Consider the following 128,638-nt stretch of genomic DNA (forward strand, 5'->3'; position numbering starts at 1 on the left):
TAAAAACACTCTGTTGTGTAATTAGTTGGATAAACATTTTTTTTTTTTTTCCACTCCTCTCCAACCATAGATTCTTCTCCTCTCCATCTTGACAAGCTGGTTCCTGGGTGGGAATATGCCCAATGAGAAAAGGATAGGGAGCAGGAAAATTCTTAAGTCACACATGAGGCCACGATGGTCTAATCCATGCCTTCTCTGGGCTTGAATATAAAACTCACCCTCACGTGAGTGCTTTCGAAAGTTCCTTGGACATCTCTCACTGCTACTTCTCTGTTATCCTGAGAATTTCAACTCTTTTCTGGACAGCACCTCCTCGACCATCCCTAAGATATCCCCATCCTGTCTGTCTCACGCACACTCATATGTGATGGTTATTCTTTGACTACATGCTTTCACCTCAGACAGACCCTAATGCAAATTTATCCTAGGGTTCCATATTTACTGTTTTGCAGAGATGCGTTTGAACAACAGTGAGACTTTTTTAAAAGGTTATGCTCCAAATTGAACTTCATTCTATGGCATGTAATGGTATATTGAGCTTCTAAACTATTTCAAAATTGTCTGACATTTTGGAAATGACAAAACTTATACTAAATAGGTCAACTGATGATAAAATCTGGAAAAATCTGCGCCTCTCAAATATACAGTAAACTACTCCTTGCTCATGATCCTTTTCAAGGGAGACGTGAATTCCTCACCAAGCATATAGATGGTTTTCTAAGTATAATAATTCTAATTGAGGCCTTCCATACTATGTGAATTGAAAATTCAGGAAATTGGCCATTTTGCTGCCAGTGATGTCCAAATCAACTTGAGCACTGGAATTATATCAGCAAATTTTTAGTCACAAGGTTCTGCAGCTTCACTACAAACCTATTAAATCAGAATCTAGACTGCTGGGTTCCAGGAAATCTAAGGTTTTTAGACTCTTTTCGGTCATTCTGATAAACTGCTTAAACGATTGCCTTCTTGGTAACTGGAACATCTGCAAGTCTATTCACTGAACTCCTATGGTGTTCCACCTTCAAATCTTTTCTCCCATTGTCTACTGAACATTGAAATATAGGTCATTTAGAGAAAGTCAACACCTCAACTAGTCAAGTCATGTCAAAACAGCCAATCATATATTTTAGTCTCTCCGTTCTCTGAAAAATTTACATCACAAAGTACAGAAATTTGAAAGATGGAATGAGAATGAACATGTCATAGACAACTGTGGTCCTCATTAATCTTTCAGATTTCAAAATTTATCTTAGTTACTTTTTATCTTAAACTTTTATAAACTGATGCTGGAGTTTAAGAAAGTCTTCATTATAATCAAGATTTATTGTAACGAAGCAATTTACTTTGGCTGTGGAATTTGTTGGTTTGGGGCCCTGGATGTAACTCACAGAACACTGAAAAATATATCTGGGTTCACATCAGCGCACAAAAGAGAAGAGGCTAATCGTAGAGCTTGCTTCACCACAGAAACTTTAAAAAATTACATAAAATGGTCAAAATCAACACTGACAGAACTCTAGAAAACAAGCCAAGCTTTACATCAACAAAGTGAACACTAAACCTGGGCGGAAAAATAAGCAACTTAAAATGATAGAATGTTTTGTGGCATTTTCATTTGCCTTTGTTTCAACCCTCTGCCTGGTAAGTACAGTGCTGGTCGTGGTCTTCCAGAAGGGGGCCTGTATTCCTGATGTGGGACGCAGGGCTGTGTTTCAGAGGGCACAGAACAGACGTTGTTCACAAAGAGTTATTTGTATGTTCTAACCTGTCTGAAAGCTAGAAGACTGACACAAAGCACTGCCCCCTTTTGAATACTTCAGAACTCACTCATGGTGAAAAAAGGCAGGAAGCCAACAAAAGCAATGGAAGGCAAACTGACAACCCACAGCCAGTAAGGACAAAACATTATAGATTGAGGCACACAATAGACCAGTGAAAGCCATGGGTGAAGAGCTAGAGAGGGAGTGTCTTTGTAAAATTGAGGTATTCAAAGGCACTCATGTGTGCTGGAAACTTAGACACACACATCCTCAAGGCAGAATGCCTGCTCAGGAAAGACACAAGAAAACTCTAAGCTTTCACCATTGGCTGATCTCAGGGCTCAGTGTAGCAGGAATTAAAGGCTAAGGAGGACGTATAAATGGCCTGGCTACACACTGAAGGAGTGCCCCAGATTTGCAAAGCCAGAAAAATTTAGGATTTTAAAAATATAATTAAATCTCTCTCTCTCTCTCTCTCTCTCTCTCTCTCTCTCTCTCTCTCTCTCTTTTTCTTTTTATTTTTTGTTTCTAATGTTCAAGAAAATTTAGGTCAAACACTAGCTGAACAGGAGCTACAGGTACAGAGACTTAAGAGATCACAAATGATAAAGAATACAGACCTGTAAAATTGTTGCTAAAGTTCATTAAACAAGCAGCTACAACCTACAAGCAACAGAAACCCTAAGGAGGGAGAAAACCTTGATTGAAAAGACTACATGATAATATTCAGGATGTCTAGTTTTCAATGAAAAATTACAAAGCATGGAAAAGAAATTTGGCCCATTCACACAAAAATTAAAGTTAACTGTCATTGTCTCTGAGGAAGCACACTGATTGGAATTACTAGAGAAAGATTTTTAATCATGTATCTCAAATATGTTGAAATAGTTAAAGGAAGTCATAAGAATAATGTGTGAACAAACAGAAAATATCAATCAAGAGACAGAAATTATTAAAAAGAGCCAAATACGAATCCTAGTGATGAGAAGTATAATAATTAAAATGCTCCCTACAGGATTTCAATAGCAGAATTGTATAAACAGAATAAAGAATCTGTAACCTGGAAAATAGACCTAAAGAAATTATTCAGTTGGAAGAGCTAAAACGCAAAAGGATGAAGAAAATACACAGAGCCCGAGAGTTCAACCAAACCAACATACAGTGGGAATCCCAGAAGAAGAGAAGGCAGAAAAAAACAAACAAACAAACAAACAAAAAAACCCATAAAGAGTTCTTCCCGTAAGCAGCCTGAGGTCACCTCTGAAAATGGTTCACTACTCGCTTGACTCAGAGAACCCCACAAAATCATGTAAATCAAGAGGTTCGCATCTACCTGTTCATTTTAAGAACACTCGTGAAACTGCCCAGGCCAACAAGGGTGTGCATATCTGAAAAGTCACCAAGTATCTAAAGGATGTCACATTACAAAAGCAATGTGTGCTGTCCCGTCGTTATAACGGTGGAGTTAGGAGGTGTGCCCAGGCCAAACAATAGGGTTGGACACACAGTCCAACCCAAAAAGAGAGCAGAATTTTCACTGCACATGCTTAAAAATGCAGAGAGCAATGCTGAACTTAAGGGTTCAGATGTAGACTCTCTGGTCATTGAACACATCCGGGTGAACAAAGCTCTCAAGATGCAGCCCAGAACTTACAGAGCTCAGGGGGGTATTAACCCATACAGGAGCTCTCCCTGCAACACACAGATGATCCTAACTGAGAAAGAGCAGATTGTTATTGTTCCTAAACCAGAAGAGGAGGTTGCACAGAAGGAAAAGATCTCTGAGAAGAAAGTGAAGAAACTAAAACTTATGGCCCGGGAATGAGTTCAGCATCAAATAAATGCTAATAAAAGTAAAAGCAGAAAAGAAAGCATAAAGAATATTTAAAGAAACCATAGCTGAAAACTTTCTAAATTTGAGAAAAGATGCAGATCTACATATTCTAGAAGCTTAATGAACTCCAAAAATTATAAATCAAAGAGGTTCATACACACATCACCAAACTCTTGAAAGCCACGGACAAACAATCTGGAAAGCAGCAAACAAAGAAACAAAAAACCAGTCAGTACAAAGGATCTGCAATGAGATGCACAGCATGTTGCTCGTCAGACACTATGGAGGCCAGAAAGCAGGGCAATGACATTTCGAAATTGCTGGACTGGGTTCTGGTTTAAGACGGCCACGTAGGAATATCCTGAACTCATCTCCCCCCACATACACACCACATTTACAGCTGTATAAGGAACAATTTACTCTGAGAAAGAAAACTAACAACTGGTAGAGCGACCCCTGCTCATCGGGTAAACAAGAGGGAAAAGGAATCCACGCGGTTAGGAAGGGCTGACAAAGTCTCGCCATAAACCCCACCCCCCGCACACTGTACTTGCTGCATAGCTAATGTGGTGAGAGGCTGCCAGGTGGGACAGGGCTGACATAGGACGTTTCCATCACCACAAACAGTTCTATCAGACATCACTGCTGTGGAAGTTTGGAGTCCTACCTTTCCCGTATTGTCTCTTGTTTCTGAAAGGACTGTTTTGCTCATCCCCGCGGTGTTCCTTTCACACCTGCACTGATATCACTGAAGTCACCCTTGCCTCATCAGCATGGCTGATATATACCAGTCCTCATTCAGAGGAATTAATTTCTTGCCCTGCTCTAGGTAAAAGTGTATGGACTTTGTTGTTATAGAGGTTTGTACTCATAGTCTGTGTCCACCATTTTCTAACTGTGTGGCCTTGGGCAAATCATTCAATCGTATTCTGTTTCCCCTTCTGTAAACTGTGGAAAATTCATACTTCACAGAGTTATGAGAATTAAATGAAATAACAGAAATTAAGGGCCTAATTCAGTACCTACTACATGTATGTGCTCAATAAATGTGATTTCCTTCCATCATATAACTTGTCTCCAGGTGTGACCAACTTACATAGAACCTGCCCTTCCAGGGGGAGGATTTACTGGTATCTCTAGGAACTCTGAACTTCAGAGGCAGAGGAGGACAGCTAATCACGCGGGGAAATCTAACATATGATTAAGAGATGGGTTTCCTTGCTTGGACATCATAGGCCAAGATTCAAGATTGCCAAACAAATTATACAGGTGCTTTGGTGGTAAAATTGTTTATGAAAACAGGTAAAGCCTCATTTGAGCGTAGCAGACAAGAAAATGTCCGAGGAAAATATGGTAAATGACTCCTGAACGAGAATATTGGAAAAGCAAAATGAGCCAGGTGAGACAGGTGTAGTCATCCTGAAATGACTCTCATGGGATAAACAGTAATTCTCTTTTTATAGACCCAGAAGACCATGAGACAGGCTGAGGGAATTTTCAGTGATTTCTACGCCACAATCTTTCTTTCACCTGTAAATGAAATTGATGAAAGTGATTGACCGCCACTCTTATTCCTGAAATACAGTGCTACAAGACTGTTCCATGATGGAGATTATTCATTTATACATAAATAAAAAGTAGAAGGAAACTGAAGCACAGAACAAAGTTCTCTTGTGCACACCCACACACATGAACTTGTATCTGTGTGTCCAGCAGATTGTGCGTGCCCACCCACCCCGCAATGGGGACGGTTAGCCTGCCACCCCTGTGCTCTGTCTTCCCTCTCAGCCATCCTCAGCATGTCACTCTTTTGCAGGCCAGTTCTCCTCATTGTCACAAGCGGGTGTAACACTTGCCAGAGCAGTCAGATACAACAGCATGGAGGGGAGGAGAAGGACTATTATCCCATGTGCCTCTACAAAGAGTGAAATACGTGCTCTGGTGTTCATTGCTGCTTTATTTACGGTGGCCAAGACATGGAAACACCCAAAGTGTCCTTCGATAGATGATTGGATAAAGAAGTTGTGATATATATACACAATGGAATACTATTGGGCCGTAAGAAACGAGGAAATAGTGCCATTTGTGACAACATGGAGGGATCTTGAGATTCTTATGCTAAGCGAAATAAATTACAGAGAAAAAGTCGAGAACTATTTCATTTCACTGATATGTGGGATATAAAACTAAAGAAACAAAGAAACAAGACAAAGAAACAAAAACTCATAGACACAGACAATAGTTTAGTGGTTACAAGAGGGTAAGGAGGGAGAGAGGTGGTAGATGAGTGTAAGCAGGGTCAAATATATGGTAATGGAAGGAGAACCGACTCTGGGTGGTGGACACACAATGTGACACGAGTATATTGTAGGACAGAATTGTACTTGAAACCTATGTACTTTTACTAACCATTGGCATCCCAATACATTTTAATTAAAAAATCAAAAAAGGGACTCAGAAGACTTCTGACATTTCTCTGGGTGAAAATGCCCACATCTGATTCAGTAACTGACACGATAAACTGGATCACAATGACTGGCATGGATCACATGGAATTTCTTCCTGGGACATGGATAGTGTGACCTCTCTCAAGTCCCATGGGTTAGGGCTGGACAGTAGGACACAATAAATGCTCCGCCTCAGGAGAAAAGGTGGGACCAACTCTTAGGAACACAAGGATTTTCCTTCTGGTAATATTTCTTGAAACTTCGTTCTCTATGCTTCCCGTTGTGTAGGGAACAACACCCACTGCATTTCTCCAAAGCCAACCTTGGATAATATTGACTGTCCTGTAATATACTCTCTCTGTTCTTGGCATAGTATGGACCTTACCTGAAGTTGTCCTGAATTAACTTTTTCCATTCATTGTTATTCTTCATCTACAGAGGAAATAAAGTGAAGGCGACAATCTATTTCTTCTGGGAAATTAGTTTTTTGTACGCACAGCCTCCCCTGAAAGAACACACACAATAGCCTGTTACATGCCCTCTCACGTGTACCATGAAGCTTTCTGCTGGCCACTTCACCGGACTCTCAAGACATCCCAAATCTAACAGTAATTACACACAGTTTCCTTGTAGATAGAAAAATGTTATAGGGCCACGTAAGGAATCTCTCCTCTTACACATATCTCTTCAGTTACTATTGTGTTTTTCTGCTTGGGACTAGAGGCGTAAAAATTAATAAAAACAGACGTAATTCATGACCTTGTGGAATTGAGTCTAGCAGGAAAGACAGACATTCACCAATCATAACAAGCAAATGAAAAATTATAACCATGATCAGTGCCAAGAAGGAGAGAAGCAAGAGAAGTCAGAACAGGTGCCATGAGGACGTGAAGCTTAAGCTTTTATTGTAGGAAGACAGCAGCCAACTGTGTAAGTAGTAGAGGGGTAGGAGCATGATCCAGACAGAAGGAATAGCATGGGAGAAGGTTCTGTGACAAGAGAGAATGGCACAGCCTGAAAAAGGCCAAAGAGGTGGGAGCATAGAAAGAAAGGTGCGGGAGGTGGTGCTGGGAAAGCCAGCATCTGAGATGGAAGCCAGATCACGCAGGCCCGGGTCACTCACAGTTCGAATTTTAGTCTTTCTCCTATGTGTAGAGGGCAATTTCTGAAATGTCTTATCTAGGGGATGGCACGATCAGATTAGCATTTGAAAGGGTTATTCTGCCCAGTAGAGATCATCCTGGAGGCAGCAAAGCCAGTTTTCAGGCTAATGCAATATACCACATGAGAGACGTTGCTATCTTAGACTAGGGTGGAAACCGAGGGAAGCGAAGAATTCAGAAGAGAGTCCGGACGTAAGACATAGCCAGAATTCCGTGATGGATTGGGTGAGAGGTAAGGTAGCAGGGCCTGGTGAATGGTGGTGCCCATTAACGAAAATGGAACATAGAAATAGGACTGGGTTTGGAGGTAGATGAACAAGTTTGAGAACTGCTGAGCTGAAGGAATCTCTGAGACAGCCAAGTGCACATGTCAAGAAACTAACTGGATCTATAGATCAGGAAGGACTCAGAGGATTAAAACGGAGACATCTATTTATGACTCAACTTCACATAGGTGATAATTTAAACTTTGGGCATAGGTGAGATAAACCAGAGCAAAGAGTAAATTCAGTGGCTGGGAAGCGGGATACACGTCTGCAGATGGGACCGAGAGGTAGCCAGAGAGGAAGTGAGGAAACAAGGTGAGGGCTGGGTCATAGAAGGCAAGGAAAGAGAGAATGGTTCGAAAGGAAGCCAGTGACCCGCTGCCCTGAATGATGCTAAGACCTCAAGGAGAATGAGGCCTGGACAGTGTGCACTGGATTTTACTGCAGGGACGTAACTGGTGACTTCACTGAAAGGTGTTGACAATAGGCGGAGGCGAGATGGAAACGGGTTAGGCAGTAAGTGGGTGGTGAGGCAGTGGATGCTGTGAGTCCTAATAAGTTTTGAAGGAGTTTGGAGGTGGAGGGGAGGGATATAGTAGGGTAGCGGGGGCAGTGTGAGAGCGCCAAGAATACTCACTTTTAATGGGAGACTCTTGAACATATTTAAAAGCTAAAGCGAGGATTCAGTTGGAAGTACAGACTAAAGTTACGAAATAGAGAACAGGCTGTTGCTACTGTAAAGACCTAGAGAAAGAACAGGAAGATGGGATCCAAAACACAAGTGGAGGGATTGGCCGTTGAGGAAAAGACCTGTCTAAGCTGGGAAGGACGGAAGGAGAGACTTGATATAGTGGGAGGAGTCCAGCAGGTGGGGGCCAGAATCCAGCAGCCCTGGAAGCCAGGCCACCTGTGGATTATTCAGCTGAATGAGAAATGCATTTCTAAGTCCTTTGGACCACATATTCTAACACCTGTAAATTAAGCAGAAAAATAAAATTATAACAAACATGCTTAATCTGATGTCATCTCATCATTTTCAGGCATTGTCCCAAACTCACTATCAGGGGTCAGTTTCAGAATGACAAAACTGACACAAAAGGATTTCACAATTTTGATTTGTTTTAAAACCAGACCACAGAAAATGTGATCATAAATATTTGGCCAAATGCTATTTTGTAGTCAATTGGAGAAATCTAAATTCCATTTGTAGGATAACTAGAAAAGCCAGCAGGAGGGCAGTGAGATGCAATCTGTTTTGATAATTGGCCTTGGCCATCCAATTTCAGAAATGCATTCGAAATCTGCTAACAAACACATAAAGCCTGATCTAAAGCTTGCCAATAAATTCCTAGTATTTATTGTTTCTTACTGCGTGGCCTGTGAATAACTGGAGTCGTGTTGCCCTTTCCTTTTCACAAAAAAAGAAATCTGAGGAGTCTTTGTGAGAAAAGGTTAATCAAAGGGCCACTATATGTGGTTCTGAATTTGAAACTTACCCTGTAATCGAACATTCGTGAGTAAAATTACTGCAGCATCCACTTTATTCGTTAGCGTCATGCCTCCCAAATTGAAGCCTTTGTACAAGTAATGCAAATCAGAAAACTTATTCCACTTGTGGGTTATTATTTAATGCAGTGACCCTAGTTTTATAGAGTGTGACTCCATATTTGAGGGAAGGTTATAACCAACTCTCACCCTACAGCTTGTAATCTTAAAAAGAGAAAATGTCAAAGTTGAAAAAGCAATGTGACAAATTTTTAAAAATGGGAAACTGAGGCCATCTTGTAGTTATGGAGAATTAAAAATAAAAACTTTATCTCACATTTTTTTAACACACATTAAAGACTCATGGCCGAACCAGGCCCAGTTGGAATAACTGTTACCCTCATGTTCTGCAACAACCATGTGGAGCCTCCTTGTTCCTCCCTTAAAATACTGTTAATGTGCAGATAATTCCTTGACATCAGACTCCTTTCAACCAGGAAATTCCAATTTCCTGAAAAAAATGTTTCTGTGGTTATAATTTGATTTTCGAATCGGAGGCAGACCTTAATTTCCGGTGCTAAGGAATACTTTCATGGAAAATGAGCTCTAAATCATCTTTTGAGGCATTAACAGCAAATGTCTTTGAGAGATGCTCCAGAGCCCCAGAAACAGGATGTCACTTGAGTTTTGAGACCGTGTAAGTGCAGGTTCACTTCCAGAAAACAGTGCTGTAGGAGGAGATGTCAAACGCCTTCTTACCAGAAATTTCTGGATTGATCAAAGAAATGAGATCAACAGGAGCCAAGATGCCACCCAAATGGCCCACATTTTGTAGAGGAGACTGAAGGAAAATGCCAAGAGCTGAGTCATATGCATCCTTGCTGTGATTACAAAATGGTGCCATGGAAGCAGAAGCAGTCCTTTCTCTACGTTCTAGACTCAGTCGGCTACACCACAGGCAGATCAGTTCTTGAAGATTAGAGGAATCTCCCCATAAGCGATGATATTTGGGTGATATGCATTCATACTGTCAGACCAGACCTCTTAGTCTAAATTGATATAGTGATTTAATGATTTATATTTAAACTTGATAATGTACATCTACATTTAATAGGAAACACTTCCTTACTCTACAGGAATTAAAAATAAACATACCCATTGGCACTAATTGCCTGAGGAAATTATTGATTGAAAGGATGGCAATAAAAGTAGGAGAGGACTTGGAGGATGGTTGTGGAGTTGGCCACAACAAGGACAGAGAGAAAAAGATGAAGAAGGAGAGAGTCAGGGAAGGAAGAGAAAATGAGAGAGTGAGAACGTATTACAGTAGATAAGGGTAAAATACTGTGCAATGATTGTATGTGGCTGAGCAAAATAAAAGAGTAATAACCATAGAAGCCACCATTTGTTGTCCACTCACCATATGCCAGGCAGAATGTCGCGCCCTGATTGTGCATCATTTTATGTGATCGTTTTTGAAAAAAGAAAAAGAAAATTATGTGGTGGAGGCAGATGGCTCAGCTGGTTAGAGCACAAGCTCTGAACAACACGGTTGCCGGTTCGATTCCCACACGCGCCAGTGAGTTGTGCCCTCCACAACTAGATTGAAGACAATGAGCTGCCACTGAGCTTCCTCCAGAGGGGCGGCTGGATGGCTCAGTTGGTTAGAGAGTGAGCTCTCAACAACAAGATTGCTGGTTCCATTCCCGCATGGGATGGTGGCTGCACCCCCTGCAATGAAACAGCCACTGGACTTGGAGCTGAACTGCACCCTCCACAACTAGATTGAAGGACAATCACTTGGAACTGATGGGCCCTGGAGAAACACACTGTTCCCCAATATTACCCAATAAAACAAAAAATTTTTTAAAAATTATTTTAAAAAAAAGAAAAAGAAAATTAGGTGAGCTTCCCCAAACTGCCAGAATTGGATGGCTTAGATAGGATTTTATCATAGAATTTTTCTCTTTCTTCAAAAATCTAGATCTCACATTTAATATGTGTGCCATTCTTCTTCCTCAGTACCTGGCATGGTGCCATTCATTGACTGAATATGTCAGGCACTTTTTTAAAGAAGAGGCTGAAATATTTATAAAACTAGATACTACATGGCCATGTTAGTAGAGATTCTTGAAATCACAAGTGAGTTAAGTGAATTGAAAAAGGAGACACAGGTGAGTGGGGGGGCTTTGCCCGGGGTTGGGAAGGTAGAAACAAGTGTTCTCTAGAGTTCTCTGGGGGAAGGTAGGGACTCACCTCTCCAGCTCGTCTAGGAACCTGGCTAGAAAGGTGGCACAAAACTTCAGCTGGCACTGTTTCCAGCCTATGCTGCTGGGTCCTGCCCTTCCAGTTTACTGGAAGGTTTGTGTGTGTTCTGGATCAAAATCTGCTATTCCATTTCTGCCTTATTCTCTGTATCTCAAATGTCATTTATAGTTTTAGGACTTTCTGGGTTGGTTTGGTTTAATTCTTAACCACATAATTTTTGAATGCTGACCTGCTTAAGACCCTATTTTGTGTGAATATAAATAAAAGGAGTCAGACCACTCTAGAAAGAAAGAGAGAGAGAGAGAGTGAGAGAGAGAGAGAGAGAGAGAGAGGAGTGAGGAGCAGGTCTTCCATGCTGAAGCTAGAAACAGGTCCAATCTCCTATCACAAACCTTGCATCAAATTAAGTTTCTACACCAGGAATGAAAAACTAACTCACTTTGCAGAACATATGCACAGCAGCAGCAAATGGGGGGAATTCTGGAAATCCCCACTTAGTGTGGGCAGCTCAGGGAACAGAAAGGGCATACTAGGTTGCCAGCCTGTTTCCCAGCTTCTTGGAGGTACAGAGTGCAAAACCTACCCTGGAAGAGCTGCCAAGTTTATCCTCCACCTTGGCCCAAGGAGAAAACACTGAAGGGCCACATTCTAAGCACCATCGGCACACACTGGCAATAGCAGCAGCAAAGATTCAGCTAAGGGAGAAAAAACAGGGATTTTTTATTTGACATTTTAATGTTTCTGTAATCTAGCTGCTTAATAAATCCAACAGCAAACAAAACTTTCTGTCTTGGAAGATAAGTGATAATATAACGACCATTTCCTGTATGTCTGCCCTTCCTTCTGAATAGACGAGTTATCTTGTGCTACTTTTAAAAAATGTATTCCCAATGAGGGTCTCTGTTTCTCTAACATCCTCAAAAGATTACTCAATGAGGTGTCACCAGCATACAACTGTGGTATATACATTTACCATAGTGAAGAAATATTTGTTATAAGAACTGTCCTTCCGTACTAATTAGTGCATTATCAATCCAAAGAAATTAAAGTCCCAAATGCTAACTTAAGAGTCTAAAACCATTCTCCTGGACTTCTCATCGTGCCAGTTTCAATCAGATGAACTGTCCATGTCTGCATCCCTATGGCAGCTGCAGCCAGGAGTGGGTGCAGTTCAGGGCCTTGCAACTGTGTGTGTTCACTGCTAAGCAGCTCAGGAGCTTTATGATTCAAACAAGTTTTGATTCAAAACAACTGCATGACAATTGTTTTCCACATTTACACATTTTTAGAAAAACAAACAATCCCCAACTCCTAGTATGGTTATCCCAATCATAATTATGTTCCAAAACCCAGTATTTAGTGTAATCAAAGGACATAATAGAGACTCAGAAGTATTATTTATATATATATGTATATATACACACACACACACACATACACACACACACACACACACACACAAACACACACACACTTTACTAGTGTGCTGGTCAACCAAGACGCTTGTTTGGGGTCTATGATCACGACCCTGAACATCAATTAGCATCTCACGCCCATGTTCATACCATCATTATGTGTCATAGTGCCCAAATGGAAAAACAATCCATGCCCATCAACTGACAAATGGATAGACAAATGCAGTATATGCACACAGTGGAATATTATTCAGCTGTTCTAAGGAATCTGTAATGCTACACATTACAATAAGGATACAAATTGAAAACACGATGCTAAGGGAAATCATCTAGTCATAAAAAGCCACACCCTGTATGGTTCCATATACGTGAAATGCCCAGAAGAGACAAATCTTCTGCAGAAAAAAAGAGTATTAAAGGTTGTCAGGGAGTCGGGGAGAGGAGAATTGGAACTCCACTCAGCAGGCATCCTGCCTCTCCTCCCCTCTAACTTGCTGGGGCCCAGTCACCTTTCTGATCTAGTAACAATGAAAGCACCACCCCTTTCCTGAAACCCTCTGTGACAGCAGGTAGACCACCCACATCTCACTCCCCTGACCTATGGAGCTCAATTCCCTCTCACATCTATTGAGTCTGACCCTCCAAATTTCAACCATTATCATGAGGAAACCTTTCACTTCCTCCAGCGAAATCAACCTGAATTTCTTTACTCTGTTATTATTCTATTGCACCTATTCTTATAACAAGGCTGAAGCACACTTTTAGTGTGTCCTCCTAAGAACAGCTGATTCCTTGAGGATGAACCCTCCAGGCATGGGCTTTCTGAATTGCTTTTGGGGGCATCGGGCTATGGAAGCTTCATTGAGGTGATTTTCTATTATCCTTCAAACCAAGAAAATGTGTGCTTTTTGTTTTCATAATAAGGCTCAGATCTTTTTCTTTGTTGTTAATAAAATTCTACTACCTTTCTATGGTCAAAGCCATACTTTCAGTCTCAGATGTCACATCAATGATCAGTGTGTATCTAAATAAACAAATCTAGAGCCAACTTGAAACTACAAAGTGGGGAGTGACTCTTAAAAGCCTGTTGATATACCCATGGGTCGGCCCCTCCAGACATTGCCCCCTTGCGTGTTCTTTCAGTTCAAAACACCACCAAAAGGGAACAACCTGTATTCACAGTTTAAAGCTAACTTATACACTAGTTGTTTGCCTCACTCACGGAATTTATTGCACTAAATGTCTGGCCTGCACACGTGGTTGAAAATTCAGATTGTAAAAGCAGCAATAATTATCCTCCTGTCCTTATAAGTGAATCCATGCTCCGGCTGCACTTGTTACCTAGGCCCCGATGGCACACTGTCTGCAGAGACCCAGTGAAGCTTGTTAAACAGGAGTGCAGTTCAAGATAAAACTGCAGTCATCCAAATTCTAAAGCCAGCCCTCTGGGCACCGTGAACGAACACCAGCAGGAAAGACCAGCACGTGTCACAGCATCTGGCTGCATAATGACCACCACTTCCCCGGGCTCAGTGTGGCCAGGAATTACAGTGGTCACCAAGGTCAAAATACACAGCCTAAGACGGAAAGCGTTTGCAGGGGTCATGGGAGGTCAGAAAGAAAACAAAAGTCTCCACGATCACCGGGCACAAATAGGCCATTGCAAACTTGTCAGGGCATGAATCCCAATGGCCTGGCACTACAATAGCTCCAATCTCTGAATATTACTTTGTTCCTGATTCATGAACCAAAGCAAAGAATAAAACCTTAAAAGCAACCAAAGATTGTGGGGACAGGGGCAGGGTGTGGAATAGATTATGTTCAAAAAACGAACAGTTGGAGAACCAATTACTCAACAGCAATTATGGAAGCCAAAGTGCAACAGAATGTCATCTTCCATATCATCAAAGACACTAACTACCAACGTGGAATTCTCTACGAAGTGAAAATATGTGCCAACACTCAGACAAAATAAAAACAGAGATTCACCACCAGGCATTTCTCACTGATGAAAATTCTAAGGGATGTTGTCGTGCGGGGCAGCCTGCAGGGTCTCTGCTCCCGCTCCCCACATAAGAACGCAGGAAGTGGCTATGCCAAAAAAGAACACCCACGGAGCCATAGGTAGGGGAGTCATACCACTATAGTCTCTGGTGGCTTGATTCACACGACGTGCAACCTGCTGTCCGCTTTTCTGCCAACTGACCGACTTCCTCTTGCTAGCTGCAATCTGCCGTGCTAACTGCAATCCGCTCTTGCTAGCTCAGCCACCATCTTCTTGCTAGCCCCCATTTGCTGCTAGCGTAGCCACAGCAGTTATATTAGTGGCCAATGGCTCACTGGGTACAGCTGATGGCCAACTAGCCACAGCTGATGGCCATGCAATCACAGTTGATGGCCATTTACTACCTGAGCCAGCACCTTTCTACATGAGGTCGAGAGCCTGGAAACTGCACTCCTGGCTCTGTCCCCACAGATGTAGTGTGGATTGCAGATTGCAGAGAAGAGGATTGCTAGCAAGTGAGATTGTTTGGCAGAGATACGTGGATGGCAGGTTGCGGATAGCGTGGTTCCTGCTTCCTGTGTCTCCAACCCAGCCGCCAGTGAGACTATAGTGGTATGACTCCCTTAGCTATGGCTCCATGGGTGTTCCTTTTTGGCCTCACCATGTCCTCCGTTCTTATGTGGGGAGTGGGGCTGAGACCCCGTGTGACTCCCTGCATGATAGAAGACCAAGGCATTTGCACATTCAGTGTCTGGTGAGGGCCCACTTCCTGGTCCATGGACACCGGTCTTCTTGCTGTGACACATGGCAGAGGGGCAAGGGCTCTCTCTTAGGCCTTTTATAAGGGCACTCGTCCCATTCATGAGAGCTCCATCCTCACGACCTAATCATCTCCCAAAGGCTCTGTTTCCAAAGACTTTCACGTGGGGCATCAGGACTTCACCTATGAATGTCAGGGGGACATGACATGAGCATTCAGCCTATGGCAGAGCCCTTCACGGTTCGTGGCCATGTGCGCTCACTCAGGATGGCTGAGACTTCAGGAGGCAGCCAAGGGAGCCTCTCACTTCCTGGAGTAGGGCTCTTCTTCTTTTAAAGGTTTTCAGCTGATGAAATCAGGCTCACTCAGATTCATTCCCCTTTTGATTGACTCACAATGATCTGAGTTACTTACATGTGCAAAATTCCTTTACTTTTTGCCGCATTCTGAGCGTTAGAGGCAAGGGACAGATCCTGCTCATTCTCAATGGGAAAGGATTATGAAAGGTGAGCACAGCAAAAGGCAGATGTTATGAACTGACCTGAGGGTCTCTTCCTTCAGTTGTGTGAAGGAAGTTTTCTGAGTTTTATCATGCTTATTTTGAATCTGTTGAGAAGAAAATTTTTTAAAAATTTGTCATGTGAATTATATTGTTTGTTTGCATTAAATGATTCGGAAGGCAATTTAAATGTGAAAAAACCTGAAGTTTAAAATATTCATCATCATCAATATGGATTGAAATAAATCAGAATTATGAAAGTATTTTGAATCATCTCATCTGACTGTTCCAAAAAGGGAATTAATTTTAAATTTTACAAATTGAACAATATGACTTAATAATCTAAGAGTATGGTGCAATTTTTAAACCACCCTTTTTATTTACTACCTAATAGTCTCGTTTTATATCAACTGGTCTTAAAAATAAAATGATTTTCCAGAAAGAATGATTCTCACAGATTAACTGAGTGATAATAATGATGGGAACTGAAATATTAAAAAAGAGAAGCAAATACCACCTTAGTTCCCAAAATCTAAAAATAAAAATGTAACTGCTCTTAACGGGAGTAGAGGAATGACATACAATATGTATATCAAAAATGTAATTTGTAGTGAAATGAATTAAGGCATGTTAAAAATCAATGAATTAACCTGTAAAAATAAATTTAAAATTTTTTTTCCAGTACATCGTGCCTTGCACAGTCTTCAATATCCCAGAATTTTTAGTGTTCTGCTTCACGCTTTTCCACCTCATTCGTGACTATATGAATTTTGAGGTTTAATAATTTTTATCACCACTTTTTTTTATTCTCTACTTTTTCACATGACTTTTGTACTCCTTTATAGATAATAACTCCTGTTAAGATTGATTTTCTTCAACAAGTTGTAGACATCCTTTTTAAACAAACTGTTTAAAACAAAATTTGTTTAACAATTGGGGAACAGTGTTTTTTCCAGGACCCATCAGCTCCATGTCAAGTAATTGTTTCCAATCTAGTTGTGGGATGCGCAGCTCAGCTCCAAGTGAAATCGTTCTCTTCAATCTACTAGTTATGGAGGGTCCAGCTCACTGACCCATGCGGGAATCGAACCGGCAACCTTGGTGTTATGAGCACGATGCTCTAACCATTGACCCAACTGGCCACCCCACAGATGGAGACATTCTGAAGATGCAGTTTCCAGTTTTGCTGTGCGATCATCATTCTGAACGAGTAAGATAGTATAATTTGGTTACGAAGGAAGTCGACTGACAATAGGCTAACCCCAAACCAGTATCAACTTTTGAAATAAATTCAGTTGCAATAAAATGTCATCGATACTGTAGCAGAGTCTTAGAATGTGGAACCTTGAATTACTCAGAATGAAGAACAAACATAAAAGCACCAGGAGTCTCAAAAATGCATCCTTTATTGTCATCGACTTTGCCACATATCTGCACTTGATTTTCTACTATTTCTTGAATGATTGTTTCAAAACTTTCTTCTATAAAATGACTACAAGTCACCTCTCAGTTGATAGTCTCTCATCTGTTCCCCATTTTAACTCTCCATAATTTCTTAAGAAGTTGTAGGGAGTTACAAGTAACTCATCTTGAGTAACTTAGGCCTCAGTCAGCTACAAATGTTTTATGGTAATTTGAATTGCTTTCCAAGAAGAATTGATTCCCAAGGTTAAGGAGAAATCACATCTCACACTGTGAATGTTTAATGAGATGATCACTGCATTTTTTTTCAACAAAAAAAGTCTTAATTCGATAATGCTGTCTGTAATCTTCTCTTACTTTTTGTTTTTTTGTTTTTTGTTGTTGAGTTGCATGAGTTCCTTGAATATTTTGGATATTAGCCCCTTATCGGAGGCACTGTTTGCAAAAATCTTCTCCCATTCAGTTGGTTGCCTCTTTATTTTGTCGATGGTTTCTTTTACTGTGCAGAAGCTTTTAAGTTTCATATAGTCCCATTCATTTATTTTAGCTTTTACTTCCCTTGCCTTTGGAGTCAAATTCATAAAATGCTCTGTGAAACCAAGGTCCATAAGTTTAGTGCCGATGTTTTCTTCCATGCAGTTTATTGTTTCAGGTCTTATGCTTAAGTCTTTGATCCATTTTGAATTAATTTTGGTACACGGTGACAGAGAGCAGTCCAGTTTCATTCTTTTGCACGTGGCTTTCCAATTCTGCCAGCACCATTTATTGAAGAGGCTACCTTTTCTCCATTGTATTTTTGCTTCTTTCTCAAAAATTATCTGTCCATATTTATGTGGTTTTATTTCTGGGTTCTCAATTCTATTCCATTGGTCTACGTGTCTGTTTTTCTGCCAATACCATGCTGTTTTATTATTGTTGCCCTGTAGTACAAGCTGAAGTCATGGATTGTGATACTTCCAGCATTGTTCTTTTTTCTTAAGATTGCTTTGGCTATTCGGGGCCTATTGTGGTTCCAAGCAAATCTGATTAATTTTTTTGTTCTATTTCTTTAAAAAATGCCATTGGGATTTTGATGGGGATTACATTAAATCCGTATATTGATTTGGGTAATATGGCCATTTTAACTATGTTGATTCTTCCAATCCATGAACGCAGAATGTCTTTCCATTTCTTTGAGTCTTCTTCAATTTCTTTTAAAAATGTCTTGTAGTTTTCAGCATATAGGTCTTTCACATCCTTGGTTAAGTTTATTCCTAGGTATTTTATTCTTTTTGCTGCAATTGCAAAAGGAATTGTTGTTTGCATTTCTTTTTCTGAGATTTCATTGATAGTATATAGGAATGCAATGGACTTTTGTACGTTGATTTTGTAGCCGGCAGCTTTACCATATTCGTTGATTATTTCTAATAGCTTTTTGGGGGAGTCTTTAGGGTTTTCTATATATAGCATCATGTCATCTGCAAAGAGTGATAATTTAACTTCTTCATTCCCAATTTGGATACCTTTCATTTCTTTCTCTTGCCTGACTGTTCTGGCAAGGACTTCCAACACTATGTTGAAAAGCAGAGGTGATAGGGGACAGCCCTGTCGTGTTCCTGAACATAGAGCAAAGGGCTTCAGTTTTTCACCATTAATTATGAGATTAGCTGAGGGTTTGTCATACATAGCCTTTATTAAGTACAAGTATTTTCCTTCTATACCTATTTTATTAAGTGTTTTAATCATACATGGCTGTTGTATCTTGTCAAATGCTTTTTCTGCATCAATTGATATAATCATATGATTTTTGTCCTTTATTTTGTTTATGTGATGTAGCACATTGATGGATTTGCAGATGTTGAACCATCTTTGTGCCCCTGGGATGAACCCTGCTTGGTTGTGATGGATAATCTTTTTAATGCATTGTTGCATTCAATTTGCTAGAATTTTGTTTTAGGATTTTTGCATCTGTATTCATCAGAGATATTGGTCTGTAGTTTTCTTTTTTGTGTTGTCCTTACCAGGTGTTGGTATCAGGGTAAAGTTGGCCACATAAAATGAGTTAGGGAGTACTGTCTCTTCTTCAATTTTTTGGAAGAGTTTGAGCAGGATTGGTATTAGATCCTCTTTGAAAGTTTGGTAGAACTCACTGGTGAAGCCATCTGGTCCCGGACTTTTGTTTTTGGGAAGGTTTTGGATGACTGGTTCAATTTCGTTACTGGTGATCAGTCTGTTTAGATTTTCCAGTTCTTCATGGTTCAGCCTAGGAAGGCTATATGTATGTATGTAAGAACTTGTCCATTTCTTCTAGGTTATTGGATTTGGTGGCATATAGTCTTTCATAGTATTCTCGGATGATCCTTTCTATTTGCACCCATGATAACTTCCCCTTTTTCACTTCTGATTTTGTTAATTAGTGTCTTCTCTCTTTTTATCTTAGTGAGTCTAGCATGTGTGTGTGATGACGATGATGGGGATGAAAGACAGTTAAATATTCATCCTTCATAGTGGGAGATCAATAAACTATGTTTAAAACAGGGGGGATATTTTAAGTGGCAATTTAAGCCTGATACGTGGAGGTAAATATGGAAAGAACCAGCTAAATTTGTTGAAAGTGGTTATCTGGGGAAGCAGGAAAAGCAGGTGGGGCGTGGCCCAGGAGCTGCAGTTTTTCTATACAGAGTTGTGGAACAACCGATTCTTAAACTGTGTGACAGCAAAACTGGTTTTTAAAAAAGAACTTAGTGGTGATAAAAAGTAAAACAAACAATATTGGTATCTTAGAAATTGCCAGACTTCACTGGTGCACAGGCTCAGTTCCTGGCTCAGCAAGTACGTGGGTTAGGAGCCATTTGGTGCAGGGTTGAAGGAGAGCCTTTGTCATACCACTCACTCATCCACAGTGTTTTGACCTACATTTGAACTACAGCTTATTTTCATTTTCTAGGGCGAATTTTCCAATTCGGGTTGAATTTCCTTGCTGCTTCTCAATTCTCCTGGGTCACACTTCTTACACACTTCCCCTCTCCTTACTGGCTGTCAGTTTAAGTTTGTTTAGAAAACACAAATTACGTGACATATTAAACTTGACAAACAATGAAAGAAAGACAAATCTACTGTTCCCTCTCCCCACAAACCACCTAATTTTTTCAGAATAAATTTTATACTGTCTACACCCCTATTTCTTGTGATTATTGAAAATGAAGATTAACTTACTTCTTTGAGAAAAACACATGCTGAGTCTTGGGATGTGCTTTCATCATATCTTACATAGTATGTAAATCAAGCCAGGATGTTCAGGTATCAGGGATTTTAGTTCTAGGTTTCAGCCCTACCTTAGTTAGGAGGAACTCGTCAACCTGATACCCACGTAGAAAACATTAGTCTTGGCAACTACTCACTGACTTACCGGTTGTTAAATACTGAGAAGGCCGGTTGTCAGGACATACTGGAAAAAAGAAGGACGATCTCTTTTGTCATAAAAGGTAGTCGATATTTTTCCATTTCAGCAATGATCACCCTTACAAGCATTATGTGATACTTAAGAAATAAGAGCCAATTTATCTTTGCTACACTGAAATTTTCCCACTACTTGGCTCCTCTGTGTTGAAAAGAAATGGTGGTATTTGTATCAACTGTCCAGGTGAGGTTTTGTAATTTGCTTAAAACAAAACCAAAGCCAAAACACTTACAGCCATCCTAATTTCAACAAAGGAGTCTTCAGAGTGCTTTTGAGTTCAGCTTGAGTTGTAATTCAGACACAATGCCCAGCAGATCTGCCTTTTCAGCTTGAAGGCGCGCCACCTGGGTCTTTAGCTGTTCCATTTCCTGTTCTGCTACTGCCTTGGGGTCCCCAGTGGGGTCCTGGAAATGACGAGGAACAAAGCAAATTAACTAATCAAACTAAGAACCTGGCTTTCAAACTCAAGTGCTCCACACCCACTGGGAAGGCAGTTTTTCAACATCTTTGTCACCTATGCTTTACAACAGAATATTCCAGCTTGTCCTTGGCAATTTATTTTGACATAACATTTTCATATCATTTTACTGTATTCAAATAATAGCAAATTAAAATAACCTCATGAAAGAAAGGCTTCCTCAGCATGCTGGAATAATCTGATATTATGAAAATAACCAACCAGACCTTGGCAATGGTAGACTTGCAAATTTTAGTCCAGAATATCAGAAAATAAGGATAAAATGCTGCCAAAATTCAACCTCTTGCTTTTTTATTTTACTCCACAAGTGCACACCCACCCCCTCGCTCCCCATACCTGTCATGTCCACTTAGAAGCCAAAGCATCAAGGATATCACTTGGTACAGTAATAGCAAAACACAATGAAAGGTCCAAAATTCTCCCAGATATATAGTCTGGATACTATAATACTCTGGATTGGTGCTTTAAGATGCTAAACGTAAGTCTGGTGAGAAATAAGCAAACTGAAAGTTCAGAGGCTGGTATGAAAGCTCAAAAAAAAATTAAATTTCAGGCTCTATAAACATTAATATTTCACCAATACATCAAGTACGTGTTGTGTTCAGCCAGATGCAATCACTGCATACGACAAAATCGGAAGAAAGACCCTGTTTAGAGGCAAGGTTTTACTTGGGAGCAGGGAGAACAGACTCGACTCCACACTCAGCTAATCAGTGTACGTGATGCCATGAGCACATTCACTTAATGTCTTGGCCTCAGTTTACTTGAGTTAGAAAGAAAGACATGGCACACAGGGTCTCTGGTCTCTTCCAGCTCTGACCTTCTCGGCCTCTCTGATTTCCTCCTCAGGAAACCTTCACTACTCTTGAGGGCATGGCACCACCAGAAATATGTACACTTGAGATTGTCAGAGGAGGCAACACATCAGAAAACTCACATGCACCGCACACATACCCCTCTCTGTGACAGCTTTCCTAAGGGATGGTAACCAGGCCCAAAGGTTCGCAGTGGAACCAAAAAGTATCAGAAGGGCATGTGCCTGGAACATAAACCAGCTCGTCCATGAAATGTTAAAAACTGATGGACGGGTATTAGCTTGCAGCAGGGAGGTGCCCCTCCTACCATCGAGATCATGCTCTTCCTTCATTTGCAGCATTTCCTTGCTGGGAAACTAGCACAGGACTTTGAGCAAAGCAACTCCTTGTGAAACGGAAGAGTCAGGTCTGCAAGGAAAGATTAAGAGCCTGTGCCATCTCTCTTAGTAATGACTCACACCAAAGAAACGTACATGTAAAGGAAGGAAAACATACAAGGAAAGGTACCACTGAGCCTGGAACCAGGAAGCAAACAGATGAAGGCAAGACTACATAGGATCATTAGGAATCTTCACATTTACCCACCTGATCTGTCAGAAAACATTTTATGGAATGGATTTTTCAAAACTACCTTGGCAGGAAGGTAGGAAATAGAGTTTTATTTTTTTTAAAAAGGAAGAGGCTTAGAGCTTTATTTCACTTTTCTGTCTCCTTATAAAAGAATGTTCCTGGAATGAAGTTTTAAACAAGTGTCTGAGGACCAGGGCTATAAGGCCGTGACACTAGAACCTCCGACTGTCAGGTTAATTTTCTTTTTCACAATTCTGAGCATCTCTTAAATGCCTTTGAGAAAATACGAATCTATTTGTTTGGCCATAGACACCTTGTACTCTAACACTTTAAATGTCTCTCTATTTTACCCCCGAGAGTCTGTTCACTGACTTCCTGGACTAGAACTCCCATGGTTTATTTTCTAGGATCTCAGCCCCAATTCCACCATTTGTCACACTGTCCTCACTTTTAGTCACTTACCATTGACTTTGTGAAACACAGCAACTTCTCTGTCTTTCTCTGTATTTAGATAATATCTCCATCCTACTGTCCTAGCAACGTGCCCAGTTGATATCCCATTCTATAATCCAAGAAGAAAAGCCTGTCTAATGACCTTCGCCTAGCAGTCTGCAATTAAAATTTAAAAACTACTCTGTAGGGACATTATATAGAGTATAATTCAGTTAAATCAAACAGAACCATTAATGCCTCTGCCTCACCCTGAGGATTGGAAGGCAGATCTCTAGAGGAAATTTCCAACTCTCTTCCCTGTGTAGGACAAAACACTTGAGAAGCCCTGATGCTGAGGGGGGATTCCCCCCTGTGGGAACAGTGGCAAACATGGGCCAGCATGAGTGAGACAAGTCCCAGGCCTTGAGAGCTTTACTAAGTGAGGAAGATGACCGCCTAACCTCAAAACCACCTAAAAACCACCTCAAGGGAGGCAAGGGGTCAGCCCGGGAGGCACAGTTTGGGGGGGAGAAGGCTGATGACCAAGGGTATTAAAGAGCCCCAAGTATCTCATTGTCGCAAATACCCAAGTCTTGTGTCCCAAGGACTCGTTTCTGAGTCCTGCTTGTAGCTCACTTCGACAGATCGCCTACACTGACACAAGCTGTCCACAGTTTCAACTTCTCATCTCAACTTCTTCCAATGCTGGGATCTGTAAGAAAACCTCCAGGCAGACAATCTCAAACTGCTTCTGGAAGCTTCCTTTTTGGCTTCAATGTGCTAGGTCCCAGCCGGCTGAAGCCAACTGTCAGTTCACCTCCCAAAAGCCAAGGGAGGAAAACCATATAAGACATTTTCTTCCAGAGAATAGAAAATTACTCATATGTCCCAGGTGTAATCATTTCTTCAGAGTATTACACCTCAAAAACATTCAGACAATGAGCGATTTCCCCCCAAACGTGACTTAATGCTCTTCCAACTGGAAGACACGTTGAAGCATCAGATGTGGTAAGCCTTATCCACAGTGAAACATTTCCAACACTAACATGAATGTATTAAAGCTCAATGTTTCCATTGTCTCACGAGCACGAGTTGATGAGTAGATCACTGATACCAACTGATACTTTTCTAAACAACTTTTCATTCTTTAGATTATTCTATACCATCCCCTTTTCATTACTTTCTTTCCATTTTATTTCTCTGTTCACATTCTTTACCCATTCAAGGAATTAGAGATCATCAAAGTTCAAGGTAAAGTCTCAAGAAAGATCACTGATATCTGGAGTTACGTCCTCCCTGAATCAACCCAGTGCTCTGTCCTCCAAAGAGTTAAGATCCAGGTTTGGAAGAAAATGAACAGCAGTTGTGTCCATGTAAACAAATAATACCCAGTGAGCGCGAGCAACCAGGCAGAGGCTGCACATCTGCTCTGCTATGTTTTTCACTAACATCTTTGATACCCACTCTTGGCTGTGAGCATATTTCCCAGGTTCTTTGGGTCAATGAAAACACGGCAACCCTGTATAATATTCTTTCACAATATGACATTTCTTAAACCATCTTTCAGAAGTAAATGTACAATGAAAAGTGATGAATCTATCTTAGACAGAGGGGAAGGACAAGGTCAACAAGTAACACTTCTGAGTAACAGATTTCTTAAAATGCAATTTTATATCACAGACACACACTAAAAACACACTTGGATGGTTCTAGGTAGAGGTCCTTCTGCACTGTCTGTAATGAATACAAAATGTTAGTTTATAACTGCAACATTCTTTTGACTATAATCAATACGGTCAAAGCTTTACAAATTTCTTTCCCCCAACAGTGATTATTCATGGCCCTTAAAACTGCAACCAATCTTCTCAGCAAGAACACTTCTTTCAAGGTAATGCAAAACATCTGTCTAACCTGAACCATGAAAGGCTTTGATCTAGAAGTCCAGACAAATAAGGTTCTACAAATAAGATACTACAAATATTAGTAAAATAAAATCACAGCCAATCAGTCTGCTCACCTGGAATGACATTTCTGTTTTCCCCTTTTAGTTTTCCAAGTTCTTCCTTCAAATTTTCATTTTCATGACTCAAGGCCATTAGGCGTTCTTTGGCTTCTTTGCTCTGGATCTCAAATAACAGGCGTTCTTCTTTCCGTTTCTCTGTCCAGGCTGAAAGCTCCTCAAATCGTCCTTTCATAGCTTGGTTATTTAGCTTCATGGCTTCTGTATGGGGTTCAGAGTGAGGGTGTCACACACCAGGGGACTGAACCTGACTTCATGAATCTCACTGCCCCTCAGACCCCTTCACCAGGAGGCTCTGGATCTAAAGATGCCATGTTGGGCCTGGGCCTAAGGGTCAGCCAGAAGAAGACTGTAGCAAGATGAGGGGCTTTTGTTTTCAGACAGGACCAGCAGGTCTAAGGGTATTTCTAGTCCTCATAAGACTCAAGAAAATAAAATTGATTTGGGTACCTCCATATAGCACAAGTACCTGTGTATAACTACAAAGACTAACCAGATTCAAACACAGGTCCTGCCAAAAGCCATGGCTTGAGATATTAGAATGCTTCCTCTTAACAAAGTAATGATATTTAGGACTAACTCTACAATAATAGCAGCCTTCTTTCGTTCTGTTTCCTTTCAAATTAACTAAATGTCATTATGCCATTTCCCTGAGACACATAAAATACTTTTTATTCTTACCTTCACCCAAAAGTAAACAATGAAAGCAGCTTTAGCCTTACTGATAGCTTAATTCTGTGCTCTTTCTGCCCCCAGGGAACCAGACAGAGAGCAGGGAGTTCACCAACAAGCCTTATCACAAAGGGTATTATGTTCAGGAAGGTCCAGGGTGAATGGAGAAACACGGGGGCCAGGTGTTGCTTACCTTTCAGCTGATGGTTCTCCATCAGCAGCTCCTTCATTTGCCGCAGCAGCTCCTCTGGGGTGAATGTGCCCAGGTTTGGGTGAGCCAGATTGGGGGGTCCATTTCCTGTGGTTTCGTTGGGGCTGTCCCCCTTTTCAGTTAGGCAGTTAAGCTGTTGGTGGGACATGGCAACAGATCCTATGGAAAAGTTACAAACAGAAAATATAGCTGTCCGTCCTCTGCAAGGGCTCCCCATGAATCTCCCCAAATCCACTAGCAATTGCTAATATGTATTCCAAAAGTTGCCTACTTTCCCTCCCATCATATTTTGAATATTTTTTGACTCTTTTAAACAAAGGCTATCCTAGCTCAGTGTGTATGTGTGTGCACTTGGATGCCTGTGCATATGGGTGTGTAAAGGGGTACAGTGAGGAGCTGGGAAATGGAGGAGGAAAAAAAGGGCAAAAGGGCATCATGATGATCAGGAATCTTAGCAAGAGTCATTCAAGAGGATTTCCATATATATATATATATATGTATGTATGTATGTATGTATGTATATGTATATCTGTGGATATGGGCAAAGCATCAATAAGCTGATTTTCCCATGCACATCATTCCATTCGAGTCTCCATATTGTGGGTGAATTGCATGGTATGTTAAGTATATTTCAATAAGCTGTTAATCTCCATATTTTATTTCTTGTATTTTGGGCTAAGAAGAAAGGGAGAACTAACACATTTCGGATGCTCACTATGTCCCGAATCACTGCATCAGACACGTCAGTTTCTAATCCTCACGGAAACTCAATTACATTTATTTTACAGGTGACAGAGCTGAGTTCACTGAGGTTTTATAGCTCTTCCAAGGTCACTTAAGAGGCACAACCAAGTAGCAAGGATGACTCCAAACCCAGACCTATAGGACCATAAAGGGATGACTGAATATTTAGGCTTCAATATTGGATCATTTTGCAAAGCACACTAAAAAGACTAAGAAATCTCGCCTAGTTATTGCATGTTCTGAGACTGTTTTAAGCATACCATTAACCTCTAGCGGGGGCAAAGCCGACGTCAATAAGAGACAAGTGTATCCCAACTCCACCTCTGTAGGGCCTATCACCTGGGCAAACAGAACTCTCTTCTCATGACTGGCTACATGTTACAGGCAAACATTTTCTTTTACACATTTCATGAAGAAGATGATAAGCCTTTTCAAGAAACCCTGCAGTCAGTGAAGACGAGGAGAGAGAAGTCCACTCTCTGATGTCTCACTGCATCATCACGACTAAGAGTGCTCTCCCAGTGCCCATACAAGAAAAGGCAACCAAACACACTAATGCAGGGCGGTACTTCCTCCCGATCCAACAGGAGGCGGCACATGGGCTCTCTGGGGGTCCCCTGGAACCAGGAGACTGGCGACCTGCCTTTGGTCTAAAGGTACTTGTAGGAAATCAGAGATGGAGCTACTACTGATGGGACAGCAGGCCCCCAACAGTGTCACCTGTGTGACGTCTCCCTAGGGCAGCTAGCACAAGGAAAGGCATTCTCATGAGATTCTTTAATGAAGATGGCAATGTTGGGAAGTAAAAAAACACTGATAAAGTACAATATTCAAGTGTGAGCCGTTGAAGTCACCAATGTGCCCCACATCCCAATTCGTTTAGCAAAGAGGATACTGCTGACGTGTGCTCTCTGATAGTATCAGGGGACGAGAACGAACTGCTTTTGTTTTCCACAATAAAATAATCTGGATTATTTTGCATAAAATAATTTGGACAAAAATAATTTGAATAAAGCCAGTTTCTGGCTTTCTGTAAAATTCAGTTTTATACAGAATGATGTTGGTGCTAACATTTCATAAAATGGGTTTTTACTTAGTATCGGTGTTCCCATCAATTTTGCAGAGGAATACTAAAATTCTAGGTAATAGACCGAAAGATAAAATCCTTGTAACGTGTATCATTTACTTGTCCACATTAAATTTCCTCAGGTATTCGGTGATTACACTACACTTCGAAAAAGTAAATGGAAATATTTTACAGATTTTTTGAAAAAGTACCTAAGCAGGTATCCACAAATGTGTTTCGTTCCATTTTATTATATGCACACATTTCTCCTTAATAGTTTTTCCAAGAGAGGGGAAAGAGAAGGAAAGGAGAGGGGAGGAGAGAGGGAGGAAAGAAAACCACCCAGATATTTGTCCTCTTTGACTATCCTTTATGCCTCTACCAAGTCTTCAGACACACCACAAAGAAGTTAAACAGGTTCTAATTATTACACTGGTGCTTCTCACTTTTCCAGGTTGCCCAGATTTTATAAGGACACCAGGAAAAAAATAGGGTTATACTAAGGGAGACAGTAGAATAAACACTGGGTGCCAATAACCAGATGTGTGACCTCCAGATGTCACCTGACCTCTTGTGATGGTTAGCAAATGTGACTTATCTAGCAAATGGTCATTACAGTACTTTTCAGCTCAAAAAGTGTTCTTAAGCTTCTAATAAGGTCACAGTCCAACCCATACCATTCAACACATGCACCCTAACAGCCTCAGGGCCATGCCACCCTCTCACACTAATAATACACATGCCTATCCTAGTTATAGTAAAGCCTTTGCTACTCAGCACTGATAGGAAAAATTATTTGGTAATGCAGATGTCACAGTAAATAAACAGTTAGCCTGTATGCTGAATATAAGTATGTAAATACCAAAGTGATAAGCATGTAAATTAGTACCAAAATATTACTAACAGCAATTTAACTGACTTGTGGTGACTCAAAGAGAACTTTATGATTTTAGAATATTTCAAGGGGCCTCATTATGATTTATCACAGTACAGTGCATATGTGAAAGGTCTCTTGGTAGAATGCCACTTAGAAGAAGCTGAGTACTTACCCTGTTTTTGACAACACCTTGAGCTACTTTCAATGAAACAGAGATGTATTATACATCCTTGAACGCATCTTCAAAGGTTATGGAAATTGGCACTAAGCCATTTATTCCAAGGTTCTACCTGATTCCAGATTTTTCCATAAAAGTCCAACTAATGTGGATCTGAAATGTGTCATTTACAAGCAAAGGTGATATTTAACTACAGAAGGCTGAATTGATTTAACACGGGATTTGTCAAGATTTCCCTGATGAGGAAGAAAGAGAGCTACATAGAAGGTCCAAAGATCAAAAGCAAAATCTCGGGGATTTTATTCCCAGATCCACTATTTGAATTCCCGATTATATATTTTTATCATTCTTAACTCCAGAATGATAAATTCTGGAATTGCTTAACTACTTGTAGTTATAGCAATGGCTTGACTTTGTAGGCATGAGCTTAAATCTCATCCCTGAGTTGGGCTTTAAAATGATCCAGTCCAACTCCTTATTCTGGCTCTGGCGGCCCAAGATGGCGGATCAGACATTTAACCCTGGTCTTGAACAAAAGAAAAATAAGAAAAAAATAAGTCTTGTCTGGCTTTTGCGGCAGATGGTCATATAGACCAGGCGTAAATGACGTCAATGACAGAAACTATGAGCAATGACCTTAGCAGGCAACTGCCCATTATATTACAGGATGGTTCTGATTGTCAGAAAGTCATTTTGTATTGAACTTAAATCTGCCTTATACTGACTTCCACCCACTAGACATTGGACCAGTGGGAATACCGTTGTTTCCCCAAAAATAAAACCTGGCCGGGCAATCAACTCTAATGCATCTTGCGGAGCAAAAATTAATATAAGACCCGGACTTATTTTACTATAAGACCCAGTCTTATCTAACATAATACCTGTCTTATATTAATTTTTGCTCCACAAGACGCTTTAGAGCTAATTGTCCGGCTAGGTCTTATTTTCGGGGAAGCACAATAATACAGAATAAGTCTAACCCTACACTGTTGTGATTGATTCTCCAAATTTGCTGATTAAGTATTCATAGGTTCAATCCCCATGTGAATGAAGAAATTTTAAACAGTGAAAACCTATTTGGTGATCTGAGACAATAGCTGGTTATTGGCAAATTCCGGTTTGGGTTCACAAGGAAGCTGAGTGACATTCTGTCGCATCCAGCGCAACAGGGGCAGTGAGGGTGCGAGAAGGGGCGGTTTGGGTTAAGTTTTTAAGAAAGAAACAAACAGAGACTTAATGCAGTTAAATCTCTCTGAAGGCCAGGGGTCTCTCAGTCTCAGGGGACTGGAGCCCAGAATAAGGCCTACTGGGGGTTTTTATTGAATAGGTATACAAAAACAAGAGAAACCAACCTTGTTTCTTACACAGTCTCTGAAACTCACACATCATAACAGAAAAACATTTATCTCAATCACCCATTGTCAGTCAACAGCTGAAGCACAAGGTCCCACAATGTCCTAATTAAGGTATGTACCCTTTGTCAGTCAACAGCTGAAGCACAAGGTCCCACAATGTCCTAAATTAAGGTTATTTTGTAACAGTGCCCTTGAGCTAAGTGGAAAGAACTGATCTTTATTGTTTTTGTAACTTCTCTCACAAACAGGTGCCAGGGAAAAGCCAGAGCCGGCAACAGCTTTTCCCAGGCAGGGGGAAGGGGAGGCAAGGCCCCTTCCCATATTTTTCTAAGGCAGCTCATTCGGGGTGCCCACTCGGTTCCGCCTGGCTTAGGTTGTATCTCCTGTGAGATATCTTACCCGTCTTTGGCTGCAAACCTTCTTTTGGGGACCAGACAGAGAGACCTAAGGTGTAAACTTGAGGATGGAACAAAGTCCCAGAAAGGCACAGTCTCACAGACTCTTCTTTCCTTAAGGAAAGACATGGGGGGACAGTAGGCTAGGCTGTTGTGTGACTACAACATTCCAAGACTGCATCAACTAAACCCATCCCCATCCTGGGGAAATAACTCTAAGTACGTATCCTTCTAGGGGAATAAAAACAATGCTCATCTTTTATGCCAGAAATGGTATTCTGATTTTGTAATTTGCTAATATACGGAAAATGAAAATAGATTTCACCTCATCATCCCAGGCAGAAACCTGGGAGTTGTGTTTGATTCTTCCCATTTCCTCTTCCTCTAAGTCTAATGGGTCACTAATGGGTCACCAAAGGCTGTCACTTCCGCCCCCTCTCCAACCTCGCCAGCTTAGGTCAGACCCTTCTTGTATTGTCTGGACTATAGATATCAACGTTGCACTCTACAGAGTACAGGATTTCTGCCTATTTTGTCCACAGCACCTAGGACATTACCTGGTATATTTGGGGGTCCAACAAATACTTGCTGAATGAAATTTCATAGCCTCCTACACAGTCTGACTCTCAGATCGTTCCCTCTCAGCCCACTGTTTTTTTCCCCAACATGAGCTCATCTGGCTGCTTAAAACCCTTCCCATACAAGACAGAGGTCCAGCTCCTTCCTGAGAGACAAATAGGGCCTTTCAGGATCTGTCTGTCACTTAGTCACCAATATCATCTCCTGTCGCCATGCCACTCACACCCAGAGGACATTACAGAGCTCACAGTTCCCTGCACTCTTGCTTCTACGCCCTTGTATCTGTGTTCTGCCCTGTGCTTCAAATGAATGGCCCCCTTTTGCCCTGACAAACAGCCACTGGACAGTTCAATGTCCAGCTCAAGGAGATGTCCCGCTCTTTCCTCTGTGTACCCAATAGCGCGTTCCACCTGTGTTCCACCTCCCTGGTCCTTTTCTGCAAAGTGTTCACCCCATGCCCGTCCATCTTCCTGTCCAACTTAGGCCATGGTCTCTATTTCATTCTTCCCAGATACTGGCACACAGCAGGCCCTCAGGAAATGTTTGTTGAAATGATATGAAAATATAGTTTAACAAGGTATTTTAAAGTCTAACACTAATGAAACACTTCCTGCTGTGTAGGTGACAAACCCACACGCTAGTATTACGAGTTTTACTACAGTTCTACGGCATTCACTTCCAGATTCTTAAATTCAACTTTTAAAACTTACCTTGAAAATTAGTACTGTTTTTTATATTACTATTAGGTTGGTGCAAAAGTAATTGAGGTTTTTGCATTCATTTTTAACCTTTTAAACCACAATTACTTTTGCACCAACTTAATGCAAAGGTATCTGGACATCATTTCATAACATATATTCTGTTATTCAATCTTCATGCACATCAAAGTGAAAACAATGAAAACTTGTAATATATTTTTTTCTGCATGAAATAGATGTTAATTTCAAAAAGACAAAGTTTACTTTTTTCCTTTTCCTTTGTATTTACTGTTCCATAGATTCCAAAGAACCTATCACACAGTTCAAGTATCTAGAAAACTCACAAGAAGCAGGGCTCGGAGATCTACTTAAATGGGGGGCTTCCACAGTAAGGTAATAAATACAATGACCAGTTCCTTTCAACAATAAGTTTCCTTTGGTTTTTGGAGGGTTTATTTGGATTCCATAGCATAAGACGCAACCTGAGGTCAATTACAAAAAGACACTACTTTTATAATGCTGTTCACAATATCTAAAGAACTACTGAAACCGTCCCAGTAGAAAAGCGGATCGTTCATCCCAAAGACTCTAATCATTGTCTCCTCTCTCCAGGGTAGTCCATTCCAGGGCGGTCCCTGGCCCGGCCTCCTCAGGGTCTCCCAGCTGACTACAGACTGGGCAGGGCCTGAGGGTTAGCCTGGCCCCTAGACAAAGAGCAAGGGGGGTTTGCCGTTCACATTGCCACTTGCTGAACCAGATCTCAGGCTTTCCATGTCCTACCACCACCTTACGGGCCTACAGCTTTGGTTTTCCTTAAATATGTCTGTGGCACACATTTCCGTACAACAGTTTTCCTGGTGGAGGAGGCAGACGAACCTGGTTTCATTTTCTCTGTTCCATGTTTATTGTCTCCAGCTTACACATCTCCAACAGTAAAAGCAATTCCTCAGCCTCATGAAACATTCACATTCTCTGTCTAAATACAAGTATAAAAGTATGTATATACACATTTACACACACACACACGTACTAGACACAACGGTTTATGAAGATTCCTTTCAGGTGGCTGTTCAGTATCCCACCACCTGAGAGAAGTCATTTGTTCTCCAGTGTTCCTGGGCCGTTTCCTAAAGCTAGAGTAGTTTTCAGTTTTTCACGTCTCCCAAAGGTGTACCCTTAACCACTTCCCTCGTAATGAGGCACTAGCTGCACAGTGATTCCCAACCCGCGGGAGGGTATCACTTTAAACCACGTTTGCGACCTACAGAGGAAAGTCACCTGCCGCCAGCCAGGCCGGTGCAGAGGGGGGAAGGGCGCTCAGGGATGGCCGCCCTCGCGGCCCTTTCCCACCAGGTGAGGATCCGCCAGGAACTGGAAACCCTCCCACAGGAGGGGACGCCCCACCCCTCGCCACCCACTCCCCTACTGGGTCAGGATGGCAGGGAAGGGGTCTGCGGGAACAGCTTCCAGGGTAGATAGAGAAGGAGCCACCGCCTCGCCCAACCCCTACCCGCCCCCGGCCCGGATCACCCCGCGCGCGCGCTCCCGCCTTTTCCCGGTCACTGCTTCCTCGGCATCGTGCACGCTGGGGGAGGCTCGGTACCCGGATGCAAACACGGACCAGAGGACACGCGGGAGGGCGGCGGCGGGGACTCGGGGAGCCTGGGGCTGACTTGCCGCCTTACGACCCCGCCCAGCGACGCTCAGCTGACTGCCCTGTGGGCTTCCCCGCCGCGGCGGGGAATGTCCCGAGCCCCGCCCCCGACAGGCCCCGCCCCGACAGGCCCGCCCCGACAGGCCCGCCCCGACAGGCCCCGCCCCGACAGGCCCGCCCCGACAGACCCGCCCCGACAGGCCCGCCCCGGCAGGCCCCGCCCTCCGAAGGCCCCAGCCCACCGAGGGCCCTGCCCCAAGTGTCCTTCCGCCCCTCTTCCCTGTGCCGACTCCCGCTGGCTCTAGGCGCCGACCGGGATAATGAGGATTGCGCCAAGGTGTCAGTGTGATAACCGTGACGAACGGCGTTAATCAAAATAAATTATTAATTAAACCATGTGTGCGGAGTCGTTCTTCTCCGCGGGGGTCCCTATATAAAGCCATATCCACAGGGGGTCGCTGCACCCCGTGGAAAGAGGAGGATGGTCCCAAGCATCCTTGGAACTAGGCGTCGATCTCTATTAAAAGCCTTACATCTGGATGTAGGTAACTGAGCACGCATGGCTTTCCACCTGATTTTACGCTTAAAATAGACCTTTAATTATAAACAAAAAGGCTGCGGGATGCTTTTTCCGCTTTTGTTACCAGGGAACAAAACACCTGGTTTTGTTCCTGGATGTTTCAGCTGCCCCAGGCAGGGGGATTACTGCATTGACCTGGATTGTACCTGGGAAGCAGGGGTATTGCTCTACTGGACCAGAGGAGGGAAGATGCTTCCGGATTTGTCAGAATTAAAAGGAAGGAAACAAGACGAGGAAGGAGGGAGAACCGCGCGAGTTTGCAGTGTAAGCACGGTGAGCAGGAACGAGCACACCTGACGCAGAAGTCATCTGATCTCAGCGGTCGGAGCACCAGGCAGGCAATGGGACCCTCGAGCAAGACTGGAAAACAGCGATTAGGGCGGGGTTGCAGGTGGTCTGGAAGAGTGTCTGGGAGCCGGTTTGCGCTGAAGACCAAGAAGGACGTCATACCTGGAAGCCTTGATTTTGGAATGAAGGAGCTGACGCTGCTGAAATCAGTGGGAATAAGCAGCGTGTGGATGAGCATCCACGCTGCTCACTGATGAGATGGAAATGAGCCGCAGGCACGGGGATGCGGGGGAATCCTAATACAAGTGGCAAGAGGCATATGCTCCCTTTCCTGGCATCCTGGAAAGATTCCGCAGGATTCTGCTTCGCTATCTAGACCGCCTGCTCCGGGCCGGCTCCTCCTGCCTGGCCCTTCACACCACCCTGAGGTTAACCCCCGGGAGCAGAGCAGGGGCAGCTAGCGAGTTAGTAACTGCCCCCAGACTCACTTCCAGAGCGCCCCTCCTGGGCCTGGTAGGCGTGCCTGGGCTGAGTCACACTCCACTGGGCTTTCTTCTATTTTAAACCATAGTAAGGTAAGATGAACTGAGTATGAGAGAAGCTGGGGAGGGGGGAGGGGATAGGGGGGTGGGACTGGAGGAAGCTCATATGCAATGCTGCCCATGCTACAGAGTGGGAAGGTTGGGGATGAGTTTCTGGTACAGAAAGTGGTCAAGGGAATTTTCTCTCCACCTACTTGCTCCCAGCAGGAAGGGCCTCTGAGGCATTGAGCACCTCCACCACTTCTTACTATGCAGCTATGTGACCTTGGACAAATTACACGCTGGTGCTGTGCCTCATTCGCTCTCTGTAAAATGGGGGCAGGACTACGGATCCCTAATAACAAAAAGTTCCGAGAACCAAACCCTTTCTTAATTCACTTAAAGACAAAACCTGGCCTAAACTGATGTACATAAAGCCTTTTACAGGCTTTAGACCACTTGTGATTATTTGTTTCCCTGAAGGCACATTGACTAGTTTGTATGAGAAGTGCTTCAGATCCTCTTGGGGAGTTATGTTATATAAATTACAGGCATGTGTTACCTTGCTAACATCCAAACAATTCTGAATTCTGAATCAGAGCTTGCTGCAAAGGCTTGAAATCTACAGCACCTACTGCCTCGTGTCCTGGTGAGGATTAAAGGAAGAATGCATGTAAAATGCTCAGAACAATGCCTGGTGCAGTGTTAATTGTATTATTAGATTGCTAGTGTTAGAGCCGGCTTTGTTTCTCAGCCTGACTAGTCCAGGCGGTACCTCATTCCTCTGTCACACTTCCACGAGTAGATGGACTCTAAGTGCCCCTAAGAAAACTGAAACTGTACCTTGCTTTTAGCTGTTCGCTGATGTGGTTTTGTGGTAGGGTATTTAGGGAGGTACTCCTTCGTTTATGTAAATGATCTCTGTGCTCCTCCCCACCCCCTAGCTCCTTCTGTTTGAAGAAGGCAGCTAATCCCTGTGTTTCCTACTTCAAGGGCATTTGCACCATCCTTTTGAGAGAGCTCATTCTCACTAAACACCTTATATATCCCAGGTGTCATGGTGGGGAAAGGGGAGATAGGCTGGATGGGGTAGGGGGCTTTTCAGCAGTTGGAGAGAAGAATGACTACTCTAGAGTGGAAGGGGTGGGGATTGGTGGTCTCCTGAGCCCCTGCCGCACCAGGCAAGCTCTTGGTGTCACACAGCTGTGTGATGCATCTATTAGATCTAGAGAACCTGGCCCCACAGTTTTGGCAGATTCTGGAGTCCACACTTGTCACTGGAAATAATAGAGCAGCCTGCCTTCTCCTTAGAAGAACCCTTGTGTTGGGTAATGAGGGTATCAGCAGCAAGATGAATGGGCTGAAGAACAAGTGGTCCTGATTCCAATGGTACTGAAGGCCCTTCTAGATTTTTGCAAGACCCTAGAGAAGGAGAACCTCCACTCCAGGCCGCAGTGATGCCTGACAGTGGATCTCCCTACATCCCTCCTGGCACGGGCTGAGTGGAAAGTAAAGCTATGTAATATTTTTATGTACATCTGAGCCAGTAAACTAATATTCATACTTGGGACACCAGATCCAAAAGATCTACCTAGACCATGATTGTATATATATATATATGAAATGTCTGGAAAAGGGAAACAGAGAGACAGAAAGTAGACCTGGGCTTGGCTGGTGCTGGGAGTAGCTTTGACTGCAAACAAGCTCGAGGGTATTTTTGGGGTGATGAAAATATTCTAAAACTGGATTGTAATGACTGCACAACTATTAGTGTAATTAAAATCACTGAGTTTACAGTTATAATGGATGAATTTTGTGGCATGTAAATTATACTTCAGTCGAGTTGCAGAAAAACACCAAAAAGAACATTAGAGCCTGAGGTAAATAATCATATTGTCCCAGAAAGGATATGTCCCTTCTCCTGTTGGGCCAACATCTACTCAGTAGCTGAGCTGGTCTGGGCTTCCTTTGAGCTTTAGATTCAGTTCACCATTGACTCCAAATATTCTGAGGATGGGTTCCTCGAAAAGTTCAACAGAATTACCACATGAGCCAGCAATCCCACTTCTAGATATACACCTGAATGAATTGGAAAGAGGGACTCAGACTGATTTCCTCTTACTGATATGCAGCATCTGCCTGTACAGTATGAGGAGTGAGGTGTATAGTCGAGGCCTCCATCAGAAAGAGGCTCTGGGAGTAGACTCTCAACTGCCGCCAATTTGCAGCAGATTCAGCCAAGTATCTTGAATCCCAGGGAAAATGGCACCGCTTTATGAAACGCCAGAGAGTGTGTGTTTGTGTGTGTGTGTGTGTGTGTGTGTGTGTGGTCCTTGTTCCTCTCCTTCATCCTATGTCCCTAAATCATGAAACAATAAACTCATTGGGAAGGAGTTGGGTATTTATCCTTTAGGGGATTGTTGGTCCTCTGTGAATATTAAATAGGAATACCATAGTAATAATACTACTTATTAATGGCTTCCTACTCCTTTCCCATTGCGTATACAGAGAAGCTCTCTTAGTGCCTGCCATCTTTCTATCAAATCAAGGCAGAACATGGAGTTAACATTAAATCTTTGTTTCCCTGTTTTGCTGTAAAACTGTTGAGTTCTTGGAGCAAAATTTTCTGTTAAAGTCTTAATTAGCCAGAGCCAGTGATTTGGAAAAATAATCATGATATCACAATTCTTTGTCATGGTCTGAAAAGTATTGTCATTATCTTCTATGTATGTTTGAGGAGTGAGAAATAGTCTCAGTACTTCATTTTCTGCATAGGTTCTTGCTTCTAATTAAATAATTCACCTGTCAGTGTTGACACACACGTGATTTGTCTGTTTTCCATCTCATTTATTTTTTCCACAATGAGACATCTCTCTTCTCAGAAGTCCCTGGTGGAGTGGGGGACACAGGCCTGGGTGTCAGGCTACCTGGGCCCAGCCTGAGACGCAGGAAGGGGCAGAGTACCCTGGGACTTACCTCTCTATCAGGGAGGTAAAGAGGCCAGGACAGGTGAACTCTTAGCTTCCGTCTAGCTCTAAAAAAAACGTGAATTCCTTTTGGTTCATTGTGTTTGGTGTCCTATTTCAGTAGTCACCAAATTAACTTAATTTCAGTTTAGGCTTTTTGTTTGTATTAGTCAGGGTTCTTCAGAGAAACAGAACTACCGTGTTTCCCTGAAAATAAGACCTAGCCGGTTAATCAGCGATAATGCGTCTCTTGGAGTAAAAATTAATATAAGATCCAGTCTTATATTATGTTAGATAAGACCTGGTCTTATAGTATAGTAAAATAAGACCGGGTCTTATATTAATTTTTACTCCAAAAGATGCATTAGAGCTTATTGTCTGGATAGGTCTTATTTTCGGGGAAACACGGTAATAGATGTAATATATTCATTTTCTGGAACAGATATCTACACCGTGTAAGCATGTCTGACTTTATATGAGGTAGAAACCCTAAGAATGTTAGGATGGGTGGTTGATAATTAGAGGATTGGGTGTTTGAATACTAAAGAAATGCCACTTTTTTTTTTTTTTAAAGATTTTATTGGGGAAGGGGAACAGAACTTTATTGGGGAACACTGTGTACTTCCAGACCTTTTTTTTTTTTTTTTTTTCCCCAAGTCAAGTTGTTGTCCTTTTTCAGTCTTAGTTGTGAGGGCACAGCTCAGCTGCAGGTCCAGTTGCCATTTTTCTAGTTGCAGGGGGCACAGCCCACCATCCTTTGCAGGAGTCGAACCGGCAACCTTGTGGTTCAGAGGACGCATTCCAACCAACTGAGCCATCCGGGAGCTCAGTGGCAGCTCAGCTCAATGTGCCGTGTTCAATCTTAGTTGCAGGGGGCAGAGCCCACCATCCCTTGCCGGACTTGAGGGATTGAACTGGCAACCTTGTGGCTGAGAGCCCACTGGCCCGTGTGGGAATTGAACCGGCAGCCTTCGGAGTTAGGAGCATGGAGCTCTAAGCACCTGAGCCACCGGGCCGGCCCCGAAATGCCACTTTTTATACCTCAAGATGGTGAAATGGGACGCATCACTTACAGGTACTTACCGTTGAATTATTTTATTGACCCTCTCTGCTGCATTTGATACCTGTGATCACATGCTCTGTGCTTTCCCCGCTGCTCCGAATGCCCCATCTGAGAGCTCGCTCATAGCTGAAATCTTTGTGTTCCTGACACTCCCCCTCAGCACCCTTTAATGCTTAATGCTTCTATGCTCTCCTTCCCCACCCTGGACAATCTCACTGACCCTCATGGCCTTCGCATACCCTCCTCCAAGCTTCAGATGTCTGCAATCAATTGCTTGCTGGCATCTCAAAATCAACATGTTACAACCCCGAAATTCATTATCTTGGCCAAACTGTCTTCTCCTCGCTATTCTCCATCGCAACTCACGTCATTCACATTCACCCATTTGTATACATTAGAAATTTGGAAGCACCTCTGACTCTTCCCCCATAGTGAATTAATCATCAAGGCTTGCCCCTTGTTACTTCTTAACTTTTCTGGAATCTATTAGCATTTCTACTTCCATCAGTGATGTGCTGGTAAATGGTTAACCACCTGCTCTGGAGGGAAGCCTTGCTTTACAGCAATTATTAATTTCTGTAGAGCAAATATTCCTACTGTGGATGATTTCAAGCTATCCAAGGTTTCACAGTCTCTCCCCCAAATTCCTGGGGACTTAATTGTCTTCTGTGAGATGATAAAAGCCAGCTCCCACGCACACTGGCCCCAGCTCCCATTGATGCTTTCTCAACCTGTGCGTCTTGTTCCGACCTTCTTTTGCCTCAGCCATTCCATAGCCAATGCCAAAGAGGTCTGCTCCAAACTGAGACCTGACCATGCTGGTACCCTGCTGAGATGCCCTTGGGAGATTCGATCCCCATCTCCTACCAGCTTACGCATTCATGCCCACCGCACCCGTGTCATTTCCAGTCACCTTGCAGTGTTGTCCCTGTCACACTGCGTGTATGTCTTTCCTTGCTACCCTTCTCATGCTGTCTGCCCACTTCCATTCCCTTCCTCTGTTCCTGGCTTCTATCCTTTTGTTCTTTGAGGCTCAGCTCAGCTGAAACCTCCTCCAGCCATTCTTCAGATTGGGTTGGGTGCCCCATCCCTGTGTGTCTATAATAACATTAGCAGGCTTTGATTGCTGTGCTTACAACCTTGCACCCATGGGGCTTTGTTCTGTTTGTTTGTTTTGATCTTTTTTCTTTCTATTCTGTAAGCGACTTAGGGAGAAATCACGTATTGAGATTCTCACCCCCATCTCTACCCCAGCTTTATAGCTACAGAGCATAGAACAGTGGCTCTCTCATTGAAATCAATCAATAAATGCTTCTTAATTATCAAATGTGTGTGTGTGTGTGTGTGTGTGTGTGTGTGTGTGTGTGTGTGTGTGTGTTTGGGATATGGCGGAGGTTAACAGTTGTCCAATTATCTATTGCTGTATAACAACCCCCCTCCCAACCACACAATTTTTGGCTTAAAACTGTTAAAATAAAAAACAAACAGAGACCAACCTTGAAAATTCCCTGAGCAGATAAAATTAGTTTAGTCATACCAGCAAAGCTTAATTTAGCTGATTTTGCAAGTCTAACTTGACCTGGTTCATTTCTTGCTTATGCCTCTGGAAATCAGAAGCAAAACTTGAACTCTTTCCCAAGGTTGATATGAGGTAACTGCTGACCTATTTCCCTGTCATTTAAGAAAATTCTAATGTAATAACCAATCCCTGTGAAGAACAGTCACTGCTTTCTCACTCTATAAGCTGTGAGATTTATAGCAATATTCCATGTTTGGGTTTGAAATGTTCTTACTTTGCAAACTGTCTTTTGGTGTGAACCCAATAACCTTGTACTAATCACTACTTTGGTGATTTGTTGGTTTTACTTCTGTTATTTCTGAACTTTTGAGAAAACAGTAACAATTATTTTGCTCATGAATGTGGGAGTTAGTCGGGCTCTGCTTGGCGGTTCTTGACTGAATTCTTTCGGCAGTCAGATGGCATCTCAAAACCTGGGAAGACTCAAAGGGCTGGGGCTCCGTCGGCTCTTTCCCCCCTGTATACCTCCCACTCCATGCACATGGCTGCTTCAGGGTAGCTAGACTTCTTCCATATGATCCAAAGTGGACTTCCTCTGCCCTGCCACCCCCCCCATTCTGATTGTCATCTATTCAGTTTTGGGAGGGTACAGCCCCCAGACTCCAAGATGGTTTTGGAGGTGTGGTTTTCCTACTTTCAGTGTCTCTTTGACTAAGTTTCAGGTCAGTTGCTCCGTTGCGTTTCCCTCAGCACCTGAGGCTGAAAACTCTTTCCCAGGTTTTTTGGCAGTTGACTGTTTGTCTCCCCAACATCACAAAAATGGCCCATTGGAAGCCAAGGAGTTGAGAGAAACCCTTGGGAGATGTGACTGGCAGATTTCAGGTCAAGAAAAAATAAAATTCATGAGTTTTTTGGGGGTCGGGGGGAAACTTCTGTTTTCTTTCCCAGTTCTTCTAGATCCAGATCTCTGACATTTGAATGGGTTCCTCTTTTACTTTCCCTCATTTGTCACAGATAACATCTTAATCAGTAATTTGCAACAATAGAGTAATTTTTTTGCATACTATTTCATGCAATAGATGCTTTTTGTAAAAAGACAAGCTTTTCGATGATAAGCCATAAAAATGATCGTTAAGAGTTTGGCAGCTAAGCAGGAAAGACAGCCAGCAGTCTCAAGACTTGGGCTCAGATCCTCTCGCCACCATTTAATAGTTGCTTCACTTCTCTGAGTATCGGTGTCCTCATCTGAAAAACGGATAACACCTGCCTTACTCGCCTTCTAGAATCATAAGGATCAAAGCTGGTGGAAGCTCAGATGTTGCACCTGCCTGAGTCTGGACAGTGGGTGAGGGAAGGGCTCAGCGGGGAATCCATGGTTTCTGCCAGCGCTTCTGCTGTGGGGAGGCTGCCCCTCGGGCTCTCGTTCTGCAGCCAGATGATTTGCTTCCTCCCTGTGTGTCCCTGGCGCCTTTCGAGCTGCTGCCCCAGAGCTGGAACTCAGAATGAGTGAGTCAGTCAGCAAAATGCTCTTCCCCACTTCTCCTGCCTGGCCCAAACTGACTCATCTATCCAGTCTCAGATGAAACATCATTTCCTTAAGAAAGCCTTCTTTGGGGCTGCCGGTTAGCTCCCTTGGTTAGAGCGCGGTATGCTTGACGGCAAAGTTGCCGGCTCGATCCCTGCATGGGCCACTGTGAGCTGCGCCCTCCACAACTGGATTGAAACAACTACTTGGCTTGGAGCTGATGGGTCCTGGAAAAACACACTTAAAATAAATGAAAGTTAAAAAAAGAAAGAAAGTCTTCCTTGAGCACGCCCCACCAGGCCCCACTCTCCTGGACTAGGGTCAGGAAATAGATAGCAGATATTAGGATAAAAAAAGCTTTAAAAATTAAGAATCTAATCAAGGCTGAAGAAGTTAGCTACAACCTCAGTGAAGAGTACAGATTTCTCTGCGCAGATGGAAGAAGTCAGAAATGGCATCCCTTCAACTCAGAAAAGCTCAACCGTATAAAGAACTCAGACACGATATAGTAACTGTGAAAAGGGCTCATTCTTAAATTCTCCTAACATTGAAGATACTAGAATGTTTCAACTTAAATACATTTACAATCAGATTACAATTAGATGATTTTAGATGGGAATTATAAGGCTGACTTCTTGGTCCAATTAGGCAAATTTTCTTAAACATTGCAACTACATAAATACCAAATATGCACACTCCTTAACGTAAAAAAAAAAAGTCAAAACACATAACTCTTAAAGATTTAACGCATGCTTTAATTCTAAATCTTCCTGGGGTTAAAAGAAGCTTCTTCTGTAGTAGGCAGAATTCTAAGATGACTCCCACCCCTTGCGTATGGGTGGAACTTGGAAATATGATGAGATGTTATTCCCATGACTAGATTACTAACCAGTTGACTTTGAACAAATCAAAACAGATTCCTGGAAGGGCCTGCCTTAACCAGGCAAGCCTTTACAAGGTGAAGCATCGGAGTAATGTGCTCCTGCTGACTTTGAAGATATAGCTGACCCCTGACCAACAGACAGAAAAAACACTGGGACCTCAGCCCTACAACCACAAGGAATTCGATTATGCCAACAACCAGTGAACTTGGAAGAGGATCTTTAGATGAGAACCACAGCCCCAGATTTCAGCCCGATGACACCCTGATCTTACCTGTGCGTGAACTCCTAATCCACAGAAACTTTGTAATAGAAAACTACTATTCCCTCTGTGGTGGGCTGAATTGTGTCCCTTCACCCAAATATGTTGAAACACTGACCCCCTTATGACCTTATTTGGAAATAGGGTCTTCGCAGATGTAATCAAGTTAAGAGGAGGTCATACTGAATAAGGGTGGGCCCTAAATCTGATGACTGGCATCCTTATAAGCAGAGGGAGATTTGGGGACACACTTGCACATACACAGGGAAGATGGTCAAGTGATGATGCAGGCAGAAACTGGAGTGATGTAGCTAAAACTCAGGGAATGGTAAGGCATGGATGCAGAATCAGATCTGGATCCTAGACAGTCGCACTAGCTGGGCTTTTGGGACACTCATCTCTCCTGGTTCTCCTCCTGCCATTTTCAGTGGCCCCTTCTACTCAGCATCCTTGCTGGCACTCCTCCTATTGCCCTCTAATGGCTGGAGTCCTCAGGGCTCCGTCCGGGCTCTACCCTCTGAGTCTCTCGCCAGGTGATCTTGTCATTCCCTTGTCTTTAAATCCCATCGATGTGTTGATTACACCAAACTTGACATCCCCATGTCAGGCGCCTTGAGTTTCCTTCTGGAACATACAAAAGCAGGTCTGATGGCATCCCCGTCCAGCAATGCCGAGGATGCCACCCGACCCCCCCACCTTCATTCTTCATTTGACTTCCTTCAGATCTCAGTGAGCTTACATTTAACCTTCTCTGACCGACGTAGCATTGGATCCATGTCACTTCGTCCTGCTCATTTCCTTCTCAGTATTTTTTCATTCCCTACAATGTTATTCACTTCTTGTTCACTTGACTGTTATTGGTTGTACTCTGTAGAATTTTAGCTCCATGAGGAGACCATGTCTCTCGTTTACTTTTCTGGGCCCAGAGCCACGCAAAGTGCCTGACCAAAAGCAGCTGCTCAGCAATACCTGATGAACACATGAAAGGTTGTCCTGAGCAGGTCACCTAACCTTGCTGAGGTAATTCCATCTATTCTATAATTTTAAGAGGATTCTATGGGATATAAGGTGGTATACTTGGAAGAGCCCAGTCTGCTACCTGGCACATAGCAGGTGTTTATTAAAAGTTAGTAAATGTAAATTAAATGTTATTTCCTTCCCCTTTTTCTGGGCCATACATAATAAGCTTATAACATGCACCTAAAAGCCCTTCATTAAATCTGGTGTGATGCACGTCACATAGTTCTAAACTGAGTGTACTTATTATCTAGTATACAGATGCACTGGGCTGTGTTCTCAGAGACAATGATTTAAATGGTGTGTATCCTGCTATGTGTCAAAGTTTGAGATCCAGTTATATGGAGTATACATTAAAGTGCAGTACTGGGTATATTAGTCAAAGTTCTCCCGAAGGGAAAAACACAATAGAAGACTGTCTGTCTGTGTGTCTGTCTGTCTGTCTGTCTATCTTCTATCTATCTATCCATCATCTATCTATCTATCTATCTATCTATCTATCTATCTATCTATCTATCTATCATCAGTAGGGTAGGCTGGCAGGCTGGACATTTAGGTAAGACTTGATGTTGCAGTCTTGAGTCTGAATCACACAGGGAGCAGGCTGGAAACACAGGCAGGATTTTATGCTTCGGTCTTGAAGAAAATTCCTTCCATTTTGGGAAACTTCAGTCTTTGCTCTTAGGGCCTTCAACTGGACGAGGCCCACCGCATTATGAAGGGTAGTAAGCTTTACTCAAAGGTACTGATTTAAATATTAATCACATCTAAAATATACCTTCACAAAAACATCCAGATTGGTGTGTGACCATACAACTTGACATTCTGTCCTAGCTAAATTAACCATGACACTGGGCAAATATTTTAATGATCAATTTTAAGAAGAATGTTGAAATAGTCTAATATTATGTTGAAATAGTCTAATATTTCTTCAGTTTTAGCCTGAGTTTCATGGAGAACCTATAATACAAAATCCTTACTCCTTCTTGCAGGAGTTTGTTATTGATTTTTCTTTTCAGTGTTTTCCCCATTAGTCTAAACAGATTCAATACTTTGGAGGTGGGAAAACAGTTCTTAGTTAGGAGTTTATTAATCATTACTCACCCAGACTGGCAAGTCTAGAAGTCTCTCTCCTTAAAAGAAAGACATCTGTGTGTCATATACCCCACTTCAAATATTGTTTATTATTTCATTCAAAAAGCCACAAAAACAAAACAAACAAAACAAACCAATTCCAGACCGCTAGTCACTATGCTGGATGCTAGTTACAATGACAAAATGTGGCTTTGGTTTTCTAATTGTTTTTTGCTGGTTGTCACAGGGCCCCTTAAATCTCATGACTTGTTTGACTAAAGAAAACAGGCACTTCATGAAACTGCAAAGGAAATGGAAAGGAAGTAGCAGGAAAGACCCCTTTGCTTCTGAGATACTCATTAGAAGTTGGGAGAGATTTGTCATGAAGTGATATAAAGCATTTTTCCAGCAGGAAACAATTTGTTGAGAATAGTTCCAGGTATGCAGTGGGCCTCCTGATGCTCATTAAGTCTAATCTGATTTTCTCAGCCTGTGACTATCTGTGTCCGGTAGAAGGCGCCAAAGGAAAGCACTCCTATTGGCTGAGACCCTTTCTTTTGCTCCATTTTAGTGTGACATGTGGACCAGAATAAGAAGTGGACAAGAAAATAGTTGCTTCTCCTCGCACGTGGTATATTGTAGAATAATGGAAAGGTAGGTCAAACACAGACTTCCCAGTAAAACGGCACCTAGACACAGAGTTAGCACAGGAAATTGTGTGTGTGTGTTTGTGGGGGGGGAGGGGCCAGAGCCCCAGAGAGTAGTTTACAGGCTCTCGGCCTCACGTGAAGGGGTGCTGGCTCGGGTGGTGGATGGCCGTGGGCTGTGGCTGATTGGCCATCGGCTGTGGCCTGTTAGCCGATTGGCCGCTGGTATAACTGCTACGGCTACGGAGGAGAGCCGAGGACTGCCGAGGATTGCCGAGGAGCTGAGCAGAGCCGAAGAGAGCGGAAGAGGAGAGCCGAGAAGAGCGGAAGAGAGGAGAGGAACAGAGTCAAGAGAGTGGAGGAGAGTCGTCGGTCGGTCGGTTGGCGGAAAGGCGGACGGCAGGTCGCGCGTCCAGTGGGCCCAGCCTCCAGTGAGACCATAGTGGTATGACTCCCCTACCTATGGCTCCGTGGGAGTTCCTTTTTGGCCTCACTGTATCCTGCGTTTTTGTGTGGGGAGCGGGAGCAGAGACCCCGCAGGCCGCCCCGCCTGAAAAATGGGGCGGCGAGCAGGGTCTCCTGCTCGACAGTGTGTGTGCACGTGAGTGCGCACGCGTTTCTGAAATGAAACAGCAAAGAACGGAAGTGATGAAAAATTCTTCAAGAAAAGGTGACCAGAAAGTATTCTAGAAAAACCTATGAAGATAATTAAAAAGTTGGAGAAGATGAGAGAGAGAGAGGAGAGCTCAAGTGAACATGAGACTTGGAACTTGGGTGAAAAGTATTAATATGGGGAACTCCAGAAGAAGGGGTCCTAGTCCTCTGTTTCTTGTAGTCCTCATAATAGTGAATGGAATTTCAGTGAATACCATATAAGTGGAGGATGAGGGGAAAAGACACCAAATCATTTAGAACCAATTCAGTGGAATTCTTTGTGTCAAGGGACTTAAAAGTCTAGTGCTCACAAACTGCATGTGGTACCTGTTGGGGAAGGTGGAAGTCAAAGCTTTAGGTACTCACAGAGGAAGCACCCTACTGTGGAAAGGAGACAAGAAAAAAGCAAAGTTGAGTTGGAATGGTAGACCTACTGGGTTCACCTTCTGTTTGTTACACTTTTAGAATCTCCCATTAAAAGAACCGATAAGGTGGAAGATGCCCAGAGAGATTTTCTGCCGGCTGCAGTTAAAGGATCTCTTGCTCAGTTTAGAAGCTGCTTCCAGAGCGTGACCATCGACATAATTTGGAAAAAGTTCCCTGTGTCCTATGCCACCCATCCAGAGACATTTCAAAAAGGAACACAAAGGAGAGCACTAATGACGTATTCTCGTGAGCACACACAGGTGACCACTGAAGACGAGACTAAGAAGCTACCATAGATTCTTCCTGAGAATGTTGCTTCTCTCAGGGTTCCCTGCAAGTTATAAAACTCCTAAGTGAACCAATGCTACAGGACGAATAGATAATGCATAACAATATACAAACGTTATAGGCTTTGCAATTTACTTCAATTCCAAGTAACTTCCAACATTGGGTGCCAAAAAACTAGAAGTTCCTTTCTTCCAGGAGACTTGATTTCTTACTCAAAGAGTATGCCATCCAGGTTGTTAAAAGTTTGAGCTGAATTATAAAATCTTTGGAAGGGAGTGGTGCTTAGTCCACGTTATTCCAATTAATCATTCAAAAAAGATCTCCTAAACATACTCCGATAAACCAGTGGCTGTTAAATTTGTGTGCTAAAGAATTGTTACCAGGAATGACATTGTACCTCGTTCTTCTGCTGGGCTAGTAAGGTATTTGTTGTCCTCACGAATAGGATGTGTACTTGGATAAGCAGGATGTCCTCCTTTCTCTGACTTTTAACAACGTATCTCTTTGATTTAGAGGTATGTGCAAACCTGGAATCCTGCTGGGCAGCTGCAAGAAGCCTTGACCCAAGTAGGAGCTGCAGCAAAGCGTTTTCTAACTGGGGCTAAGTCTCTCTTTGTCCTGCTCGTTACTATCTACCTAACTACCCCATCAGAATCACCTGAGGTTCAGGTTAAGATGCAGATTCCTCGGCCCAAACTTCACACTGTCTGAGTAGAGATTGGGGGTAGAGCCTAGGAATTTGAATGTTAAACAATCATTTCAGATGACTTCAATGCAGAAGAGCGAAGGACCTCTTTTAGAGAAATATTGCCCTGAGCAAAGGCAGATTGGTCAATCAGAGAGGACTTGAAGCTCACTTCTCCATTCATTCATTTTTTCATTTATTCATTTACTTACTCCCTCTCTCCTGAACACATTAATTCAACACACATTTCTGGTGCCTTAACATTGTACTTGGTGATGTGGGACATAGTAAATATAAAGAGACTCAGTTCCTGCTCGAAAGGAACTTGTATCTCAAGCCTGAGATATATGTAATATATATATATATATATATATATATATATATATATATATATATATATATATATATATATCATATATGTCCATATGTATACACGAGGTGTGATCAAAACATTCGGTGAATATTTAAATTAAAAAAACGTATTACAGTGAAAGATGCATTGCCATTAATCCCTCACAAAATACTCCCTCTCACTTTGAACACACTTATCCCAGCATTCTTGCCACTTTCTGAAGCAGTTCTGGAAGTCCTCTTTCACGAGTGTCTTTAGTTGCGCTTTCCTGGCTGCCTCCATGTCCTGAATTAGTTTGACTTTCGGGACGAGCCAGAAGTCACATGGTGCCAGATCCGGTGAATTAGGTGAGTGAGGACACACCATAATGTTTTTATTTGACAGAAATTGCCATATATCAGAAGCAATGTGTGACACGGAGCGTTATCATGATGGAGGATGATTTATGGCACACTTTAAAGCATACCTTCTCTTCTTAACTGTAGCTTACACCTGAATGACTGCACTAAACAAGTTGAAACTTGTCACCGTTATTAAGGTTTGACGCGTCGCTTCCCATATTGAAGATGCCTGCCTTCCCATTGGATAGCACTCGGCAGCGCCATTCATTCTCTCTCTCTCTCTCTCTCTCTCTCTCTCTCTCTCTCTACATATATATATATATATATATATATATATATATGTATGTATATATGTAGATGTATATATATGTATATAGAATGTATATTATATATATAATATATTTATATATATATATTATACACACACACACACACACACACACACACACACACACACGAGGGCCAAAAAAACGTATACACATTTTAAGAACTGTTATATATGCTCAAGTATTAGTTCACCATCATCAGAAGTGTATGGATGCTGATGGTAACCACTTTGAGCACCTCTTGTAATTGCATAATTCAAATGTGACTTGCATTCCTCTTTTGTTATTGGTATATATTGAGTTTTCCATTTTTAATAATTCTTTCCTTTCTTAAAATATGTATACATTTTTTTGCCATATAGCTACATCTCCATATATAGATATATGCCATATATGTGTGTGTATGTATATATATATATATACATATACATATATATATATATGTATATATATATGTATTCACAGGATGTACAGTACAGCATAGGGAATATAGCCAATGGCACTGTAATAGCTATGTATGGTGTCAGATGGGTGGTAGACTACTTGGGTTTATCACTTTGTGAGGTGTGTCAATGTCTAATCATTATGTTGTGTTGTACACCTGAAACTAATAATAAAAAACACCTCATCATGAGAAAACAGAAGTTGCTCTTGATGAAGTTTGCCCCTAGTGGCCATCTGTGTCATTACTAGTCCAGAGAGGCTTTTCCTCTGGTTTAGGACGTTACTGGCTATGTGTATCATTTCTATCCACTGCTTATGCTATATGCTTCTATTATTTTAATTTTCTCTACGAGTTTCAGGAAGACATAGCTGATTAACTTACCTCAGAAGTTTCTTTCCTTCTCTACCAAGTAGGGCCATGCTATTTGCCAAATCTGAATACTTCCCTTTTCTGTCCCATTGCTATTTGCTCTAGATGTTTTTCTAATATGTTCCTCTAGATTTTGTTTTATGAAGTTTTCCATGGTGAGCTATGTGAAAACAGCAAGTTTTGGGTCTGCCAAAAGCATCTGCTGTCTAAAGAAATCTTGTCCACATTCAACTTGCCTGGGTTACATAATCCTTCCCAGAAGAGATCCTTCCATCAGACCAACGACTATTACAAAATCAGTCAATAGTATATGGTCTTTCCTTCCACCCTCCCTCCAACATAGCTCATCTTTTCTGTGCTTTACCACAAATCCTAACCATGATTTCTTGGGCACGTTTTCCCATGGTACAACATACAATACGTGGTCACCTTAACAGCCACTCACTAATTTTTGAGTTTTTACACTGATGTGACTCGACTTCCCCTCTCCAACCTGCCCTGATATTTGGTAACCAATTCATACTGCTGTCCCAATATTCGCCTGGAGGGTCCTCCTTGTTCTTCCTAGAAAGTCTTCTGCAGCTTTTAGACACACCCTCTCAGGGGTCACTCTAGTCAGCTGAGATCCTGCATCCCTTCCTGTCTGAAGTTTCTGGGGTACAGTCACCCTTTCCGATCTAGTAACAATGAAAGCACCACCCCTTTCCTGAAACCCTCTGTGAGAGCAGGGAGATCACCCACATCTGCCTCCCCTGACCTACGGAGCTCAGCTCTCCTTCACATCTGTTGAGTCTGACCCTCAAATTCTCAACCTTCCTCCTGAGGAAATCTTTCACTTCCTCTGGCGAAATCAACCTGGATTTCTTTATTCTGTTATTATTCTATTGCACCTATTCTTATAGGAAGGTTGCAGCACACTTGTCAAACCACCCCGTTTTCTCCTGTCCTCGGAAGAAGAGCTGATACCTTGAGACCAAGCCCTCCAGGTGCAGGAATCCTGAGTGGCTTTTGGGGCGCTGGGGCTATTGCAGCTTCACTGAAATGATCTCTTCCCTCAAACCAAGAATGTGCCATGTTTTTGTTTTTTCTTTTATCAATAAGGCCCCCATCTTTCTGTTTGTTGTTAATAAAATTCTACCACCTTTCTATGGTCAAAGCCACACGTTAGGTCTCAGATGTCTAAAATCAAGATCAGACTTTATCTAAATTAACAAATCCGTGTCCAACTTGAAACTACAAAGTGGGGAATGAATGACTCCTAAAAGGCTGTTTTTAAATAATGTGTATCCATGGGTTGGCCTGTGCATAGATTCCCCCCTTGCTTGTTATTCAGTTTAAACACCACCAAAAGAGAACAATCAGTACACACAGTTTAAACCTCAGTTACACAATATTTCTTCTTAGCAGCACACAAGGCACAAGGAATTTATTGCACTAAATGTCTGGCCTGCACACGTGGTTGAAAATTCAGATTGTAAAAGCAGCAATAATTATCCTCCTGTCCTTATAAGTGAATCCATGCCCCGGCTGCACTTGTTACTTAGGCCCCGATGGTACACCGTCTGCAGAGAACCTGTGAAGCTTGTTAAACAGGAGTGCAGTTCAAGATAAAACTGCAGTCATCCAAATTCTAAAGCCAGCCCTCTGGGCACCGTGAGCAAACACCAGCAGGAAAGACCAGCACGTGTCACAGCATCTGGCTGCATAACGACCACCACTTCCCCGGGCTCAGTGTGGCCAGGAATTACAGTGGTCACCAAGGTCAAAATACACAGCCTAAGACGGAAAGCGTTTGCAGGGGTCATGGGAGGTCAGAAAGAAAACAAAAGTCTCCACGCTCACCGGGCACAAATAGGCCATTGCAAACTTGTCAGGGCATGAACCCCAATGGCCTGGCACTACAATAGCAACAGTCTCTGATTACTTTTTTCCTGATTCATGAACAAAAAAGCAAAGAGTAAAACCTTAAAAGCAACCAAAGATTGTGGGGACAGGGGCAGGGTGTGGAATAGATTATGTTCAAAAAAGGAACAGTTGGAGAACCAATTACTCAACAGCAATTATGGAAGCCAAAGTGCAACAGAATGTCATCTTCCATATCATCAAAGACACTAAGTACCAACGTGGAATTCTCTACGAAGTGAAAATATGTGCCAACACTCAGACAAAACAAAAACAGAGATTCACTACCAGGCATTTCTCACTGATGAAAATTCTAAAGGATGTCCACTACAAACAGAAGAAAAACTACCCCATATGGAAGTTCTGAGATGTAAGTAAGAAACACTGGGGGGACACACTGGGAGAGGGCGAGGGCAGACAGTGGGATCAACAGTGGTCACCACTCAATGTGGGGCGTTGGAATCCAAGGCAGTGAGGAGGACATGTGCGTGGGCACAGCAAGGAGATGAAACAAATAAGATACAGATGATGGGAGCCACCTTACTGCCATAAAAGGGACTTAACAGAGAGTGAAGAAAAAACCCTGTGGAATGATCCCTGTGGAATTTGACTGGAATTAGAAGAATTGGTAGGAATTCATAGTTTTCATTATATTTGATATTGAACCCACGTGTGCGTGTGTGCGTGCATTTCTGTTGACACACATAATCCCTGTTGTTCACTGAGGGAGCCCGAGAGCAACGACAACCACTAGCAACATGCATACCCACCGCATCTGGTGTCCAGATCCAGGTCTCCCGATGTCACTCTCCCCCCTAAGAGGATTCAGGGCTTCTATAGAAAATGTCCAATGGCAGGGCTGGGGCGGACAACTGCAAGATGAGCTTGGAACAACTTGTCGAGAGAGGAAGGATGTGCTCAAAGAATAATGGGGACAGGTCAAAAAGATATGCTGTGAGCTTGAAATGGCTACCACTGGGCAAATCAGGAGCATTTAAGCACCAAAGTAATAAGCTTTCCTTCCTCCCTCATCTGTTTGCGTGTTTCGTTGGATGTATTGATCAATGCAGGAGGGATGACAGAATCATACTATAATCATTTGGCAACCATCAAGGCATTGATTCAGCAAGAGTCATCAATGGGTGCTCCATCTAGTGGGTGAGATTTTGAGGATTGACGATATATTTACAGAGTCTCAGGGTATCTGCACACAAGAGATAAGGGAATAACCAAGGGGAAATAGTAATTTTATGGTGGACAAACTCGGCGACGCTTCTTAACCACACGATCAAAGTCAACATTGCCAGTAACGGAATCCAGCACGTGCCTCCAGATTTGCTGCACTGGGAAGAACTCAGCATCACTTGTGTGACATTTCTGCCAAGTCGGCGTAACCAGAAGCTTCTTAATTTTAAGACTGTTTCCAAAAAACAAATCGATAAATCAATGACTAGAAAAGGTGAAAAACCTTAGACAAATTTTATTTCTGTAAGAGGACAGCTTTATGAATCTGTGTTTAAAATTATATATTAATATAATCAGATTTATGGCACTATAACAACTGTAATACATCCAAACATTGATCGTAACCATAACAGCAGATACCAAAATGATGTCTGTGAAAATTTTTAGGTTCATACACAGTGATAAATATTGGAAAATTGAAAAATAGCTATCAGTTTACACCACTGCAGTATTAATGACAACTTGGTTGTTTGGGTGTTGGATAAACAGCTAGTATTTGGGCAGCATGAGTATGTAAAACTTAACACTGCTTGTTTTCATCCACAAAATCTGCTCCAAAGCTAGTTAGACGCCAAGAAACACAGTTTGAATACTATATAGATTTTCATATACACATATGAAACGAAAATATTTTCCTTCAGTAAGAATTTTCACATGCCATATGTTTAATGGGAAAGAAGGAAAATGCTATGTAAACAGCCCAGTAAAGGTGAACTATTTATATTTCAGATCATATAGTTCTTACTCAAAAACGACATATATTCTTGTGATGCATTCAAAACTAGATCATCACTAGATATTAGAGCAAAGTAGACGGTGTTCAGATTGAAGTTCAGCATCAGCTAGAAAAAAAAAGAAAGAATCATACTCTTTATCTAAAATGTAAGTATACATGTTAAGAAGAATGAAAAAAACCTATGAAGACTCCACTACCCAATAGGAGATTACTATTACATATCACTTGCCCATGGCTGCACACTGAGTTAACTGCTCTTCCTGCTAAGTTTCAGAGCTTCTGATTGTCTCATTCTTCATTCATTTATTCAACAAGCATGTGCTAAGGTAGTACAACAAGCACTGAAGTTACAAGGTGAAGAGGACATGGTCCACCCCAGAACCATCACCTACTCTAAACTGGAAAAACAGGTGAACAGGCCATTTCCATTCAGAGTCACATATACCATACAAATATAAAGCAGGGCATTATCGGAACACATAGAAGGGACCTCCTGGCTTTGTGTCAATATTGTCTGCCTTTTGGTGGCGGTGATACGTATGTTCGTATCTGAAGGACAAGGAAAAAGCATGCCACATAGAAGGAAGAAGCAGATGCAAAGACTAGAGTGGGGAAGAACAGCATGGAATGAGAAGTAGTCTAGTTTAGCTATCAATAGATGCTAGAGCAAAGGGGCAGACTAGAGTTAGTAGCAAGAGAGAAGGCCGAATTATTTGGCAAGAAGTAAATTGATTTGGGTGGTTATAACCATGCAAAAGTATGTGATGTTTCTCCTGAAGGTAAAAGGTAAACCAATGACAAAGTCAATGACTGGAGGTTTAAATGTCACCGATCAGGTGACAGCTATATGGACTGTAATTGCCTAAGTATTACTAGATGAGCCTGGTTACTGGGCCTTATATCACTAGCAAAAACAGGATAGGTTGATGAAGCCCAGTTTTCAATGTGCAAGTTAAAAGTTCCATATGGGTGGTAGAGGAAAGGAAGGGGACGGCCAGAAATAAAAAGAGATACATGGACTTTGAGGTTTTCGAAAGGCTACACGTGATGAATAAATGAGGAAGAAATGTATTCTTCATAATGCTTGTTTATGCTTTCAACTTTCCCACTTGCAATGCATGAGAAAATAGTTATTGTAGTATCTATTATCAAAACATGGAGAAGGATGCCATACTCTTTATTGTTTATTTCAGAAATTAATGATATCTAACTGGAATCAGTACATTTTGGCCACCTACCTTCTTCTACATCTCTAGTTATGCTTTCCACCAACTTCTGCTGCTCCTGAAATAAATCAAATCTTAGTTACAGTATTTAAGTTAAACAAGAGGCTTTAATGTAGGAATGTGGCCTTTACATAACACCTTTAAAGAGTAGACCTTGCTTGGGCATTGTGTAAATACACACAAAAGTAATCACATAAATAAAATAAATTTGTACTCATTTTAATTTAATAGAGAACATATATAGGTGATGCTGTTTAGACTAATCCGACCAAAGTGCAGCTGAAATTGGTCTACTGAATACACACAATTTCAGAAGGATGAGGTGTGATCTGATTCCTACAAAGAATCAAACAAGTCATATTTTACAGTGAAAGCATTACTTTTCAATCCTTAGAAAAACAGCCCTTTATAAAACTTTAATCAGTTTTTTTTTTTAACTTTAATGGATTTTTTCCTTTATGGATTTTTTATCTTAATGGTTTCTTGCACTTTTAAAATTAATCTTACGGTGTGTTCTAGGCTATTTCTCAGCATAGAACCTTAAATACATAAAATGATGATTGTGGCCCTGTCACGTCACGTGAAAATTCTGCTGGCTGCAACAATCACAAAAACTATTTTCTTGTCTGTATTATGACTGAAACATTTATATTTGTATGGACACAAAGATTACAGGAAATCTGACTTAGAAAGTATGGCCTAGACCCAGTTTTCAAATTTAGTTTCTGATTCATGACTAAAGAATTAGTAACAACGAAAAGAATACATAATTATTTAATTGTAAATTCGTATTCTTTCTACAAATGAGGGAGGCCCAATTTTTGAAGTATTCGAGTGGTTGTAGTTAGTCTACTTAATTACGAAATGTATGGGAATATTTCAAACTCTATACTGCAAGTGTCCCAGTCTAAAGTTTTCTTATTTAATCCTTCCTTCTGAAAGGTATCCTCTCACTACATGACCAAAACGGGGCTTACAATAATGTCCAGAACGTAATAGACAGTGTGGTGACAACGATAATATGACACCCAATGCCTTTACAAATTCAGGGGTGAAGACAAATCTGTTGGCCATCATGGTTTCCAATATTTGCAGAGACTGTTTTCCATAACACCTTTTTGTCAATAGCTTCATAGAAAAGGCTTATAAAATGAATAATGTGACAACATTACTAGACGGCCTTGTAAAAACAACAACCCAATACCAGGTGAAGGGACAGGCCTGTCATGAAACAGTTTTAATTCCAATTAATCAACAATATATAAAATGCAAATCACATTTTTCTGTGACTTGAATTAGGGAACTGCAAATGTAACGTTATTCTCTTTTCCCCAAAGCCCTTTTCCTAGATATTTACTTCGATTATCTTTATGTTTATTTGTAGGTGAAGATTGTGTTCAGATAGTAGAAGTAGCTTGTAGTCCAATATTCAGAAGGAGAATGCTTCTGCAAGTTTATTTATACCTTTCCATTACTCAAAAATATAGACAGGTGAGAAAATTATACACAGGAAAAGAATGTATCCACGAACTTTAATTCAAAGGAGTTTCACTAGAAGGGTTTTCTCATAACTGGTACTTCTCAGACTCTGTCCCATAGAAATCTAAGGTTCCACTGGGGACCCCGCAGGAACACAAAATCTCAGAGTCTCCATGTCTCCGTTAGCTAGGCAGCTCTACTTGTCTATATTTTATATCATATAGTTTCATTCAAAATTTTTTTTAAAGACTCGTATTAGACTGAAAAATAAATATTTTTGAAGTCAGAAAGTCACTGATTTAGTCAAAGTCCGTAATTGTACATAACAGGCAATCAAGCTCAGAGAGATCAGAGGTCACCTGAGGTCACAAAACCAATGAGCTGCGGGCCAGGAATGGGCTTTAGGACTTCTTACTGAGGCTAGAGTAACATGCCAGCTACTTCCTCATATTCAGGAAATTGCCATCAATTTCTGACTCAGACAAAATGAATACCTAAAACTTTGTCATGTAGTTCAACAATACTGAGGCATGAGAAACAAAATAGTAACTTTCTAAATAATTGGAAGCTTTAACGTCATGAAAAAAAATAAGGAAACTGAGACTGATATCAAAACTCCGATTAATAGCAGTCAATACACTCAATATATAAAGCACAAACATTTCTCAACACAGGACCGAGAACTTGAAGGAGAAAATCTTTAATGATAGAAAGCAAACTCGAACTGAGGAAATTCTTCCTTAAAGGAACCTTTCTTTTCCTGAAAATAAAACTTGGTTGACCGATACCAACCAACAAATGCGTTAACCATGTTGTGGTAATCTGTAGCAAGCAAAACTTATACCACAAAAGAGATTTCTCTTTATCTCCTAGCACACTTCTGTCCAACCTCACATCATCACAGCTGGACCATAAGTCTTTCCAGCATTCTGTCGTGATTGGGAGACGTATCTCTGTATCTTGACGGAGTAGCGCTTTTTCATCTCTCTTAATCAGGCTTGCACGATTGGGCAAAACAACGCCCCACAGGGGGATAGTGGCTAACTTGGAAAAACGGTATTGAGTTTAAAATAAACCATTTCTCGTTTATCTAGAAATACTGAAAAACTAAACACATCTTTCCTACCAAAAATTAATTAAAGAAAAAATGTCCACAAGCATATTCTCTTGCATAGCTTCTGCATTTACACTCTTTCATCTTCTGATTTTTCTGGAGACGACTAAAGAGACCATTTGAAGTACGTATCATGCTGAACAACTTACAAAACATTAGACATACACTTTCCTTTTGTACCCAGTATTCCAATGTCAGCACTTCGAAGCACTGAGATCCTATACGACCAAAAGGCTATCTCAAAATACTTGGCTCTGCTATGCTATGTTATGATGAAATTAAATGAAAAAACAAGGTTGAAACCTCATTTAGCACAGGCCTACGCTATTTTGCTTGTCATTAAGTGGGCCATAAAAATACCATCAAATTACAAACCAATCTGCATTGACAGAAATGGCTATCTTAGAAGGTGATGTCAACATTATGGCAAATGACACAACAACGTTGCATCTCCTCTAACATCTATAACTAGTTGGACATCTCTAGCCCAAAAGAGGTTCCTCTGTCCCACACACTAGGATGCCTAAAAGATCCCACAGCCGTAAAGGGAAGGAGGGTGTATGGGAAGTGAAAGGGAGGCAGGATGGGGGGAAGGACAGGAACAGGCCCACACCTGGTTCCAGGTGGACAGGCTGAGCCTGAATCCCCAGCAAAGGCAGTAGCAGTGGAGGGGTTGGGGCGCAGCCCCCACATCACAGCCCAGTGGAGGGTAAGAGGGGCAGCAGCAGCATCCCCCCACCTCCACAAGAATCCCAACCCTCCCCAGTTGCAGCAGTGCTGGCACCACCAGAGACCAGTAGCAGCAGCAGAAATACTTCTCCAGCCTCCAACCACAGCACAGTCCTACCAGGGCCACAGGGAACCAGGTGAGCTCAGTGGGCTCAAGACAGGCTCTCCTCAACCAGCGCTTTCCCCTGTTCCCTCCCAAGGTGCTGGTGCCCAGCGAACGTCGTGATCTGGATACAGCGGCAACACCCATCATGCTGGTCACCCAGGCCAGCACTCCCACACTCACAGCTAAGCCCCCACACTTGGACCCCCTAGGCACAAGTAGCACCAGTGAAAGAAAACAGAAACTGTGCTATTGCATCAGCTACTGAAAAACAAAACAGAGACGTCTAATTATCTACCTGCTGAATTGCTCACATCAAAATGTACTTCAGTAAGAAAGTGTTCACTACTTCCAATGAGCCTGCAGAGGAACAAGCCATCCAGCAGCATGAACCACCAGGGTAACAGGGTAACACTGAGACAACGACACTTCTCCAGAAACCAAGTCAAAGTCACGAAAGATTGTGATCTACGTGATAGAGATTTCAAGATAGCAGCCAGGAAGAATCTCAATGAGATACAAGAAAACTCACGAGGCAGTTCAATGAGTTCAGGAGCAAAATTAATGCACAGAAGGACTACTTTACCAAAGGTATGAGAACTATAAAAAAGGTCCAAACAGAAATCCTGGCTCGGTGAAGAACTAAAGAAATGAGATCAAAATGGACATTTTAATAACAGTATTGCACAAAGAAAACAAGTTGCTAGTAACGACCCCATTTCATTGCCATCTCAGTCATCAATTATTCAAGTGATGCCGAGATATACAGATATAAGTGAACTTCATTTTAAAAATTCAAATATTTGCTCAATTTACCTCTTTCGAAAATGTACTGTGGCTTAGCAAGACATTTTATTTTATTATTACTTTTTAAGCAAGACATTTTAAATCATCGAAATAAAAATGCTATAAGTAAAACAGAAATTAAGGATGTACTATCATGTAAAAAGATGACAACTTTTAACTTAGAAAGAGAAGTTAATCTTTCCAGGGTTACAAGTTTGCCGAATTCATAAAAAGGATTTACCTCGGTTTCATTGAAATAAGAAACATCCACATTTAGTTAGTAAATGTCAATCATTCACTTACGCTTAGGGATGGCGAAACTGGGCTGTAGGAAAACTAAAATTGTTATAAACCATCGCCAAATTAAAAACAATGCAGAAGTAAGCCAAAGCATCTCAAAGCATACCGTTCGTTGTTAGGTAGTAATATTTCATTTGTAAAATCTAATTGAAAAGCAGCTTTTCCAGAAATTTAAAATGTGTCAGTTAATTACATTTATTGAATACAGTTAATGACAGGTAGCTCTTAAAACATGGGAGATGCAGGGACTTACAAAAGATGGTCAAATTTCTGTCTCCATTCTACATTAGCACACACAATTATGCCCTTTACGTTGTGTGCATTAGTCAATGAAACAACTCAGAATCTCCGACCAAGTTAAGAACAAGAATTACATCACAAATCTGAAACCCAAAGGAAAGAAGGTAATATAACTAACCTTCATCAAGTTGGTGCACGTGCCATTATTAGAAGTCTGTGGGGCTGACGTAGCAATCACCCACTGCTCTCTTGGAGCGAGACTTCCTTGAGGTCGGAACCAATCATTTAGCCTTCCAACACAAGGGAGGTGCAGGTCTGGCCTCCTGGGAGCCGTGCTGAGTAAAGAGTTCTGTGGTGCATTCATGAGAAGCTGGGTTCTCATCTCTGCCAGCGTGTCCTTAATCCTGTGAAGATTGTAAGAGCAAAGACTTAGTATTTTATTTTTTCCTTAATGATTTGCAGTTCTTAATGTTTCCATAATAGTAAGTGGAATTGCCCATGAAACGAACACTGAAAATATGTCAGGGCAGACCTACCAAGTACAAGGATATGTTTCAAATTGTTTTAAACCGGTACATATGTTTCTGTGGGGAAGCCAGGCTAAGAAGTAATTCAAAGTAGGGAGGGGAGGAAAAGGCCTATCAGTGATGTTGACGGCTTAACAGATAATACTTTCTGCCTTCTGGAATGGCTGAACCCATAAGATTCTTGAGGATTGCTAAGAGACATACATAGTAAACAAGTTTAGAAATTTGCTGAAATCCCACAAAGCTATTTTCAAGCATTTGCTTTCACTGCCCTTGGGTAATCCCCTCATTACCCTGAAGAAATTAACCATTTGGCACTGAGGCGTCATTTAGAACAACAGCCTCTGGGGGAGAACAAGAGAGCCTGGTTGGTGATCATACTGAACTGAAACAGCTCCAGGGGCATGTAGCTTATGACACTGTTACCAAGGCACTGGAGGTGGGATCTGCCCTTTCTGTCTTCCACACACCCCCTCAGGCTGACCGCCTTATTTTTATAGCCACTTAGTCAGTTACACTACCCTTCACCCCTATGTTAACCTTCTCCTATATTTCACATGTATGCCTCTGTGTACATCCAAAAGACTAGAAAAAACAGCTTGTCCGAAAGCGACCTCTAGAGACAAAAACACAGAGCACAATCGAGAAAGTACATTTACCAAGTGCCAGAATATGCAGAGTACTTAACCCTTTGGGTTTAAGTTGTTATAGTAAATAGTTACCTCATATTTAGTGAAATTTTGACAAGAAATTTTATAATAAATAGCGCTGTCTAAATCACAAAGCTTCAAAAACACTTTGCTTAGAGACTGGTAGATCAGATTAAGGCTATGAAAAGCGTGAGAAGGAAAAATACAGTCATGTAAAACCACAAATGGGAGAGATGCATCCTGAACTAACATTTTAAAAGTAATTTATTCACTAACATCATTTTCCAAAATTATACTATTTAGTAAGCTTTCACTTCCTATTAATCTCGGGAATCTGCCTGGATAAAAATTAGACTTTAGAGGCAAATTAATGAGCTCGATTGATTTTTCTCTTTGTTTGGACTTACTTGTTTAGTTTCTTTTCCAAAGATGCTGTAACTTTTAATTCCTCTAGGTAGAGGCGCTTACATTCTTCCAATTCTATTTTAAAATGTTTCGCTTTGGAGAGTTCAGATTCCAGACGTTGAATTCTGTCACCACGGTCATTTAACGGGTCTACGTTTTCTTGACATGCTGCTTGTTCCTAAAGCCAACGGAAAGGATACATTTTAAAAATAATTATAACCTGAATAATTATAGTCTATTTGTATTCTTTAGTTTTAAGTCAATGATTTGGAGGGCAATTTAAATGTGAAAAAAGCTGAAGTTTAAAATACTTATCATCAATATGGAATGAAATACATCTGAATTATGAAAATATTTCGAATCATCTCATCTGACTGTTCCAATAAGAGAATCAATTTGAAATTTTAAAAATTGAACAATATGACTTAATAATCTAAGAGTATGGTGCAATTTTTAAATCACCCTTTTTCTTTATTTCCTAATAGTCTCGTTTTATATCAACTGGCCTTAAAAATAAAATCATTTTCCACAAAGAATGATTCTCAAAGATCAACTGAGTGATAATAGTGATGGGAACTGAAATATCAAGAAGGAGAGGCAAATCCCACCTTAGTTCCAGAAATCTGAAAATAAAAAAGTACCCGCTGTGAACGGAATAGGGGAATGACGTACAATACGTATATCCAAACGTCATCTGCAGTGAAATGAATTAAGGCATGGTAATCAGTGAATTAACCTGTAAAAACAGATTTAAAAAATGTTTTCTACTACATCCTGTCTTGCTCAGTCTTCAATATCCCAGAATTTTTAGTGTTCTGCTTCACGCTTTTCTACCTCATTCGTGACTATATGAATTTTGAGGCTCAATAATTTTTATCTCCTCTTCTTTTTATTCTCTAGTTTTTCACATGACTTTTGTACTCCTTTATAGATAATAACTCCTGTTAAGATTGATTTTCTTCAACAAGATGTAGACATCCTTTTTAAAAAACTGTTTAAAACAAATTGTGTTTGTTTCCAATCTAGTTGTGGGATGCACAGCTCTGCTCCAAGTCAAATCGTTCTCTTCAATCTACTAGTTATGGCGGGTCCAGCTCACTGACCCATGCGGGAAACGAACCGGCAACCTTGGTGTTATGAGCACTGCACTCTAACCACTGAGCCAACCGGCCACCCACCCACCAGGGGCTCAGCTCCAAGCTCCAGCCATTGTTTTCAATCTAGCTGTGGAGGGTGTACCTAACTGGTGCATGTGGCAATCGAACCAGCGACCTTGGTGTTATGAGCACGATGCTCTAACCATTGAGCCAACTGGCCACCCCACAGATGGAGACATTCTGAAGATGCAGTTTCCAGTTTTGCTGTGAGATCGTCATTCTGAATGAGTAACATAGTATAATTTGGTTACGAAGGAAGTTGACTGAGAATAGTCTAACCCCAAACCAGTATCAACTTTTGAAATCAATTCAGTTGCAATAAAATGTCATCGATACTGTAGCAGAGTCTTAGAATGTGGAACCTTGAATTACTCAGAATGAAGAACGAACATAAAAGCACCAGGAGTCTCAAAAATGCATCCTTTACTGTCATCGACTTTGCCACACGACATCTGCACTTGATTTTCTACTATTTCTTGAATGCTTGTTTCATGTCTTTCTTCTATAAAATGACTATAAGTCACCTCCCAGTTGATAGTCTCTCACCTGTTCCCCATTTTAACTCTCCATAATTTCTTAAGAAGTTGTAGGGAGTTACAAGTAACTCATCCGAGTTACTTCGGCCTCTGTCAGCTACAAATGTTTCATGGCAATTTGAATTGCTTTCCAAGAAGAAATGATTCCCAAGGTTAAGGAGAAATCACATCTCACACTGTGAATGTTTAGTGAGATGAGCGCTACATTTTTTTCACCCACAACAAAAGTCTTAATTCAATAACGCTGTCTCGTAATCCTCTCTTACTTTCCAAGATATACGAGAACATCCTAAACAGCAATAGTAACAACAACAAATCTCCTGGAATTTCAGTGGAACTGAGCAGGGTAGAACTACTTTCCTGTAGATACAATGCTTATTTGGTAAGACGAGGTGAGTGGATATAGTGTTTTTAAAACATGCCTACAAATTCTTGACATTTCTCCATGAAATTCCCTCTCTTTTAATATGTGCTGGCCTTAGTGAGTCACTGGATTCTAGTGCATGGAATAGGGCAGAACTGCTGTGAGAATGCTATGTCTGAGGCAGGAAATGTGATACAGCTTCCATGTGACTTTGTCTCTCGAGAAGCTCGGCCTGAGAACCCAGCCACCAGCTGTGCAGAATGAAGAAGCCCAGGCCACACAGTCAGGCCTCCTATAGATGTTTGCGCTGAGACGGGCCCAGCGGATGTCCCGGGCAAAAGGCCGCTTCAACTGCTACATGTGTGTGTTACAGCCTTTAGATGATTCTCATTCGCAGCTTCATGGCCACCCAGCTGATGCCAAGTGGAAAAGAAATGAGCTGGTCTCACAGACCTTCATCCAACTGCATTCCTTTGGAACAAAACAGATGCTGTTTTGAGCCACTAGCTTTTGAGTTGGTTTCTTGAGCAGCAATAAATAACTGGCATTGTTACTGATATTCAAAATGGTGTGAGGCCACAAGGAATGCCATCTAAAGCCTGTAGGAGTGCCTTTGCACCAGGAGGGACGTGGAACCCGAAAGGATGTGGAGAAGAGTGAGAATGACAACCACAGGGCCTCCAAGAGACGCTTCTTGGGGGCTTGCTGGCCCCTGAAGAGGCTGACAGCAAGGGCTTCTCGGCCAGTGAAGAAAATGAGTCTGAAATCTGGATGAAAGGGGACTCTTGCTATGAAGTAACAAAGTAAAATCCATGAGATACATGAGCTAACGAAAGACTATGAACTGTAAAGGAACCAGGACATATTCTGTTCAAATATCTGTTTCCCATTTACAGCCTCTCCCACAGGTCCCGTTTCTGTTTCCCATTTACAGCCTCTCCTAAGGTCCCCACAGGGCAAATCACGCTAAAAGAAAGAAATGGCTTCTGGGTGAAGATCAAATTCCCTGTGCTCCCAGGAGGACATGATATAAGGATGAAGAGAAGAGTGTAAAACTCTTCCTCGAGACCTCAAAAGGGTTAAGGTGGGGCCTTAAATTCCTGGAAGGATCTACAGAGTATAAGAATTTTAAAGGCATGGTCCTGCAACAGCTACAGGAAGCCCAAGAGCTTCTCTCAAAACGATTTATGACGGTGGCTTTTCTAATGGCACGAACCCCAATAACTCACACGCAACGCCAAGCTTTTAGGATGATCAAGTAGCAAACAACCAGCTTGTTACCTTGGACTAATAAAAACCAAGAGAGTGAAAACTAAGAGGAGGCCTGTGGGGCTTAGGCATTCGCGTGGAGGAATGATGCTGAGGAAAGGGCTGCAAGCACAGGTCATTTCTTATGAAAAGCACAGAACAAAGAGCTCACAGGCCACAGCAAAGGGCCATGGAGAAGCCCTGGCAAGGTTACCACTGAGTCCTAATCCAAGAACGGACAGCACACATCAGGCTGTATTTCAGAATTGCTATGGACTAAGGTGCCTTCCACTTTCCATTTCTGCAGGGGAAACTTCAGCAGTCGAGCAGAATGTTGGGTGTGTGGGTGGTAGATAACTTGTCCCTTCCATTCTCATGTTTTCATACTGAAAGGAATTGTCCTCAAGGGGCTTTATCCTAGAAACCAAAAACCAGGCCCTTCATCCCCATTTGCACCAGACTCACATGGTAAAATCTTAGACTCGAACCTGAGCCTGATGCCATAAACTTGAGACTTGTGGGGAGTATTGTGTAGGGATGAGTGTATTTTCCATGTGGGAGGAATATAAAGAATTGTGGACAGTGGATAGATCAAGCTGGTTTTTAAATGTGTCCGTAAATTTTGAAATATTCATTGCATAAAAACAGTCTAATATGGGTCAACATTAGTGACTTGCTCCTAATGAACAGAATATGTTGAAAGAGATTCCGTGTGAATTCCAAGACTCCTTCACAAAGGGCAACACTGCTCCTGTTGGTTATGTCTCTGAGGATCTGAACCTTGGAACCCAGCCCCGTGTTGTGGGGGGCTCGGGCCACAGTGCGAGCCGGCTGTTCAGGTGTGGGTGTCCCTGCTGTCTGCCCCAGCTAGAGTGCCGACCAACAGTAGGCACCAACAACCGGACACATTGCTGAACAGACTTTCAAATGATTCCAGCCACCAGCCACGGAGCTGCCCCAGTTGAAGCTGAGGGGAACAGAGACAGACGGCCCTGGCCACACTCTTCTTAAGTATGGATTTGTGAACCAAATAACTGTGGTTTATTTCAGCCACTCCATTGGGGAGTTAAGGAAAAAATAGACACAACTTCTGGATTATAAAAAGATATAATAAGCAACATAACTTATGCAGTATAAATTACAGACATATCTTCTTTTATTGCACTTTGCTGTAATGCGTTTTGCAACTATTATTATTATTATTATTATTATGTTTTACAAATTGAAAGCTTGTAATAATCATGCATAAAAAAATGCTATGCTTTAAAGGACACATTGAAAAACTAAAAAGCAAGCTAATGAAAGGGAGAAATATTTGAAAATCCTGTATGTGATAACTAATTTGTATCTAGGTTATACAAAGATTCTTACAATTCAGCAAGAAAAAGACTATCCAATTTTAATGGGCAATGGAATTGAATAATCAATTCTTCAAGGAAGATATATGAATGGATAATACGCCTGTGAGAAGATTGCTCAGGATCGTTAGTCATCAGAAAAAAATAAATCAAAACCACAATATGGAGCAGAGAGTACACTAGTGGTTCCCTAGGGCTAGGAAGAGTGGGAAGGGCAGACTGGCACACAGTGAAAGCTAACAGGTACAAGGATACTTTCCAGGGTCATGAAAATGTTCTAAAACTGCTTGTGATGACCACTGCATAAAGCTTTGAACACACTAAAAGCACTGCACTGGACAGTTTAAATGAGTGAACTGCATGCTATGTTCAGTATATCTCAATCAAGCTGTTACGAATGAACGGAAGGAAGGAAGGAAGGAAGGAAGGAAGGAAGGAAGGAAGGAAGGAAGGAAGGAAAGGAAGGAAAAAAGAAACAAAGAAAGAAAGAAAGAAGAAAGAAGCTGATTTGGAGCCAGTGCTTTGGGGGTCATGCAACAGTGTCCTTCTTGGCTTTAGATAACTAGCCAGGGTTGAGACATAGGAGAGGTAATAGAATGCCCTTTTAAAGAAAAATTATATAGAAAAATAGCGGTCTTTTTCACTGCTTCTGTCTATGAAATTAAGGAAAAATCTATATCATACTGCTAAAAGCATTGAGTGGTTTATATTTCCCCAAATTAAGTGATTTTTGGGTTCCAAACGGATTATAAATTACCTTCTGTTTTAACCTATTTTTCTGACAATCCATTTCAGATTGATTGGGTTCTAAATCTCCAAGGACACTAACCTCTCCATTTTGATTGTCATGTAGCATCCTTGTATTCTGAAAGAGTGTCTTCAGTCTGCAGAATTGTAGAAAATGAGTAAGTCAAATTCTTTAAGACAAATATTTAATAATTATTTAAAGAGAGATTATGTCTATCATACAAAATAAACAAACCTATAAATTATGAACCTCTCCTATTTATTCCAGTATAATAGTTTGAGAGCATACTTATTAAATTATAATCTTAAATGAGTAACATAAAACAATTGTGATACATATGATACAGACATCATATTGTAACGATGAAAGGTTCTTATAATTAAAGTATTATTAACATCCGCTTAAGATTGTTAGTATCAAACGTTACCCTATTATTAAATATCAGCTATAAAGCAGAGATCAGTATCAAAGGTGAAGAAGGAAAGTATAATATATGTGGGTGTTTCGAAAAGACAGAAAAATACCATTCGGAGCCTACTGACCACAGTCTACAGGAAGAAAAGAAATCATTCAAAATAGAAAGAGAAACCGGAAGGAAAAATCTGGTCAGAGTGGAAAGGAAAGGGGCAGGGCTTTAGAAGAAAGGACACTGGAGAGATGAGGTGTAACAGTCTCTTCAAGTCTGTTTTAAGAAGAGATCTTTGCCAGTACAATTTAATAAAATGAGAAGAATCCAAAACAATGCAGAGAAAGACAGTGACAGGAGGGAAAATAAACACTGAGGAGAATCAGAGAAAAACTTCATTCAGTTTGCAGCAAGGGCACGCCACGTGCGGGCTTCCCAGATGTTGGGAAACTTCCATTATTATCTGAGTGAGACGATTACTCATCTCATTCTTCTTTAGGTTATACATCTGGTTTGGTATGTATGACATGTTTTATAACTGAAAAAAGTAGAAAGAACACAGAAGCCAAATCAATAACACTTCTGATGATGTTAAACAAAACCACACATAGGTTTTTAGACATTAAACTGTTAGAATGCCGAAGGGAAGAACACTACTAAAGGAAGGAAAGATTACCAAAGAGAGCAAAGACATCTTGCAGAAATAAAGATTCAAGGGAGACCAGGAAGAGCGCAGTTGACAGTATATGCAAAAGACACTGTCATTACAGTTACAGGAATCATTAAAGAGTAGGTATAACATTTTGGCATTCACACAAGTTTGATTGTGCTGTGAGTTTCTGAAGTAAATTTTTAAGTAGGATAATGTGTTTAACTATGAAAATTACAGATATGAAATACATTTGTACTTAGGTTTTCATCAAGGAAGAGTTACAGTTAAATAGTAATTAATGGTTGACATGATCTGAAATATCAAAACCTTACCTGGTAACCTCTTTCTCTAATCCATCATTTGTCTTCTTGTGTTGATTCAAATCATATTGCAGAGATTCTGTTAACTTCTTATAGTACTCTAATTGTTTCTTTCCATCCTGAGACTTTGAAAAACATTTTTAAAGAAAGTTAGTTTTGAAAATCTAGAGACTCACTTCTTTCTTTAAAATATTATTCCTCATGAGTTCATTAGTAATATGTGTAGACAGGTGTATAAAATGTAGTTTATAAACCTGATGCCAGTAAGGACAGATTTCAAAAACAATGACTTTTCTTAAAACAGCTCAAATTGATTTTACAGTGTCATCATTGGTTTCCTGGAATTTAAATTGCCAAACTTTCTTAAAAACAGAGGTTTTCACATGTAAAAATACTAAGTGTTAAACCTGATTTAAATAGTGGCTTATTTACATTTCGGTTTGTAGAAATGCCTCCAGAGACATTTTCATCTACAGCTCAAGATTTTCCAGGGTTTATGGAATCACATTTTTCTACGATAATCACTGAAACTTCCCTGCAGTCCACCTTACATTATTGTGATCATCTGACATGAGCATCAGATGAAGACTCTCATTCTCTGTAAGCGTTCTTCCATAGGTTTCAATTTCTCCGTTTCTAGTAAATATTTTTCTCTTTAACTAAAGTTCATCTCCTCTATGTTATATGAAAACAAAACTGTTTCTTGATTCCTGTGACTTTTTCTGTCATCCTGTTTTTCTCCTTGGACTCTAACCCTCTTTAATGTGTGGCCTCATCCCCAGGTCCATATTTTCGCCACTTATTCTCTTCTTTTACAGAAGAATCTGACTTTCTGCCCTTATAACTGCGCTAAAACAGTTTTCAGGGTCATCTCTTTCTTTAGTCCTTATCCTGCTTTACTTCTTCGCAGCAACTGATGAGGATGCCCACACCCTTTCTGTGGTCTTCTCAGCCCAACTCTTTTCTAAACAGCAGCCCTGATAGTCAGTCCTTGACCCTTTTCTATTCCTCTTTTTAAATGCTCTCAGCTCCCTACATCCCAGTGCTTCAAACCACATTCCCTCATCTACAGTGGCAGCCCTCACCCCCTTACTGAGGTCTTCTGTACGTTCCTTTTTCCCCTCGAGTCCCTCATAGACAGCGCCCTCAACCACACACTCATAAACCATGACTTGCTATGGATCGGCTCATCTTGTACATTTTACGGGGATTCTTACCACTGTTACTGTGAGCGTAGCGTTATTTTCAGATCTTGGCAGCTCCTCACCCTTAGGATGCTGACCAGCATACTTTGTCCTGCTTTTCTCTCAGAATGCATAAGTTTTTCATAAGCTTCACATTGTCCGCTATTCGCCTTTCCATGTTTGTTTGCTCTTTTGAATAACTTCCTATTCCTTGGGACCTGACCTGACCTGACCTGACCTATGGAAGTGTTCTGAAATTCCTTTCACAAGTACACCCCTTATCTTGTTGGAAGGCTTGTCAGCTGGAACTACCCTTTCTTCCCAGTCCAGATGCTTCCTCTCAACATTGTGTGAATCAAATATCTTAACCCCGGTAATATCTCACCTGGGGGGAATCCTGAGATGAGAGTCTTCTAGAGAAAGAGGGCTATTGATTGAATTCGTTGAAACCTGTCGTAATTAAACTTTTGATTTACACGGTAGAGCTTATGGTGGCTGATAATTCTGTGGCGATGCTAATTACTTCCCCTAGGAATCTATAGTCGCTCATTATTTTGGTATTGTAAGGGACTGTTAGCATGAGAACTGCTACTTTAGCATAAGAACTGCTACCTTAAAGTTAAGATAGGGTTAACAGCCCTGAGCTTAAAATAACCTAATGGCCTAATTGTTATGTGAGACCAGATGCCTAACAGCTTATCTCCTGTTCTCTGAAGAAGCAATGGAGGCTTTTGTAGTTTATCTATAAACTAACTCTTTGAAGCACAGCTCAACGTGCACTCTCTAAGCATAGCTCAACCTGCACTCCCTAAGACTGAAAAAAATGACTTAATGCCTTAGCTATGTGAGAATTGTAGGTTAACCTGTACTCCCTAAAACTACGGAAAATTACTGAGTGCCTTAGAAACGATATAAAAACCCTTAGCTTTAAGGGCTGGGGGTCCTTGTTAAAACCCGCTGCGTCGGGCAGAGACGGGGACCCCAGCTAGCTGGAAATAAACCTCGCTGTGTAACTTGCATTATCGTGTCCTCTGTCTGTCTGAGGGGGGGCGATTCCAGGACTTAACAGTATAAGCTTAATCAGTTTTAGGTATGCTTACAATAAATTTTTCGATTTTTTGACATTCAGTATTATTTTACATTAATTTCATGTGTACTGCACAGTGGTTAGAATTTATATAATTTAAGAAAGTGATCCCCCTGACTCGTGCAGCACCCACCTGGCACTGTACGGAGTTATTGTGACAGTATTAACTATATTCCCTATGCTTTACATTACATCCCCATGACTATTTAGGAACTACCAATTTGTACTTCTTACTGCCTTCACCTTTAGCACCCTGCTCCTAACTCCTCTCCCATCTATCACCCTAAATTATCGAGTACTCATCTGATGCCATGCGTTGCTATTACAATATTATTAATATATTCCTTATACTATACCCTGGATCTCCATGACTAGTTTGTAACAACCAATTTGTACTTTTTAATCTCTCCCCTTTTAACCCACTTCACGAACCCCCTTCCAGCTGGCAACCAACAAACTATTCTTTGTATGTATGAGTTTTTTTTCTGTTTGTTCTGTTCTTAAATTCCACTGATAAGCAAAATCACATTGCATCTGTATTTCTCAATTTGACACACTCCACTCAGCACAACACCCTCCAGGTCCATCCATACCGCCACAGATGACCAGAACCCATTTCCTTCCATGGCCAAGCAATATTCCATTGCATGTATGTATCATCTCTTCTTCATCCATTCATCCATTGATAGGCCGCATGCACATCTTGGCCATTGTAAGGAATCCTGCAGTGAACATACTGATGTACACATCGCCTCGAATTAGCATTTTTCGGTTTCTTTGGATAAATACTCTGAAGTGGGATATCTGGGTCATTCTTTGACTCTTGTGATAGCCTTTGTTTAAAAGTCTATATTGTGTGATATAAGCATTAGTCCCACAGCTTTTTAAATTTCATGTTGTTTTCGTGAAATATCTTTTTCCATCCCTTTATTTTCAGTCTCTGTGTCTTTTGATCTGAAGCCAGTCTATTGTAGGGAACATATGTAAGGATCTTATTTTCTTATCTTTCAGCCACCTTGCGTTTTGACTGGAGCATTTAATCCATTTACACGTAAAATAATTGTGCGTAGATACATAGTTACTGCTATTTTATGATTGATATTTTTGTTTTTCCTTTTTTGTTCCTTTTAAAGAAGTCCCTCTAATGTTCCTTATAATACTGGTTTGGTACTGATGAACTCCTTTAGTTTTTGTTTTGTTTTGTTTTTTTCTCCAGAAAGCTCTTTATCTGTCCTATGACACTTAATTATAGCTTTGCTGGGTAGACAAATCTTAGCTGTAGGCATGTCTTCATCACTTTGAATATTTCTGCCAATCCCTTCAGGCCCACGAAGTTGCTCTTGAGAAATCAGCTGCTACTCTCATGGGTGCTCCTTTACAGATTACTAAGAGCCTTTTTCTTGCTGTTTTCAAAAGTCTTTATTTGCATCTAAACTTTGGCATTTTAATTTTGACGTATCTTGGTATGGGCCTGTTGGGGCTCATCTTCTTTGAAACTCTGTGATTTCTGGGCTTATATGTCCATTTCCTTCACCAAGTTAGGGAAGTTTTCAGACATTATTTCTTCAAGTACATTTTGAACCCCTTCATTTCTTTCTTCTTCTCGTACTACCCGTATGATGAGACTGTTGTTATGCTTGACATTCTCAGAGTTCCCTTAAGCTATCCTCATAGTTTGGATTCTTTTTGCTGGTCTCATTGGGTAGTCTCTGCTACCATAGCTTCTAAATCGCTCATGCGATTCTCTGCTTCATCTAATCAGTTTTCATTCCCTTGAAGACATTCGCTTTTTCAGTTATTTTATTCTTCACTTATGACTGGTTCAATTTTTTTGTTTTCTATCTTCATTTTTGTGTTTCCTATCTGTTAGTTGAAGTTCTCCTTGAGGTCACTGAGCATCCTAACAACCAGTGTTTGGAACTCTGCATCTGCTAGATTGCTCTTCTCTATCTTGCTCAGTATTTTTCTGGAGGTTTGCTCTGTTCTTTTATTTGGCATACGTTTCTTTGACTCCCCATTTTGGCTTCCTCCCAGTGTTTGTTTCTATGTATTTGGTAGGGCTGCTGTGTCTCCCAGACCTATTGGAGTGTCCTCATGTAGTAGGTGTCCTGTGGGGCCCAGTGGCACGTACTAGCTGTTAACTAGAGCCGGGTGCTATAGGAGTGTCCTTTGTGTGGGTTGTCTGTACTCTCACGTTGTAGTGCAGCCTTGGTTGCTGTTGGCATGTCAATGGGAGGTATTGATTGTCAGACTGTTTGGTTGAGGACTGACCATGACTACAGTGGAGGAGCTGTTTTTGCAGGGGCTGCCCCTATAGAGCAGGATTCGCTGTAGCATGGCACTGGTGTCTACCCTGTATACACTTTGGTTGTATCTTCCTGGCAGGCACCCCGGTGATGCTCCCGCTCTGTCCAAAGATGGCCTCCAAGTATGTCAGCCCTAGGGACTCCTGGAAGCGGCCCGGCCACAGGCCTAGTTCAGCTGCAGCCTGTGTCCTGCCCAGGGCTACCTAGCTTGACCACAAAGCAGGATGCAGATGGCTGCCACCCGCACCGGCTTTGGAGGTGCCTGAAGAGTTCCAGTTGTGAACCACAGCCAGCTTCCACTAGTGCCATCTTGGGTCTGCACAGCAAGAGGTAAAGGTCAGCTGAAGCCACACACTGCTTGTTTGGGTTTTGTGAAAATTTGAGAGGTTTTAGGAAAGTCTGCAGCACGAGCCAAGACAGGATGTTTTTTTTTTTTTTTTGGAAACACCACTGGAAGCAGCTTGGATTTGCTCCCTAGTTAGGTGGGGCAGGTTCTCAGGGATTCACCAGGGTGGGATGGACATTGTTAGCCACGTTGATGTAGACTCAAGAGATGGCGGCTCCCATGTCTCACACCGCAACGGGTGATGGATCAGTTCAGAAAGAATGGATTCTACAAGCACCTCTGTGTGGGAGAAAGCTCCCTTCCAGCCGTCAACCTAAAGCCAGAAAACGTATTTCCTTTCCTTATGTCCCTGACATCTTTTGAACTACTGCCCAGAGTTGGAGCTCAGAGCAAGTGAGTCCCTCAGTTAGTAATCCCATTCCCAAGTCCTTTAAGAGAATTGACTGGGACTCTAGCCATCCTTCATCTCACCCAGCCACTGGTTTCCACACCCAGAAGTTATGGGGACATCTCTCTCCAGCACTGGAATCCTGGGCTAGGATGCCTGGTGTGGAGCTGGGACCACTTGCACCTCCAGGTGGACCACCGCATCCACGATATCCCTCCCGATTTTTAACAGTCAAACAGGGGTCTGGCATCAGCTTGTTCTGTTTTTCTGCCCCTCCTACCAGTTTCGAGGTGACTTCTTCTGTATGTCCTTAGTGGTAGGACGACTTTGGTTGAACTAGACTTCAGGTGATGCTCAGTGATGATTGTTCTGTAGTTTAGTTGTAATTTTGATGTGGTCATGAGAGGAGGCAAGCATGGCATTTACCTACTCTGCTATCTAGACCACAAATCCCCAATTTTTCAATTTTTGATACTTCAATAGATTTCTTTATAAAACTGCCATGTGACAACTCCTGGAACTACCATTCACGTAAGACTCCTTTTCAACACATTATCATGTCACTCATATGAAAAGTATGCTAACGTAATGTGACTTAATTGACAAGAAGTCTAGACAAAAATTTTTTTCAAAGTTTCTTTGGCCACAAAAAGGACCATCAGCACAATCTTCTGTTTCCCTTGATGGGCATGTCTGTCTAATGAAATTGCTTAGACCTGGCTACTGTGACTGAAATACACCAGCTGGAAGGTACATCTACGTCATTGGTCCACCACAGGGGTCACAATGCGATCTTAGGATGGGAAATCCTAGGGAGCCTCTCCTCCAGAGGACAGGAGGATGTCAGGGGAATGTTGTTCTGCTTAGGAAACAGTGATACAGTTTTCCCTGTCCATCGGGAAATTGTCATCCTGGATGACACATCAATCTTTTCTGACATCGAACTGTTAAATCTTTAAAAGCGTATGATTAACTCAAGTGAATGGAAAAAGATTAGTTTCTAAACTTGCAAAGCTAGGAGCACTATGTTACTATGTAAGGCCTTGATTGGACATTCATTTCTACTTTTACACTTGCATCTGTTTTCTTTTTCAAAATCCAACAAAGAGAAAAGTATATTCTTTTCAGGAAACATTTGCACAATGACCCAGTATTCTTTAATGATGAAGAAAACAAATTAGAACATTAAAAGTAATTTGTTCTCCAAATCTCACTAAAGGGTTTACATTTCAAGGGAAATTCAGAATTCTGGATCAAATCCTTACTCAAATGCCTGGACTCAAACAGATATTTGTAGTCCGATGTTTGTGACAGCATAATTAGCAACAGCCAAAAGTTGGAAAAACCCAAATGTTGGACAAACGAAACGATAAATGAAACGTGGTATACATCAAATATTGCCTTTAGACTATCGCAATCTTTTTTTATAAAATTCTTACCACAAAAATCATTAATTTTATGAACTGAGATTTCTTTCTCTGTGGAGAGGAATTACATTACTCCCAGCAAGTAGTATCAACATGGATACGGTACTTTTATTAACGAGACTGTTCTTATTGTCTAAAATAGTATTATATGCTACTATGACAGACATAAAAATTCCTTTGCAGTATGACAGAAATGAAGAGACTAACTTACCAAGCTTGTACCTGACAGGTTCCTGCGAAGGTGTTCGATTATGCCCTCTAGCTTTTTATTTATCGTTTTTATGACAGCATTTTGAGTTTCAAGCCTAAAGTGAATATTTTGACATAATTATTCTCACACATTGACTTTAAAGCATACCACATAATCTCTGAACAAATATCTGAAGGTGCAACTACATAAAATCTTACAAATTCAAAAGCGCATGATTTGGCAATTGTGCCATTTTTCTAGTTGTGAATTGTGGACAATGTGCAAAAGTAGAGATAATGTACACAAATTACTCTTTTCAAGGTAGCTCAAAGCTGACATTTTGACCCAGCTTCACACTCATGTGTTTATTGTTATAACTGATCTAATTGTCATAATACACTACACGTCTGCTTTATAAATACTCAAGGTACTTTCTGTGCTGCTTTAAATTATACCTTTGCACATGATCTTGGATCTTCTCGGTACATTGCGCATCCTCTGCATGTCGGGCACTTGCTTCTTGCTGCTAAAATAAAGAAAAAGTGATGTTGAAGTACTGATGATCTATGACATCTGACAATTAAGTTCGCAAACTTGTTGCATGATGTTGCTCCCCTTTTTTTTTTATATGTGTGAGGGATTGTTCATTATGAATTTCTACCAACTGGACAAACAGTTAACCAAGTTTACTCTTTGGAAGTGCTGAAACGGTTGTGTGAAAAAGTTAAGACGGCCTGAACTTTTAGCCAACGACTCATTGCTCTTGTATCACGACAATGCACCAGCTCACATGGCGCTGTCCGTGAGGGAGATTTTAGCCTGTAAACAAATAACTGTATTACAACACCCTCCCTACTCACCTGATCTGGGCCCCAATGACTAAATATGTCATTACCCAAAGATAAAGAAAATATGGAAAGGAAGACTATTTGATGACATTCAGGACATCAAGGGTAATATGATGACAGCAATGATGGCCATTCCAGAAAAAGAGTTCCCAAATTGCTTTGAACTGTGAACTAGGTGGTGGCAGCGGTGCATAGCTTCCCAAAGGGACCTTTGTGACTGTAGTGATAGTCAGCAAGGAGGTATGTAGCACTTTTTCTAGAATGAGTTCTCACACTTAATTATCATACCTTGTAGTACAAATGACCTGAGAAGTCACACATACTGTATTCCAAGCATCCCATCAACTCTAATTTTAAATATTCACGTACGTGAATTACCAGCCTATTCCAGGGAGTTTGAAAGCTAACAGGCTACTCTTGGGGGCAGTCAGACAGTTCATGGAATAGTTTGAGGGGCAGTAATTAAACAAGAGCAAAATGCCTGGGCTTTTATCCCAAGTCCATCAGTTATTAGCTGGGTGACCTTGAGCAAAATACTTAAATTTTTTGGGTCTCAGTTTCTTCATGTATAAAATGAGACAATAGTGGCATCTACCTCACTGGGATATGGGGAAGATTAAATTAGGGAACATATGTAATAGAAAAGGACACGGCACACAGTAAAATCAAAGGGTTTGCAGTTAGCATTATTAGTGTTGCTGTATTTTAAGTTCTAATACAATTTGATATTTACATGGATGGGATGCCAATGGAAGTGGTCTGTTACACCAGTTACAGTGAAATCATTCATCAAACTATTGGCAATGTCAGCAAATGGGGAGCATTAAGCCCGGAATAGAACCCCAGTACTAAAATCCTTTTACCAATTCCACTAGCCAACAGTACATTTTCTCTGCTTGTAATAATTTATACGTTACTATGTCTCTGTACCACTCAGTGGGTAATGAGTAAGGACTGCAATGCAAATACCACCTCCTGGATTGAGCATACAATTTACATGACCATGAGAGGCAGGGTAAAGCCACTGACATGGAAATAACGGACTCTAGTGCCAAACCCAACTTCCCAAATCAATTCATTCCCAGCAACTGATTAGGTTGGGATGTGTTAGCAAGCACTCAGAAGAGTAGATGAAAGCACCATGCTCTGGCAGATCAGAAAAGGCATCCTCAGAACTGTACAGTAAGAACGTGCTATCAATCTGTACACCCTGTCTGGCTGCAGAGAGGAAGGGCTGGTTCCCTGTTATTTTATTTTTTTTATTTTCATGGAGGGGGGAAAACGACCATTTCATTGAACAATTTTCTATTAGATTCGTGCTTTCAATTTTATACATAATTGTGAGAAATACTTTCAGAATACAAGTTTAATTATATCAATGTCTCCAAGGGGAAGTATTGGTTTGGTATAAAATATTTAATTTTATCCTAACAACTGTTAAAGAAAACATTTTCAATTTATGCAAGGATAGGTGCCATCATATCAAATACTATTTCCCCTTAGACAAACTTATACTTAGAAAGACAGAATTCTCTTTCATGAAAAATTAAAACTATGTCAAATTTTGGGCTTGATTGCTCTGCACAGACTATCTGACAAGTTCTGAGGAACATGAGTTCAATGAGAATTGGAACAGTCAGAGAAAGCTTCACGGAGAGGTGAGACTGGGAGCGAGAAATCCGGGGGCAGGGAAATCAAAACATTGGCTCCCCCATAGCTTGTCAACTCGTGTTCATAGCAGAATTATTAACAGTCAAAAAGTGGAAACAACACAAAGTCCCATCAACTGATGAATGGGTAAGTATTTTGTCCACAAAGTGAAGTAATGTTGGGCAATAGGAAGAAATAGCTAACAATTGATATGTGCCACAACACGGTTGAACCCTGGAAATGAGATGTTACGTGAAAGAAGCCAGTCACAAAGGACCTCGTATCTTGTGATTCCATTTACATGAAACATCCAAAATAGGCAAATCTATAGAGACAGAAAGTAGATTGGTGGTTGCCTGAGGCTGGGAGAGACAGGAAGACGGGTGACAGCTAAGTGATGTGGGGTTTCTTTTGGGGGTCATGGAAATGTTCTATAATTGTGGTGATAGTTCCACAATTCTCTGAATGTAACAAGAGACATTGAATTGTATATTTTAAATGGCTGAAATATGATATGGGAATTGCATCCCAATGAAGATTAAAAAGAAAAAAAACAATAGTAAATCTAGATTATTTTCTTAATTCTCTATTGTGGGTGTGCATAATATAATGATCTACGTATTTCTATACTTTTAAAATATTTCTAAAATGAAAACAAAATGAAGGAAATGCCTACTTCAACTGGTTTGTATAATGAACTTTCTGTACAAGTCAGTCTGAAGTCCATGAAACATATGCCAATGCTGTAACCGTTCACAAAAGCGATGATAAGAAATAAGACAAATGTCTGAATTGTGCTAGTAAACATTATCTTCTGATCTTAAATGGCTGCTCATCGTGGTCATGGACCTATCACTACAAAAGATTGTTTAGTAGGAAAAAAGTCTCTCGATTTCTATGAGGAACTCTGCCTATTTCTCAACGTTACCAAGGGTATAGACTACAAACACATACAATGCAAATAGCAGGATGGAAGCCAGAATTTAAGGAAGAAGTGCATTATAAAGATAATAAAATTATAATAAATTAAGTACAAGGAAAACACAAAAGAGAGCTGCCTTGAAAATCAGCATCCTAAAACACTTTATATTAATCAACTATCGATGAACTGTTGACAGGTTACATTTCACACATACCTGACTTGGGAGTTGCTCTAATGTCTTGAAATCCTGCCTCTCAGCTTCTGAATTCATATGCTGATGTGATCTAACCTGCAGTGAAGCCTCTGACTTAGGCAGTTTTTTTATGGTGTCCGGTAGCTCTCGTTGAAGTTGTCTCCCAACCACCTAGGAAGATGATTCTGTTAGTGATTTTATAATCCCATCTATTAAATTACGTTAAAATTCGCTAACTCTAACATATTAATACAATACATAGCTTGAAAAAGATCACCCCACGCATCAGTTCACCTTCTTTTCTTCTTTTGGACAAATTCTGTTTACTGAATCTGGGTAAGACACAGAAGGTGTGATCCTGCTGCCCACTCACTATTACGTAGGTTACTTGAACAACAGATTCAGCCCCACTCTCCACTTCCCCTGATGAAGCTGCAAAGCTTAACAATCTCCTGACATCTCAAGGGGAGCTAGGTATGTCGGTGGGACTAGTGGTAGTCAATTCTACATTGTGGAATGTTTTCCCCCTTTTTTATCACAGGTTTAAATTGACTTCACAGGTCCTCACGTATGCAGTCCACTGCTCACAACCTTCCAACAGATTCCTGTATCTTAGAAGAAAAGCGACTCATTCCACTGGTCTTCAGGGCCCCAGGTAACACGGCCTGGACCTCCCTTCCTGCTACACATGAATCCTGCCACCCCTCACTCGTCTGAAAATGGAGACCCAATGCCAAATTAATAAATCAGAGACCGCTGCAATTCTCTTTGAAATGGACAAACTTATGTCCAAATGATAGTAAATGGGCCTTGCGATGAGAAATATGAATTTGTAAAAATATTCAGAGACTATTATTCATAGCAGTGGGAAGATTAAATCAAGTAGAGTTTTGATAGAACTCCTCACATTTGTCCCAAATTATGATTTAATGAAAAATTAGCTGCCTTTAAAGAGGTCACAGTTCATAAGAATACATTATTTGAGACTGAAATAGTTCCAATTTATATCAAATTGACATGAATAAAAACAAAATTATACCAACTAAAACGTGGAAGAAACTACTGAGGGAAAGGGACAGCATCTACACTTCAGTTCATGGGGGAAATCTAGAATTAACTGTCTAGGTAATCCACTTAATTGAACCCTTATCTCTAAAAACTCTGTTTGCATAGGAGCATTTCCATTTATCTGCTTCATAATGGTACTGCAATGTGGTAACACAAAGATGAAAATTATTAGTGAAGCGGTCTAAGACTAAATCATTCATATCAATGTGTATCTATTAATAATTTATACCTTAAAATTTCATAGTCAACACAATGCCTTTACTCACAGGAAAGCACCTCACAGGTCTAAGTTTTATTGGCTGGATACAATGTATGCTTTTAAGCTGTTAGAGCAAATACATTTGTAATCTATGTATGTTTAATATTCAGCTAGTTTGCAACATTTAGCCATCATCAAATATTTGAACACTGAATTTTCTTCCAGGAAATTTGAAAACTATCTTTCTGGATACTTACTTCTTTTTCTGATTTATCCTTTTCATACTGGCACATTCTTCCATTCAAGTGATTCAATTTGTTGACAAAATCCTGATGTTCCTCTTTCAACATACGATCTTGTTTTTCAAATACAGCTTGAAGCGCTTTTTTGAGCTGCTGAAGCTGCTCTTGAATATTCATTCCTGAGTTTTCCTTATTGTCACTTTTGTTGAACGCATCACCCAGTTGCCGTGGAAGAAGCATCTTTCCACTTTGCAGGTCAGAACCTTTCTCCTTTGGGGAGTCCGGCTCTCCAGTATATGTGCTCACTTTTCCTTGTTTCCTTTGATGCACGTGTTCAATTTTTTCCTCTTGACACTGAGTTTGGTTTGGGTCTTTCAGTACAGGTTCAAAAACCAATGTCCTGTCTCTGACAGCATATCTAGTGTGAGGGAGCTCAGTGTCTAAGCTATTGGATTTACTTTGAGCTTTAGAAAGTTGCTGAAAAAGAATCTCAGTGTTTTCTTTTAGGTTACACCTAGCAAACCTGATTTTGTCCATGAAATGCAAGCATTCATCTCTTAATCCCTGGAAAGCATTTCGTAGGTGTCTTATTAATTGCTTACAAAGCTCATAATGATGGAGAGAAGCACTAGCCAGCATATAAAGGTTGGATTCCGCTTCTATTTTCAATCTTTCTTTGCTTCGACTTTCATTCTCCAGTTGAGAGTTCAGCATTGTATTCTCGGCTGTTGGAACATTAAGCTGTCTGTTATATTCAAATATTGTTTTTGTTAGTGTTTTGTCATTCAGTTTTATCGTCTTTTGAAGACGGTCATCCTTTTGTTTTACATTTGCAGTGTCCTCAAAGTATTTTTTTTCCATTTCCTGATTCTGAGGTTTCAGTGTGTCCAGTTGCAGTCTTAGTATGGCGATTTCATCCCGTAACATCTGATTTTCACGCAACAGGTCTTTTTCTTTTTCGCAACTCTCAGAAACCTAAGTAAAACAAAGGAGACTTGTAGCTAGCACTCAATGAAATGGCATATCATGATATCGTTTGAAATTAAAGAAGAACCTAAATGTTTATATAATGAAAAGGTTGTAGTAAGTGGATATCCCATTGGAAAAATACAACATTGAATGCAAACCTCCAACTTTATACAAGCATAAATTCCCCAGAGTTAAAAAAAATTTAATGTAAGATGCTGAATCCATGAAAGTAAAAAAGAGAACTTTAAAATCATAAGAGAATTTTAAGAGTCTCAGAACTGGAAAGGCAGCAAACCCAGAAGGCATGAAATAAAAGAGTAAGAAGTTTGACTACATTTTAAAATAGAGGTTACCGTCTGAATATACACCTATCCCACAGTAAGAGTATTCACTCTGCATATATTTGGACTGATTACATTTCCTAGAATTCTTTTTCCAAGAATACTCAAAATATATTTTACTTTTCTAATATTTTCAGAGTCACCTATGAGATTAAATCTACTAATCACTGATAAATCTAGGCATTGCGCTAAGCACTTCTTTATACATCAATGAACTCATTTCGTTATCACAATCTCGAACAGAATGATTGAAAAGAGGAGCAAGGTCAGGATTTTCCCCAGGACTTTGGACTCTACAATAGTATGCTTGCTGCTCTTCTAGTGTAAACATATAAATTCAAAAGACGCCTTAGATTTCAAAATACTCAGGGAAAATAAGCTAAAAATTATAGAGCTCTTCTTAGAAAATAGTGAGATTATTTGCTGCTGCAATAAGTGTTATTTCCCTTTCATGATGTTGAAAGGAGAAATAAATGTGAAATAGGGGAAAATACACTGACTTCTTTGAATAAAATACTCACCACTAAATTATCACTAAGTATATATCGTGGCATCCAATATCTTCAAAAGTTCCTAGTACTGAAGTAGGACTCTACTGGGAGCAAATTGTTCCTTTTCTCAAAAGCAGGACAAGGAGATCTAAAAGACGGTCTCTGACCTGGCTATGCTTCTACTCCTTACAATCAGTGGAAGTGAAAACTAACCTCTCTGCTAACACAGCAAGGGGATGAAATCCCTGCCTCAAACTGAAACTTCTGTTCTCAGTAGCAATAGAGTTGAGATTGTAAAAAGCTCATTGATCCATGTAAAAAGTATTGAAAGCCTCCCCTATAGATGAGACATTGGGAACGTCACTACTTGATTGTTGGACATAAATGGATTTCAGTCAAGAATATCATTTATTGCAATGGACGGAAAATCTCACTTCCCCTAAAATACACACACACACACACACACACACACACACACCTTTAACATCCTCTAGAATTCCCATAGGTACAACATTGGTTTTCAAAATATGTCCATACACAAATACGCACACACATATTTGAAAATAACTAAACAAAATACCTCAGAATTCATTTTCTTAAGATTTATTTTTGTCTCCTTTTGTTGTTGAAGGCAATTGGTCAGAATTGCATCTTCTAATATTCTGTTGTCCTGTTCTTGAGAAAGTGGCCTCTGCGTGTCGTTTTCCTTTTGTACAACCTACAGAATCGAATAGGAACAAAGAAAAATTAGAATGTAACTAAAATTTAACTGTTAAAAATCTTAATCTACGTTTACTTATTCCTAAATTATTGGATTGTAACTAGAGAGTGAAAAATAAGTTGCCTTAGTCTAAATTAGAAGAAAAACATGAACCCGCAAAACTAATTTTGTCACCGTTTGCACTAAACAATCGCTTATATGTTAAACCCACCCCAAAAATGAAACAGTAAATGATTTTTAATGTCACAGAGGCTTCCTCACTTAAAATAGTTCACCACACCACATCTTAAATAGTGAGCCCCTATAGTGAATTTAAGAATATCTTTTAAAGATTAATAACGGGAGAATAGGCAAACTTTAATTAGGAGCCCACATCATTAACATCAATCAGTAAGAGAAGTAAATTCCTACATATTAATACAAATTATACACTATGATAGTGTTATACATTGACATAGTTATCTGTTGCATCCAATTCTAACTTATTCAACACCCACTAATAAGAGCAGATCAAAAATTAAGTCACATTTACTGATTTCCTACACTGAAATGAAAGAAATTAGAAAGTTATTGTTTGTGCCCTAATAACCAAAGGTCCCATCCTGGAAAGCGTGATTCTCTTAAAAGTCAGTTGAGTTGATTGCATGACCCCATTCTCTCTCTGAATGTAGACTCAGACGTCCATTACACAGAGGTCACAAGGAAGAATCCATCTCTAACCTTGGCCTTAGTGACAAGCCATAGGGAACTGCACATTTTGAACCACTGACTCCTTTCACGTGAGCCCGAATCAGTGGCCATCATTTTCACATGGTTCATAATTTCAACTGTCTCATCACGTGATTCAATATTTGATGTTACTTTCTTTGTTATGTAAGGGAGTTATAAAAATTAAAGGAGCAAACAATATTCAGGACTTTATTATTACTATTTTTTGCCTCAATTCAAGGATAAAGTTGAGCTGTGAATATGTATAGATGCTAACAATATTTTAAGTTTTCTAACTAGTTCAAATGTTATACATATCATTCAATTATGACCGTGTGACTCTAAAAGGCTAGCTTGAAAGGTAATTTCAATTGGACTCTATTATATTATTAAAGCACAGAAAACCATATTATACTAGAAATTTAAGCTTAAATTTTACATACACGTGTGTAGTTCTTTTCATTTCCATCAAGCCTCGCTTGCCCTTCCTCCGATGTCATTCCTAGGTGTTGTCCTGCTGACAAGTCTACATATGAGTTAAAACGAACTACTTAGAACAGTCAGATAAAAGCTATCATCTTTATAGATACAGAAAATAACATCTTATCAATTGAGAGTTCAAATTAAGCGTAATCTTTTCCTGAATACTTTACTTTACTTAAGAAATACTTCTAATTAGCTCACACTTCAACAAACCATTTGGGTAATATGGCACAAAGTAAAAGGCATACAAACGTGTCAAAAATGAATCCACCAATTCATTCATTGAACATCGATGGAAAAACAATCAGAAACAAAACGCAATTTAGAAATACAGGACAAACATATCGAATCGCACTATATACTCTGTTCTCTACCTCGTAATTGTACCTTTTGAACAACACCCTAAGATTCAACTGCAACGTCATTCATTGTTTCCACAATGACTGTTACTTCTGATGCATGTATCTGTGTACACCCTTCCTTATAGCTGAAATGTTTTCCTCTACTATTCTGAAAATTTCTTTTCACCATTGAGGATTCAGCACTGGGGTTTAAGGAAGAAGGGAGAGAAGAGGAGACAGACTGCGGACACAGCTGAGAAGGAAGTGCTATGCACTAAATTCTCAATGAATCCCAATACTGCTGCAAAAGTCAATTCTAAACTATATAATGCCATAGAAAATCCAAGAAATATTTGGTTGTTGGTTTCAAAGGTGCTTTTTCAGTTACATCGAATAAAGTTATAACCAATACTTGTGAATGCCGAGCTATAAAACTAAAGCTAAAAAACTGTTTAGTTTCACTAGGCAACCTTTAGATCTTTCTGAAGTTTTCCCATCTGGTCCCTATGTGGTACATATAATCCTGCTGCCCACTCCCCAGTGTACGCTAAATACTAGTCTAAAGGAAATCACCCTTTCACCTCATTCTCTTTCTTATTTCCGTATGTTACTGTGCTTCAGGAAGAATGCCAATGTCTTGCTAAAAGTCATTCTGTTTGGTTGTAAGTTGCATAAACAGAGTAAACGTCAAGTAGATTTTGCCACAAAATGACTGTTGGAAAGTCAGAACTATGATGGGGCTACATAGAGGTGGGCTGGGGTTGAACACTTTCTGTATCTTTAGTTCCTTCTTTGCTTTCTCTGTTTTCTGGCAGCGGTGATTCACACAAGTCATGGAGCCTATGATTACCTAACAGAAACACACCTACAATCTGACTCTTTCGTTTGTCTATTACGGTCATCTGTCCAAACTCTGTGGATGCTGACAGAGGTTTGCTCATTGAGTGTGATGCAAACGGCCTTTTATCACCAACTTTCCAATCCCCGGATCTTTGAGAAGTTCCATGATCGAAAGTCAAAGAAGTAGCATTCCATTTGGAAGAAGCTGAAAATAAAGTTTTCATTTATTAGGAGGTAAAAATAACACAAAGTTGACCATCTTGAAAAACTTCCTTTTTCAGAGAAGCGGTCCCACGTCCTCCTTTTCCCCGAACACACTACTCCTTCCGAGCACATTTTATTTTAAGTGTCCTATATTGCCATTCTCATAGGTAAGTTTAATTCATTATTGTCACTCAGCAATTTCTATTACGTAATGTGTTTCCAATTAAAGCTTTCCTTAATAGTTAACATGGTGCCGGATGTGAATTTTTTTGTCGTTCTCAAAAGTCATGTCTAACCACTTATCTTAAGTTCAAATATGTGTGACAAACATGGGATTAGAAAAAAAGCTTTTAAAGCATGGTACTATTACAAATTAGAAACTACTTATTATAAGAAAATAGTCTTTTCTAAATGCTTCAAGATCTTCAGAATTCATTTTTTAACCCTTCCATAAACAGAAATTCATATGACAAATGACAGACTTGGGTGACTTTGTTGTTTCCAAGTAAAAATACGATCAAACTAGGTCCACACTAGCTCCAAGGAGTACAGTGAACTATGAGACAGAAAATGAATATATAGCAAACTTATTTTCCTTTTGCTTTTTAAACAAAATTCTCACCTTAAATCTTAAAGACAAGTGAAAGAAAACCACAACTGTAGAAGAGAAGCTTTAAAACTATTTTATCACTTCACAACCAGGAAGCCCGTATGTCATTTAAAACAGTAGTTTCCAATGTCCTGTGAGAATCCCTAAAGTCCCAAGATCAGTCAGTCGAGGGGCCCGAAAAGGTCAAAACTATTTTCACAGAAACACTGACTGTCATTGGCCATTTTCACTCTCATTCTCTTCTAAGTGTACAGTAGAGTTCTCCACAGCCGTGATATCACAGCTCTGATGGTAACATCATAGGTCTGATGGTGACTGGCTCGTAGCTCTAATGGCTCAAGGAATGCATGCCTGTGTGTGCTCGTATTTTAAAATTTTCAGGTTTAAAGTCTAATATTGTAACTATCAATGGAGACCACCGACAAAAGAAAATACTTTGGAATTCTCAATAAGTTTTAATAGCATAAAAGAATCCCGGGGCACAAAAGATTCAGAAATACTGTTTTCAAAGACTGTGTCTACCAGATATTCATTACTATTAATTACTTCTCTCATTTTTAATAATCAAAGACTCCATAAGTTCATGTACACGCACAGCCAGTGTCTGCTCATCAGAACATCTGGTTGGCTTAAGAGCATCAGTGTTACAACACTAAGAGGAAGTAAAGTTAAAACGCAATTGACATGGTAGCGACTGAGGCTTACTCTGGGCAAACGTCAAAATTCAAATAACCATTTGGAAACCCTGGAAATATCTTCCAGTGTGATAATTAACCCCTGAGAACCCCTAATAAGCACAGGGGTTCCAAACTGGGACTTTTTGGGGTATCGAAACAAGAGGAGAAACATTTTAGTGAAGTCACACTTTTAAAATCTCATTTTCTTAGTCCTGTCGATGTCTTTTCTCTCAAACTTCGATAGCAACAATGACATCACGTTACTTATGTCAAATCCTTCAATTAAATTTGTAACAAAAAAAAGGAATGAGGAAGAGAAGATTGCACGCATGCCAAATGTCCGCGCGTACTGCTTCCCAAAATTAAATTGGTGTTACAAAGTGCACCTGGTCTGCAGGGTTGCGCACCGTACTTTCCTACAGCTTCCTCAGGAACAGGATCTTCCACTTCAATGCTGGTCTGAAGGGGTTAGGAAACAAGATGATTAGTAACTCATGGACACTTCATACCATCTCTAGTTAATAATTCAGGATGAAAATGTTAAAGTTCTTACCTCCAAGAAAAGCATTTTTTGAAAAATATGTATCTAAGGAAATATTAGGTTGGTGCAAATGTAATTGCAATTTTGCAATTTGTTCTTTACCTTTGAAACCCCAATTACTTTCGCAACAACCTAATACTTTGATAAGTGCACTTGATATAACCGTTACATATTTCTAATCACAGCTTTGTTTTTTAGTGCTAAAACAAGATACTTGCTTGACATGGTAAGAAACCTTGGTGTATGTCCAGCTGAGTCTAAACAGAACATTTTAGAACATACTTCATCTAGGTCCACAAGAGCTAGGAGAAACCGAACTGTTATTTGACAAAAATTTTGATAGAAAAAATCATTGACCCAAGTGGCAAAGAGATAAGAAAAACTTTTCATTATATTATGTGTCAATAAATAATAGGAAAAATGGTATATATAGTTATGCAACTTTTCAAAAAAGTATAATAATTTGTAATCAGGGAAAAATAAGAACATTTACTTATTATAATCATCTAAAATGTACCAGACACTTACCATGCACATTTTACTTCTTTCCCACACAGAACAACAAGTATAAAAATGGGTTGATGATGGTTACCCCACTTCCTCTTCCTGGCCATTCCAAGACGTTAGAATACAATGATGGACAGATGCGATCCATTGCAGTCTCTGTCCAGCAGGTTTTGCTTCTAGATCTTCACACGACTGGCTCCTTCTCATGCTTCACTTGGCAGTTTTTGTCACACTCACAAAGATCTTTCCTGACCACTGATATTCCACTCCCACTCCTATTCCAACTACAACCATGCCCGACCCCCGACAATATTCTTTAACCCAGCATTCTCCATTCTGCTTAAATGACGCAGATATAGTGACTTATAATGGACTGTCGTTCACTTGTTTTTCTGCTTGTACAGCTACAGCTGTCCCCTGAACTTCTCCAGTCAGTGTCTAACTGCCCAGCACACAGCTGGTATCCAACTAGAAATTTACTCAAGGTGAAAACATTCAGCTCGCACCAACAAAGCCTCAAGTACCAAAACACTACACATCTACAGGGTATTGCCAATCACAGTCTCCTGAAACTTAACATCCCCCAGGTGAGAAATCCACGTGCCCCTTCTAACTTTTCCACTCTGTTCTTGACACTACTGCCATTTGATTGTCCTACAGGTTTACAAAAAGTGTCCCCGATATTTAATAAGTCGCTGCATCTCACTGTGATCATTGTGTTTTACATTCTATAGCACCCTTTACAGTTTTCGAAGTGTTTTCACATTTGTTACCACATTTGTGCATTCCACATACCTCAAAGGTAGTCATTAGTACCATTATGACAAATGAGGGCACTGACATCCGACAGGTTAAGAAGGAGTTGCCCCAAGACCCCACAGCTAGCAAGTGACCCATGCAGGATTCTACTGCGTTCTTATCGTCAAACGCAGTGTCTGTGCCAGGAGGCAGCAGTTGCCTATATCAGAAGATCACACTCCTCCTGTCTCTTTCCACAGCTGTCACCTCACATTGGCTCATCATTACACTGTACTTCCATTACTGCAAGTACAGTTGCCATCAAGTGACTCAATGCCTGCTGTTTTAACTGAACGAGACAGTTGTTACATAGTAAAGCAGCGCTCAGCCAAATTGTTGTTAGTGTAATCCAACATATTAGTAGTATTCACCATGCTTTTCCTACCATAGAAAAGTTCCTTGCAGATCTATTTGACAATACAAATATAATAATACTTTGGTGTCCCAGGCATTATCTTCTCAAGTTCCAAATTATAAAAACACCCTACAATCCAAACTCTTTCTTTCTGAAACTCATTAGGACATTTCCACATCTACAAAAACCACAGAGTCATGCATTTGGGTATAGGTCGAGCTGGAATAATTCTTTACCTTTTAGGTAAACTTCACTTCAGATCCCAAACTGACTCCTTAAGACTTGGAAGCCTACGTGTTTTATACTATTCTGCACTGACTTCCTAAAGTGAAACTTGCAAGTTAGCAGAATTGTACTACGCTGTCTTATTAGATTAATCACATAGCTAGTTTATTAATTGTAGGATAAACCATCAAAAAATGATTTGTATGGGGAAATGCAGAGGTGAGAAAGTAAAGTCAAAGCACACCCTTTTCGTTTTAACATCACAGAATGGTGATTTTGTAAATAACATTGATAATAATAATAATTCTGAAAGACAGTACCTCAGAATCCCAAGGTGATTCTTCATCTTCATCTTGTCCTAATCCTAATGATGACTTTTTAACTATAAAATGGAGTCACAGGTACATTAATGTGAACATATATTACTGTGCATTTTAAATACACATTCAGTCATGCTTATTTCCATAAAAGTAATAGCAGAAAAGAATTTCAGGGGGTGGAAGCGTTTGCAAGAAGAAGCAGTTGTTAATAGTGGGGATACTTTTGCAAAAAAAGATAGGAAAGAATGCTTAAAAGAAGTGAATATCACATGTGGGTCGACACATGTTAGATTTGTTTATAGCAGAGCTTAAGCTAGAAAGAATTCATAGATAGTCACTAAATTACCACGTATATTATCCTGGTGTGCACTGTCAACACAAGTCAAATTATCATTGCTTGTTTGGTCTTGTGGAGCACTTTCAATAATAGCCACACGATTTTCTCTTTTTCCAATTGCCGGCTTGGTTGCTTCTTTCTAGTAAAGAAAACAAAAAGAAAGAAAAACCCAACTTCAGAAAACATCATATTCATTTACTCGTTCACTCACTCACTCAGTCCATCCATCGGTGGGACAAGAAAACTTTACTGTAGGCAACAAATCATAGGCACAGACCCAGGGGAAGCTGGAAATACAAATGAAACATTTTGTCCTACATTCTAGTAGGAGTAGAGATATTATAATACATGAAAAAATAAGAACAGAAAAGTACCGCTCGCTACTTGTACACCTGAAGTGAATACAGTACAGTTAGATCATACAAGAGACAACAATCAGTTGTACCAGGCGAGCTCAGCAGAAGCGGCAAAGATAGGGCTGCATCTCGACAGTTATACGAGGTGCTGAGGGAAGGCATGAAGGGGAATCCAGAAGGGCAGAGGGAGCAAAAGCCTCAGGATGAAACAACATGTTGCAAGTGAGGGCCGCAAAGGGATGGGGTAAGCCTGGAACACTGAGAATGGGATGGAGATACCGCTGCCGTTTCAGAACCAAATCAAAGAAGGCACGTGTCATGCTAGCATATGAATTTTACCCTCACATAATGGGGAGTCACCCAGTAAGCAGAGGTGTTGCATCATCACAATTCTGTTTTAAGACAGTCAATAAGGCCGCAACTTATGCTATTGAGGACCTCCGTTTCTTTCTAGTATCCTATGTATCATCCTGTCTTGCGTCACAGCATAGCCTTTCCCAGGGGCCTCCAAACCCACAAAGGCAGCTACCAAAAGTAGGTCACTTTCTGGCTTCCACTGGGTGCTCCGGGTTGGGCACAAGCAGCAGCTGACCTGGGCCTGCCCCACAGCCCCTCCCAAGAGGCCCCAAATCCAACACACCTGGTGATCAGCTTCAGCAACACCAGAACGACACCCAATTAGCTCCACAAATGGCACGCCCAAGCCATGGACTGAGCAGACACCGGAGCCCTGCTACAGCCGATCCCACTCTGTGACGTCAGCCCACACACATCAGCTCATCTACTGTAGTCACAGCCAGTCGTCCTGAGCGTCCATTCCACACACTGATGCGCCAACAGCAATATGGCTCAAGTACAACAGGAGGGCACACACCACCCACACGAGCTTCTGGAACTCCTGGCTCCGGTGACCAGGGAGGTTGTACCACCCGACACACAGGACACCTGTTATATGAGCCAATGCTGCCAAGATGAGGAGAATTAGCAGATCTACATAATACATAGAAACACACACAGAGAGGCAGTGAACAAACAAGGGAGAAAGAAACATTTCCCTAATGAAAGAACAGGACAAAACTCTAGAAAAAGAGGTAAACCAAATGGACACATACCAGATACAGAGTTTAAAACACTAGTTATAAGGATGTGAGATGAAATTAGGGGAAGAATCCATAAAGTAAGTAAAACTTCAACAGAGAGACAGCAAATATAAAAAAGACATAGAAATCCTTAAAAAAAAAGTCTGAAATGAAAAATACAGTATTTAAATGAATAATTTATAGATGGAATCAGCAGCACATTTGGTGAAGCAGAGGTTCCAATAGTGATTTGGTAGACAAGGTAGCAGAAAACACCCAATCAGAACAGAAAAAAAATGAACATAAATAAAAAATAAATAAAACAGAAAATACTTTCAGGGATGTCTGGGACAATATCAAGTGTAACAACATTCGTAAGGCTATCGAAAGGAGAAGAAGGAGAGAGAGCACGAATTGAAAACCTAGTGGTTGTTGAGTTTCATGAGTTCTTTGAATATTTTGGAGATTAGCCCCTTATCGGAGGCACTGTTTGCAGAAATCTTCTGCCATTCAGTTGGTTGCCTCTTTATTTTGTCGATGGTTTCTTTTGCTGTGCAGAAGCTTTTAAGTTTCATATAGTGCCATTCGTTTATTTTAGCTTTTACTTCCCTTGCCTTTGGAGTCAAATTCATAAAATGCTCTTTGAACCCAAGGTCCATAAGTTTAGTACCTATGTTTTTTTCTATGCAGTTTATTGTGTCAGGTCTTATGCTTAAGTCTTTGATCCATTTTGAATTAATTTTGGTACATGGTGACAGATAGCAGTGCAGTTTCATTCTTTCGCACGTGGCTATCCAATTCTCCCAGCACCACTTATTGAAGAGGCTGTCTTTCCTCTATTGGATGTTTTTAGCTTCTTTGTCAAAATTGTCTGTCCACATTTAAGTGGTTTTATTTCTGCGTTCTCAAGTCTATTCCGTTGGTCTCTGTGTCTGTTTTCCTGCCAAGACCATGCTGTTTTGATGATTGTAGCCCTGTAGTACAAGCTAAAGTCAGGGCGTGTCTTACCTCTAGTATTGTTCTTTTTTCTTAAGATTGCTTTGGCTATTCGGGGTCTTTTGTGGTTCCAAACAAATCTGATGATATTTTTGTTCTATTTCTTTAAAAATGCCATTGGGATTTTGATGGGGATTGCATTAAATCTGTATATTGCTTTGGGTAATATGGCCATTTTAACTATGTTGATTCTTCCAATCCATGAGCACGGAATGTCTTTCCATTTCTTTGTGCCTTCTTCAATTTCTTTCAGTCCGAATGGCTATCATCAGCAAGTCAAACACTAACAAGTGTTGGAGAGGCTGTGGAGAAAAAGGAACCCTCATACACTGTTGGTGGGAATGCAGACTGGTGCAGCCGTTATGGAAGGCAGTGTGGAGGTTCCTCAAAAAATTATGAATAGAATTACCGTACGACCCAGGAATCCCTCTCCTGGGTATCTACCCCAAAAATCTGAGAACATTTATACATAAAGACACGTGTGCCCCAGTGTTCACTGCCGCTTTGTTTACGGTGGCTAAGGCATGGAAACAACCAAAATGTCCTTCAATAGATGAATGGATAAAGAAGTTGTGGTATATATACACAATGGAATACTATTCAGCGGTAAGAAAAGATGATATAGGAACATTTGTGACAACATGGATGGATCTTGAGAGTATAATGTTAAGCGAATAAGTCTGACAGAAAAAGCAGAGAACCATATGATTTCACTGATATGTGGTATATAAACCAAAAACAACAAAAGAACAAGAAAAACAAATGAGAAACAAAAACTCATAGACACAAACAATAGTTTAGTGGTTACCAGAGGGTAAGGGGGTGGGGGTTGGGAGGAGAGGGTAAGGGGGATCAAATATATGCTGATGGAAGGAGAACTGACTCTGGGTGGTGAACACACAATGGGATTTATACGTGATGTAATACGGAATTGTACTCCTGAAATCCATGTAATTTTACTGACAATTGTCACCGCAATAAATTAAAAAAAGAAAGAAAACCTATCAGAATACATAATGATGGAAACCTTTCCTAACCTGGAGAAGGAAATAGACACACAAGCGTAGGAAACACAAAAGTTCCAAACAAAATGAACCCAAATAGGCCCACACCAAAACATATCATAATTAAAATTCCAAAGGGTTAGGACACGGAGAGAATATTAAAACCATCAAGAGAAAAGTAGTTAGTCATGTACAATGGAGATCGCATAAGACTGTCAGGTGATCTCTCAAGAGAAAATCTGCAAGTCAGAAGAGATTGGCAAGAAATATTGAAAGTGATGAAAAGCTATAATCTACAACCAAGATTACGATTACTGTATCTGGCAAGGCTCTCGTTTAGAATCAATGGAGAGGTAAAAACTTGCCAGATAAAAAGATGATGGCGTTCAGCACCAACAAACCAATATTACAAGAAATGTGAAACGACAACTTGAAAAAAGAACAAGACACAGAAGAAGAAGGAGAAGGAGGAGGAGGAGGAGAAAGAGGAGGAAGAGAAAGAGAAGAAGGAGAAGAAGGAAGAAAAGAAAGAGGAGGAGGAGGAGAAACAGGAGAATGAGGACGAAGAGGAGGAGAAGAAATATGGATAATAAAATGGCAATAATTACATACGTATAACAATTACTTTAAATACAAATACGTTACATGCTCCAGAGACGACCTAACGTGGCTGAATGGATAGGACTTCAAGACCCATATATATGACATCAAACTGAAACAGTTTTGCACAGCAATAGAAACCATCAACAAAATGAAAACACGACCGGACGAATGGGAGAAGATATTTGCCAATCATATATCAGAGAAAGGGTTGATATCCAAAACATATAAGGAACTCAGAAAACATAACACCGAAAGACAAACAATGCAATTACAAAATCAGAAGAGTACCTGAATAGACTTTTCTCCAAAGAGCTCACACAGATAGCCAAGAGACATACGACACCATGCTCAGTGCACTAATCATTAGAGCAATGCAAATTAAATACACAATCAGCTATCACCTCACAACTGTCTGAATCGCCATCATCAATAAATCAACAAACAACAAGTGTTGGTGAGGATGTGAAGTGAACCCCCGTGCACTGTTGGTATGACCGCAAATCCGGCCAGCCACAATGGAAAACAATATGGAAGTTCCTCAAGAATTTGAAAATAGAACTACCATGTGGCACAGCAATCCCACTTCTGAGTTTTTCTCCACAGAAATCCAAAACACTCCTTTGAAAACATGTATGCATCTGTATGGTCCTTGTCGCATTATTTACAATACTCCAGATAAAGAAGCAACCGAAGTATCCATCGTCTTGGATAAACAAGAAGTGCTACATATATACAACAACATACTATTTGGCTGTAACAAAGAATAAAATCTTACCATTTGTGACAACGTGCGTGCACCTACAGGGTATTATTCGAAGTGAAATAAGTTAGACAGAGAAACGCAAATACCACATGGTTTCACTTATCGGTGATATGTAAAAATAAATAAAAACATAAATGAACATAGAAAAAAGAAACAAACTCATAGATGCAGAGAACTAACTGATCATTGCCCAGAGGGAAGAGTGTTGGGGAGCAACTTGAAAAGGTAAAAGGATTAAGAAGTACACATTGGCAGTCATAAAACAGTCATGTAGCTGTCAAGGACAGCACACAGAATACAGGAAATAACATTGTAATAACTAAGTATGGTGTCAGAGATTCCACACTAATCGGAGTACCAGTTTACACATTATATAAATGCCTAACCACTATGCTGTACACCTGAGGCTGACATCATATTGAATGTCAACTGTAACAGAAATGAAACATTTTACATTTAAAAAACAAAACTAAAAACTTTCTGAAGCTTGATATTTTATTACACGATTTTTAAGAATCTCTGCTTTTGACCAGAGTAAAGAAAGCATCCTGTCTTTTGCAGACACGGATCCTTTCTTTACTTTGGTCAATGCGTCATGGACAATGGGCATAGGACCTCACGGACACGTTTTATAGGGAGCAGACAAGAGTATCATGAGCTTTGGAGCCAAGTGCATTTTGGATCAAACCCTCAACGTTCTCCCTGGCTACTGCAACACATGCTACCTAGACTGACTTGGTCTCCACTTCCTTATCTCTGAAGATGAGGATTCCCTTCTTTGCCAAGGCTATTCTGAGAAGTAAATGAGATCGTGCTTGTTACAGAATAGGTACTCAACAAGTGTTGATTTGACGATGGAGTATGTCAGAATATCAGTTGAATGAAAATCTGTGTCACTATTGCATATATGGGCCGAGGAGCCCACGCATCAAATACCATGTAATCAAATACGCCATTAAAACACAAAACTTGAAAAAAAACAGATCTCTGTTTTTCAAATTGGTTATTATTTTATGCAAAACATGTACTCCTCAATTAGATGAAGATATTTAAATATATTCCCAAAGCAATGATTTAGAATATAGTGGAATCCTTTTGTTATACGAGTTTTGAGATAGAGAACATGAATTCTAAACTTTCAAAAATTCTACAATTATTAAGTCTAAATGATGAACCTAGTATACCGGAAACTAATATAAAATAATACGGATTGTCAACGGAATGTAAGTGAAAAAAAAATGAAATGAAGAAAACACTCCCTCCTAACAAGTATACCATACCAACATACAAAGCGTAATAAAATAAAACCATATGTCATATACTATCTAGTTTTAAAACTGAAAGGTACCAGGAAGAGTTCATGACTATTACAATGAGTACGTGAATCCATTCAAGATTTCATTCAGGCACGAGTATGATAAAAGTCATGCTGGTATAACGTAAAAGTCACATTGAGAATCCTTACCGTTACCCAAATTGCATAGCTCCGTCACTGTGGGAAAACTCCCTATCGAATTTTACTATCACTATACATTTCCCAGCCCTTCTTTTTCTCAGCCCCCATCTTTGATACTTACTGAAGTTAAAAAAACAACAACAAAACAATGCAGCATCAAATGGTCACATGTTATAAAATGGTTCATGCTGAGGAATTTTCCATGACAAACATAGAACAATGATAGGTAGACCACAACTAAATTTTACAAGTCATTGCTACACAAAACTAAATTCAGAGCAAAACAGTTAATTTCACACAGGAGCCTTTTACCTTGGTATTAACATCGAAGAGCCATTCCTCTGATATAGGCCATGAATCATTATTGCCAGTTTCGCGGGAAAGACTTTAGGGTAAAGATAACAAAAACAAGTGAATTCATTTCTTGACAAAAGCAACAACAACAACAAAAGGAGTAAAAGGTCAGCTATCTGCATATGAAATATAGTCTCTTGATATAATTAAAAATTAGATGATATGCTAGAAAAGCTATTAGCTACCTATTTCTGCCTCCACCACTCCCAACTCATGCAATATTTAATGAAGATACACTCTATGTTTCCATAACAAAGAATGACAGCCAATATGTTGGCAACACCTGAGAGTATGTTGTTTTCACCAAAAGTCCTGAAGGCTGAATTCAAAACGCAAATAATAGCTGACATAAATGGAACCTGAACTGGGACAAAAGCAGTGAGCTAAATCAAGTTAGAAAGATACACTGACCCTTCTCCATGGTCTGTCCCTGGTTCAAAGATTAATCTGTGTGAGAAAAATGGCAGTCTTGCTTCTTTAACGTAGAAAGCAGTTATTAAATTGCGCCATTCATTCCTTTCACCCTGAAACACTACAATCAGTTCCCTCAAATGTGTGAAATGTTTGCAAGTTACACGTACAACAGTCAAAGAACAAATATGTATGTTCTTAGCCTCCCCACTCCCAGACCACTTGTCCTCACAGCTTCCTGGCAATCTCCAACCTTGAAAACTTCAGCCTAAGAAGGCATAGACTCCTGAAACAAGGATGGGCTCAAATGACCCACAGTAGGAGTTGTCCATTTCCCTGTTCCTGGAAAATAAGCTAAGTGGAGCCTCGGTCATCCACTCCCAACACAGTCATGTTACCACCTACCCAACTCCATTACTGTTTTCACAATCAGTCCTCCCTCTGCCCAACCCTCCATATCCATGGGAAGGACATCAGTGCATCGGGAAAAGAGGTGGAGGTGACGAAACACCTGCGGTGGGCCATGGGTCTATAGAGTTCAGCAATCTGCAGTGCCTTTGGACTCGAAGGGACCCGCTCTGTAATTTCGGGTGCTGGTGGATGATACCATATTCCTACTTGCTATAAAGAGAATGTTTCCAGAGGCTCAAAGGTTTAATATGTTTTCATACAAATCTTAAAGAATGCTGGTTCCTCCAATTCAACAAACAAAAAAGCAGCAATCTGTTCAGGACGCCCTTGAACCCCTTACTTTAATCTGCTTTTTTAGACAACTACCAACATCCTCTTTCCTTCTTTCTTGTAATTTCTCTTTATCTTGTCATACCCTACTATTCTGATCTCTTTTCCCCTATCTGATCTCTGATCTCTATTCTAAAATCCTTATTCCTACTCCAACCCAGTGTTGGTCCTATTGAAACTTGGATTCCGCTGCTAATTCCATTCCTTTCCATAATTAAAACACTCACCCGAAGGATGATAAAGAAGGAAGCGTACTGGACTTAGAAACCTACACTTCATCTCATTTCATCACTCACTGTACTCAAGTAAGTCACATAATCTCTTTGAGTTCAAACTCCTCATGAGATCAACCACTTGACCAAAACATTAATGGCAGCATGAAGTACTAGGGGGTGTTTTGAATTAATTAATTGCTAACATTCCTTCAACACCTGGAATTCTATGGACTTTTGATTCTCTCTAGAAAAACGGAGAACACTTAGCTGGCAGAAGTGGAAAAACAACAACAGAACAACAGCAACAAAAAACCCTGAGAAAAGCAGTTAAAAAGGTAAAAAATCATGGAAAGTCATCGAAGAAAGAAGAGAGACTCTGGAAAAAAAGAAAAAAACTTCCTAGAACAAGGGAAAGGTATTAGCCAGAAGAGAAACACAGGCTGAGACATCAGTAAGTAGAGAAATCAATTGGAAATATCATCTCAATTTGTGCTGCAGTAACACAACATGATCTATACATACATGTTCTTCACTTACAGAACAACGATTCGTCCCAAGAAGGCTACATCGCATTATACCTGAAAACACTTGCCTGATTAGGTCTTGCTTATGCACAACCTGTGGTTCTGTGGCCACAGCGAACTGAGATCTGCCTTAAACACTGATGGTGAAAACAAGGTTCTCGTGACTGCTGCAATTGTGGAGTACATTAACACAAGAGCTTGCGCTCACTGGGCTTGGGAGGACACTTCTCAATCAGTGTTAACACGTCACTAAACGGGACTCTCTGAGTCCACCTGACTTGCACCTGAACCTTGAATCCAGACCCGTCCAGGCACTTCTCAGTACAGGCTGAGGGACAAGAGAAGGGACTTGGGAAGCCAAGCAGGCCGAAGGTCACATCACGGGTCAGCCACTTGTAACTATGGTACCAGGGGTCAATTAATCCACCTCCCGGAACCACACACGTGTAATGAATACAAACTAGGCCGAACAGCACAGCTACTTTGCAAAGTTACTGTGCCGACGACCTGAGAGAACCAGTGTTAGGCACATAGTACAGGGCCTAATCCAGAGCAGAACACTCATTAAAGCTTACTGGCTTCTCTCTGCAGTCTCTTAGTTAACATGCAATTTTAGAAATCCATAAAATCCTACCTGCTCGCAGGGTCACATTTAGAACACTCATCCACTGTTAAAGAAAAAATTCAAATACATTGTAAATACACAACAGAAAAACACAGAACTTTGAAAGCGTCAGATTGAAGTGATATAAAAATACTTCTTTGGGGCAACCCCTGAAGGCTATAGTAGGGTGAATATTAATGATACAAGTGGTGGGCAATTTATACGTGAAGCGCTTTTACTTCCCCTGCTATACATCTGTGTGTATATAAAAATACATATATATATATATATATATATATATATATATATATATATATATATATACATACATATACATATACACGTATATGTATGTATGTATGTACCTATATATGTGTATAGTTATACATACATACTCCCAGTGTACGCTAAATACTAGTCTAAATGGAATCATACTTTCTCCTTATGCCCTTTCTTATTTCCTTATGTTACCGTGATTGAGGAAGAATGCCAATGTCTCGCTAAAAGGTATTCTATTTGGCTGTAACTTGCCTAAACAGAGTAAACATAAGGCAGATTTTGCTACAAAATGACTGTAGGAAATTCAGAACTACGATCAACCTACACAGAGGTAGGCTAGGGTTGAACTCTCTGTTTTTGTATTTCCTTCTTTGCTTTCTCTGTTATCTTGTAGCTGTGATTCACGCAATTCATGTTGCGTAGAAGTACGTAAGAAAAACACACCTCCAATCTGAGTCTTTCGTTTGTCTATTACGGTCATCTGTCCAAACTCTGTGGATGCTGACAGAGGTTTGCTCCTTGAGTGTGTGGCAAATGGCCGTTTATCACCAAATTTCGAATCCCCGGATCTTTGAGAAGTTCCATGATTGAAAGTCAAAGAAGTAGCATTCCAGCTGGAAGAATCTGAAAATACAGTTTTCATTTATTAGGAGGTAAAAATAACACAAAGTCGACCATCGTGTAAAACTTCCTTCTTCAGAGAAGCAGCCCCACACCCTCTTTCTCCCAAACACACTACTCCTTCAGAGTACATGTTATTTTAGGTGTCCTATACTTGCCATTCACATAGGTAAGTTTAATTAACTATTGTCACTCAGCAATTTCTGTTATATAATGTGTTTCCGATTAAAGCTTCCCTTCTCAATAGTTAAAATGGTGTGGGGTGTGAATTTGTTTGTCAATATCAAAAGTTATGTATTTTAAATTGTTCGGTTTTTATTTCTAAGATTGTAACTATCTGTGGAGACTACTGACTTAAAAATGTTCTTTGGAATTCTCAAAAATTTTTAATACCATCAAAGCATCCCAAGGCACAAAAGCTTCAGAATTCCTGTTTGCAAAGATTGTGTCTGTCAAATATTCATTACTATTAATTACGTCTCCCATTTTTAATACTCGAAGACACCAGAGGCGCAGGTACGCACACAGCCAGTGTCTGCTCAGCAGAACATCTGGTTGTCTTAAGACCATCAGTGTTACAACACTAAGAGAAGAAGTGAAGTTAGAAAACAATTGACATGGTAGCAATTGAGGCTTACTGGCGTTAACATAAAAAGTCAAAGAACCATTTGAAAATGCTGGAAAAATCTTCCAGGGTGATAATTGACCTGTGGTAACCACTATTAAGTACAGGGATTCCAAACTGGGACAATTAGGGTATCGAACAAATGGAGAAACATCTTAGTGAAGTCAGTTTTAAAATCTCATTTCCTTATTCCTGTAAATACCTCTTCTCAAACATCCATACAAACAATGACATCACGTTATGTCAAATCCTTCAATTAAATTTGTAGCAAAGAAAAAAAGGAATGAGGAAGAGAAGACTGCACGCATGTCAAATGTCCTCGCGTACTCCTTCCCAAAATTAAATTGGTGTTACAAAGTGCACCTGGTCTGAAGGGTTGCACTTCGTCCATTCCTACAGCTTCGTCAGGAACAGGATCCTTCTCTTCAATTGTCAGCTGAAGGGGTTAGGAAACAAGATGATTAGTAACTAATGGACACTTTATGCAATCCCTAGTTAACAATTCAGGCTAGCAATACTAACGTTATAACCTCCAAGAAAAGGACTTTTTGAAAAATAGGTATTTAAGCGAATATTAGGTTGGTACAAATGATACTGCAGTTTGTGCAACATTGAATGCAAACCTCCAACTTTATACAAGCATAAATTCCCCAAAGTTAAAAAAAATTTAATGTAAGATGCTGAATCCATGAAAGTGAAAAAGAATTTTAAAATCATAAGAGAATTTTAAGAGTCTCAGAACTGGAAAGGCAGCAAACCCAGAAGGCATGAAATAAAAGAGTAAGAAGTTTGACTACATTTTAAAATAGAGGTTACCGTCTGAATATACACCTATCCCACAGTAAGAGTATTCACTCTGCATATATTTGGACTGATTACATTTCCTAGAATTTTTTTTCCAAGAATACTCAAAATATATTTTACTTTTCTAATATTTTCAGAGTCACCTATGAGATTAAATCTACTAATCACTGATAAATCTAGGCATTGCGCTAAGCACTTCTTTATACATCAATGAACTCATTTCGTTATCACAATCTCGAACAGAATGATTAAAAAGAGGAGCAAGGTCAGGATTTTCCCCAGGACTTTGGACTCTACAATAGTATGCTTGCTGCTCTTCTAGTGTAAACATATAAATTCAAAAGACGCCTTAGATTTCAAAATACTCAGGGAAAATAAGCTAAAATTATAGAGCTCTTCTTAGAAAATAGTGAGATTATTTGCTGCTGCAATAAGTGTTATTTCCCTTTCATGATGTTGAAAGGAGAAATAAATGTGAAATACGGGAAAATACACTGACTTCTTTGAATAAAATACTCACCACTAAATTATCACTAAGTATGTATCGTGGCATCCAATATCTTCAAAAGTTCCTAGTACTGAAGTAGGACTCTACTGGGAGCAAATTGTTCCTTTTCTCAAAAGCAGGACAAGGAGATCTAAAAGACGGTCTCTGACCTGGCTATGCTTCTACTCCTTACAATCAGTGGAAGTGAAAACTAACCTCTCTGCTAACACAGCAAGGGGATGAAATCCCTGCCTCAAACTGAAACTTCTGTTCTCAGTAGCAATAGAGTTGAGATTGTAAAAAGCTCATTGATCCATGTAAAAAGTATTGAAAGCCTCCCCTATAGATGAGACATTGGGAACGTCACTACTTGATTGTTGGACATAAATGGATTTCAGTCAAGAATATCATTTATTGTAACGGACGGATAATCTCACTTCCCCTAAAATACACACACACACACACACACACACACACACACACACACACACACACCTTTAACATCCTCTAGAATTCCCATAGGTACAACATTGGTTTTCAAAATATGTCCATACACAAATACGCACACACATATTTGAAAATAACTAAACAAAATACCTCAGAATTCATTTTCTTAAGATTTATTTTTGTCTCCTTTTGTTGTTGAAGGCAATTGGTCAGAATTGCATCTTCTAATATTCTGTTGTCCTGTTCTTGAGAAAGTGGCCTCTGCGTGTCGTTTTCCTTTTGTACAACCTACAGAATCGAATAGGAACAAAGAAAAATTAGAATGTAACTAAAATTTAACTGTTAAAAATCTTAATCTACGTTTACTTATTCCTAAATTATTGGATTGTAACTAGAGAGTGAAAAATAAGTTGCCTTAGTCTAAATTAGAAGAAAAACATGAACCCGCAAAACTAATTTTGTCACCGTTTGCACTAAACAATCGCTTATATGTTAAACCCACCCCAAAAATGAAATAGTAAATGATTTTTAATGTCACAGAGGCTTCCTCACTTAAAATAGTTCACCACACCACATCTTAAATAGTGAGCCCCTATAGTGAATTTAAGAATATCTTTTAAAGATTAATAACTGGAGAATAGGCAAACTTTAATTAGGAGCCCACATCATTAACATCAATCAGTAAGAGAAGTAAATTCCTACATATTAATACAAATTATACACTATGATAGTGTTATACATTGACATAGTTATCTGTTGCATCCAATTCTAACTTATTCAACACCCACTAATAAGAGCAGATCAAAAATTAAGTCACATTTACTGATTTCCTACACTGAAATGAAAGGAATTAGAAAGTTATTGTTTGTGCCCTAATAACCAAAGGTCCCATCCTGGAAAGCGTGATTCTCTTAAAAGTCAGTTGAGTTGATTGCATGACCCCATTCTCTCTCTGAATGTAGATTCAGACGTCCATTACACAGAGGTCACAAGGAAGAATCCATCTCTAACCTTGGCCTTAGTGACAAGCCATAGGGAACTGCACATTTTGAACCACTGACTCCTTTCACGTGAGCCCGAATCAGTGGCCATCATTTTCACATGGTTCATAATTTCAACTGTCTCATCACGTGATTCAATATTTGATGTTACTTTCTTTGTTATGTAAGGGAGTTATAAAAATTAAAGGAGCAAACAATATTCAGGACTTTATTATTACTATTTTTTGCCTCAATTCAAGGATAAAGTTGAGCTGTGAATATGTATAGATGCTAACAATATTTTAAGTTTTCTAACTAGTTCAAATGTTATACATATCATTCAATTATGACCGTGTGACTCTAAAAGGCTAGCTTGAAAGGTAATTTCAATTGGACTCTATTATATTATTAAAGCACAGAAAACCATATTATACTAGAAATTTAAGCTTAATTTTTACATACACGTGTGTAGTTCTTTTCATTTCCATCAAGCCTCGCTTGCCCTTCCTCCGATGTCATTCCTAGGTGTTGTCCTGCTGACAAGTCTACATATGAGTTAAAACGAACTACTTAGAACAGTCAGATAAAAGCTATCATCTTTATAGATACAGAAAATAACATCTTATCAATTGAGAGTTCAAATTAAGCGTAATCTTTTCCTGAATACTTTACTTTACTTAAGAAATACTTCTAATTAGCTCACACTTCAACAAACCATTTGGGTAATATGGCACAAAGTAAAAGGCATACAAACGTGTCAAAAATGAATCCACCAATTCATTCATTGAACATCGATGGAAAAACAATCAGAAACAAAACGCAATTTAGAAATACAGGACAAACATATCGAATCGCACTATATACTCTGTTCTCTACCTCGTAATTGTACCTTTTGAACAACACCCTAAGATTCAACTGCAACGTCATTCATTGTTTCCACAATGACTGTTACTTCTGATGCATGTATCTGTGTACACCCTTCCTTATAGCTGAAATGTTTTCCTCTACTATTCTGAAAATTTCTTTTCACCATTGAGGATTCAGCACTGGGGTTTAAGGAAGAAGGGAGAGAAGAGGAGACAGACTGCGGACACAGCTGAGAAGGAAGTGCTATGCACTAAATTCTCAATGAATCCCAATACTGCTGCAAAAGTCAATTCTAAACTATATAATGCCATAGAAAATCCAAGAAATATTTGGTTGTTGGTTTCAAAGGTGCTTTTTCAGTTACATCGAATAAAGTTATAACCAATACTTGTGAATGCCGAGCTATAAAACTAAAGCTAAAAAACTGTTTTGTTTCACTAGGCAACCTTTAGATCTTTCTGAAGTTTTCCCATCTGGTCCCTATGTGGTACATATAATCCTGCTGCCCACTCCCCAGTGTACGCTAAATACTAGTCTAAAGGAAATCACCCTTTCACCTCATTCTCTTTCTTATTTCCGTATGTTACTGTGCTTCAGGAAGAATGCCAATGTCTTGCTAAAAGTCATTCTGTTTGGTTGTAAGTTGCATAAACAGAGTAAACGTCAAGTAGATTTTGCCACAAAATGACTGTTGGAAAGTCAGAACTATGATGGGGCTACATAGAGGTGGGCTGGGGTTGAACACTTTCTGTATCTTTAGTTCCTTCTTTGCTTTCTCTGTTTTCTGGCAGCGGTGATTCACACAAGTCATGGAGCCTATGATTACCTAACAGAAACACACCTACAATCTGACTCTTTCGTTTGTCTATTACGGTCATCTGTCCAAACTCTGTGGATGCTGACAGAGGTTTGCTCATTGAGTGTGATGCAAACGGCCTTTTATCACCAACTTTCCAATCCCCGGATCTTTGAGAAGTTCCATGATCGAAAGTCAAAGAAGTAGCATTCCATTTGGAAGAAGCTGAAAATAAAGTTTTCATTTATTAGGAGGTAAAAATAACACAAAGTTGACCATCTTGAAAAACTTCCTTTTTCAGAGAAGCGGTCCCACGTCCTCCTTTTCCCCGAACACACTACTCCTTCCGAGCACATTTTATTTTAAGTGTCCTATATTGCCATTCTCATAGGTAAGTTTAATTCATTATTGTCACTCAGCAATTTCTATTACGTAATGTGTTTCCAATTAAAGCTTTCCTTAATAGTTAACATGGTGCCAGATGTGAATTTTTTTGTCGTTCTCAAAAGTCATGTCTAACCACTTATCTTAAGTTCAAATATGTGTGACAAACATGGGATTAGAAAAAAAGCTTTTAAAGCATGGTACTATTACAAATTAGAAACTACTTATTATAAGAAAATAGTCTTTTCTAAATGCTTCAAGATCTTCAGAATTCATTTTTTAACCCTTCCATAAACAGAAATTCATATGACAAATGACAGACTTGGGTGACTTTGTTGTTTCCAAGTAAAAATACGATCAAACTAGGTCCACACTAGCTCCAAGGAGTACAGTGAACTATGAGACAGAAAATGAATATATAGCAAACTTATTTTCCTTTTGCTTTTTAAACAAAATTCTCACCTTAAATCTTAAAGACAAGTGAAAGAAAACCACAACTGTAGAAGAGAAGCTTTAAAACTATTTTATCACTTCACAACCAGGAAGCCCGTATGTCATTTAAAACAGTAGTTTCCAATGTCCTGTGAGAATCCCTAAAGTCCCAAGATCAGTCAGTCGAGGGGCCCGAAAAGGTCAAAACTATTTTCACAGAAACACTGACTGTCATTGGCCATTTTCACTCTCATTCTCTTCTAAGTGTACAGTAGAGTTCTCCACAGCCGTGATATCACAGCTCTGATGGTAACATCATAGGTCTGATGGTGACTGGCTCGTAGCTCTAATGGCTCAAGGAATGCATGCCTGTGTGTGCTCGTATTTTAAAATTTTCAGGTTTAAAGTCTAATATTGTAACTATCAATGGAGACCACCGACAAAAGAAAATACTTTGGAATTCTCAATAAGTTTTAATAGCATAAAAGAATCCCGGGGCACAAAAGATTCAGAAATACTGTTTTCAAAGACTGTGTCTACCAGATATTCATTACTATTAATTACTTCTCTCATTTTTAATAATCAAAGACTCCATAAGTTCATGTACACGCACAGCCAGTGTCTGCTCATCAGAACATCTGGTTGGCTTAAGAGCATCAGTGTTACAACACTAAGAGGAAGTAAAGTTAAAACGCAATTGACATGGTAGCGACTGAGGCTTACTCTGGGCAAACGTCAAAATTCAAATAACCATTTGGAAACCCTGGAAATATCTTCCAGTGTGATAATTAACCCCTGAGAACCCCTAATAAGCACAGGGGTTCCAAACTGGGACTTTTTGGGGTATCGAAACAAGAGGAGAAACATTTTAGTGAAGTCACACTTTTAAAATCTCATTTTCTTATTCCTGTCGATGTCTTTTCTCTCAAACTTCGATAGCAACAATGACATCACGTTACTTATGTCAAATCCTTCAATTAAATTTGTAACAAAAAAAAGGAATGAGGAAGAGAAGATTGCACGCATGCCAAATGTCCGCGCGTACTGCTTCCCAAAATTAAATTGGTGTTACAAAGTGCACCTGGTCTGCAGGGTTGCGCACCGTACTTTCCTACAGCTTCCTCAGGAACAGGATCTTCCACTTCAATGCTGGTCTGAAGGGGTTAGGAAACAAGATGATTAGTAACTCATGGACACTTCATACCATCTCTAGTTAATAATTCAGGATGAAAATGTTAAAGTTCTTACCTCCAAGAAAAGCATTTTTTGAAAAATATGTATCTAAGGAAATATTAGGTTGGTGCAAATGTAATTGCAATTTTGCAATTTGTTCTTTACCTTTGAAACCCCAATTACTTTCGCAACAACCTAATACTTTGATAAGTGCACTTGATATAACCGTTACATATTTCTAATCACAGCTTTGTTTTTTAGTGATAAAACAAGATACTTGCTTGACATGGTAAGAAACCTTGGTGTATGTCCAGCTGAGTCTAAACAGAACATTTTAGAACGTACTTCATCTAGGTCCACAAGAGCTAGGAGAAACCGAACTGTTATTTGACAAAAATTTTGATAGAAAAAATCATTGACCCAAGTGGCAAAGAGATAAGAAAAACTTTTCATTATATTATGTGTGAATAAATAATAGGAAAAATGGTATATATAGTTATGCAACTTTTCAAAAAAGTATAATAATTTGTAATCAGGGAAAAATAAGAACATTTACTTATTATAATCATCTAAAATGTACCAGACACTTACCATGCACATTTTACTTCTTTCCCACACAGAACAACAAGTATAAAAATGGGTTGATGATGGTTACCCCACTTCCTCTTCCTGGCCATTCCAAGACGTTAGAATACAATGATGGACAGATGCGATCCATTGCAGTCTCTGTCCAGCAGGTTTTGCTTCTAGATCTTCACACGACTGGCTCCTTCTCATGTTTCACTTGGCAGTTTTTGTCACACTCACAAAGATCTTTCCTGACCACTGATATTCCACTCCCACTCCTATTCCAACTACAATCATGCCCGACCCCCGACAATATTCTTTAACCCAGCATTCTCCATTCTGCTTAAATGACGCAGATATAGTGACTTATAATGGACTGTCGTTCACTTGTTTTTCTGCTTGTACAGCTACAGCTGTCCCCTGAACTTCTCCAGTCAGTGTCTAACTGCCCAGCACACAGCTGGTATCCAACTAGAAATTTACTCAAGGTGAAAACATTCAGCTCGCACCAACAAAGCCTCAAGTACCAAAACACTACACATCTACAGGGTATTGCCAATCACAGTCTCTGAAACTTAACATCCCCCAGGTGAGAAATCCACGTGCCCCTTCTAACTTTTCCACTCTGTTCTTGACACTACTGCCATTTGATTGTCCTACAGGTTTACAAAAAGTGTCCCCGATATTTAATAAGTCGCTGTATCTCACTGTGATCATTGTGTTTTACATTCTATAGCACCCTTTACAGTTTTCGAAGTGTTTTCACATTTGTTACCACATTTGTGCATTCCACATACCTCAAAGGTAGTCATTAGTACCATTATGACAAATGAGGGCACTGACATCCGACAGGTTAAGAAGGAGTTGCCCCAAGACCCCACAGCTAGCAAGTGACCCATGCAGGATTCTACTGCGTTCTTATCGTCAAACGCAGTGTCTGTGCCAGGAGGCAGCAGTTGCCTATATCAGAAGATCACACTCCTCCTGTCTCTTTCCACAGCTGTCACCTCACATTGGCTCATCATTACACTGTACTTCCATTACTGCAAGTACAGTTGCCATCAAGTGACTCAATGCCTGCTGTTTTAACTGAACGAGACAGTTGTTACATAGTAAAGCAGCGCTCAGCCAAATTGTTGTTAGTGTAATCCAACATATTAGTAGTATTCACCATGCTTTTCCTACCATAGAAAAGTTCCTTGCAGATCTATTTGACAATACAAATATAATAATACTTTGGTGTCCCAGGCATTATCTTCTCAAGTTCCAAATTATAAAAACACCCTACAATCCAAACTCTTTCTTTCTGAAACTCATTAGGACATTTCCACATCTACAAAAACCACAGAGTCATGCATTTGGGTATAGGTCGAGCTGGAATAATTCTTTACCTTTTAGGTAAACTTCACTTCAGATCCCAAACTGACTCCTTAAGACTTGGAAGCCTACGTGTTTTATACTATTCTGCACTGACTTCCTAAAGTGAAACTTGCAAGTTAGCAGAATTGTACTACGCTGTCTTATTAGATTAACCACATAGCTAGTTTATTAATTGTAGGATAAACCATCAAAAAATGATTTGTATGGGGAAATGCAGAGGTGAGAAAGTAAAGTCAAAGCACACCCTTTTCGTTTTAACATCACAGAATGGTGATTTTGTAAATAACATTGATAATAATAATAATTCTGAAAGACAGTACCTCAGAATCCCAAGGTGATTCTTCATCTTCATCTTGTCCTAATCCTAATGATGACTTTTTAACTATAAAATGGAGTCACAGGTACATTAATGTGAACATATATTACTGTGCATTTTAAATACACATTCAGTCATGCTTATTTCCATAAAAGTAATAGCAGAAAAGAATTTCAGGGGGTGGAAGCGTTTGCAAGAAGAAGCAGTTGTTAATAGTGGGGATACTTTTGCAAAAAAAGATAGGAAAGAATGCTTAAAAGAAGTGAATATCACATGTGGGTTGACACATGTTAGATTTGTTTATAGCAGAGCTTAAGCTAGAAAGAATTCATAGATAGTCACTAAATTACCACGTATATTATCCTGGTGTGCACTGTCAACACAAGTCAAATTATCATTGCTTGTTTGGTCTTGTGGAGCACTTTCAATAATAGCCACACGATTTTCTCTTTTTCCAATTGCCGGCTTGGTTGCTTCTTTCTAGTAAAAAAAACAAAAAGAAAGAAAAACCCAACTTCAGAAAACATCATATTCATTTACTCGTTCACTCACTCACTCAGTCCATCCATCGGTGGGACAAGAAAACTTTACTGTAGGCAACAAATCATAGGCACAGACCCAGGGGAAGCTGGAAATACAAATGAAACATTTTGTCCTACATTCTAGTAGGAGTAGAGATATTATAATACATGAAAAAATAAGAACAGAAAAGTACCGCTCGCTACTTGTACACCTGAAGTGAATAAAGTACAGTTAGATCATACAAGAGACAACAATCAGTTGTACCAGGCGAGCTCAGCAGAAGCGGCAAAGATAGGGCTGCATCTCGACAGTTATACGAGGTGCTGAGGGAAGGCATGAAGGGGAATCCAGAAGGGCAGAGGGAGCAAAAGCCTGAGGATGAAACAACATGTTGCAAGTGAGGGCCGCAAAGGGATGGGGTAAGCCTGGAACACTGAGAATGGGATGGAGATACCGCTGCCGTTTCAGAACCAAATCAAAGAAGGCACGTGTCATGCTAGCATATGAATTTTACCCTCACATAATGGGGAGTCACCCAGTAAGCAGAGGTGTTGCATCATCACAATTCTGTTTTAAGACAGTCAATAAGGCCGCAACTTATGCTATTGAGGACCTCCGTTTCTTTCTAGTATCCTATGCATCATCCTGTCTTGCGTCACAGCATAGCCTCTCCCAGGGGCCTCCAAACCCACAAAGGCAGCTACCAAAAGTAGGTCACTTTCTGGCTTCCACTGGGTGCTCCGGGTTGGGCACAAGCAGCAGCTGACCTGGGCCTGCCCCACAGCCCCTCCCAAGAGGCCCCAAATCCAACACACCTGGTGATCAGCTTCAGCAACACCAGAACGACACCCAATTAGCTCCACAAATGGCACGCCCAAGCCATGGACTGAGCAGACACCGGAGCCCTGCTACAGCCGATCCCACTCTGTGACGTCAGCCCACACACATCAGCTCATCTACTGTAGTCACAGCCAGTCGTCCTGAGCGTCCATTCCACACACTGATGCGCCAACAGCAATAAGGCTCAAGTACAACAGGAGGGCACACACCACCCACACGAGCTTCTGGAACTCCTGGCTCCGGTGACCAGGGAGGTTGTACCACCCGACACACAGGACACCTGTTATATGAGCCAATGCTGCCAAGATGAGGAGAATTAGCAGATCTACATAATACATAGAAACACACACAGAGAGGCAGTGAACAAACAAGGGAGAAAGAAACATTTCCCTAATGAAAGAACAGGACAAAACTCTAGAAAAAGAGGTAAACCAAATGGACACATACCAGATACAGAGTTTAAAACACTAGTTATAAGGATGTGAGATGAAATTAGGGGAAGAATCCATAAAGTAAGTAAAACTTCAACAGAGAGACAGCAAATATAAAAAAGACATAGAAATCCTTAAAAAAAAAGTCTGAAATGAAAAATACAGTATTTAAATGAATAATTTATAGATGGAATCAGCAGCACATTTGGTGAAGCAGAGGTTCCAATAGTGATTTGGTAGACAAGGTAGCAGAAAACACCCAATCAGAACAGAAAAAAAATGAACATAAATAAAAAATAAATAAAACAGAAAATACTTTCAGGGATGTCTGGGACAATATCAAGTGTAACAACATTCGTAAGGCTATCGAAAGGAGAAGAAGGAGAGAGAGCACGAATTGAAAACCTAGTGGTTGTTGAGTTTCATGAGTTCTTTGAATATTTTGGAGATTAGTCCCTTATCGGAGGCACTGTTTGCAGAAATCTTCTGCCATTCAGTTGGTTGCCTCTTTATTTTGTCGATGGTTTCTTTTGCTGTGCAGAAGCTTTTAAGTTTCATATAGTGCCATTCGTTTATTTTAGCTTTTACTTCCCTTGCCTTTGGAGTCAAATTCATAAAATGCTCTTTGAACCCAAGGTCCATAAGTTTAGTACCTATGTTTTTTTCTATGCAGTTTATTGTGTCAGGTCTTATGCTTAAGTCTTTGATCCATTTTGAATTAATTTTGGTACATGGTGACAGACAGCAGTGCAGTTTCATTCTTTCGCACGTGGCTATCCAATTCTCCCAGCACCACTTATTGAAGAGGCTGTCTTTCCTCTATTGGATGTTTTTAGCTTCTTTGTCAAAATTGTCTGTCCACATTTAAGTGGTTTTATTTCTGCGTTCTCAAGTCTATTCCGTTGGTCTCTGTGTCTGTTTTCCTGCCAAGACCATGCTGTTTTGATGATTGTAGCCCTGTAGTACAAGCTAAAGTCAGGGCGTGTCTTACCTCTAGTATTGTTCTTTTTTCTTAAGATTGCTTTGGCTATTCGGGGTCTTTTGTGGTTCCAAACAAATCTGATGATATTTTTGTTCTATTTCTTTAAAAATGCCATTGGGATTTTGATGGGGATTGCATTAAATCTGTATATTGCTTTGGGTAATATGGCCATTTTAACTATGTTGATTCTTCCAATCCATGAGCACGGAATGTCTTTCCATTTCTTTGTGCCTTCTTCAATTTCTTTCAGTCCGAATGGCTATCATCAGCAAGTCAAACACTAACAAGTGTTGGAGAGGCTGTGGAGAAAAAGGAACCCTCATACACTGTTGGTGGGAATGCAGACTGGTGCAGCCGTTATGGAAGGCAGTGTGGAGGTTCCTCAAAAAATTATGAATAGAATTACCGTACGACCCAGGAATCCCTCTCCTGGGTATCTACCCCAAAAATCTGAGAACATTTATACATAAAGACACGTGTGCCCCAGTGTTCACTGCCGCTTTGTTTACGGTGGCTAAGGCATGGAAACAACCAAAATGTCCTTCAATAGATGAATGGATAAAGAAGTTGTGGTATATATACACAATGGAATACTATTCAGCGGTAAGAAAAGATGATATAGGAACATTTGTGACAACATGGATGGATCTTGAGAGTATAATGTTAAGCGAATAAGTCAGACAGAAAAAGCAGAGAACCATATGATTTCACTGATATGTGGTATATAAACCAAAAACAACAAAAGAACAAGAAAAACAAATGAGAAACAAAAACTCATAGACACAGACAATAGTTTAGTGGTTACCAGAGGGTAAGGGGGTGGGGGTTGGGAGGAGAGGGTAAGGGGGATCAAATATATGCTGATGGAAGGAGAACTGACTCTGGGTGGTGAACACACAATGGGATTTATACGTGATGTAATACGGAATTGTACTCCTGAAATCCATGTAATTTTACTGACAATTGTCACCGCAATAAATTAAAAAAAGAAAGAAAACCTATCAGAATACATAATGATGGAAACCTTTCCTAACCTGGAGAAGGAAATAGACACACAAGAGTAGGAAACACAAAAGTTCCAAACAAAATGAACCCAAATAGGCCCACACCAAAACATATCATAATTAAAATTCCAAAGGGTTAGGACACGGAGAGAATATTAAAACCATCAAGAGAAAAGTAGTTAGTCACGTACAATGGAGATCGCATAAGACTGTCAGGTGATCTCTCAAGAGAAAATCTGCAAGTCAGAAGAGATTGGCAAGAAATATTGAAAGTGATGAAAAGCTATAATCTACAACCAAGATTACTATTACTGTATCTGGCAAGGCTCTCATTTAGAATCAATGGAGAGGTAAAGACTTGCCAGAGAAAAAGATGATGGCGTTCAGCACCAACAAACCAATATTACAAGAAATGTGAAACGACAACTTGAAAAAAGAACAAGATACAGAAGAAGAAGGAGAAGGAGGAGGAGGAGGAGAAAGAGGAGGAAGAGAAAGAGAAGAAGGAGAAGAAGGAAGAAAAGAAAGAGGAGGAGGAGGAGAAAGAGGAGAATGAGGACGAAGAGGAGGAGAAGAAATATGGATAATAAAATGGCAATAATTACATACGTATAACAATTACTTTAAATACAAATACGTTACATGCTCCAGAGACGACCTAACGTGGCTGAATGGATAGGACTTCAAGACCCATATATATGACATCAAACTGAAACAGTTTTGCACAGCAATAGAAACCATCAACAAAATGAAAACACGACCGGACGAATGGGAGAAGATATTTGCCAATCATATATCAGAGAAAGGGTTGATATCCAAAACATATAAGGAACTCAGAAAACGTAACACCGAAAGACAAACAATGCAATTACAAAATCAGAAGAGTACCTGAATAGACTTTTCTCCAAAGAGCTCACACAGATAGCCAAGAGACATACGACACCATGCTCAGTGCACTAATCATTAGAGCAATGCAAATTAAATACACAATCAGCTATCACCTCACAACTGTCTGAATCGCCATCATCAATAAATCAACAAACAACAAATGTTGGTGAGGATGTGAAGTGAACCCCCGTGCACTGTTGGTATGACCGCAAATCCGGCCAGCCACAACGGAAAACAATATGGAAGTTCCTCAAGAATTTGAAAATAGAACTACCATGTGGCACAGCAATCCCACTTCTGAGTTTTTCTCCGCAGAAATCCAAAACACTCCTTTGAAAACACGTATGCATCTGTATGGTCCTTGTCGCATTATTTACAATACTCCAGATAAAGAAGCAACCGAAGTATCCATCGTCTTGGATAAACAAGAAGTGCTACATATATACAACAACATACTACTTGGCTGTAACAAAGAATAAAATCTTACCATTTGTGACAACGTGCGTGCACCTACAGGGTATTATTCGAAGTGAAATAAGTTAGACAGAGAAACGCAAATACCACATGGTTTCACTTATCGGTGATATGTAAAAATAAATAAAAACATAAATGAACATAGAAAAAAGAAACAAACTCATAGATGCAGAGAACTAACTGATCATTGCCCAGAGGGAAGAGTGTTGGGGAGCAACTTGAAAAGGTAAAAGGATTAAGAAGTACACATTGGAAGTTATAAAACAGTCATGTAGCTGTCAAGGACAGCACACAGAATACAGGAAATAACATTGTAATAACTAAGTAGGGTATCAGGGATTCCACACTAATCGGAGTACCAGTTTACACATTATATAAATGCCAAACCACTATGCTGTACGCCTGAGGCTGACATCATATTGAATGTCAACTGTAACAGAAATGAAACATTTTACATTTATAAAGAAAACTAAAAACTTTCTGAAGCTTGATATTTTATTACACGGTTTTTAAGAATCTCTGCTTTTGACCAGAGTAAAGAAAGCATCCTGTCTTTTGCAGACACGGATCCTTTCTTTACTTTGGTCAATGCGTCATGGACAATGGGCATAGGACCTCACGGACACGTTTCATAAGGAGCAGACAAGAGCATCATGAGCTTTGGAGCCAAGTGCATTTTGGATCAAACCCTCAACCTTCTCCCTGGCTACTGCAACACATGCTACCTAGACTGACTTGGTCTCCACTTCTTATCTCTGAAGATGAGGATTCCCTTCCTTGCCAAGGCTATTCTGAGAAGTGAGATCGTGCTTGTTACAGAATAGGTACTCAACAAGTGTTGATTTGACGATGGAGTATGTCAGAATATCAGTTGAATGAAAATCTGTGTCACTATTGCATATATGGGCCGAGGAGCCCACGCATCAAATACCATGTAATCAAATACGCCATTAAAACACAAAACTTGAAAAAAAACAGATCTCTGTTTTTCAAATTGGTTATTATTTTATGCAAAACATGTACTCTTCAATTAGATGAAGATATTTAAATATATTCCCAAAGCAATGATTTAGAATATAGTGGAATCCTTTTGTTATACGAGTTTTGAGATAGAGAACATGAATTCTAAACTTTCAAAAATTCTACAATTATTAAGTCTAAATGATGAACCTAGCATACCGGAAACTAATATAAAATAATACGGATTGTCAACGGAATGTAAGTGAAAAAAAAATGAAATGAAGAAAACACTCCCTCCTAACAAGTATACCATACCAACATACAAAGCGTAATAAAATAAAACCATATGTCATATACTATCTAGTTTTAAAACTGAAAGGTACCAGGAAGATTTCATGACTATTACAATGAGTACGTGAATCCATTCAAGATTTCATTCAGGCACGAGTATGATAAAAGTCATGCTGGTATAACGTAAAAGTCACATTGAGAATCCTTACCGTTACCCAAATTGCATAGCTCCGTCACTGTGGGAAAACTCCCTATCGAATTTTACTATCACTATACATTTCCCAGCCCTTCTTTTTCTCAGCCCCCATCTTTGATACTTACTGAAGTTAAAAAAACAACAACAAAACAATGCAGCATCAAATGGTCACATGTTATAAAATGGTTCATGCTGAGGAATTTTCCATGACAAACATAGAACAATGATAGGTAGACCACAACTAAATTTTACAAGTCATTGCTACACAAAACTAAATTCAGAGCAAAACAGTTAATTTCACACAGGAGCCTTTTACCTTGGTATTAACATCGAAGAGCCATTCCTCTGATATAGGCCATGAATCATTATTGCCAGTTTCGCAGGAAAGACTTTAGGGTAAAGATAACAAAAACAAGTGAATTCATTTCTTGACAAAAGCAACAACAACAACAAAAGGAGTAAAAGGTCAGCTATCTGCATATGAAATATAGTCTCTTGATATAATTAAAAATTAGATGATATGCTAGAAAAGCTATTAGCTACCTATTTCTGCCTCCACCACTCCCAACTCATGCAATATTTAATGAAGATACACTCTAAGTTTCCATAACAAAGAATGACAGCCAATATGTTGGCAACACCTGAGAGTATGTTGTTTTCACCAAAAGTCCTGAAGGCTGAATTCAAAACGCAAATAATAGCTGACATAAATGGAACCTGAACTGGGACAAAAGCAGTGAGCTAAATCAAGTTAGAAAGATACACTGACCCTTCTCCATGGTCTGTCCCTGGTTCAAAGATTAATCTGTGTGAGAAAAATGGCAGTCTTGCTTCTTTAACGTAGAAAGCAGTTATTAAATCGCGCCATTCATTCCTTTCACCCTGAAACACTACAATCAGTTCCCTGAAATGTGTGAAATGTTTGCAAGTTACACGTACAACAGTCAAAGAACAAATATGTATGTTCTTAGCCTCCCCACTCCCAGACCACTTGTCCTCACAGCTTCCTGGCAATCTCCAACCTTGAAAACTTCAGCGTAAGAAGGCATAGACTCCTGAAACAAGGATGGGCTCAAATGACCCACAGTAGGAGTTGTCCATTTCCCTGTTCCTGGAAAATAAGCTAAGTGGAGCCTCAGTCATCCACTCCCAACATAGTCATGTTACCACCTACCCAACTCCATTACTGTTTTCACAATCAGTCCTATCTCTGCCCAACCCTCCATATCCATGGGAAGGACATCAGTGCATCGGAAAAAGAGGTGGAGGTGACGAAACACCTGCTGTGGGCCATGGGTCTATATAGTTCAGCAATCTGCAGTGCCTTTGGACTCGAGGGGACCCGCTCTGTAATTTCGGGTGCTGGTGGATGATACCATATTCCTACTTGCTATAAAGAGAATGTTTCCAGAGGCTCAAAGGTTTAATATGTTTTCATACAAATCTTAAAGAATGCTGGTTCCTCCAATTCAACAAACAAAAAAGCAGCAACCTGTTCAGGACGCCCTTGAACCCCTTACTTTAATCTGCTTTTTTAGACAACTACCAACATCCTCTTTCCTTCTTTCTTGTAATTTCTCTTTATCTTGTCATACCCTACTATTCTGATCTCTTTTCCCCTATCTGATCTCTGATCTCTATTCTAAAATCCTTATTCCTACTCCAACCCAGTGTTGGTCCTATTGAAACTTGGATTCCGCTGCTAATTCCATTCCTTTCCATAATTAAAACACTCACCCAAAGGATGATAAAGAAGGAAGCGTACTGGACTTAGAAACCTACACTTCATCTCATTTCATCACTCACTGTACTCAAGTAAGTCACATAATCTCTTTGAGTTCAAACTCCTCATGAGATCAACCACTTGACTAAAACATTAATGGCAGCATGAAGTACTAGGGGGTGTTTTGAATTAATTAATTGCTAACATTCCTTCAACACCTGGAATTCTATGGACTTTTGATTCTCTCTAGAAAAACGGAGAACACTTAGCTGGCAGAAGTGGAAAAACAACAACAGAACAACAGCAACAAAAAACCCTAAGAAAAGCAGTGAAAAAGGTAAAAAATCATGGAAAGTCATCGAAGAAAGAAGAGAGACTCTGGAAAAAAAGAAAAAAACTTCCTAGAACAAGGGAAAGGTATTAGCCAGAAGAGAAACACAGGCTGAGACATCAGTAAGTAGAGAAATCAATTGGAAATATCATCTCAATTTGTGCTGCAGTAACACAACATGATCTATACATAGATGTTCTTCACTTACAGAACAACGATTCGTCCCAAGAAGGCTACATCGCATTATACCTGAAAACACTTGCCTGATTAGGTCTTGCTTATGCACAACCTGTGGTTCTGTGGCCACAGCGAACTGAGATCTGCCTTAAACACTGATGGTGAAAACAAGGTTCTCGTGACTGCTGCAATTGTGGAGTACATTAACACAAGAGCTTGCGCTCACTGGGCTTGGGAGGACACTTCTCAATCAGTGTTAACACGTCACTAAACGGGACTCTCTGAGTCCACCTGACTTGCACCTGAACCTTGAATCCAGACCTGTCCAGGCACTTCTCAGTACAGGCTGAGGGACAAGAGAAGGGACTTGGGAAGCCAAGCAGGCCGAAGGTCACATCACGGGTCAGCCACTTGGTAACTATGGTACCAGGGGTCAATTAATCCACCTCCCGGAACCACACACGTGTAATGAATACAAACTAGGCCGAGTAGCACAGCTACTTTGCAAAGTTACTGTGCCGTACACCTGAGAGAACCAATGTTAGGCACATAGTATAGGGCCTAATCCAGAGCAGAAAGAACACTCATTAAAGCTTACTGGCTTCTCTCTGCAGTCTCTTAGTTAACATGCAATTTTAGAAATCCATAAAATCCTACCTGCTCGCAGGGTCACATTTAGAACACTCATCCACTGTTAAAGAAAAAATTCAAATACATTGTAAATACACAACAGAAAAACACAGAACTTTGAAAGCGTCAGATTGAAGTGATATAAAAATACTTCTTTGGGGCAACCCCTGAAGGCTATAGTAGGGTGAATATTAATGATACAAGTGGTGGGCAATTTATACGTGAAGCGCTTTTACTTCCCCTGCTATACATCTGTGTGTATATAAAAATACATATATATATATATATATATATATATATATATATATATACACATACATACATACACATATACACGTATATGTGTATGTATGTATGTACCTATATATGTGTATATGTATACATACATACTCCCCAGTGTACGCTAAATACTAGTCTAAATGGAATCATACTTTCTCCTTATTCCCTTTCTTATTTCCTTATGTTACCGTGATTGAGGAAGAATGCCAATGTCTCGCTAAAAGGTATTCTATTTGGCTGTAACTTGCCTAAACAGAGTAAACATAAAGCACATTTTGCTACAAAATGACTGTAGGAAATTCAGAACTACGATCAACCTACACAGAGGTAGGCTAGGGTTGAACTCTCTGTTTTTGTATTTCCTTCTTTGCTTTCTCTGTTATCTTGTAGCTGTGATTCACGCAATTCATGGAGCGTAGAAGTACGTAAGAAAAACACACCTCCAATCTGAGTCTTTCGTTTGTCTATTACGGTCATCTGTCCAAACTCTGTGGATGCTGACAGAGGTTTGCTCCTTGAGTGTGTGGCAAATGGCCGTTTATCACCAAATTTCGAATCCCCGGATCTTTGAGAAGTTCCATGATTGAAAGTCAAAGAAGTAGCATTCCAGCTGGAAGAATCTGAAAATACAGTTTTCATTTATTAGGAGGTAAAAATAACACAAAGTCGACCATCGTGTAAAACTTCCTTCTTCAGAGAAGCAGCCCCACACCCTCTTTCTCCCAAACACACTACTCCTTCAGAGTACATGTTATTTTAGGTGTCCTATACTTGCCATTCACATAGGTAAGTTTAATTAACTATTGTCACTCAGCAATTTCTGTTATATAATGTGTTTCCGATTAAAGCTTCCCTTCTCAATAGTTAAAATGGTGTGGGGTGTGAATTTTTTTGTCAATATCAAAAGTTATGTATTTTAAATTGTTCGGTTTTTATTTCTAAGATTGTAACTATCTGTGGAGACTACTGACTTAAAAATGTTCTTTGGAATTCTCAAAAATTTTTAATACCATCAAAGCATCCCAAGGCACAAAAGCTTCAGAATTCCTGTTTGCAAAGATTGTGTCTGTCAAATATTCATTACTATTAATTACGTCTCCCATTTTTAATACTCGAAGACACCAGAGGCGCAGGTACGCACACAGCCAGTGTCTGCTCAGCAGAACATCTGGTTGTCTTAAGACCATCAGTGTTACAACACTAAGAGAAGAAGTGAAGTTAGAAAACAATTGACATGGTAGCAATTGAGGCTTACTGGCGTTAACATAAAAAGTCAAAGAACCATTTGAAAATGCTGGAAAAATCTTCCAGGGTGATAATTGACCTGTGGTAACCACTATTAAGTACAGGGATTCCAAACTGGGACAATTAGGGTATCGAACAAATGGAGAAACATCTTAGTGAAGTCAGTTTTAAAATCTCATTTCCTTATTCCTATAAATACCTCTTCTCAAACATCCATACAAACAATGACATCACGTTATGTCAAATCCTTCAATTAAATTTGTAGCAAAGATAAAAAGGAATGAGGAAGAGAAGACTGCACGCATGTCAAATGTCCTCGCGTACTCCTTCCCAAAATTAAATTGGTGTTACAAAGTGTACCTGGTCTGAAGGGTTGCACTTCGTCCATTCCTACAGCTTCGTCAGGAACAGCATCTTTCTCTTCAATTGTCGGCTGAAGGGGTTAGGAAACAAGATGATTAGTAACTAATGGACACTTTATGCAATCTCTAGTTAACAATTCAGGCTAGCAATACTAACGTTATAACCTCCAAGAAAAGGACTTTTTGAAAAATAGGTATTTAAGCGAATATTAGGTTGGTACAAATGATACTGCAGTTTGTGCAATTTTTTTAACCTTTGAAACTGCAATTACTTTTGCACCGAACTAATACCTTGAAAAGTGTACTTCATATAACTTTCAAATATTTCTAATGACACATTCTTTTTTTTTTTATTCTTTTTTTAGTGTTAAAACAAGATACTTGCTTGACATGGTAAGAAACCTTGGTGTATGTCGTGTTGAGTCTAAACAGAACATTTTAGAACCTACTTCATCTAGATCAACAAGAGGTTGGAAAAAACAAACTCGTATTTGATAAAAATTTTGATGGGAAAAATGATTAAATAAAATGGCAAAGTTGTAAGAAAAGCTTTTCTTTAAAATATACTTAAAAATAATAGGAAAAATGTTATATATAGTTATGCAACTTTTCAAAAAAGTATAATAAGTTCTAATCAGGGAAAAAATAAGAACATTTATTTATTAACTGTCTCAAATGTACCAGGCCTCTGCTATGCACATTTTATTTGTTTTCCACACAAATGACAAATATAGAAATGGTTTGATGGTGGTTAACCCTCTTCCTACTTCCTGACCATTCCAAGACACTAGAATAAAATGAGGAACCTGTACGATCCATTGTTGTCTCTGCCCAGCAGGTTTTGCTCCTAGATCTCCACATGACTGGCTCCTTCTCATGCTTCACTTGGCAGTATCCCACACAGACATTTACTTCAGGTCAAAACATTCAGCTCGCACCAACAAAGCCTCAAGTACCGAAACACTACACATCTATGGGGTATTGCCAATCACAGTCTCTGAAACTTAACATCCCCCAGATAAGAAATCCACGTGCCCCTTCTAACTTTTCCACTCTGTTCTTGACACTACTGCCATTTGATTGTCCTACAGGTTTACAAAAAGTGTCCCCGATATTTAATAAGTCGCTGCATCTCACTGTGATCATTGTGTTTTACATTCTATAGCACCCTTTACAGTTTTCGAAGTGTTTTCACATTTGTTACCACATTTGTGCATTCCACATACCTCAAAGGTAGTCATTAGTACCATTATGACAAATGAGGGCACTGACATCCGACAGGTTAAGAAGGAGTTGCCCCAAGACCCCACAGCTAGCAAGTGACCCATGCAGGATTCTACTGTGTTCTTATCGTCAAACGCAGTGTCTGTGCCAGGAGGCAGCAGTTGCCTATATCAGAAGATCACACTCCTCCTGTCTCTTTCCACAGCTGTCACCTCACATTGGCTCATCATTACTTTGTATTTCTATTACTGCAAGTACAGTTGCCATCAAGATACTCAATGCATGCTATTTTAACTGAACAAGACAGTTGTTATGCATTAAAGCAGCGCTCAGGGGATTGCTGTTAGTATAATTCTACATATTATTTCTATTAACAATGCTCTTCCTTCCTGGGAAAAGTTCCTTGCAGATCTATTTGAGAATACAAATGTAATAATACTTTCATGTATCAGGCATTATCTTTTCAAGTTCCAAGGTATAAAAAACCCTAAATTCCAAATTCTTTCTTTCTGAATCTCATTAGGACATTTACACAACCATAAAAACCACAGAATCATGCATTTGGGCATACTTCAAGCTGGAATAATTCTTTAGCTTTTAGGTAAACTTCACTTCAGAACCCAACTGATTCCTTATGACTTGGAAGCCTTCTTGTTTTATACTATTCTACACCGACCGCCTTAAGTGAACCTCGCAAGTTAGCAGAATTCTACTACGCTGCCTCATTATACTAAGCACACATGTCTTTTATTAATTATAGGCTAAACCGTAAGAAAATAATTTGTGTGGGGAAACGCAGAGGTGAGAAAGTACAGTCAAAGCATACCTTTTAAGTTTCAACATCACTGAATGGTGATATTTAAAATAATAATGATAAAAATAATAGTAGTGAATGACAGTACCTCAGAATCCCAACATGATTTTACAGCTGCTTCTTCTAATCTTAATGCGGATGTTTTAACTATAAAATGTAGTCACAGAACATTAATGTGAACACATATTACTATGCATTTTAAATACACATTCACGTCATGAACATTTCAATAAAAGTAATAGCAGAAAAGAATTTCAGGGGGTCAAATCATTTGCAAGAAGAAGTTGTTAGTAGTGGGGATACTTTTGCAAAAAAGATAGGAAAAAATGCTTATAAGAAATGAAAATCACAGTTGGATCTACACATGTTAGATTTGCTTATAGCAGCACTCAAGCTAGAAAGAATTCATAGATAGTCACTAAGTTATCACTTGTATTATTTTGGTGTGCTCCATCAACACAAGTGAAAATATCAGTTTTTGTTTGCGCTTGTGGAGCACTTTCAATAATATCCACACCATTTTCTCTTTTTCCAATTGCCGGCTTGGTTGCTTCTTTCTATTAAAAAAAAGAAAGAAAAAAGAAAATAAAAACCCAACTTCAGAAAACATCATATTCATTGACTCGTTCACTCACTCGCTCAGTCCTTCAAGTAAGTAAGACGACAAACTGCTATCGTAACCATCAAATCATAGGCATAGACCCAGGGGAAGCTGGAAATATAAATGAAAGATTTTGTCCTATATTCTACTAGGGCTCGATGTATTCTGATTTTCGTCAAAACAGTAAGAACAGAAAAGTACCGCTCTCCATTTCTACACCTCGCATGAATCAAGTATAGCACAGGCACAAAAGAAACAACAAGCAGTTGTACCAGATGCTGAGAAAAGAGGACTGCATCTTAAAAGATACACGAGGTGCTGAGGGAAACCATGAAGGGGAGTCCAGAAAGAGCGGCAGGCGCAAAAGCCTAAGGTATGAAGCAACATATCATAGTGAGGGCAGAAGAAGAATGGGGTAAGCCTGGAACACTGAAAATGGAATGGGGAGACAACTGCAGAACCAGAACCAAATCAAAGAAGGCACGTGTCATGCTAGCATATGACTTTTACCCTCACGTAACGGGGAGTCACTCAGTAAACAGAGGTGTTGCACCATCACGATCATAGTTTACAATAGTCACTCAGGCTGCAATTTATGATACAGAGGAGTTCCATTTTTTTTTAGGATCCTACCCATCAGCCTGTCTTGCTTCACAACATAGGGCCTCGCAGGTGCATACTCACAAAGGCAGCTACCAAGAGTAGGTCACATTGTAGCTTCTACTGGGTGCTCCGGGTTGGGCACAAGCAGCAGCTGACCTGGGCCTGCCCCACAGCCCCTCCCAAGAGGCCCCAAATCCAACACACCTGGTGATCAGCTTCAGCAACACCAGAACGACACCCAATTAGCTCCACAAATGGCACGCCCAAGCCACGGACTGAGCAGACACCGGAGCCCTGCTACAGCCGATCCCACTCTGTGACGTCAGCCCACACACATCAGCTCATCTACTGTAGTCACAGCCAGTCGTCCTGAGCGTCCATTCCACACACTGATGCGCCAACAGCAATATGGCTCAAGTACAACAGGAGGGCACACACCACCCACACGAGCTTCTGGAACTCCTGGCTCCAGTGACCAGGGAGGTTGTACCACCCGACACACAGGACACCTGTTATATGAGCCAATGCTGCCAAGATGAGGAGAATTAGCAGATCTACATAGTACATAGAAACAAACACAGAGAGGCAGTGAGAAAAGAAGAGAGAAAGAAACATTTCCCTAATGAAAGAACAGGACAAAACTCTAGAAAAAGAGGTAAACCAAATGGACACAGGCAATCTACCAGATACAGAGTTCAAAACACTACTTCTAAGGATGCTCAATGAACTTTGGCGAAAAATAGATAAACGCTGTAACACTTCAACAGAGACAGCAAACATAAAAAGTGGACATAGAAATCATTAACAAGAGTCAAATATGAAAAATACAACATCTGAAATGAGTAATCAATAGATGGAATCAGCACCAGACTTGGTTGAGGCAGAGGATCAAATCAGTGATTTGGAAGACAAGGTAGCAGAAAACACCCAATCAGAACAGAAAAAAAGAAATGAAAAATGATTATGAATAAAAAATAAAAAGATAGAGAGAGAGAGAATACTATAAGGGACTTCTTGGACAAGATAAAGTGTAACAACACTTGTAGGGCTATCAAAAAGAGAAGAGAGAGAAAGGAATTGAAAACCTATTTGAATAAATAATGACGGAAATCTTCCCTAACCTGTTGAAGGAAACACAAGCGTAGGAAACACAGAGCGTTCCAAACAAAAGAAAGCCGAACAGGCCCACACCAAGACATACCATAATCAAAACGCCAAAGGGGAAAGACACAGAGAGAATATTAAAACCAGCAAGAGAAAAGCACTTAGTTACATACAAGGGAGGTCGCATAAGACTGGCAGGTGATCACTTAACAGTAAATCTGAAGGCCAGAGGAATGGGCAAGAAATATTGAAATGTGATGAAATGCAATAATGTGCAACCCAGATGACTGTATCCAGCAAGGCTCTCATGTAGAATCAAATGAGAGGTGAAGAGTTTGCCAGAGAAAAAGAAGGTGATGCAGTTCAGCACCAGCAAACCACTAGCACAAGAAATGTAAGACCACGACTAGAAGAAAAAGAAGGAGGAGGAGGAGGAAGAGGAGGAAGAGGAGGAGGAGGAGGAGGAGGAGGAGGAAGAGGAGGAAGAGGAGGAGGAGGAGGAGGAGGAGGAAGAGGAGGAGGAGGAGGAAGAGGAGGAGGAGGAGGAGGAAGAGGAGGAGGAGGAGGAGGAGGAGGAGGAGGAGGAAGAGGAGGAAGAGGAGGAGGAGGAGGAGGAGGAAGAGGAGGAAGAGGAGGAAGAGGAGGAGGAGGAGGAGGAGGAGGAGTAGGAAGAGGAGGAAGAGGAGGAGGAGGAGGAGGAGGAGGAGGAAGAGGAGGAGGAGGAGGAGGAGGAGGAAAAAGAGCAGGAGGAAGAGCAGGAAGAGGAGAAGGAAAATGAACAATAAAATGCCAAGAACTACATACCTACAAATAATTACTTTAAATGGAAATAGATTAAATGCTCCAGAAAAGACATAAGGTAGCTGAATGGTTAAGAATACAAGACCCATATACACGACAATCAAACTACAAAATTTCTGCACGGCAAAGGAAACCAACAACAACATGCAGTCACGACCGGATGAACGGAGAAGATATTTGTCAAGGATATATTTGATGAAGGGTTGACATCCAAAACACATAAGGAAATCATAAATCTTAACACCAAAAGACAAACAATGCCATTACAAAACGAGAAGAGTACCTGAATAGACTTTTCTCCAGAGAGGTCACACAGATAGCCAAGAGACATACGAAAACATGCTCAGTGTCACTAATCATCAGAGCAATGCAAATTAAAAACGCTATGAAATACGACCTCACAACTGTCAGAATGGTCATCATCCATGAATCAACAAGCAACAGGTGTCGGTGAGGATGTGAAAAAAACAGAGTCCTCGTGCACTGTTGGTGAGACTGCAAATCCGACCAGACACAATGGAAAAGAACATGGAAGTTCCTCAAAAATTTAAAAACAGAACTACCACGTGGCACAGCAGTCCCACTTCTGGGTTTTCCTCCACAGAAATCCAAAACACTAATTTGAAAAGCAATATGCATGTCTATGGTCGTTCCCACATTATTTTCAATAGTCCAGATAACAAAGTAACCAAAGGATCCATCGTCTTGGATAAAGAAGCAGTGGGACATATATATAACAAAATGCTACTTGTCTGTAACGAAGAATAAATACTTACCGTTTGTGACAAAGTGTGTGGACCTAGAGGGTATTATTCTAAGTGAAAAAAGTCAGACAAAGAGAAAAACACACCTGAATTCACTTATTGGTGATATGAAAAAAAAATAAATGAACATAGAAATGGGAAACAAATTCATAGGTGCAGAGAACGAACTGATCGTTGCCAGGTTCGAGAATTGTTGGGGGAATGCTTGAAAAGTTAAAGGATTAAGGAAAGAAGTACAAATTGGGAGTTCTAAAACTGTCATGAAGATGTCAAGTACAGCGCAAAGAATACAGTAAATAACATTGTAATAACTAAATATGGTATCAGGGATACCACACTAATCGGGGTACCAGTATATGCATTATATAAATGCCTAACCACTATGCTGTACACCTGAGGCTGACATCATATTGAATGTCAACTGTAACAGAAATGAAACATTTTACATTTATTTTCTCCACAGCCTCTCCAACTGGTGGGAATGCAGACTGGTGCAGCCGTTATGGAAGGCAGTGTGGAGGTTCCTTAAAAAATTACGAATAGAATTGCCATATGACCCAGCAATCCCTCTCCTGGGTATCCACGCAAATAATCTGAAAACATTTATACATAAAGACACGTGTGCTCCAATGTTCATTGCAGCTTTGCTTACGGTGGCCAAGACATGGAAACAACCAAAATGTCCTTCGATAGATAAATGCATAAAGAAGTTGTGGTATATATACAAAATGGAATACTATTCGGCATAAGAAAAGATGATATAGGAACATTTGTGACAACATGGATGGATCTTGAGAGTGTAATGCTGAGCGAAATAATTCAGACAGAAAAAGCAGACAACCATATGATTTCACTGATATGTGGTATATAAATCAAAAAGAACAAAAGAACAAGATAAACAAATGAGAAACAGAAACTCATATACACAGACAATAGTTTAGTGGTTACCAGAGGGTAAGGGGGGTGGGGGTGGGAGATGAGGGTAAGGGGGATCAAATATATGGTGATGGAAGGGGAACTGACTCTGGGTGGTGAACACACAATGGGATTTATAGATGATGTAATACAGAATTGTACACCTGAAATCTATGTAATTTTACTAACAATTGTCACCCCAATAAATTGGAAAAAAAAGAAAAACTTTACATTTAAAAAACAAAACTAAAAACATTCTGAAATTTGACATTTAATTATTTCGTTTTTAAGAATCTCTGCTTTTGACCAGAGTAAAGAAAGCATCCTGTCTTTTGCAGACACGGATCCTTTCTTTACTTTGGTCAATGCATCATGGACAATGGGCATAGAATCTCACGGACATGTTTTTATAGGGAACAGACGAGAGCATCATCAGCTTTGGAGCCAAGTGCATTTGGATCAAACCCTCAACCTTCTCCCTGGCTACTGCAACACATGCTACCTAGACTGACTTGGTCTCCACTTCCTTATCTCTGAAGATGAGGATTCCCTTCCTTGCCAAGGCTATTCTGAGAAGTAAATGAGATCGTGCTTGTTACAGAATAGGTACTCAACAAGTGTTGATTTCACGATGCAGTATGTCAGAATATCAGTTGAAAGAAAATCTGTGTTGCTCTTGCTTATATGGGCCCAGGAGCCCACGTTATCAAATACCATGTAATCACACAGGCCATTAAAACCCCAAACAAGAAAAAAAAGAAAAAAGAATCTCTGCATTTCAAATTGGTTATTATTTTATGCAAAACATTTACTCTTCAATTAGATGAACACACGTAAATATATTCACAAAACAATGATTGAGAACACAGTGGAATCCCTTTGTAATACGGGTTTTGAGATAGAGAACGTGAATTCTAAACTTTCAAAAATTCTACTACTATTTTAGTCTAAATGATGAACATAGTATACCGGAAACTAATATAAAATAATATGGAATGTCAACGGAATGTAAGTGAAAAAAACAAAAAAAATGGAGAAAACATTCCTTCCTAACAAGTATACCATACCAACATACAAAGCGTAATAAAATAAAACTATATGTCATATGCTATCTAGTTTTAAAACTGAAAGGTACCAGGAAGATTTCATGACCATTAAAATGAGTATGTGAATCCATCAAAGATTTCATTTAGGCACGAGTATGATAAAAGTCATGCTGGTATAACGTAAAAGTCACATTAAGAATCCTTACCGTTACCCAAATTGCATAGCTCCGTCACTGTGGGAAAACTCCCTATCGAATTTTACTATCACTATACATTTCCCAGCCCTTCTTTTTCTCAGCCACCATCTTCGATACTTACTGAAGTTAAAAAAACAACAACAAAACAATGCAGCATCAAAGGGTCATATGTTTAAAATGGTTCATGCTGAGGAATTTTCCATGACAAAATTGGAACAATGATAGGTAGACGACAACAAAATTTTACAAGTCAGTGATACACAAAACTAAATTCAGAGCAAAACAGTTAATTTCACACAGGAGCCTTTTACCTTGGTATCAACATCCACGAGCCATTCCTCTGATATAGGCCATGAATCATTATTGCCAGTTTCACAGGAAAGACTTTAGGGTAAAGATAACAAAAACAAGTGAATTCATTTCTTGACAAAAGCAACAACAACAACAAAAGGAGTAAAAGGTCAGCTATCTGCATTTGAAAT

The 128,638-nt window shown here is 40.1% G+C and overlaps 4 protein-coding genes and 1 long non-coding RNA gene across 8 annotated transcripts; 1 reads left to right on the forward strand and 4 right to left on the reverse strand.

Moving 5' to 3' along the window:
• Positions 1–24,917: 24,917 nt before the first annotated feature.
• On the reverse strand, positions 24,918–33,569 carry LOC148759220 (optineurin-like). The gene is made up of 3 exons (XM_088788890.1): positions 33,387–33,569; positions 25,947–26,123; positions 24,918–25,282 (listed from the first exon to the last, which is right to left on the reverse strand). Exons 2-3 carry the CDS (start codon positions 26,110–26,112, stop codon positions 25,056–25,058), a joined length of 393 nt encoding a protein of 130 aa, XP_088645016.1. The 5' UTR covers positions 26,113–26,123; positions 33,387–33,569; the 3' UTR covers positions 24,918–25,055.
• Positions 33,570–33,739: 170 nt separating this feature from the next.
• Positions 33,740–59,764, forward strand: LOC148759221 (uncharacterized). Of its 4 annotated transcripts, none has more exons than XR_016018025.1 (3): positions 33,938–34,953; positions 38,732–38,940; positions 41,731–41,986. It is a non-coding gene; the product is annotated as an uncharacterized LOC148759221 (long non-coding RNA). The 4 variants fall into 4 exon arrangements; XR_016018023.1 differs by lacking the exon at positions 41,731–41,986 and adding an exon at positions 58,371–59,764 and having other exon boundaries at positions 33,939–34,953; XR_016018024.1 differs by lacking the exon at positions 41,731–41,986 and adding an exon at positions 45,778–48,243 and having other exon boundaries at positions 33,939–34,953.
• On the reverse strand, positions 53,102–66,715 carry LOC148759222 (ankyrin repeat domain-containing protein 26-like). Its single transcript, XM_088788893.1, has 5 exons — positions 66,602–66,715; positions 61,184–61,359; positions 59,778–60,003; positions 54,861–54,906; positions 53,102–53,728 (listed from the first exon to the last, which is right to left on the reverse strand). The coding sequence occupies exons 1-5, from the start codon at positions 66,698–66,700 to the stop codon at positions 53,679–53,681; spliced, it is 597 nt and encodes a 198-aa protein (XP_088645019.1). The 5' UTR covers positions 66,701–66,715; the 3' UTR covers positions 53,102–53,678.
• Positions 66,716–67,978: 1,263 nt separating this feature from the next.
• On the reverse strand, positions 67,979–81,025 carry LOC148759223 (ankyrin repeat domain-containing protein 26-like). Its single transcript, XM_088793563.1, has 5 exons — positions 80,036–81,025; positions 78,533–78,682; positions 75,354–75,424; positions 74,920–75,013; positions 67,979–68,095 (listed from the first exon to the last, which is right to left on the reverse strand). Exons 1-5 carry the CDS (start codon positions 80,945–80,947, stop codon positions 67,979–67,981), a joined length of 1,344 nt encoding a protein of 447 aa, XP_088649689.1. The 5' UTR covers positions 80,948–81,025.
• A 1,413-nt stretch (positions 81,026–82,438) lies between these two features.
• On the reverse strand, positions 82,439–108,818 carry LOC148759224 (uncharacterized). The gene is made up of 11 exons (XM_088788892.1): positions 106,398–108,818; positions 104,546–104,725; positions 103,300–103,370; positions 102,008–102,145; positions 100,483–100,555; positions 99,318–99,497; positions 98,625–98,658; positions 96,058–96,130; positions 84,940–89,627; positions 83,694–83,764; positions 82,439–82,539 (listed from the first exon to the last, which is right to left on the reverse strand). The coding sequence occupies exons 2-9, from the start codon at positions 104,619–104,621 to the stop codon at positions 89,460–89,462; spliced, it is 813 nt and encodes a 270-aa protein (XP_088645018.1). The 5' UTR covers positions 104,622–104,725; positions 106,398–108,818; the 3' UTR covers positions 82,439–82,539; positions 83,694–83,764; positions 84,940–89,459.
• Between the last annotated feature and the right edge of the window lie 19,820 nt (positions 108,819–128,638).

The sequence above is a fragment of the Rhinolophus sinicus genome, chromosome 1 (assembly GCF_057876585.1).
Source record: "Rhinolophus sinicus isolate RSI-liver-muscle chromosome 1, RSI-T2T, whole genome shotgun sequence".
NCBI lineage: Eukaryota > Metazoa > Chordata > Mammalia > Chiroptera > Rhinolophidae > Rhinolophus > Rhinolophus sinicus.

Excerpts from the sequence above, each read along its gene's own strand:
- LOC148759220 (XM_088788890.1), bottom strand. The coding sequence starts at position 26,112 with ATGTCCCACCAACAGCTTAACTGCCTAACTGAAAAGGGGGACAGCCCC. Across the intron at positions 25,283-25,946 it reads GGAGAACCATCAGCTGAAAG|AAGCCATGAAGCTAAATAAC; the intron begins GTAAGCAACACC and ends AACCCCATACAG.
- LOC148759222 (XM_088788893.1), bottom strand. The coding sequence starts at position 66,700 with ATGCTACATGACAATCAAAATGGAGAGGTTAGTGTCCTTGGAGATTTA. Across the intron at positions 60,004-61,183 it reads TTGGAAAAGAAACTAAACAA|GATTAAGGACACGCTGGCAG; the intron begins GTAAGTCCAAAC and ends CAATCTTCACAG. Across the intron at positions 53,729-54,860 it reads AACTAGAGATGTAGAAGAAG|CTGATGCTGAACTTCAATCT; the intron begins GTAGGTGGCCAA and ends TTTTTTTTCTAG.
- LOC148759223 (XM_088793563.1), bottom strand. The coding sequence starts at position 80,947 with ATGTTACGGGATGAAATCGCCATACTAAGACTGCAACTGGACACACTG. Across the intron at positions 78,683-80,035 it reads AGGATAAATCAGAAAAAGAA|GTGGTTGGGAGACAACTTCA; the intron begins GTAAGTATCCAG and ends TCATCTTCCTAG. Across the intron at positions 68,096-74,919 it reads ACCTGTCAGGTACAAGCTTG|TCTCAGGATGGAAAGAAACA; the intron begins GTAAGTTAGTCT and ends TGTTTTTCAAAG.
- LOC148759224 (XM_088788892.1), bottom strand. The coding sequence starts at position 104,621 with ATGAGCAAACCTCTGTCAGCATCCACAGAGTTTGGACAGATGACCGTA. Across the intron at positions 100,556-102,007 it reads TTAAGAAAATGAATTCTGAG|CTGACAATTGAAGAGAAGGA; the intron begins GTATTTTGTTTA and ends TAACCCCTTCAG. Across the intron at positions 99,498-100,482 it reads AGTGCAACCCTTCAGACCAG|ATTCTTCCAGCTGGAATGCT; the intron begins GTGCACTTTGTA and ends CTGTATTTTCAG.